Source organism: Lynx canadensis, chromosome C2, assembly GCF_007474595.2.
Source record: "Lynx canadensis isolate LIC74 chromosome C2, mLynCan4.pri.v2, whole genome shotgun sequence".
NCBI classification, from domain to species: Eukaryota; Metazoa; Chordata; class Mammalia; order Carnivora; family Felidae; genus Lynx; species Lynx canadensis.
This window is the reverse complement of record NC_044311.2, coordinates 61,194,447-61,338,625: the sequence shown is the minus strand read 5'-3', so window position 1 is coordinate 61,338,625 and position 144,179 is coordinate 61,194,447. Positions and strand designations below refer to the sequence as shown.

Below are 144,179 nucleotides of genomic sequence, written 5' to 3'. Positions count from 1 at the left end.
CTGACTGAGCCACCCAGGTCTCCCTAAAAGAGGTTTTATTTTTAAGAATGTGTTTGGACTTAGGGTGCCTGGGTGGCTCAACTGGTTATTTTTTTTTTATTTTAACTTTTTAAAAATTTAAATCCAAGTCACTTAACATATAGTGTAATAATGATTTCAGGAGTAGAATTTAGTGATTCATCACTTACATACAACACCCAGCGCTCATCCCAATTAGTGCTCTCTTTAATACCCATCACCCATTTAGCCCATCCCCCTACCAAACACCCCTCCAGCAACCCTCAGTTCGTTCTCTGTATTTAAGAGTCTCTAATGGGGCCGTCTGTGTAGTTCAGTCAGTTAAGTGTCTGGCTTCAGCTCAGGTCATGATCTCACAGTTCACAGGTTCAAGCCCTGTGTTGGGCTCTGCACTAAAAGCTCAGAGCCTGGAGCCTGCTTCAGATTCTCTCTCTCTCTCTCTCTCTCTCTCTCTCTCTCTCTGCCCCTCCCCTGCTTGTGTTCTGTCTCTCTCTCTCTCAAATACAAATAAACATTTAAGAGTCTCTTATGGTTCCTCCCTCTCTCTCTTTTTATCTTATTTTTCCTTCCCTTCCCCCGTGCTCATCTGTTTTGTTTCTTAAATTCCACGTATGGGTGAAATCATATGATATTTGTCTTTCTCTGACTGACTTATTTCACTTAGCATAATATGCTCTATCTCCACTCACGTTGTTGCGAATGGCAAGATTTCACTCTTCTTGATTGCCGAGTCATACTCAATTGTATATATACACCACATCTTCTTTATCCATTCATCCGTCGATGGGCATTTGGGCTCTTTTCATACTCTGGCTATTGTTGACAGTGCTGCAATAAACATGAGGGTACATGTGCCCCATTTTTGTATCCTTTGGATAAATATCTAGTAGTACAATTGTTGGGTCGTAGGGTAGTTCTATTTTTAATTTTTTGAGAAGCCTCCATACTGTTTTCCAGAGTGGCCACACCAGTTTGCATCCCCACCAGCAGTGCAAGAAAGTTTCCCTTTCTCCTCATCCTCCCCAAAATCTGTTGTTTCCTGAGTTGTTCATTTTAGCCATTCTGACAGATGTGAGGTGGTATCTCAGTGTGGTTTTGATTTGTATTTCCCTAATGATGAGCAATGTTGAGCATCTTTTCGTGTGTCTGTCCACCACCTGGATATCTTCCGGTGCCACACCTTTAACACCCATCTGTCTTCTGAGTTCCTAACCCAGTTCCCCTCCCCAAATATATGTTGGATATACAGTAAGACACTTCAAACACAGCATGTTCAAAATTGAACCTCAAATCATGCTTCTCCACCCCACCTAAGGCCTTCTTCCCTCATGATCTTTACCTCTGTTAATGACACTATGTTCATATAGCTGGGGGCATCTGGAACTTCTCCCATTCCCTCACTCACCCACGTCTCTTCTGTGGGTTAAAACTTTATGCCTTGTCTAGAGGCCCAGTGTCTACTGATTTAGTTCAGGTTTTTATTATTGTCCAAGTTGTGGCAACAGCCCCCTAAATGTTCTTCTTCACCTCGGTCTCATGTCCCACCCCCTCCCCACTGCCTGTCTATTCTCCTATTACCAGAAAACTGTTTTTTTCTAATGATATGATAATCTCATTCCCTTGCTTAATGTTTTTTAGTAGTGCCTTTTTACACACTTCCAAGACAAATGCCAAATTCCTTACCATAAACTATAAAGCCATTATTATCTGCTCCTGCTTCCCTTTCCAACTCAGTTCTTATGCTGCAGCTACAGGAGTCATAGTCTCAGTCCCATGAGAATATTCCGCTGCCATGAAAGAAGAAATGTAACAATAAATAACAGAGAACAAAGCCTTCCTTCCCTTAAAAAACATCAGTTTGGTTCCAAATATCATTGTTAATTGTGTATCTGTATGTTTCTCCCAACACTAGATTGTTTGGTCCATAAAGGCAGTAGTGGAATTTTGGTCATATTTTTATCTCTAACGCTTAGCATGGTTGCCCAGCCTATTGCATCTTTCAGTAAATTCCATGAAGCAAAAACCAAACAAAGGGGGATGGGAATGAGAGAAAGCAAAAGGAAAAGATTCAAGAGAAAGAAATAGAAAAGAAAAATAAGCAGAGAGAATAAAAGAAACGAGAGATGGAAAGAAAGAAAAGGAAGAAGGGAAGGAGGAGCAGAGGTGGGAGGGGAGAAAGGAGGAAGGAAGGAAAGAAGGAAGCAAGGAAGGAAGGAGGGAAGGAAAGTCTGTACTTAATGGTACTATTTTACAATCTTTTCAAGCCATATTCTGCTCTTGGTCTGTCTCTGTCTGTCTTACAAACACATGAGGCCCCTAAAGCTTACCACATAATTTTTTAATTAAAAAAAACTAATAAAAGAATTTTTATTTGAGAGATGGAAAGAATATTTGTCCTAAAGCATCAAAGAATCTTGTTGGAGAGCAAGCATCTAAGCATCTGCAGACAGCTGAGGATTTTTTTGGAAAAAAAAAAAAAAAAGAAGAAATGTTAGGAATTGAACAGAATTATTAACTTTGTGTGACATTAATATTTAACCCTAGGTGTATCTTTAGAAAACAGGAGAGAGAATATTAAAGTTCCCTGTCCTCTAACTGAATATTCTAAGTATACTAGACTCTCAATTTAGACAAAATCAGGAGCCTGGAGTAGTAACAGCTGCAAGATTAAATAACATTAAGTTCCTTTCTTCCTGTTTTCTAACATATAACTGACACCATGTGCGAGCCCTTTCCCTTTGTCTTAAGTGCTATACCTCTCTCCCAGTAAATACGTGAGACCTAGAATAACCTGGATAATGATGTTATCAGGTGAGGCTCAACATGGGGAAGGGATTTGTGCTAAGGTATCCAGGAACCACTCCCCCCCCCCCCCAGCCAACACACACACACACACACACACACACACTGCTAAAAAGACTGTCATAAGCTGCCCCCAGCTCATACAAAGATCAGAGGGACTGCTCAGGATAGATTCCCGGGCTAAGGTGAAAAGGCTTGCAATCAAGGTAAAGTATACTCTCTCTTCCAATAGCAGTCATATAATTTAGGAGCTCATGGGCTGATGTTGAGAGGCCAAAGATTACATTTTTGACCTTTCAAGCCTTGGCTAGAAATGCATACTTTTAAGGGATTTGATTTGCTGCATTGCCTACCTCTGGTCAATGGGGAAGAAATAGAGAGATGGAATTTCATCATGGCTCGATGAGCTGCAATCAACGTGGTGGAACATGACTTCAAACTGCATGCAAGGCAGTGAGTGACTGAAGTCAAAGAGGGAAAAGGTTGTTGGGAGCCAGGGTGTCTTCCCTGGATGGATAGGGTTTTGGACTTGACTCTGTAGGCAATGAGAAACCATTCATTGAAAGGTTTTAAGCTCAAAAGTGACACAGATCTGGTTTTAGGAAGGGGATTTGAGCAGCAGGTAGAAGAGAGAGAATAAAGACCAGGAGAACATTGGGACGTTTTTGCAAAAATCCAGAGTAGATGCAATAGAGTCCAAGTTTAGGCAGCAGAAAGGGAGAGCTTGGTGGTGAAAAGATCAATGAGAGAAAGGGAGAAACTATGTAAGAAGAATGGAAATGGTAGTAGGAGACCTTTCTTCCCTAGTTCACCTGACTCCAACCAGGTGGTCTAACTTCACTAGCTGCCCCTCAACCTGACAAGCTCTCAGGATAGGACATTTTTTACATGCTCTACAAATCCGACCATTTAGAGCAGAAATTCTCACCAGCATTGTCTGTCCGCAGCACCTATGATGTATTTTAGCATTAATGCTTCCTGGGTGCCCAGCCACACTCTTCTTGTTACCAGTTCCGTTGGGTACTCTTGGTCAACAAAATCGCTACTTTAAAGTGGAAATCACACTGGGACACCTGGGTGGCTCAGCCAGCTAAGCGTCTGACTCTTGATTTCAGTGCAGGTCATGACCTCGCTGCTGGTGCTGACACGGAGTGTGCTTGGGATTCTCTCTCCCTCTCTCTTTGCCCCTCACCCCTGCTCATGTTTTCTCTCTCTCTCTCTCTTTCAGTCTCTCTCTCTCTCAAAATAAATAAATAAATGTTTTTTGAAAGTAAAATAAAATCACACCATTAAGTACCTGCTCCAGACATTAAAAAGATGAACTTTCGGGGCACCTGGGTGGCACAGTCGGTTAAGCGTCCGACTTCAGCCAGGTCACGATCTCGCGGTCCGTGAGTTCGAGCCCCGCGTCGGGCTCTGGGCTGATGGCTCAGAGCCTGGAGCCTGCTTCCGATTCTGTGTCTCCCTCTCTCTCTGCCCCTCCCCCGTTCGTGCTCTGTCTCTCTCTGTCCCAAAAATAAATAAACGTTGAAAAAAAAATTAAAAAAAAAAAAGATGAACTTTCTTTAATTCTTCAAAGGTCTCACCCACACCATGCATTTTTTAAATATCCAACATAAAAATGAGTGACATACTTTCGTGTTCAAGTGTTTGAAATATATTTTCTGCTTTATGGTTATTTATAGAGTTCCACTGACTGCTTATGAAATATTTTCTTTAGGATACAATTAAAATAAGAATTAGCAAAGAATAATGAAAAACATAAACTTGCCATGGTTAATAAAATGATTTCAGATAAAATAACGTACTTGTTTGGTCACCCTCCCACCTGACGTCCATCAGAATTACATCTGGTGGGTGTTAAACACTAACCTTCTGGGGTCTCTCGAGGTTCTTAGTAAGATTAGAGAAGAAGCAAGAAACTGAATTGTATTTAGCAGCGTTCCCAGATATTTCATGTGCATAGCCCATGAGCCATGCTTTGGGAAATAGTGTATCTAGTAAAATGTCTCCCACTTTGCCTCATCTCCAAAGATTTTTGATTCCCTCCTCACTGAATCCAGATGTCACAATCATTTTGGAAATCATGCTCATCAAAACTGTAAAGGAAAATCTTTGGATGTTTTATTTGCTTGGGGAGAGAAAATCATGACCTCTTACACCCTGGGAAGGGGTGCAGACTAGTTAGAGACCAGGGGGTCTCACTCTTAGGTTGCTCTGATGCTAACTTCCCTGACTATGGGCTGGGTCTGGCCCTCGCATGGAGGGATTTGCAGAAAGAGCGCTCCAGGCTCAGAGGGGTTATAAGAATACGGCATTTATCATCAGATTTAGTTAGGTATCTAACAGATCCAAAATTTGATTAACGAAAAGAGTGGCTCTCACGTCCGGGGCAGAAAGCTGGGTCAGGAACCAGATGAAACTGTCAGAGGACACAGACAGTTTAGAGGGAGATCAGGCAGGCACAAGAGAGCTATTATAAGGGTCTTGAGTGGACACTAGGATCACCTGCAGAATGTAAACAGCAACAACAGCAACAACAATAAAATAATACTAATGCCCAGGTCCCAGGTGAACTAAGTAACTCTGGAGGTGGTCCCAAGAATAGGTATTCTGAAAGTTCTCCAGGTGATCCTATGTGAAGCCAAGGTTGAGAGCCACTCCTCTGAATACCTCCTTTCTCTGAGTAGCTTGTTGCCCTGACTGATGACATTCACTGGCCCAAGTGCAAATGAAAGGTCTCAAATTCCAGTATCTTTGGTCAGTACCTATTGATCTTTCAAGACACAGTTCCAATAATGTTTGTTATGTTGTCTTTCCTGATCCCCATTCCAACCTCTTTTTTCCTGTGTGCTTTGATACACTGCATATTTATAGTTTTATTACAACACCTGTAAATTCCATGCACTTATCTGTCTCCTTCACTGGGATCTTGAAGGGCATGATTTATATATCTTCATATCCTCATCCCACTCGGCATATACTCTGGAAGGTAACAGACCCTCAACAAAGGTTTCTTGAATTCTTAAGAATCCATTAAATATTTATTTATTCTTAAATACATATTTAACCACTATGTAATTCATTTTCAACATTTATAAAACAAAAAGACTGAACTGTATTGTCTCTAAATCTTAAGCCCTTTGAGATCTAAAATTCTGTGATTTTTTTTCTCTGTATCAAACAAAATATATATATGTGTGTGTGTGTCTATACACACACATATATATACATATACATATGTATATATACACATATATACACATATACCTATGTATGTGTATATATATATTATATATATACATACGTATATATACATAATTCCAGAAATAATGCTTTAGGCCTATATTTCCCAAACTTTAGTATGCACTCTACCTACCTGGGATATTGTTAAAATGCAAATTATAATTGGATAGGTCTGTGGTGAGGCCTGAGATTCTGTACTTTTAATAAGCTCTCAGGTCTCATCTGGTTAAGGATGACACTTCCAGTAACATGATTTTAGAAGATGGAGGTGGGTCCTAGCTTTCCCTGAGTTCACATCATACATTATGAGGCAGATAAGGTGCTCCTTAGCACAAGACAGCCTGGGTAAGATCCTGGCTCTGACACTCCTGTAAGATGTTGAGTCATCCTAACATTTGTACTTCGACTTCCTCATCAGTAACAGAGGGATAACGGTAGGGTTATTGTGAAATTAACGAGTTAATTTGTGTGCAATCCTTACAATGGTCCTTCACATATAATGTGCATAATACATACAAACTCTATAGTTTCAGTCCTATTCAGATGGCTTGTGTCAGCAGTGATCAGTTCTATTTGTCAGGAGCACTGAGTTTTCTTTTTAAATCTTGAAAACGGTAAAGAGAAACCATTTTCCCTTTCTTAGACTGAAAAGCAAATAGTGGATCCACAGACCAAGAAAAGATCACAAGAGAGAAAAAATTCAACTTGTCACTCTCCAGTATCATCACTCTCTGCTTTTTCATCCCAGCACTGCCCCATTGCAACATTGGAAATACATAATGTTACCATGTCAGAAAGAGTAAATTGCAAGGGTTAGAAACCATAATAAAAAGAAACTCTGGCCAGAATATACAAACTGACACTCAGCCCCGTGGAAATATCAGCACAAAAATCACACGTTTCTTTTCATAATAAAATTTAAAGCTTAGGGTGCCTGGGTGGCTCAGTCAGTTAAGCGTCCAACTCTTGACTTGGGCCCAGGTCACGATCTCCCAGTTTGTGAGTTCGAGCCCCACATAGGGGTCTGCGCTGACAGCGTGGAGCCTGCTTAGGATCATGTCTCCCTCTCTCTCTGCCCCTCCCCTGCTTGCTCTCTATCTCTCTCTCAAAATAAAAATAAATAACTTAATAAACTTTAAAATTCAAAGCTTATTTCCTGACACTAAGATATCAGTTCTCTGGCAAGCCAATTGCCTTTCAATGAGATGTATCAAAGTCTTGGGGAGTTGTCAGAATGCAAGAAGGATCGCCCCAACTTCAAATAACTTAATAGCAAACATAGGGCTCAGTTTCAGAGAAGGAGGAAAGGAAGAATCAGAGAGTAAAAAGAAAAAGAACAAAAACAAACAACAAAAAGAAAATCTGACATTATTAGGAGCCTTGCATTATCTTAAAAAGGAGAAGAAAGGAAAGAAAAAGAGGTTCAAAACAATCGTTACTGAATCCTTGCTATGTGCCAAGCGCTTCAAATAACCCTTCTCCTCTCACATTTCTCAACTGAGAAGTGAGGTTCATGACACCTTCTGTGGAGAGTATTACGGGATGTTTACAACTTGAATATACTCGAAGCACTTGGCACATAGTAAGGATTCAGTAGTGATTGTTTTGAACCTCTTTTTTTCTTTTCCTTTTGTTTGTTTTTGCTATTTTTTTCTTTTTACTCCCTGATTCTTCCTTTCCTCCTTCTCTGAAACTGAGCCAGGACCCAGGTTCGGCAGAGCTGGGGTGTGGATCTCCTACCAGTGTATGTTCTAGGACTCTCGTTAGTCCTATCTCCCCGAGAAAAACTTCTACAGAACCTCCAGGTCTGAGCTTTCTCAAGTTGAAATCAAGTTTAAGGTCATATAATAAATAACAAGCCAGCACAAAGTGAAGTAGTAATGAATATATAAAACAGCTGAAATTGTGCCAGAGACACATTCCAGCTTTTAACAGTTTTCATTGAAAGAGTAAATCCTAGGACGCAAACAAGTTAGTCGGGCTCATTACCGGTCCTGCAGGCATGATTCCAGCCAGGTGCTGTATGCTATGAGCTGCCCTTCTTTTGTTTTAAGGTATATTTGGAGAAGAATGTCTGCCCTGGTTGGTGACACAGAGTACGAAATTCACCAAAAGCGTGAGTTCTGCCCCTGGCTTCTTCTTGGACTAAAACTGAGGTTGCTTGTGTTGCCAGCACTGCTCTGATTAGTGTAAATTCCATCGGGCCTCTGAGCTCTTGTTAAGTGAAGGACGTTAACCCGGTGGGAGAAATGAATCCAGGGGCTTGAAAGAAGGTTGATTGAATACTCAGAGTTTAGTTTACCTAAACCTAAAGTCCAACCTATTTACTTACTCATGTATAAGCAAAACAGAATAGAAACCCTGGCCTGTTGGTTTAATCTCTATTGTGTTATGCCACAAGATCCTTTTCATATCCCAATTTATCTACATTCACTGATTACTTACTTTCAATGCTGAACCTAACCTCTTGGTTTGGCTAAAATGAAAAAAGAAATTACCCCTAGTTAAAATTGTTTTTTAAATTTTAGTTAACATTATTGGCTTCAGGTGTAGAATTCAGTGATTCATCACTTACATAAAACACCCAGTGCTCATCACAAGTGCCTGCCTTAGTACCCGTCACCCATCTAGCCCATCACCACCCACCTCCCTCCATCAACACTCAGTTTGTTCTCTATCATTAAGAGTCTCTTGTGGTTTGTTTCCCTCTCCTCTTTTTCCCCACCTTCCCGTGTGTTCATCAGTTTTGTTTCTTAAATTCCACATATGAGTAAAATCATATGGCATTTGTCTTTCTCTGATTGACTTATTTCACTTAGCATAATGCATTCTAGCTCCATCCATGTCATTGCAAATGGCAAGATTTCATTCTTTTTTGATGGCTGAGTAATATTCCATTGTATATAGATATACGGCATCTTTTGGGGCTCTCTCCATAGCTTGGCTATTGTTGAACCCCAAGTTAAAATTTTTAGGGAGTTTATTTTTCACACTTGGAAAAGGCCAATGATCTCTTATTCAGTTATAAGCTCCTGTGTTAAAAGAAAGAAGATCACTAATAATGATACTGTTAAGGGGGATCAAATAACTTGACAGTGTTTCATCATTTTAAGTTTTCCTAAACAGAAAACTATTCAAGCCTTTTTATTTTACCTCTAGTGCTTTTCATAGAATATATGAATAAAATTAATTAGTTTGTCAGGAATTTTCAAAATGCTGTAAAGATGTACTTGAAATGGAAAGTAACTACAAATTCCAGGTTGTTTTTTTTTTTAAACACAGCCTAGGAATAAGGTATTCTGATAAAAAGAGGATTTTGTCTACATTGTATATAGATTAAAATTTCAAAGAATTAGAATTTTCTGAACACTGAAGTGACTTGGAAAATACAATTTATTCTTTCTTTGATAAATCAGAAGATATTCTAAAATCTTCTACATTTCCAGGGTCACCATAGCAAACATGAATTAACACAATTTAACTTATTAATGGCAAAACACAATGTCATTATTAAGAGACATGCCAGGGGGCGCCTGGGTGGCTCAGGCGGTTAAGCATCCAACTTTGGCTCTGGTCGTGATCTCAGTTCATGGGTTCGAGCCCTGTGCTGGGCTCTGTACTAACAGCTCAGAGCCTGGAGCCTGCTTCAGATTCTCTCTCTCTCTCTCTCTCTCTCTCTCTCTCTCTCTCTCTCTTTCTCTCTCTCCCCACCCTCCCCCACTCATGGTGTCTCTCTCTCTCAAAAATAAATAAATATTATTTAATTTTTTTTTTTAAAAAGAGACATGCCAGGTTAATACAGTGACCAAATAAACCATATTTGACTGTAATATATAATGTTTTGAAATATGTTCCCACTGTTTGTATTTTCACTTAAGTCTATTGTTGAAAAATAACTATTTTAGTGGTTATGAACCTCCACATTCTATAGCTACTCAAATCTAAATGCATAGGATTTCTTTGCCCCTCTATATGGTCATTACAAAAGTGGATTTGGCATGACCAATATTGCCTCATTGAAATCTCTGGTGCCATTAAGAGCCAAACAAGTGCAGTGTTTTAAATACACAAAAGCAAATCTGAGAATTTAATGTTTTCTCATAAATTGATTTTCAATCTAAGTACAGGGAACTGCCCAGTCCATCTAAAATTTGTAAAGAATTAACCAATTGTTCTCTATAAATTGGAATCAAAAAACAGATAAATTTTTAAAACTACTTGGAGTCAGGGCTCCGGGGTGGCTCAGTCAGTTAAGCGTCTGACTCTTGGTTTTGGCTCAGGTCACAAGCTCATGGTTTTGTGGGTTCGGGCCCTCGTCCGGCTCTGCGCTGGCAGTGCAGAACCTGCTTGGGATTGTCTCTCTCCTACGCTCTCTACCCCTCCCCCACTTGTGCTATCCCTGTCTCTCTCAAAATAAATAAATAAACTTTAGGCAACAACAACAAAAAACTATTTGAGGTATTATGAGTCTTGAGAGAAATGTGTTTTTGCAATATTACAAAAGGAAGCTTAGCTTTCTCATTTAGAGGATTTGGAGGATTTATCAGGTCATTAATATTGATACATTGGCTGTAAAATGCAGCTATTTCGTAAGTGGACTGCATTAATGCAATTGGTAGCATTTCTTAAATGCATGAAACATCCACCAGACTTTAAAGCAGAAATGTTGACTGGAACATGTGCATTCATTATGTTCATAATAAACACGGGCATATTCTCAACATTTCAGTCAGAGAGAGAGCTCTAAAATGTTAAATTCCTTTGTAGTAAAAAAGTAGTTGGATAGGAAACTGATTTGAGGGTGGAGAATAATAAGGACAATACGCACATAAAATGGATCAAAGGGAAATACTCTTTTAAAAAAAAACACAGCTTTTGTTTTCAGTCAGTGGAGCCTGAAACTCTTAATCTCAGGGTTCTGAGTTTGAGCCTCACATTTGGGTTTAGAGATTACTTAAACACACACACACACACACACACACACCCCTTTTTAATTATAGAACAGTGATGACAAAAATCAGAATTGCTACAGAATCCTGGAAGAACCTCATGCAACGAGTTATCTGGGAAGTAGTTTTATATAACTGTGCTCTCAGCAAGGCTTCGTAATTTAATGTGTACTAATAATAGATTAATTATCCCCATTGTCATGTAAGCTACATATTTCTACCTTGGCTTCCCGAAGCCCACCTTCAAAATACATTTTTGTTAAAATATGTGTATAATTTCAAAAACATCTCCCAAGAGTATAATAATGTTTATACAGTCAACTTGAAAAGATGTATTAGTTAACCAAAAGTTAAAAACAAAACATATGAATATTACCATTTTTTTCTTTTTGCTCTTTGTTTTATTTTTGAATAGGTAATTCATTTACATACCATGAAATTCAGAAGCTAATAGTATTTTACAAACTTCTATATATTATTGGGAGACATGACTATGCCCCAAGCACGTCCTAAAAATAGCAAACCTCCATTAGTATCATGTCATGTCTCTTCCACATCCTGTTATAATAATATTTCAGCCCTCTGCATATGTACTTTGGGATTTTGAGGTTATAGCCTTAACCAATATGCAGAATGTCATTATGACATGCTTTACAAACTCTAGCATTTAAATTTATATTTATGGACTTATACATTCTCTCTTCTAATGTACCATCCCTTCTAGGCACCAGAGTGACTAGTAAAACAGGTTGTTTCTCGTCTCATATGGAGACCATGAACAAGGAGTGTAATATGAATAGGTAGGTAGTGATTTACAGAGAAAGGTGTGATAATACTGGGGAACATGACCAGTTTTAAAATTCTTATGCTATAATAAGTATGCCTGTAAAATATTATAACCAAAAACCATACTACGAAGAGACAAATTAAAGGCAAATTTAGAAAGCACTAAACCTAACATATAGTCTAAACCCACCCTGTTACAGATGAGGAGATTTAGGCTCAGACAAATTAAGCAGCTTGCTCTATCTCAGAGAGCTAAATGAATTAAAGATCTGAGATGAGAACCTGGTCTCTGGACTCGGCAATCCTCATCTCATTTTGCTGTCAGAAGTACTTCCTTTCATGCACGTTGCCTTTGAATGGCCTATAAAGTTGGTATATGTTCAAATTATGAATGGGGGGTTCCCTTATATCTTTGAGGGAATAAATAAATACATAGGTTTATGAGGGAATTAAATTCATGGATGACATAATAACTTCAAAAAGAAATTAGAGATATTTGCAGGCTACCATAAAAATTTCCACCAGTTACCCCCCCCCCCCAACTCTGTTAAAATTGAATTCTCTTGAGTGATATCTACAAGTCAGAGTCCACTCAGGGTTGACTGTCCTTCAAGACTGACCAGCCCCAGCCCCTGTCCTCTGTGACACTGCCTTGTCTTGGCCATCTGTTCTGACCCTTTTCTCAATCTCACTCCCTCTCTGCTTCTATTTTTATAGCCCTTCTCTAAAAGGCCCTCTGTAACTCACTGACACTTCCCTTTCATTATGATCTATCCATGTGTACTATATTTTTCTCTGTCAATCCTTCTTAAATTTCCATCTCCTGCTCTTTTGTTGACCTTCACCCTGGTTTATATTTCCAATGGCTCATGGATAATCACCATTTGCGTGTCCTGCACATACCTCAAATCCAACTTGTTTAATAATGAGTTTTTCTCCCCTAAAAAAAAAAAAAGATCTCCTGACTTCCTTGTTTGTCCTAATAAATCAGGTTCAAAAGCTCGGAGTCTTCTTTGATTCTTTATCTGTGTTTCCAACACACATTTCAATCCTAAACTTTGTAAACCTCCATAAGTTATCTCACAGTCCTCTTTTTTCTCCCACCCCCATTTCTTATCATCTAATAGTATGAATATCATATAAAACTCTGTAGTTTTTGTCTTCCACTTTCTACCCCCCAATCCTGATTAGTAGACCCAATCACGTTACCTCCAGATGAGTCTTTGTGTAGGGTACTTTAAATTGCTTGACATTCTTTTACTCAAACCTTTCAAATTCCCTCACTCTACATCCCAAGTATTTAATGTGGTATTTAAGGCCATACACAGCCCAGTTGTTTCATCCTCCATGTAACCTTTGAGCTCTAAGGCCTGCCCCACCCCACACATCTAATACCCAAGAGCAGTGAACGTACAAGAGACTTAGTCCTAAGCCACTTACTTTATCTGACCCATCCCAGCTGATTTACTCTGGCCTGCTGTGGTGCTTGTAGCACTTGCCCTTGCAATTAAATTTCCCTAGAACTGGTATTCTTTGCCATTCTTCTGTCTTTCAACTCTTCAACCATCTCTCCTCAAGCCTCTCACCTTGGCTGCTACGTTTAGCCACACAAGATAAACATTCTTCTTTATCCTGGAGCAGTAAACCTAGCTACTGTACGGTCACATTCTTTCTCTCCTATCTACTATTGGGTTTTCTCTGTCTACTCACAAACTTTACATACAACTGCTTCTGACCATGAGCTCTCACTCCTGGACGTGTAAGCAACGCAATGTCCCGTATGTTGGCTCAAACATCTCTATTTTTGGTTTTAGTTAACCCACGCTGGGGATGTCTTCCCTAACTTTGTTCATTGAGCACATATTTTTTTTCACTTCAGTGCTCATCAAACTTACCTGAGCATTACCCATAAAGAAAACTTCCTTTGAAATTCTGTAGCAGTTATCGAGCAGAAATATGATAGCATCACAACCATAAACCACATATGTAATTTAAAAATTATAGTAGCCACATTGTAAAAGTAAAAACAAATGGATGAAATGAATTTTAGATTTTATTTTACTCGACATATCCAAAATATCATTTAAACATGAAATGTTTAAATTATCAACGAGATGTTTCTACATTCCTTTTTTTCTTTTTGTTCATTCTAAGCCTTTGAAATCCAATGTGTATTTTAGAGTTACAACATATCCCAGTTCAGACTAGCCACATTTCAAATACTCAATAGCAACACGTGACTAGAGGCCACCATAATGAGTAGAACAGGTTTATCACATTTGTTGATTTGTTCAGTATTTGGCATTTGCTGGTTTGAAAAGTTAATTATCTTTCGAGATTTGATAACTAGATTGTCAGTTCCTAATGTATGGGAATAGCCACTACTGGAAGGGTTGAATACAAGAATAAGTACTCAGGGGCACAAACAATCTGACAGAAAACAAGCATCAGGCACAGAGGTTATTATAATACATCATTATCAGGGTTAAAATAGAAATGGAAGAACAAAGCTGGGTTGGCTCCACAGTTCTCCATACCTCTCCTATATCTCTCAGACCTGCCCCGATTAAGTTGCAACCAAGGAGGAAAGTAAGGTACTAGCCAAATAATTCTAAAGTTATTAATAATTATAAATATGATAAGGAGAAGAGCATAAGAGAACTCATAACTGGGAAACACTCACTTAGCTTGCAAATGAAATTTAAAATGAGAGCTGAAGAGAGGCACCTGGCTGGTTGAGTCAGTAGAGCATGTGATTCTTGATCTCAGGGTTGTTAAGTCCGAGCCCTAAATTGGGTATACAGATCATTTAAAAATAAATCCTTAAACAATAAATAAATAAATAAATAAATAAATAAATAAATACCTGAAGGGAATGTAGGACAAGAGGAAATAGGGGAGAGAAGAGTGTTCTAGGCAAAAAGAACACCTTGTAGAAAGGCCTTCCATCAGAAATAAATTGAGAAGGTACTCGGAGAAGCTCCCTAGGTACCTAAGACCTGAGCATGTCCCCTGCCCAATACGCGGGGCTTCATTTAGAACCTGAAGAAGTAGAAAGCAGTGAAAATGTACTCTGTGTCTATCAGGGAATTCCTGAGAATGACCAAAAAGTTAGGGACTAAGGTTTGACAAAACATCCGGGTCCTATCTGAATGAGGTTTCCGGAAGTTTTATATTCTTTCAAATTTCACAATCTTTGGGAGATGACAGAGGTAAAAGCTTCTTCATTCTCTCCCTAAAAATAGGGTTTTATGAGCTGACATCTGAGGGAGAGTGAGGTCAGTCCCACTTGATTCATGTGTGAGAAGTCAGAGGTGCTATAACATCATCTTCAATCATAAGCCATTCTTTGATTAATTATCTTGATGTTAAGATTAAAAAAAACAAAAAACCCTGAAGGACAGCTAGTTCTATATCTCAGAAATCCACCTACTCAAAATAAACAGGAAGCCTAAGAATAGAACGAAAGACACATAAAGCAGTTATATCAAAGTCCTAGGTTTTCCAAACTTCTGATTGATTAAACGTGATAGAAGAAGTCATGGCAATATTGCTACAGTTATCTATTTTTAGTCCGTGTCTCCTATGCTCTCCCAAATCAATGGAAAAATCTCTGACAGCTACAGAGTGGGATCACAAGGAAAAGTAGTTTCTAGTTTTTTCCTGCTTCTAATTACACAGACACACTTTGGAATTTTTTTCTCCACAATTTAAATATTGGTCGTTGCCCTGTTACTTAGCCAACATTGCATGATTTTCATTGAGTGTGGCTGTATTTGGGAGGGAAAGGGCACCAACTTTGTGAAGCAAACATCATACCAGTATGGCTCAAGGCTTGCTAGTTATTTTTCTGGCTGATTGAAGAACTCTACAAATGCTGGAAAGTGAATTGTAATGGAATCAAAGTTCCCAGTAAAATGCTCTGTTTACAGTGCCAAATCAATAGGATGCAGTCAGTGAATACTGTTTCCCAAAGCAATGAATCAATGGAATAGTTTGAAGTTATATATTTAATTCCTTGTTCAGTTGTATTGTGAGTTTATCAAAAGATTGCATAATCACTCAATTAGCCTACTATTCTGGGTCCAGAACTCCTGGGACACTCTCCAACACATTTTTCTCTCCCATCAAGATAGTTTATAAGATTAAGTTATGTAACCTCACAGCTTAAGTGATTACTGAAGCAAATGTCTTCTTCAGGGAATTTTAAATCTAGCAATATTTAACTTAAAAAAAAAAAAAAGCTTTCTTTTTTACAAAGACTATAGTCCAGCAGTGGCCACAAATCCAACAGAGTTAACAATAACAATAGTGGCAAACATGTTGCACGTGATTCAAAACTGCTACTCAAGGGGCGCCTGGGTGGCTCAGTCGGTTAAGCATCCGACTTCGGCTCAGGTCATGATCTCACGGTCTGTGAGTTCGAGCCCCTCATCGGGCTCTGTGCTGACAGCTCAGAGCCTGGAGGCTGTTTCAGAGTCTGTGTCTCCCTCTCTCTCTGCCCCTCCCCTGTTCACACTCTGTCTCTCTCTGTCTCAAAAATAAATAAACGTTAAAAAAAAATTAAAAAAAAAAAAAAACTGCTACTCAAAAGCCTTTCTCTCCTTCTTCGTTACCAATAAGATTCTATTTTTTTGTTTTTGTTTGTTTGTTTGTTTGTTTTTGGCTTGAAAATGAGCCTAAACACACACAACTTCTTAGACTCTCTTACATCAGGGGGGTGAGCAGATTGTAGACAATGGAATATAGGCTATTGTTTTCCTTAGTGTTTGAAAGGAAGGAAGGAAGGAAGGAAGGAAGGAAGGAAGGAAGGAAGGAAGGAAGACAGACTTTCCATTCTTGTCTGGAGTTCTGAAGTGGCAGCTGGTTGTGAAGCAGCCATTTTGCAACATTGAGATGAAAACCTCCTTTTGCAGAAGGTGGAGCAAGAAACAAGTTAATCTGCATCCTGGATGATTCCTTTTGAGTCACTGTCCATCCTTCTCCCAGATTTCTTATTGTGTGAGAAAAAGAAACCCCTTTGTGTTCAAAGGAGAGTGGTCAAGATTTGTGACGTAACTGAAAGAGATCCTAACTGATGAGCCACCCTATGAGTCCAGGGCTGCTGTGCCACACAAGTCCAGGGAGTATCATTTACTTTGTGTCCTGTACAACCTCGTGGCCCAACAGCTGTCAGATGTTAAGGACCCCTGAGGATCCAAAAATTAGTGAAATATGGATTCTGCCTATCAGGAGCTTACAACCTAATGAAACAAATTTGTAAACAGGCAGTTACCATGTAACATTATCAGTGAAGTTAGGGTTTCATAAAGGGTGTACCCTAGAATAGCACTTAGAATAGTTAAAAAAAATAGTCTGCTGTCATATATAGGTTTGGAAAACTTACTCTATCCTCAGACGAACTCTGGCATATTAAAGTCTCCAAGGAGCCTTATAACAAGAAGGCTACTAACACTCTTTGACCCATGCTTTCTTAAAACTAGTAATTAAACCCCTTCCCCTTAGGCAGTACCTCTTAATATCCTTCAGACTAGTGTTCAAAAAACACACTTGAGGAAATGCTGTACTAAATGATTTAGTAAAGTTATAGCCTTAGTACTATGGCAGGTATTACCTGTGGAAATAATTCAGCGATATTTAAATTATTTATGTATTAGTCTCCTTTTTAAAAAGCCATCTGTGTGGATTGAATTAGGTCCCCCTAAAAGATACGCTGATGTTCTAATAATAAAATAATTCAGTCATACTTAAATTATTTATGCATTAATCTCTTTTAAAAAAAAAAACATCTATGTGGATTGAATTAGGTCCCCCTAAAAGATATTTTCATGTCCTAATAATAAAACCCATGTGTGTGCCCTCGTTTGGAAACAGGATCTTTGCAGATATAATTAAGATATAAATTAAGATGAGATCATATTAGATTAGGGTGAACTCTAAGCCCAGTTACTAGTGTCCTTATAAGGAGAACAAAGGAGGGGCGCCTGGGTGGCTCGGTGGGTTGGGTAACTTTGGCTCAGGTCATGATCTTACAGTTCATGAGTTCGAGCCCCACATCTGCTCACTGCTGTCAGCACAGAACCCACTTCAGATCCTCTGTCCCCCTCTCTCTGAACCTCCCTCACTCATATTCTCTCTCTCTCTCTTTCTCTCTCTCTCTCTCTCTCTCTCTCAAAAATAAACACTTAAAAAAGAAAAAGAAGAACAAAGGATACATAGAAGCAAAAAGCCATGTGAAGACAGAGGTAGAGACTGGAGGGCCGCAGCTGCAAAGGAAGCAATGCCAAGAATTCCCCGGGGCCCCCAGAAGGTAGGAGAAACCAACACATAAAGCAGATTCTTCCCTGAGCCTCGGAGAGTCAACCCTGCTGACACGTTGATTTTTGATTTATGGACTCCAGAACTCTGAGAGAAAAAGAATTCTGTTGTTTTAAGCCTAGTTTGTGGTAGCTTATTACCTCAATCCAAGGAAACTAATACACCATCACACTTCCTATTTGGCTTCCGTCAGTTCTCTTTGTACTTGAAATTTTTCTTGGTACTTTGTCCTCAGCCTAGCAGCTGTGGGATGGAAAGGAAGGGTCGAAGTCCAGAAGAACTTAAGCCCTGGCTCAGCCTATTTTTAACTCTTTATTTTAGGCAAGTTACTCAGATGTTCTGAGCCCCAGTTCTCTAAAAGGATAGAAACTTGTATTCATTCATCAATTCATCTATCCTGTGATGAGGACTGATTGACCAATAACTGTGTGCCAAGCACTGTGCAGGGCACATAGATAGATACTGCATATGCAGTTACTAAATCCTGCAAAGGAAAAGCAAGTGTTAAGAGAGGACACAGCTGACCACACCAGCTACTGCTGGAGGTGGTGGTGACGATTATGTGAGAAGTATGTGAATATACCTTAAGATCGGCACCTCAAAATACAAACATTTATTATTATAAATAGGATCAGATGGATTAATGAGAATGAATGACCCTGTTGCCCCTGGTCCAAATGACAAATATTAGGTAAAGATAAATAAATAACATCTGTTGTTGGGGTTTCAGAGGACAGGCAGGAGGAACAGTTAAAGGATCATGGGAGGGAATAGGAGACCACAAGAGATTTATAAATGTATTCAACACTCATTCTGAAGCAGATCTGATCATGCTCCTCACAGAGTTTAGCCAAAACTCACCTATCGTGTATTGTAATTACATGAGATGGCTGATAATTGTTCCTTTTTTTTTTTCTCCAAAGGCAGTAAAATGAACATTCTTGCTGCCTCATCAACTGGTTCATTTAAGAAATAATATCCGTATATCAGTAATAGGAAGGTAAAGTAACTATTGGTGTTACATTGACAAAATGTATAATAGAACAAGAGAATGAATTGTCTTCAACATCACTGGAGCCATGCAGCTGAGTAGTTGAAAGGTCAAGCCACTGGTACCTGCATGACGAAGGTGTAAAAAATCCTCCTCAGTAAACCTGTCAGGGGTCATCATCTGATTTCTTCAGAACCACTTAGCCGTTTGAAAGACCCCTTCCTTGACATTCAGAAGATTTGGTTTGTCCAGTCTCATGCAATAAGCAGCTAAGAGTTCTCCGTGCAAGGATAAGTAATTTCCCCTTGAAACTTTATGAAGTGACATATAGAGCCCTCTTCCCTTCAGAAAGCAATCATGCACTATATATTAAACTACTCTATATTGAAATTCCCAGGACAAAGGTTTATTCCCTGAATAGAATATACTGGAGAGCAGAATCAGAGAGACTCATCTTGGGATACATGCATCTAGCAACTCAGTCTCCTGGCCCAATTCAGACTTGTCAGTTTCATGAGTCAATAACGCATGCCCTCACTTTTTCTTCCCAAAGTTAAAAAAGAAGACACAAGAATAAATATAGAAATAATTATAATATGTGTTTGTATAAATAAATACACAAAAGCATACAGTCTTGCCTATTTAAAAAAAAAGGTTTTGGGGCTGCTTTCAAAAATACTGTTTATAGGAAAAGAATTCTGTTATTATAGGATTTATATTAAATCTTATAAGTTTTATTAAGTATATTAAATTTTTAATATCACATATTAAAGTTTTAACATCACAACTAACATTTCTCATGATATACATTTTATTACAAAAAAAAAAAAACACCTTAAATTGGATTTCTTAAGTCCATTCAGATTCAAAGGAAAGTAATTATAGCTCCAAACCTTGCCAGCAGTAATTCAAAATAAACTACCTAATCAGCAAAAGGAGATGTATTTTGTGGACTCTGAGGGAATTCTGGCAAACAAGGTTCATATGTTTAATGAACATCCAAAAATTGTGAGGAATATATACTGGCATGAATAATATTTGAGTTATAATTATGCCTGCCTAGGCCATGTCAGTTATATTCATTAAATGTCCTAAGATCATCCATACTCTGAAGCTTTTCTGCTGTCCTATCCTGATCTCTAGATCCTTGTCTAGACCTCTTATAGGGTTGACTGGTCCATCTGAAAGTAAAGTGGGTTAATATGGTTTGAATATGGGAAAGATATGACTGAACAATAAAGGACAACTTGAGGGCCAATACATTCTACTCAGAGATAGAAGGTGTATGTAGGAGAATATGGACATTTAGAGAAATCATGAGGAATTGATCTCAACAGGATCTAGAAAGATCTAGAGCCATACACACACACACACACACACACACACACACACACACCATTCAGCTAAGAAAAGATGTAAATATAATATCCAATTATTTGTTCCAAACCTTTAATGTCAATGATAAAATGTTGGTGTTGAAAAAGAGAAGATTATCTACTGCATTTTTCTCATATTTTACAGTCATCTTAGTCATTTGGGGATGCTATAAAAAAAACTGCCATAAATGGAGTGGCTTAAACAACAAATATATTTTAGTTCTAGAAGCTGGGAAATCCAAGATCAAGGTGCTGGCAGATTCCTTTCTGGTGAGAGCTCACACCTGGTTTGCAGACAGCCACCTTCTGTGTCCTCACATGGCAGAGAGAGAGGGTCTTCGTGTCTCTTCCTCTTTTAAGGGTACCCGTGCTATCAGAGTAGGGCCCCCACTCCTATGACCTCATTTATCCTCCTCACAGGCTCTATGTACAAATACAGTCAAGGGCTTCAACATATGAAATTTTGTGGGCACACACATTCAGTGCATAACAGTAGGTGTGTAACTAAGGACAGGAGAGGCAAAACTGCTTATTCAAGATCATCGAGTGCGCAAAGTCTGTTGGAGATGGGCAAACCAAAACCTGAAAAGCCCTTGGTTAGGACAGGAAGCTGGACGTGGGTGAGCTTGGAGACAAAACTGACCTGAGAATACTGGGCTCCCAGAGAAAATCCTCCCCTCCCTTCCTTTCCTCTGCTTGTGGCCCAGGTGCCCATCACCCTGCACATTGCCAGCCACTTCCTTCCACTCCACAGTGCTCTTACTGATCACCCAAGGGTTCGTGTTTGCTTTTTCACTGGAAACCAGCATATCAACTAACAGCAAATCCCAGCAATTCTTCACTCATCTGTGTATATCCAACAATTATGAAGACAGGCTCATTTTATTTATTTGATTACATGATGAGAACAGAGACTTTTCATTTACTTTTTTTTCCCTCCTCTTATGTATTAAAATTCCACACTCTTGGGACACCTGGGTGGCTCAGTTGGTAAGCAACCAACTCTTGATTTCAGCTCAGGTCATGATCTCATGGTTCATGAGATAAAGACCCAAGTTGAGCTCTGTGCTCACAGCTTGGAGTCTGCTTGGGATTCTCCCTCCCTCCCTCCCTCTCTCTCTCTCTCTCTCTTTCTGCCCCTTCCCTGGTCACTCTCTCTCTCTCTCTTTCTCTCTCTCTCTCAAAATAAATAAACTTAAAAGGAAAAATATTGTTAAAATTCCACATTTCTCAAGGGGAAATGTATAATGAACAAACTAAAGTTTTGATTTAAATGCCACCGTGAAGCTTTTTTCTATCCACCACCCATCGTTGTTGTTGCCGTTGTTGTTTTTAAGCAAGTAATTTTTGAGCTTAATATCATCAATATAATAAAATAAAGGCACAGGGCTGGCATGTGTTGTGGCTCCCTGGTCTACGAAGTGTCTTATCTTCTTTTTCTCCTGAGGCTCGGGCTTTGAAGAGAACAAAGTAGTTCTGGAGTTTCTCTTCCTTCCCCAGAGTCGTTATTATCTGAAGAGCAAAGAAAATAAAGCCGAATGTTGCTTCACCACAGCCCTTCTCAATCTTTCATGCTTGTTTCATCTTGTGGTAGTGGTGGCATTGTTCCAGGCCGTGGGGAAAATAAGCTCTTACATGGAGTGCTTAAGCAAAGAGTAATTTATTAATACTAACACAGAGGAGTCCATAGGAACTAAAAGAAATAAACAAAAGGAAGAAGCCCTTTAGGCATGATCGCAACAATAAAGCTACTATATCCCCTGTAAGAGCTGCCCAAAGAAACAACATTCTCTCACAGGCCCCCTTGTCTATAAAATTTCACACCTTCTACTGCTTTTTCTCACAGTCCCAGTTTATTCCCCGGGTAAACTAGCCTGTCTCTGGTCAGTCACAACAGAAGATTAGAATCAGAAGTATATGATATGTCATTTGCTAACCTGAAATCAAATATAATTACTCCCTGCAGATTATCAAATGTGAAACTGGCTTTGATTTTCAACTTGCCATAAAAATTCAGTATGGAGGGGCGCCTGGGTGGCTCAGTCGGTTAAGCGTCCAACTTCGGCTCAGGTCATGATCTCACAGCTCCCGAGTTTGAGCCCCGCATCAGGCTCTATGCTGAAAGCTCAGAGCCTGGAGCCTGCTTCGGATTCTGTGTCTCCCTTTCTGTCTGCTCCTCCCCTGCTCACACTCCGTCTCTGTCTCTCTCAAAAATAAATAAACATTAAAAAAAATTATTTAAAAAAATTCAGTATGGAAATACCTATCTGGCAATCACCTATCTGGTGAGTTGTCTCTGGTCACTCACCCAGGAGCTATTTTTTTCTCAGGTATCAGACTATTACTCTTTTCACCCCAATGTTTTTTTATTTTTACACACTGTAAGCGGAAATCTTTCTAAAATGCATCACAAGTTTTCACGCCTCTACCAGCAGGGTAAACAACGCATAATTTAATTCGTTACGAATCTCAAGACTTTTAAAGTGCATCCTGGTCTTTCAGATTAGAACATATCTTTGCCAAAGAACAACATGGCCTCTCCTGAGTGAGCTTTGGCAAGCCAGGCAGCTGCTAGGTAGAAAGGACGCCTGAGTCAAAGGCCAGTGGTCATCACCCACTTGGCGTCAGGACCTTCATCTGGGACCCTGACGTGACTGTTCTCAGAAGTTCTGGGAAGGAGTCCTACTTAACTCCTCCAGAGCAAAGACTTGGCATGCAAGTGCAGCTACACCCAGAATTACAGATGGGGCTATCTCGTGATTCTGTGGGAAGTTTCCTTCTTTACTTGGCTTGTGCTGCATGGTATGTCATTTTCTGCCCACAACTTGGTGAAAGAGAACTTTTCTGAGCTCCTCTCTAAGCATGTGTGTGCAGGGAAGAGCAAGCCTTTGCACTGTAACTGGATAAAGGACAAAGGGATAAGATTATCTATTCCCCAAAAGTACTTTGAATAATACAACCCAAAGAATGCTCTCTACCTTCAAGTCTATGGCTGTTCAAAGTAAATGGAATCACGGCCACCCTTAAGTCAAGTGGATAATAAAGGGTTCTAAGCATGGTTTAAAGTACTAAAAATAATTCAAATTCATCATAGTAGTGATTGCTCTGTAATTTGGGCAAAGAGTTAATCTTTGAGGAATATGGATACTATAAATAATTAAAATATCTTTAAGAGAGATACTAATTCAATCCTTTCACATACTTGGCTATAATTTGCTAGAAATATGTTTTGTTGATATATGTTGGCAATGGTATTTAAGAAAGCATTACGAACAAAAAGAGATTTACAGAGTTTATAATTCATACCATCCAACCGTTCTTTCCCAACGTCCTGCATTATAGACTAACTTCACTTTTCCTGTTTGAATACTAAGTGTATTTTCCAATCCTCTGATCCTGTTCAAAATCCTGTCATGGCTCCCCTTCTCCTAATGAAGCTCATATTCATTGCTTTAGCATTTTTAAGTGCATCCACTCTTTGGCCCCAATTTGTCTTTCCGATTAAGTTTCTAATCTTCACTATACAAACCTATACTCTCATATTATTAGACATTTCATCATTCCTTAAGCAAGCCTTGCACTGATCTTGGACCATTTCTAATGTCATCTTCTCTGTGAAGCTTCTGTGATCCCTCCAAATAAGAGACTGGCCCTTTATCTGAACTTCTGTAGTCTTTTGTACTTCCCATGTGGCATCCATCACATACAGCGTTGTATTGTTATCTGTATCTATCTTATCTCTCTGACTGTATTTAAACCACCTTAAAGGCAGAATATGAGTTCATTTCTCATAGGACTATCATTCATAATATCGAACATGGTGCACTACATATACAAAATGCAAACTAATCAAGTGATATCACATATGTATGAATCAAGTCTCTTTCAGTGGCAAAATAACGGAAACCTAATTCACACTGGCTTAGTTTCTAAAAGGAGAATGTATTGATTCATATAAATGGCCAATCCCAGAATGCAGCTGACTTCAAGTATAAAAGGATTGAGGGGCTCAAAGAATGTCATTACAGTTATCTCTCCTCAACATTCTGCTTTTTCTGTATCTCTTTGTTTTCATTTTTCAAGGAGATATTTTCCACATGGCTTTCAAGAAAGGCATGTACAACCTCAGGTCACATACCCCAGGGAAGAGAACTATTGGCTTTTCCTTGATTTCAGAAAGTTACACCAGATATAAAATGAAAGCATAGTTTCCTAATGGAACTCAAAGACAAATGATAACAAAGTGTACTGGACGGTAAAAACTACAAAATTACACTAAAAAGTATAAATCAACTTGCTAAAAATCTTAAAGATTAACATAAGGGTTAGCCTTACCATTTTTAAATTTCAGCGAAAATATCAAATCAACAAGCATATATTATACAACTATGTATTGTGCTCAAGTAATTCAAATGATACAGAAGCCAAACTTTCAACCACTGAGTAAATGTAGTCAAGTTGGTAGTTTAAAAAAAAAAAAATTTTGATGCATGACAAATGAATATAAGACATGATATTAACTAAGTGTTAAAAACTGTAGCAGAGATGACAACTTTAATAATAACTCAGGAAAGATAGGATGATTGTGGAATAGGGTGATCTATGAAGGTTTTATAGAGGTTTCAAAAACTGTTTTGTTTAATGAAAGATGGATTGTTTTTGAATTGTTGGAAGAAGGTGGGAAGAAATTAGGGTGAAAAGAAAATGAGATGGTCCAGAGGTAGGTTTTCTATTTGTAGAGACATAATTGTAGACAACAGCTCACATATAATGAAGAATTCATGTCGAGAATAAGGTGAATGGTCACAGTGAAGTTAACTTAAAGGAGATTTTGAATACTGGGTCTAGGAGTTTGAATTCGATCTGGTTCTAATTTCCCTATATGTAGGTTTCAAGAAGAATTGAGAAGTCATGGTAAGATTGGAGTTTAGACATTGGAATAGTGTTTCTACTGTGAAATAGGGGTCAGCACTTCCATTTATGTAGGTTGTGAGCTGCATAGCCCTAGTGGGCACCAATCACATTGCAGTCTCATGAGGTTGTGCAGTGCACAACCCTTATAACAATGTATGACTGTTAAAAAGAAACCTGTAGGCCCAAGGTGATTCTTGCCCCCAGGACAGCGAACTGGGACTTATTTGCAATTTCAACACTTCCAGGAGTAGAATTTTAAGCCAATTTGGAATTCTCTGGTCAGCACCAATGAGGTAATCTATCATATGGACCCTCTCTGTCCCCCAATGGAAGATGAGGTAGTCCACCTAATAAATCCCTCTGCCCTTCTCTGTAAGTGAAGGTGACCTTGCCTGGAATAATCCTTTCTTTTCCTTTGCTAATGACTTCTTGCCCCACCCTCCTTCCTATAAAAACCTTCCATTTTGTACAATTCCTTGGAGCTCTTCTACTTGCTAGATGGAATGCTGCCTGATTCATGAATCAATTAATAAGGTCAATTAGCTCTTCAAATTTATTCAGTTGATTTTTTTTTTAAAACAGTGGCCCATCTGGATGACTTTCAAGAAACAAAAAACACAGCAATTTGACATTGGTGGAATACAGATAGGTGTTAGGTAGAATTTGAAAAGAAGGTTGAAGAGAAAAGTAGAGACTAGATTATGGAAAGCCTCAAATTCCAGGCTAAGAAATAGGGACTTTATTCTAAAATGGGGGGGGAGGGGTGCAGCACCTGGGTGGCACAGTTGGTTAAGCCTCTGACTCTGGGTTTCAGTTGAGTTCATGATCTCGCAGTTTGTAAGTTCAAGCCCTGCGTCAGGTTCCACTCTGACAGTGCAGAACCTGCTTGGGATTCTCTCTCTCCCTTTCTCTCGGCCGCTCCCTGCTCATTCTCTCTCTCTCTCTCTCTCTCTCTCTCTCTCTCAATAAATAAATAAATAAATAAATAAATAAATAAACTTAATAAAAAAAGAAAGAAAGACAGAAAGAGGGATTTTATGAATCTCTTATGAAAGAAATATGTGCCCTGGAACCTATTATGATTATTTAGGCAGAAAATAAAGGACAAAAATTACATTTCTTTTGAATCACTCCCAACAACCTTACTGCTGGCAGTTGCATAGAGTTTTATAGTAATTTCAAATATATTATTCCACTTGGATGTAGATTTTTCTTGAAATAGTGAAACGATGTCCTAAGCTTATATAAAAAAATCACATCCAAAATATAGAAATTACCCATGATAGAGTACAATTTAATACCCACGGTGGAGCCAAACAACAACCGTCTCTAAGTTTATTTGTGCCAGAAAAGAATGAATGAGCAGTGTCAAAATCAGACTTGTCATGTGTTCGGGATCCCATTCTTTTCTGGAGGCCATTCTTCTTCAGGAATACTGTTCTCTATTTGTCCTCTTCCATTAACTGAATTTCCCTGCAGCATTTTAGAAAAATATTCTTTAACCGTCCTGGGTCATCTCCTCACTTTCCATCAATCCAAACTGCTAGTAGAGTTAGTATACATTTCATGTCTGTCTCCTTGGCCCTAAGTCACTTCTCAGTCCGTCCCACCTCTGCAGTTTTTCTCCCTGAAGATAACACAAACCTCTTATCTGTTACTTCTATTGGGAAATTTTCAGTATTTATCATATTTGACCTCTCTACAGTGGATGATAGTTTTCCTTTCCTTCATTCTTGAAACTCCTGCTGTGAGTTCCTGGTCTCATTGTGTCCGAAAAATTTTGCCTCTGAGCTCTTGACTTGCTCCTGTCTTTTCATGTTAATAATCCTCCAGCGTTCCTTTCCATCCTTCACACTCTGCCCTGTCTCATTACACAAATTTTCTCTGGGTGATTTAATTCCCTCCTTCTAAAGCTTATATACTGGTATCTGTTAGTTCTCTATCTCCAGTCCAGATCCAAAGGCATATATTTACAATTGGATGTTCCCTAGATGATTCACAAAACATGTCCAGCAGTGAATTCTTACCAGGACCTCAAGTCCATTCTTCCTTCCATATTCTCTTCAGAATTTATGGAACCACCATTTATGCAAGGAACTATGCTAGAAAACAGAGAGCTGTCCTTGATTCTTTTCTTCTCCTTCGTCCACCATGTGATAGTTAATTTTATGTGTCAACATGATAGGGCTACAGGGTACACAGATATTTGATTAAACATTATTTCTGGCTGTGTCTGTGAGGGTGTTTCTGGATGAGATTAACATTTAAATTGGTAGGATTAATAAGAGATTTCCCTCCCTGTATCCAATCCATGAAAGCCCTGAATAGAATAAAAGGCTGATCAAGAAAGAATTCTTACCCTTTGCCTTAAGGTCTTCAAGCTAAGACATCAGTCTTCTGCCTTTGGACTCCGGCTGGGACTTACATCAGCTGCTCTCCTGGGGCTCAGGCCTTTGGACTCAGACTGGAAATTTACCATCAGCCCCTCTGGGTCTCCAGTTTGCCAACTGCAGATCTTGAAATTCTCAGCCTCCCTAATCACATGAGACAATTCTTTACAGTACATCTCTTTCTAAAGAAAAATCTACATATATCCTTTTGGTTCTGTTTCTCTAGAGAACCCTGACTAATACAGATCTTGTTAGCAAGAGTGGATCTAGAGGACCACAATTTTAAGGATGACTTTTCTGAATTGGTTCTGTGGTTTCTGGAATTGGCTCTCTAATCTCATTACATTGTAAAATAGGAATGACTCTATTTCCAGTAGTGAAGAGAGCAGTGAGAGACCATGGCAGGATCTGGCAGCAGAGATATGCAAAATACCCTCCTTAGATATTCTAATCAGGCAAGGAGCTTGATGACCACATATATAATGCTTTCAGACATTTTTGGAAATCTAATGAATATAATGAGGTTTTTTGTTTGCTCCTAATGTTGCCGGACAAAGTGGTAAAAGGAAAGGATAAGCTCAGGGATGTGACTTCTCAGTTCAAGTGCCACATAAATGAACTAAACATTTTTGTGTGTGCCCTAAAAGAGACTGTTAGCCTCCTGTAGCCTCAGGGCTGAGATTGTGGAAAATCAAACACAGAATTTCACCCTGTATTTAGCTGAATTACAACACAAGTTGAACTCTTCAGGGTGTCTACTGTTAAAGTGAGGGCATTGATTGGGAAAGAATAGAATCTTGTAATTTGGAATGGGGACCTGCAGGAAGACCCTGATGAGTCTGGGAATGTTGAGGCTCTAAATTCTGATTAGTCTTCTTTCCCAGTTGAAATAGCCTCCTCATTCCCAACAGTATTGGCCTCTCTAATTCCCCCTTACTCCTAATTGGAGAACATTAACTCTGCATTGCCTGAGGAAACTACAATGCTGCGCAAAACAAAGCTGATTCTCTTTGTAACCCACCTCTCCTACGCCTCTTTGATTCTAGACCTATCACTAGACCCAAATTCCAGAAGACCTCTAAGGGTGAGACACAAAATGTGATCTATGAGGAGGTGTGCCACACTTCAAAAGAACGATACAAGTTTTCAAATTTATGCAGACTAAAATCTGGAAAATATGTATGGGAATGGATACTGAGGCTATGAGATAATGATGGAAGAAGGAAAGTTGGATCAGGTCAATATTATTAATATGGGCTTACTGAGCAGAGATTCTCGATTTAACATTGTAGCTCGGGGAGTTGGAAAGGGTTCTCACGGTTTGTTAAGTTGATTGAATGAAACATGGACCAAAGTGTGGCCCACTGTGAGCAAACTAGGAACACTAGATTTGCTTTGCTTTAATGTAGAGGAAGAGATTCAAAGGCTTAGGAAGTTTGGAATGTAGATTTATCAATTAGTGGATTTGTCAGTTAAGACTTACTCACCCACACTGAGAGCACAGGTGATGCACTGGGAGACGTACCAGAGTCCACAAAACACCTTTCTCCACTACTCTGAGGGAAAAAGAAAAAAAAAAAAAAGTGAGTAGAGCCCTAGCATCCTCAAAGAGTCTGTAATCACTCCTTTCTGTAGGCCAGTCCCTATAGTGGGGACTACAGTCACTGAATCAGGAAACCTAAATGCAATGAGAGTAATTGGATCCTAGGGTAACAATGGCCACGTGGTAGCACTCAACCACCAAAGGCAAGGTGGGCATGGCTCCCATAATGGATAGCAGTTAAACTGCAGTCAGAATAGTCTGACTTGCACAAAACTGTGGCATTGGTTGGTTGATCATGGTGTTCCAAAAAATGAGATAGATAGGAAGCCTGATAAATTTTTACTTAATCTATCACAACAGAAGAGCTTTAGATCAAGTGGACAAAAGTCTGACCTGAGTCGTAAAAATAGAGTCATGGCTTCTCAACCAATTCCTAGTCTTGAATCCATTTTTAGACCCAGAACAACTAGAATTGAGAAGACACTGAGTCCCCTTGAGACAGGGCCCCCATACACTGCCAAAAATTTATACTGTTTATCTTTCTCCAAGCCTTCGCCAAAAGGATCTATAACCTTTTACCAGGGTGACTGCTCATTGAGGGAAGAATCCCTTTAGTGACTACTAGGCACTGGCTCTGAACTGACACTAATTCTAGAAGACCTGAAATATCACTGTGATCTACCAGTCAGAGGAGGGGCTTACGGAGGTCAGGTAGTTTGGGGATCTTAGCTCAGGTCCTTCTTACAGTGGCTGGTGGGTCCTTGACCCATCCTGTGGCTATTTTCCCAGTTCTGGAATGCGTAATTGGAAGAGATATAATCAGCAGCAGGAGGAATCCCCAAATTGGCTCCTTGACCTATGGAGTGTGGGCTATTGTGGTGGGAAAGGCCTTGCGGGGGCTTCTAGAACTGCCTCTAACTAGGAAAACTATAACCAATGCAATATCGCATTCATGAATGTGCTGCCGAGATTTATGCCAATATCAAGGACTTAAGGATGCAGGGGTGGCTATTCCTATGCCATTCCTATTCAACTCACCTATTTGGCCTGTGCTGAAGATAGATAGATCTTGAAGCGTAACAGTTGATTTTGTAAGCCTTAACCAGGTGGTGGGTGACTAGCTACAGCTGCTCCACCCACTATGGTTTCATCGCTTGAACAAATCAACACGTTCCCTGACATCAGATGTGGCGCTATTGATTTGGCAAATGCTTTTTCTCAATGCCTGTTAGTAAAGACCACCGGAAGCTACCCATCAGGAACAGGATGTTATGTGACCCACCGAGCCAGGAAGGTAACATGCACAGCAGCACTCCACCAACAAATAGACGCAGTATATATGGCTTAAATTTACTGAGCCTCATTTATGTCTCAAAATGTGGTCCCTCTTGGTAAATGGTCCACAGGTACTTAAAAAAATGTGATTCTGTTGTTGAGTGGAATGTTCGATACATGTCAATTAGGTCTTGTTGGTTGATAATGTTGTTCAGGTCTTTTATATCCTTATAGATTTTCTGGCTGCTTCTTTTACCGAGTACTGGGAGAAAAGAGTAGAAGCCTCCAAATGTAGTTGTGGATTTGTCTATTTCTCCTTGTCCTATTAGTTTTTGCTTCATATGTTTAGAAGGTCCACTATAGGCACATAATCATTAAGGATTACTAGGTCCTGTGGATAACATGACCCCTTTATGAAGTGATTGTCAGTACTCCTGATAATATAATTTTTTTCTCTAAAATCTTCCTCTAAAATTTTTTTGAAAATAAAACAAAATCTACATTCTCTATTATTGATATAGCCACTCCCTCTTTATTTTGATGAGTGTTCTCATGTTCTATTTTTTCCCCTTTTTGGAGTTTTAATACTTTTTATTTTGAAGTAATTTTAGACTAACAAAACAATTGCACAAATAGTTCTTGTATACCCTTTACTAACTTCCCCTAACACAAAATGTCTCTTCAGTGTCCCGGGTCATCTTCTGTTAGGAAGATGGCTGCACTCCACCTGGGCTCCTCCTTCCATGTGTGCGACAGCATTCTTGCCAAACAGTAGTTAGAGCGGTCATTAGGTTTACATCTTTGTTTCCTCGCTCTCTAGGATTACTCTTGCTTGATGTCTTATGTCTGAACCATTGTGTTCTGACAGGTTCTTATGTCTGAACCGTATATTTTGTTCAAGTTTTTAGTTATTTCAGGCTATGGTGTAAATCTGGACCCCTTATATACTATTTTGAACCTTGCTTTTTGTGTATTTTTTTCCTCATTTAGTGTTCATCATATCACGGGGTACTCTTTACAAATACCAGTTTAGCAGATATGTCAGTGCCCCACTCATATTTGCTAGGATATCTTTGACATTTTCTGGCACCCAGGTTTCTGTCACTCCTGTAACCAGCACCTGGGACTCAGGATGCTGTGGCCATTTTGCTGTTTGTACACAGAGGACAGGGAAATTCCTGGTACTTTACGCCCCTCCTCCAAGCCCTTAATGATCCCATGGAGCAGGAATATAAATAATGCCAGCTCCCTCGCTCCTTATGGGAACAATTCTGAGGTATGATCTACACTTTTTCCAGAGCTCTTCTGAATGAGCAAAAGTTACTTTGGGACTGCTCATTTGGCATTCTCCCTGCTATATTGATTTTTCACGGGAATTCTGCCTAATAACCTTCTTCCACACAAAAACCTTTTCAGTGTCCCTTTCTGAGGATCCCAAGCTAAACAACTAGTTTTACTGTCTGGTTAATATTTCTTTCAGGGATTCTGGATCCAATTCCAACATGGGGGTGTGTTCCTCCCCACTCACAACACCAAGCAATTCTTGAACACCAGCAGGGTGTCTGATAATTCAACTCAATTCTGATCCTATCTACTGGAGATAGCATCAGATTTCATAAGTTGAGGGCTGAGTCCTACAAGACTGCACCCCCCACCCCAACATCTTCAGACAACTAATCTCAAGCCTCAGGTTGTTACCTGTGCTTCTGAACAACGGGTTACAGATTGGAGGTTCCTCCCCAAATTCAATTAATTTGCTAGAGTGGCTCACAGAACTCAGGGAAACACTTACATTTACCAGTTTGTTAAAGGATATGATAAAGTATACAAATCAGCAACTAGATGAAAAGGGCAAGGTACAAGGAAAGGGTGGGGAGCTTCTATGCCCTCTCCAGGCATGCCATTGTCCCCAAAGTTCTACCAGTTCACCAACCAGGAAGTTCTGTGATATAAAGGACTAAAAAATTGTCTTCTTAGGTTTTTCTGGAGGCTTCATTACATAGTCATAATTGCCTAAATCATTGCCCATTGGCTGATTCAGCATCCAGCCTCTCCCCCTGAGGTTGGGAGAAGGGACTGAGAGTGCTGAGAGTGTGCATATATATATATATATAATTTTTTTTTTTTTTTTTTACGAGAGAGAGTGTGAATGGGGCAGGGGCAGAGAAAAGGGGACAGAGGATCTGAAGTAGGCTTTGTTCTGACAGCAGAGAACCCAACATGGGGCTCAAACTCACAACTGTGAGATTATGACCCAATCCAAAGGCAGACACTTAACCGACTGAGCCACCCAGGCACCATGGGAGGGAGAGTTTCAATCTTTTAATCACATGTTTGGTCCTCCTGGCAACCAGCCCCTAGCCCAGGGTGGGGTCCAAAAGTTACCTTCATTCATAACAGGACACCCATTTCACCTTTAGTGCTCTGAAGCATTTTCAGAAACTGTGGATGGAGACTAAATATACCTGAGAAATATATTTTGGCCCTCTGAATGACCAAATGTATATTTCTTATAAATCATTATATTGTAATATTCTATTCTTTATATGCCATTTATATTGTAATTTATTTAACTATTTTCAATAGTCCAGCATTTAGGTAGGTTGTTTTTACTTTTTTTTTTCACAATTATTAATTTTATGATAATGATCTTTGCATGCAAAAATGTTTTCTTGAGTTTTAGACTACTTCCTATGAATAGATTCCTAGAAGAGAAATTACTGAATCAAAAGACATGAATATTTTATGGTGCCTGATCCAAATTGCCAATTTGCCTTCCAGAAAATGTATATCAATTCATAGTTCCCTTTGCAGCATATCTTCGCTTAAAATATTTTTGAGCAAATGAAGCCAATCTTAATGTTAACCTTAAAAAATACTTGCTATTTTTAGTAGTTATGAGATTATTAGTATTGTTTTCATTTCTCTGATTACTGAGATTGACTAATTTCTCACATATTTACTGGTTGCCTACCTGTTTATGAACTGTTTATGAACCACTTATGAACTATTATATGTTTATGAACTTTGCAATTTTTTCTTAGTGTTTTTAACTACATGCATACAATCATATAAAGTTGTTAGATCTGTGTAATTCATGCAATCTATTTAATCTATGCAAATATTCTCTGTATGTGTTTGCTTTCAAACTGTTGTTTGAGATGTGACAATTTTGAGTTTTAAGTAATCTAATGTATTTATTTCTTTTCATTTCTGATTTATTCTAAGACTTCCCTACTTAGAAAGTTGCATTTCAAATTTTGAAAAAAATTTTTAATGTTTCTTTATTTTTGAGAGAGAGAGAAAGAGAGAGAGGGAGTGGAAGAGGGGCAGAGAGAGAGGGAGACACAAAATCTGAAGTGGGATCCAGGCTCTGAGCTGTCAGCACAGAGCCTGATGCGGGGTTCAAACTCATGAGCCATGAGATCATGACCAGAGCCAAAGTCAGACACCCAATGAACTGAGCAATCCAGGTGCCCTGAAAGTTGCATTACATTTAAAATCAGATATTTTATTTACATTTCCCCCCCAGAATTTTTTCTTCCTTTTCTTTCTCTTTAACTTGTAAATTCCCATTATTTATTTTGATCTTCAGCAGAGAACAAAAGTAGTTTCCATTGTGTGCTAAGTTTATTCACTCACTCACAAATGTATTCAGTGTTTACCAAGGTACTAAGTGCAGTGCTAGACATTGTTGGTAAAGGCAAATGTTGAGAGGGACACTGAAGTCACATCTGAAGTTGATGTAGGCTGGCTGGGCCCAAGGACCCAGAGGGGTCCCAGAACCCACAGGGGGTCCCACAGAACCAGCCAAGAGGGTCCTTGGTTTCGCACAGTATAGAAATCCAATGTGAGTGGAGAGGAAGTGAGAGCAGAGTTTATTAAAGATACAGAGAATGTGTAGATACTGATAGAGCATCTGGGAGCTTCAGAAAGGAAAGAAGAGCGAGTCTTGTTTTTGCTTGGGATTTGGGGGTTTTATTGAGGATGTGGTCCAGTGCACAGTGTCTTCCTAAGCATCCAGGAACAAAGACCAGTGTTAGGTGCTCCCTATAAGTCACTTATGCCCTGGAACCAAGAATCTTGATGACTTAGTGGTCTTGGAAAACATTCTTGGCAACCCCACCTAATCACTCCTTAGATGTTATCTATTATGTTGGAAGACTCTTAAAAAAAATCATTAAATCCTTGACCTTTACATAGAGGACAGACACTGTTTTATAAGGCACATGTAAGGTAGAAGTGTAGGTCCTTGCAAGAATAGAAGCAGGATAAGGAGCCAAAAAAAAGTAGTTTTCCATGGGGTCTCTTTAGTTTCCCTGTCTCAAAGCCACTCGGTAAGACAGTTCACTTAATTCATTACTGAGAGAGAGGGAGGACATGTGTGAAGTGGCCACCCAGGGCTGGGCATTTTGCCCTCCTTTTTCATTCCATATAGAAAAACAGATCTTATGATCAGAGATATGTTCAACAATGTTAAAACCAACAAATGGGTGGAAAGCGTCATTATCCTGAAGAGAATTGATTTTCATCAGTTATTGAAAATATCCACTTTTTTCCCCTCTTCATCTAATGACTTAAAAAGTAGCAATATAAAACATATTATTTTTTCTATAAGTATTTTAACATGATTGCAATAATATTATCTATACAATTTGACATTCTCTCTTTTGCATTTAATTGATATGAAACGTTTGGATATGCCATAAACTACCTAGTAAACATATCTACCAGTTATACATAAAAAGGTTTTAAATGGACCAATTACTCTTTTCAAAGCAGAGTTCAGTTTTCTCCTTAAATAAATAGATGTTATTTTATAGATTCTCTATTTGGGATATTATCGTACAAACATGCCCATTTTGGGGGGTGTGCACATTTAATCAAAGTGAATTAATATAAGCACATACCGCCTTGGGCCTTCAAACAAATTTCTTTTTCAATTAGTCAGGCAATCTTTCCAGTTTTCCTCCTCTTAGTAACTCCTAAGACCATTCATTCCATAATTTATTGAGCCTCTAAAATGGAAAATGAACTGTAATAGGGCACTGCTTTAAGAAATAACGTTCCATACATTCCAATGTATTTAATGTAGCCCTTCAAATCTTTAACCTATCCCTCTCTACTAGCTCCTTTCCAGAAATTCCTGTGTATGCTAATCCAACAACAAAAGCCCTCACAGCAAACTTTCTTTCAATCTCATGATTTCCTCAAGCTCCATCCAATCTCTCTTCCTTTGTAGCCAAACTATCAAAAGTAAAGTTCACCCTACCACTCCTTTTCTTATCTTTCACCCATTTATTACCCATCCTACTATAATCTTCCGCTCCACCCCGAATCAGTTCCATCTATGGCCTTGTTGTAGGTTTTATCTCAACTTCCTCTCCATAGCTCTATCAACAACACTTAAAGTTCTCAGTAACTTTGGCTTCCATGGTACTTCTCTCATATATGTTTTCTTTTCTTTCTCTTTTCTTTTCTTTTCTTTTCTTTCCTTTCCTTTCCTTTTCTTTTCTTCTCTTTTCTCTTCTTTTCTTTTCTTTTCTTTTCTTTTCTTTTCTTTTCTTTTCTTTTCTTTTCATGTTTATTTATTTTTGAGAGAGACAGAGGACAAGCAGGGGAGGGGCAAAGAGAGAAGGAGACACAGAATCTGAATCAGGCTTCAGGCTCTGAGCTGTCAGCACAGAGCCTGACACGAGGCTCGAACCCCCAGACCGTGAGATCATGAGACCTGAGCTGAAGTCGAAGTGGAACGCTCAACTGACTGAGTCACCCCGGTGCCCCATCTCACATACGTTTTCTTGATTACCAATTTCTCCTTTTACCTCACTAGTCATTTCACTGTATAGTAGAAACCCTTAGCTCTACTTAACCAGCTCCCCGGATGAGGGGAGGCTTTCCCCTCTGTCAGTCAGTCTCTCCCTGCACACCTCAGGGCTGAAGACTCCTGACACTTAAACCAGTCTCTACTTGATCTGTGTCTGCCTACTGAACTGAATGCCTCGTAGAGACTAACAGTTTGTTCTAGAAGCTGTTTATGCCATTGCACTTGTTATTTTAATTATGTAATGTAATCAACTATTATGTAAACTAATAAAATATAGAGTGGGGAAAAAAAAGGGGTTGTTTTTATAAAAATTAAGATGAGTGATTTGGAAAAGCTCCATAATGGCTGGTACCTTGAAGAAAACTTGCAGTCAAGTTAGGTGAAAAACAAAACCAAGAAAAAACTCCTTCCAGTCTAGGCATATTTACATGGAATGACCCTACCATGAAAGTATCTTTAAGGTCTTACACCACACAACAAAGCTGAAACTGGAATCTGAATGATTGTCTACAGCTTAAGAGACTAAGCTGAGCTCCAACCAAAAACAGACACTGTTTTTGCAAAGCAAAGCAGAATGCCTCTCATCAAAAGAGAATGAAAGCAAAGTAACATTTATATGTTTTAAGGTCTCTATGCAACACTTCACTTTTTCCCATCTTGAACTAACTCTACTGATTAACCTATCCCATTGCCTGGTGTTACAGGCCTCCTTCTCTAGAAATGTCATGATTACATCATGAGGTCTCTTGTTCTCTTTCTCTGCTCTCTCCTTGAGTAATTTAGTTTCCAACCAGAGCTTTAATTTAGCCCTTATTTTTTAAAAAATTTAAATGTTTATTTATTTATTTTGAGAGAAAGCTTGAGTATGAGCAGGGGAGGGGCTGAGAGAGAGAGAGAGAGAGAGAGAGAAAAAGAGAGAGAGAATCCCAAGCATGGTCTGTGCTGTCAGCACAGAGCCCCATGCATCTCAGGAACCATGAGATCATGATCTGAGCTGAAATCAAGAGTTAGACACTTGGGACACCTGAGTGGCTCAGTTGGTTAAGTGTCTGACTCTTAATTTTAGCTCAGGTCATGATCTCACGGTGTGTAAATTTGAGCCCCTGCCTTGGGCTCTGTGCTGACAGCAAGGAGCCTGCTTGGGATTCTCTCTCCCTCTCTTTCTGCCCCTACCCTGCTGGCTCTTTCTCTCTCTCTCAAAATAAATAAATAAACACACACACAAAAAAAAAGAGTCAAACGCTTAACTGACTGAGCCGTCCAGGTGCCCCTAATTTAGCTTTTAAATAAACAAGTACCATCTGGTGAACATGGGCCCTGCTTTGGGTAAACATGAGCCGCTTCTCCCTCTCTCTCTCTCTCTTTCTCTCTCCCTCCCTCCTTCCCTCCCTGTGCTCTTCCTGGAAAAACAAACAAACAAGGACCAAATCTGCAAGCCCTTCACAGAAAGAGTCCACATTCTCCACCTTCCACTTCCCTCCCTGTACTGTGCCATGTATGCTATAACTACCTAAGGAAATTGTTGAGATACAAATAAAGCATAATGAAAACATTAGTCCATAAATAAAAACCCAAGAATGAGAATCTGGCTTGAATAAGTGTGCGAGGAAATTCCTTTGTTTTAAGGTCATAATTTTCCTCTTAACTATTAAAGGAAAGAAGTTCAATTAATAATTATGATTGAAAATTATTTTATTTAAAAAAATTAAATGTTTATTTATTTTTGAGACAGACAGAGCACAAGCAGGGGAGGGGCAGAGAGAGAGGGAGAGACAGAATCGGAAGCAGTCTCCAGGCTCTGAGCTGTCAGCACAGAGCCTGACTTGGGGCTCAAATTCCCAAACTGTGAGATCCTGACCTGAGCCGAAGTCGCCTGCTTAACCAGCTGAGCCACCCAGGTGCCCTGGAAAATTATCATTTTAAAGTGGGTAGCTGATGCTATTTTTTTTTTTTTTAATCAACTGTAGTTTTCCAGAAATGTACAAACAAATTTAGGTCAACAATGACAAGTATCACTACAACATTCAATTTTATCTAAATGAAAGCCACAGTTTTTCTTCTGTCTTGAATCCTGTGGGCTCATTCTCTCTGAAGCTAGGCAGGGCAGATATGACTGTCCCTTGCATTTTACAGATGAGAGAATTAAGGTCCTAACAGTTACTGACTTACTGTTGATCTCACAGGTAGTTTGTAACCTAAATGGGATTTGTATCCTGGCAGTAGGCATCTTGAATCACCTTTTGAATGTTCCCAAGTCCCTTTACAATTGGACAGGAGAATCAGGAAATAAGTGGGGGAAAATGAAACTCTTCTATCCATAATTATGACTCATCTGCTCACCAGCCTAAGATTATGTCACTGGAGTTCAGTCCTTTGTTTAACATATTTTCTCACAAAATTCTTGAGAGGAATAAGAAGTTAATATTTCATCCTTTAACATCTTCCTATTAATCGATATACCCAATTTGCTTCCCTTTAATTAAGTGGTTACTTGAAGGACTGTGATGGGCATTTTGAGAAAGATTGTTTTGGATTATTGTCCTTTGTCTTCAAGAAGGGAAGGACAATGTATATGTATGTGGGTGGGAGTGAAGGGCATAGTCATAGACAAGGATCTGGGAAATGAAAAGGGATGATAGGATGTTGGATGCCAGGATTTGAAGAGTTGCACCAGAGAACAGAATGAGAAGGAGCAGAGTGAGGAAAGACATGTGTTTTTATTTCACAGTTTTGAGAACTTAATGCTGAGGTAACTCAACTCTTAGAATTTTTTTTTTTTGAAAGTTTGTTCTACTTTATTTCTAAGTAAAACCATTGATAGTCCCTTTGTTTTGACACAAAGTATTCCCAAAACTAGAGCATAAAAAATATTTATGGACTAGATTATGATTTCCTTTAGGAACGGTTCCGAAATTGTCAAATTTCTGACCCAGGACTTAGCATCGGATACATCATAAATATGATCAGCCATGTCCCATGATAATTAAAAAATACATACCTATCATATAATATTAAAATTTAAATACTGATTCTGTAAGATGGTCATGGATAAACCAAGTATGTCTTTAATATAAAGGAATCCAATAAACTATCCATTTTGGGGGAACATTAAAAATGTCATGTTTCATTGGCCACTGACCTTCCCACGGTCTGTTTGTCTGAAGTCTCTGGGTTACTAAAGACAGACAGCTAGTGAAAAGCTTCTTGAAGAAGCCAATGAAGATTTGGGAAATTTGCTTCACTTGATTCTCACGTATGGTCCTTTTCCGTTTCTTCTAACATTCTATGAAATGAAACTTTTTTTAAAAGTAATATGCTAGCTATAATACACGTTAAGCAACAAATACAAAATAATTTCTTGTGCCGCCTTAAAATTTGGAAGAGTTTATGGTATGCTAGATTGTCCTGTTTTAGAGGGATGTTAAAGGCATCTTGTTTCTTTAGTCTAGCTACACACCTTGTGGCAAGGAGGGCCTCCTAAAGAACTTTCTCCATTATCAAAGTAGTCCATGTTCGAAAGGCATTTATTATTGGTGCTACAAGTAAGGTTTCTCGTATTGAAAATCATTTTATGGACAAGGGCTGACTTCCCCCTTCACTCTCCTCTAACTCCTTAAATAGTTCAAAGCTACTAAGGTGGCAGCTTAGAGACAGAGCAAAGCAAGGCTCCAAGACCATTGATTAGGGTTCAATTGTTTTATCATGCTTTTAGCTACAGGCTTACCTCATACTCTCTTAATCTGCTAACAATTACCAACAGGTCATTAGCAAAATTTTATGGAAAGGAATTTCAAAACATCTTTTACAGAATCCTCAAAACGAAACAAAACAAAACAAAACAAAACAAAACAAAACAAAACAAAACAAAACAGAATAGCTTGAATGTGGCTTCCTTTACCCCTTAAAAAGAAAGTATAGGAGGGGCGCCTGGGTGGCGCAGTCGGTTAAGCGTCCGACTTCAGCCAGGTCACGATCTCGCGGTCCGTGAGTTCAAGCCCCGCGTCAGGCTCTGGGCTGATGGCTCGGAGCCTGGAGCCTGTTTCCGATTCTGTGTCTCCCTCTCTCTCTGCCCCTCCCCCGTTCATGCTCTGTCTCTGTCTGTCCCAAAAATAAATAAAAAAACGTTGAAGAAAAAAAAAATTAAAAAAAAAAAAAGAAAGTATAGGAAAGACTGTGTCTTAATTAGGTGCTAGGTGAAGTGGCAAAAAGGAAGAGTGCAGTTTCCTATAGATGATAAAGGATAGCTGATTTCAGAAATATTTACATGAAAAGGTTACAGCTGTGATTTATTAACACTGAAACGCCATTTAAATTTTTAGTTTTTTATGGATATAATTGACATATAACACATTAGTTTCAGGTGTATGAAATAGTGATTCAATATAAATATTTATTGCAAAATGATCACCAGAATAATTCTGGTTAATATCCATCACCACACATAGTCACAAAATTGTTTAAAAATTTATTTAACATTCATCACCTTTTCTTAGGCATTGATGCCTCTTGCCAATTAAAAAAAATTTTTTTGAATTCAATTTGTAGTAAAGAGATTTAATCAAAAAATTTCACAGACAATGGAGGCTATTTACTCTGGGACTGATCATATAAATTTACAAATTATACACTGGCTGTATCCCTCAACTGTATTTTTCTTGCCTTCCCCTATTTTGAAAATAAACAAATTTTATTAATTTAGTAACACTGGAAAGAATGCTAAGGCTCCCAGATGTTACCTTAGCCTTTCTCAAATGCAAGACTTTGAATCTCTTAAGTTAATTACTTCCTGCCTTAGAAATAAAATATTAAGTTGACGAAATACCTCAGGATATATAATTTTTAAATTACAAATGTTAAATATATGGCATATAGAAATATCATATAATACTATTTTAAACATGATAAATAAAAATAGAACTAACAACAGACCTCACAAGACCAGCAAAAATAGCTCATCTATTACAAGTTCTACCCAAAGGCAATGTTATGTAAATTCAATTTATAGGCCCTGGATAGCTTCCCCAACGTTGGCCTCTCAAAAGCTTTATACTGATATTTTTAAGAAACTAGCAGCATACTTCACCTTGGAAAAGTAATTTTATAAAGACACTGCCATTAGTGATTTTATGTACTTCCATATACCCTTTCTGAATTTGAAATAATGGAGAAGTTCAGGTAATAATTTTTGTTCTCTTTCAAATTTTATGACTAAAATATTGAGTTGTGTTTTATGGCCTACATTTATTATATTCTGTAGAGTCTGTCAGCAGCTTTAGGCAAAGAATACCTTTCGAGTCTGGAATCAGATGCAAAAGAATCAGAGGTTGAAAATGAGAAATCATGTATTCCAGAAGCATAAGAATTTTCCAGAGAGTCTGAAATTCAACTAAATACTGCATATTGTGTAATATATGAATAATAATTTTCCAATCCTCTGTCCAATCTTTCTTTCTTTCTTTTCTTTTCTTTTCTTTCTTTCTTTCTTTCTTTCTTTCTTTCTTTCTTTCTTTCTTTCTTTTCTTTCTTTCTTTCTTTCGATAATTTTCTCTTCAAGAATGGGCCAGGATTGGGGCGCCTGGGTGGCGCAGTGGGTTAAGCGTCCGACTTCAGCCAGGTCACGATCTCGCGCTCCGTGAGTTCGAGCCCCGCGTCAGGCTCTGGGCTGATGGCTCGGAGCCTGGAGCCTGTTTCCGATTCTGTGTCTCCTTCTCTCCCTGCCCCTCCCCTGTTCGTGCTCTGTCTCTCTCTGTCCCAAAAATAAATAAAAAACGTTGAAAAAAAAAAAAAAAAAAAAGAATGGGCCAGGATTATTGCTATAAAATGTCATTTCCTCCAGAGCAGTTTTGGTAGGTTTTTTGGAGGAAGAGTTTATTTAGCAAACTGTACACTGACAATGTTAAGGACTTTTTAGTTATAAGGAATTTTAACAAGGTTGCAGGAATTATCCAGTCTCATTTTCTAAGAGTAAAGCTGAAAGAAATTTAAACAGTGGTAGATTAAATAACAAGTCTATATTTTACACAACAGAACAAAATTTTGAAACTTCCTTAAATCGTGTTCTTTTTAAACTAGGTTCTCATTTTATTTTTTTTTTTTTACTTTTTTTTAACGTTTATTTATTCTTGAGACAGAGACAGAGCATGAACGGGGGAGGGTCAGAGAGAGAGGGAGACACAGAATCCGAAACAGGCCCCAGGCTCTGAGCTGTCAGCACAGAGCCCGACACGGGGCTCGAACTCACGACCACAATATCATAACCTGAGTCGAAGTCGGACGCTTAACCGACTGAGCCACCCAGGCTCCCCAAGGTTCTCATTTTAATGGACTAAATACAATTTGTTAATATCACTTGTTTAAAGAGAATAAGAACTGGGGAAACTGGGTGGCTCAGTCTGTTGTGGGACTCTTGATTTCTGGTCAGTGTCGGGTCATGATCTCATGGTTCCTGGGACTGAGCCTCTCCAGGCTCTGTGCTGACAGTGCAGAGCCTGCTTGGGATTCTCTCTCTCCTTCTGCCCCTCTCCCCATCTTGTGCTCTCTTTCTCTCTCTCAAAATTAATAAATAAACATTAAAAAAAAAAAGAATGAGAACTTGACTTCTACAAAAGAAAGTGATAAAAAGAACAGGATTCTAACCTGGATCTAATTCTGCTGAACTCCTAACTCTCTGCATGTCCTAGGTCCTACAGCCATCTGTCAGTTTAGTTTTTAATTTTAAAATTTTATTTAAATATAAATTAGTTAACAGACAGTGTAGTATCGGTTTCAGGAGTAGAACTCAGTGATTCATCACTTATAACACCCAGTGCTCATTCCAACCAATGTCCTTTTTAATGCCCTTCTTAATCCCCCCACCCAACACGCCTTCTCCAGGAACCCTGTTGGTTCTCTATATTTAAGAGTCTCTTAATGGCTTGTTTCCCTCTGTTTTTATCGTATTTTTCCTTCCCTTCCCCTTTGTTCATGTTTTGTTTCTTAAATTTCACATATGAGTGTAATCATATGATATTTCACTTTCTCTGACAGCTCTCAGTCACTTTAATAAACTTTGGTTTCTTTACCAAAATGTGAGGCTAACCCTTAATCTGGGTGTGGTAAGTGAGATAATAAATGAAAGTATTTTTGAAAAACATATTGTTCTATTGTAAGTTATTATTGATTAGGGAAAAACACATGACAGGCAAACTTAGTTTTCATGGTAGTATAAGTGTCATAGGCTAACTAGGTAGTAATTGAGGCTTATTTTATGGTTTTAGCATTCTCTCGTCTCAGAGTCTACCCAAAAATGTTCAGCACCAGGGACTGTCTTTACGTTTAATTTGGCTAAGCACATCTACCTTCATTTTGAGCACTCACTGGCTACTATTGATAGTGATAACTAAAATCTGGTTAGAATATCATAAAAATCATGCAGTATAAAGCAAGTTCCATGACACTACTGAGGCATTTGAGAAATAATTTACTTTCTTAGTCAGGTCAAGAGCAAAAACAAAATTATCAACCTCAATTTTTTCCCTCTCTAGTACACAGAAAGAACAAAAGCAGTGTTCTCTTTGAATTAGATTTCTTTTTTGAAGAGGTTTGTGGTTAAGTTTGTTTTACTCTGTTTTACATAGGGAGCCTTTGTTGGCCTTTAAAGTGTAATTTACCGATGTAACTGATGTATTTCTGCCACCGATCAAACAAATGCATGTGACGAAACGTATGCATACTTATTTCAGCCTCTGAGATTTATCTTTAAGTTATTCTGTTTGGAAGCTGGGGGGAAATATGAGGTCACTTCTTTCCCCTCTGCCAAAGGCAAGCTCATTTCCCCAATCCACACGGACAGTTGAGCAGTAAGTAGCGCGTTAGCGTACGTGAGTCCCCCAGACCGTGTCTTGCCATCAGCGGGCACACACGCATTCACCCTAGCCCCCGTGTTGGGGCCAGAGTCCATCCGCAAGGCTTCTCCAGTTCGGCTACGCAGATTATGCTGACGGTGTAGCTATCCCGTGTGTCTGCCGCATCTGCCCACTGGCTAGAGAAAGAAAGAACGGGTATTCGGTCGAGCGTAAGCAGCTGCTTTCACCCACTGCCCCCCTAACATGCACTGTACTCCTCTCCCCACGTGCGTTCACACACACACACACACACACACACACACACACACACACATTCTCACCTGCACTCACACACGTGCGCACCGTACCTCGCCCAGCCGCAAGCCGGGACACGTCACCCGCGCACCCCACCTCCCGGGCCCTGGCTCTGCGGCCTCTCCCCACCCACCCGCACTCCACGTGGGCGCACCCCGGCGCCAGGCGGCCGCTCTGCCCACGGAGCCCCTCGCCGGCCCCCGGGGTGGGAGGGAAGGCGCGGCCCCGGGGTCGGACGGACAAAGCGGGCGTCCAATCGAGCCCCGCACTGCCTCCCCGAAGGGAGGGAGCGGAGGCTCGGACGGGCCCAATGAGCGGGGAGCCCGAGTGGGACTTCCTCCCGGAATCCCGTTGGCCAGAATAGCGGGGCCGTGGGTGACACGTAAGTTGGGTGGGAGGCGGCGGCGGCCGAGGTTGGGCAGCCCGGTCAGTGACACCGGCCCGCCGTCCCCCCAAACCCAGAGGGGCCAGCCGGCCCCCGCCCATCCACCGACTCCGGCGGGCCGCGCGCGGAGGCGCCGCCTGGAGCCGCGTCCTTTTGTTGGGCGCGTACCCCCTCCTTTTGGTGGCAACAAAGTCGCGCAGCGGGAGCCGCCGCGAGGGGGCGGGGAGCGGCCGGGGCGGGACTCCGAGCGCCGCCGGGGGCAGCCGAGCCAAAAAGTGGGGAGGAGGAAAAAAGGCAGGCGGCGTCTGGGGACCGGCGCGGGCACGGTCCGCTCGGAAGTATGCGGAGGGCCCCTCGCCGGGCCCGGGCACTCGCGGAGAGCCAGCCTCGCAAAAGTTTGGCGGCCGCTGCCCAGGCGGCGTCGATGGCTGCGCGCCCCACGGCGCGCGGGGGCTGAGCGGGCGCCACTTCCCCTCGGGCCCCGCTTTTGTGTCTCGCGTCTCCTCCTCATGCTGCGTCCGGCCACCTCCTGCGGCGGCCGCTGCTGAGACGCTCGCTCCCGCAGAGGGGAGGAAGGGACGGCGGCGGCGGGGGCGGCCGCGGCGCGGGGTCCAGGCGGGACTATGGGAAACGGGATGTGCTCCCGAAAGCAAAAGCGGATTTTCCAGACGCTGCTGCTGCTGACCGTGGTGTTCGGCTTTCTCTATGGCGCGATGCTCTACTACGAGCTGCAGACGCAGCTGCGGAAAGCCGAGGCGGTGGCGCTCAAGTACCAGCAGCACCAGGAGTCCCTTTCTGCCCAGTTGCAAGGTACGGTTAACGGGACGCGCGCGGCCGGTGGCTAACTTCGCCCCGCGCCTCCCGCCCCGGCTGGAAAAGTGGCTTTGGGGAAACGTTGGCCCAGCGGGTGCCACCGCTGACCATCACGGACCTCAGAGTTGAGCCCTGCAGGGCCGCCCGGGTCCTCAAAGTGTCAAGGGAGATGACATCCCCATCCTCCCGCTTCCACCGGCGGTTACGTTTGAAATTGGTCGCTCAGAGGCTGGTCCCGCTGGGCGTTGGATGGGCCGGCGCACACTGAGCGCTTTACCCCAGTCCTTGTCAGTGGCCCAGCTGGAGTCCGGGCAGACCGACCAATAGCCCTTCCTCCGTGTCTACCAGCCCATCCCGGAGAGGCACGGTCCTGGTTTGTGGGTATTTGCTTTGCAGTTGCCCTTGTCAGTAGTCTAAGAGATGGAGTTTGGCGGTGATTTCCCAAACCATGTTGTTTTTTCAAGGGAAATTTAGCCATGACCTAGCAGCCCAACTAAAGGCCCAGTAGAATGGAACCTGGTGGTTTCTATTAATTTAATAGGGTGACTTTAGAGATGTTGGAGGTATTGGAAAAGTCCACACTGCCGCTGTTCACCATCCCCCCGATATGTTTTGGAGGGAAAAAGTTTGTCTTCCTGCGAAACTTTTAGTTTAATACAGAGATAGGTAGGCGTGTGTGTTGGGGGTGGGGGGGTGGGAGGTGGTACTTTACAGTTAGCCTTGAGAAGTCCAAGGAGAGAAATAGAATTTTTCAGTTTATCAGATAGAGTAAACACAACTTGAGCAAGACCTGCAGAAAGATTTAAAGTTTCTACCCTTCTATTTTAGAATCTCCTTTAATGTAAATTTCAGAAACATAAATGATGCATGACTGCAAAGTAAGCGCGATGTGGCCTTAGAGCATAGTCATCCTGTATATACTTTTAGAAAGCTTTTACTTGTACTTGTGTGTAGTTTTCGATACTTATGTAGTCCTCTCCCCAAGCAGAAAATAATAGTAGAAAGCTGTGAGCAGTGAAATGTTGACAGTCTTTGCTGATGATGCAAATATAGCTAATTTCGTATTACTGGGAAAATATAAGCTGGATGGATGTTTCTGTCAGTGTATCTGTATATAAATATGAAACAGATGCCTTTTCGTGGCTTCAGCTATTTTGAGTGTTTTCTAGTAAAAAAAAAAATTAAAACGAGAGAAAAGGACATGCAGCTGATTACTTGGTCTTATTTTCTCTTCCCAACTTAGAAGAAAAGGAATTATTTTTAGCTTACTGAAGCTGCATAGCCACAGGCAGTGAAAATATGTGAGCTGGGTTTGGCTCAAAAGGAAAACCTGTTTTGGTGCAGACTTGGGCTAAGAAAATTTTTCTTTAAACTTGTTGGTATTTACCCATGACTTATTGTTGGTGTATGAATTCTGGATATTTATGTATTTACTTAGAAGACATCAGTGGCTTCCTGTGAAGTTCAGCGCAGTTAGACAAAGGGGGAAATTTATGATCTAATACTACAAGGGCAGGACTGGATTTTCACACATGTGGCTGGAAGGGGCATGTGTGGTGGATTTTATGAGGTTGTTACCTTGGTCTCTTAGCTTAGGAGACCCATGTGAACATACACTGTCAAGTTAACCAATACCTCCTCAGCACTGCACGGTGCCTGATGCTCATGAGGGGATCAATATATATTTATTCAGTCAACAAAGGAAATTATTCTGAACAGTAGTGAGAAAGTTAATCCCATGCATTTTTGTCTGCCCTCTTGGCCTTCACTTCCCTGTCTCTGCTTTTTGAAACAAAACAAAACAAAACAAAACAAAACAAAACAAAACAAAGTAACCAAACATTTTGCCCAAGCCCAAGGAGAGCATTTACCTTCGCAGCCAAAACTGGAACTGATTGACTGAGGCCCTGATTTCTGAGTCGTGGCCTGTATTTGCAGTATTTAGTTTTGAAAATCAATCTCAATTTCTTTTCTCCTTTTATTGGCTGCCTTTTGGTGAAAATTGTGGAGGAGAGTGGTGGTAAGTGGTGATACAAGGCCATTCAAATATATAACATTTGTTTTGCAGTAGGAGATGAAAAAATGTAGCTAGTTTGAGTAGCTTTAAAGTCTATTTCTTAATGTACCCTTTTGCCATTTCCTCTTGAATTGTGGTGCTGGAACAATTACAATATGATCATCCCTGAAGCATTATTTCCCAGGCAGGCCACATGATTGACTCCTATAGCGTTTATTTTGGATTTCACATCTGCAGGTCATTTAATGAAGGTTTTCTGACGTTAGCATCTTTTGCTTCCCCAATGACAAATGACATTTCACTCAGCAGCGCTCTGTTGTACCACCTGCATAGATTTGTTTTGAGGGCGTTAGGCTCTCCATTCTCAGAACTTGTTTAGTTAAGTGAGATCTCTTGACCTGGAGTGGATTAAGATCAGAGTTAATTATGAGTGGCCTCTTTAAAAAAAAAAAAATGACTCTTGAAATGTTTAAGTAGTTTGGCCCTGTAATCTGAAGGTATACATTTGTTAAGTGAGCATATTTAGGTCATCTTCAGTTTAAGAATGGGTCGTACTCCAGAGATTATTTTGAAAGTAGGTTATGTCTAACTCTAAGTACATTTTGTAGTAGACCAGTTCCTTAAATAGGAGATGGTGAGGGGCGACCTGGGGAAAGTTCCAAGACTAGGCTACCTCCTCTCCGGTAAAAACAAATGTCCAAGTCTGCCGGCCTATGTATCTATTTGCTTATCTATCTCCCACTTACACCACACATCAATTACCTTGAGCAGTGGGGCAGAGGTTACATATTGGTGGCAGAGGCAGCAGTTAACAACCTTTGACCAGCACAATGTTTACTTAACCGCTTACATTTAAAAAAAAAAAAAACTGCTTTCAGGTGGGCCATGCATCATTCTCCGAGTCCATACACAGTGGTTCTTAGCTCTGACTGCCCATTAGAATCACGTGGGCAGCTCTCAGACCAACTAAGCCACAGTCTGTGGGAGTGAAACCCCTATGTCGTTCTCCCCAGGTGATTACAATATGCAGCCAGGGTTGGGAACCACAGCCCTATTTTTTTTTTTTTTAAGTTTATTTATCTTTGAGAGAGAGAAAGCGTGAGTGCCTGTGAGGCTGAATGGGGGAGAGGCAGAGAGGGAGGGAGAGAGAGAATCCCAAGCAGGCTCTACACTTAACAGTGCAGAGCCCAGTGCAGATACACCGAGATCATGACTTGAGATACACAAGATCTTGAGATACACAAGATCATGACTTGAGCCGAAGTTGGACACTCAACCGACTGAGCCACCCAGGTGCCCCCACATCCCTATAATCTTAAAACAGCTGTATCACACATTACTTTACTTTTCTGGCCATAAAGACACTTGAGGGTTTTGTTGTTGTTGCTTTTTACCCAGAGCATGTGATTCAGATACTAACCCTGCAACTTTCTGTGTGAACATGGCCCTCATTTTTCTTATGCAGTGGAGATTAGAATGACCTACTTCATCGGGATAATGTGAGGATAAAGTAATGAATCCTGTTAAGCTCCTAGGACATACTTGGCACATAGTAGGTACTGCTCATTAAAGGTGATCTGTTATTATCATCATGGTCCCTGTTTGAGGTAGGATATTTCATTTCTCCTCTCCAGGTTTGTCATGGGTAAAAGTGTTCAAATTGGCAAAATCTGTTTTTATAATTAACTACCTCCTTTTATTGTACCTGACTGGACATCAAAGGAAACCGGTAAACGAACATAAATCCAAGTACTTTCCTCTGGAGAAGGGACCTTCACTGACGATTTAAACTTAGGAAATTAAAGTAGGGTTACTGATTAACTCCCTTCTGTGTCATATCAGATAAGAAGAAGGTGTAACTCCTAGTGGTAGGCAATAACCTTGTGCAATAGGATCTGGGATAGAGATAGAACTATTTAACTTTTTAAAAATAGGGGCAAATAGCCCTCATTCCCGAAACACTGTGTTACATTATTGCAGTGATGGCAGGAAATCATCAAGAAAAGGTTTATATAATGTTTCCTGTTCTCCTGTTCCAGATGAGTATATCACAACTATTTAAAGTAAAAATGTGGTGCTTCTAAGGCTCATATTTTTATTCAAGTTAGTTGTTTCTTGCATTGTGTTCTCTTAACACAGGATGGCTTGCTAGCCTGAGCATGAACAGATCACATTGGAACTGGTAACTTCTTTGTTTTCAGCCTACCCTGAATCCGCTTAAAAAAGAATAAAAGTCTTCTTCAGCTCAGGCCCAGTCTTTATTTATTATTTCATCTCCAGTGCCTGGTGCCTGGCACTCAGAAGATAGTAGGTCTACACCTTTGTGGTGTTTCCTGTCTGCTTACTAGTGTGCTTATTATGTGGTGGGCATTGAAGTCTGGTAGATACAGGTTGAGGAGTCACAGCACTTGGGTTTCAAGTCTTGCTATCTTTTTTTTTTTTTTTTTAACCAACAATTATTGAGTGGTTCCCAGAACTCAATAATTTAGACCCACAAGTGTGGGTTGTGTGTAGTTAGGTATACTCATTTTTAAGTGCTAAGTTGGGTCTCATAAACATCAACGAGATACTGTTTATTAAGTGAACATTTTCACTTAAAAAAATAGAGCAGAATGAAATACTCTTTAAGGTCAGTAGTTTTTATGTGTATGTAAAATCCTGCCTTAAAATGCATTCCCTGATGGGGCGCCTAGGTGACTCAGTTGGTTAAACATCCACCTCTTGATTTTGGTTCAGGTCCTGATCTCACAGTTCATGAGTTCGAGCTCAGTGTTGGGCTCTGTGCTGACACTGAGGTGCCTGCTTGGAATTTTCTCTCTCCCTCTCTTTCAGCCCTTCCCCTGCTCACTCTCAAAATAAAAATAAACATTAAAAAAAATACATTCCCTGAATAAAAGATGAAAGCTTTTAGATACTTTTTGAAAATCTATTTCAATTAAGCATTCTGTTATATATGTATATGATTTGCATAAGTTTGTATTGTATGAGTCTACACTTTATGTCTGCCTTAGTCATCCCTGCAAATTGGAACACGTCCATATTGGTTGACTATATAAGCAATTTCTCATTATTTGTGAGCCTTTAGTTTAAGTCCCATATAGATCGGAAGTTTTCCCTGACTTCTTTATTCTCTCCTGTCATACCAAGGACGGTTACTTCTAGGGCTGGAACACAAGACAGGTTTCAGAGACCTAAGGAATCAGTGACTTGGAGTTGGGGAATCGACGTGCAGTGGGTTTGAGAGAAACTAGAAGAAGGCAGAGAGAAGAAAGGGGAGTGCTATCAGTTTATGACTTTTCAAAGCGTTGAGGAATATTCTTGCTCACATGTTTATGTCCTAAAAAGAAAGAAAGAGGGACTAGTGAAGGGCGATTGGTTTTGGCATCAGGTGCTGTTTGAATACAACTCTGGTGTTCACAGGTAGAGACCTTGAACAAGCAAGTGACGCCTCTGGACTTCAGTTTCGTCATGTTTAATTGGGAATAACAATGTCTAACTTGCACACTTAAGTAGATTATAAATAATACATCTGAAATGACTAGCAGGGATCCTGGAGCACATTACTATTGCATTTATTAGGTGGCCGGGACTACTGTTGCTGGATTAGCATTGAGCTGCTTTTTATTTTGCTCACTGTTTACATCTAGCAGGTAATAGCGTTATTAGTTATGGCCTAAATGTGGCTTTTGTCAGAGCTATTTGCCCAACTTGGCTGAAACTTTTACTTGACTTAAGACAGTCTCACTCTGTATTTTCTACTGTACTTTTTTTTTTTTTTTTTTTGGCGGGGGGTGGGGAAGAAAAGACTTGAGTATGCTTTACATGGTAACAACTAAGAATTGTTGTTTTTCATTTTGACAAGTAAGTGTTTTTATTTTATCATTGAGGACAGAATATTTTTTGCTACTTTTGCCAGTCAGTGCTTTGTGACTTTTGTAGCTTTGGAAGTCAAAGTTATATGTAATACAACTTTACTGGAAGAGAAAAGTGGCAAACTGTATCTTCCTTTTGAGCACTGTTATTTAAAGTGAATTTATTTTGGGGCGCCTGGATAGCTCAGTCAGTTAAGTGTCATCTGACTCTTGGTTTTAGCTCAGGTTGTGATCTCACAATTTGTGAGTTTGAGCCCTGCATCGAGCTCTGTGCTGACAGCGTGGAGCCTGTCTGGGATTCTCCCTCTCTCCCTCTCTGTGCCCCTCTCCCGCTTGCTTGCTCTCTCTCTCTCTCTCTCTCTCTCTCGCGCGCGCGCTCTCTCAATAAATAAATAAATAAATAAATAAATAAACTTAAAAAAAACCTTTAAAAATAAAGTGAATTTATTTTGATAGAATTTTGAAAATTTATTTGAAGAAATTAAAATTTTTAAAAATACATAACATTTGTGGAATGTCTACCTGTTCAGGTGCTGTGCTAAGCACGTTACATGCATTTTCTTATTTAACAGTGACATGAGCACTTTAATGTAAGTGAGCAATCTGAGGCTCAAGGGGTTAGTTAACTTGCTAGTGTCAAGGTCAAATCTAATGAAACTGAGCTTTGAACCCTAATGCAACTTCCCAGCCGTGTTATTTCCACAGTACTCCATTGCCCTCAAAATTATTTTAGTGTTTCTCATGACAATATTAATGGTTTTGAGAAAGTAGGTTAGGTGGGTTGTCACATGAAGAGTCAAGATAAAATTTAGAATCAGAAATATCAGTGTGATTATTTGATGCAGCATTTCCAGAGTGTAGGACATTTGCTGCTGTTACAGAAAGGAATTTTGGTTGATTTGGAGTTGATTTTAGGTAGTATCCAGATGCTGCATTAAATAATGTTGAATCATATAATAAAGACCTCAGATTCTTTTGAATTTGCTTTCAGTGTTTTCTTGACAAGTCAAGTAGAAACTCTCAGTTTCATGCTAGAATCTCTCTCATAGATATAGTTACCCATTTGTTTTTCTCAAAGAGAGCAGACTAGGACCACCAACAGTTTGATAGCTAGAATCTAATAATTGTTTTTTTATATTATTATGTTTAAATTTTACAGTCACTGTCCATTAATGCCATGTAAATCATATTTTTCATTTACAAGGTAGTAGTGTATTTTTTTTTTTTTTTAGTAAGTTTGTTTTAGGGGAAAATGTGAAATTTGTCAACCCAAAGTGCCTATACAGGTTTTGCATACATAAAGTAAGAAGTCATGTTTGAGTACCTGAGTGTCTGTAGTTCAGGACTGCATTAACCGATTGACTCAGATACAGACATTGAATTTTACAGTTAAGAAAACAGTCTTGAAGCAGGTGAATCATTTATCATGTATCTCAAGCTAAGCCCACGTGTCCTGTGTTCTGACTTCCAGTACAACATAGCATTCCCCTACCGTGCTCTCCTGTCACTGGAGACCAGCACACTCTTCTCAGTTCCAGCAGAAATGGGCGTTGCTATTTTTAAACAATGCTATGTATTTCTGAATGGCATATTTGTGTTCTTTGTTTTTCTTGGCCAGTGGGTGCCTATCCAGAGGACATGCCAGTTATATTGGCTTTTGCTAATAAACCTCACTAATAGCCTGGAGGGATGTGGGCATGAAATAAATTGCTCTTTAAAATAGTATGACATTTTTAAAAATAATGCCTTAACTGTTTTTCATATATAAAATGTCACAATATGATAGACTGTGAATAGAAAAGTAAAAAACGGGCTGTCATTCTGAAGGATAAGGCATTATGGAACATTTGAATGACACTGTTTCTGTTGAGAGTGAGTTTAAGAAAAATATATAATCATTTTAGGAGAGCTGAACATTTCATTTCCCATTTCACATGCCATTCAAATCCCTTCTTTAAGTGGAACTTTGTTATAAACAACAACAAAAATGTGTAAATCAAGATATTTAAGAGAGCTTTGACATTGTATGGTCTCAACACCAGCTATGATGCTATGAAATAAATATTCTAAACAGATTAAAATTGGATAGCTGTTGCTTCTGTATTTGGTTAGCATTTATTTAGTTTTACATCAGTGAGATTAAATCTATAATCTATTAATCTCTCAATCTATTAACACACATGAATTCTTTTTTTTTTTTTTTTTTTAAATTTTTTTTCAACTTTTTATTTATTTTTGGGACAGAGAGAGACAGAGCATGAACGGGGGAGGGGCAGAGAGAGAGGGAGACACAGAATCTGAAACAGGCTCCAGGCTCTGAGCCATCAGCCCAGAGCCCGACGCGGGGCTCGAACTCACGGAGCACGAGATCGTGACCTGGCTGAAGTCAGACGCTTAACCGACTGCGCCACCCAGGCGCCCCTAACACACATGAATTCTTAAAAGGATTTTATATCCTTTTTAAAGGTTTGATGCTATAAAACATGTTAATTTGCACTGATGTCAGGCATCATTTTCATTAAAAGATGAAAAATAAATGGTCTTCACTATATAGGTGAGCATCAGCTCTAAATCCAGAAGTCATCTACGTTTGACCTGGGTGTGAGTGGGGCTCCTCAGGTATAGTTCCTCAAATATAGTTCCTCGTCATCTGTAGATCTGTGAAACTATGGAGTCAGGATATCTGACCTCAACACAACCAACATACAGCAATGATGCAGGCATAAGATACCTGCATGTTCTTGGTCAAAAAAGAATAAGATTTGTGGTAGGTAAGAGTCACTGGCCCATAGCAGTTCTGAAATCCTGCTAAGCAGAAGTTTCTTGACGAAGTTTCCAGAGTTGGGGATAATTCTCCATGGCTCTTCATTCTACTCCTTGGGCTATTGGCTCCCCTCTCTGAGTCGTCTTTCCCTTCTTATGAAAGGTGGCACGTGTTTTGCAGCTGAAGTTTTTGTTTTTGTTTTTAATGTTTATTTTTGAGAGAGACCACAAGTGGGGGAGTGGCTGAGAGAAAGGGGAACAGAGGATCCGAAGTGGGCTCTGAGCTGACAGCAGCGAGCCTGATGTGGGTGTTGAATTCACTAACAAGTGAGATCATGACCTGAGCCGAAATTGGACACTCAACCAGCTGAGCCCCCCAGAAGCCTTGCAGTTGTTTTCTCAGCCTGCTTCCTGCCGGTAGGATTTGGGGGATTTATGGCGGTTTTTCATTTAGCACAGTCTGTTCCTTTCATTCTAAAATGGCAGAGTTTCTGCTGATAAAATCCTCTTAAAGCTTTTGTCAGTCCCCTTTGAAACTCGTTAGGGTTTACTCAGTTAGACAAAGATCATACCCCCATATTTCTTAGAGATAAATCTTTCCTTACCTTGGGCTTCTGCTGAGACAAGGGATAGGCAGTGCCCTTTAACTTTCCAAAGGCCTGCTGAAAGGATCGCTGAGTCACGGTCTTAAGCTTTTAAGAGACCCTGTGGTACAACTGAAAAACTCATTAGGAGGCTACATTTCCAAGGTCTTAACAGGAATTTCTGAAGCCACACTCTCTGTCTCATCTTTATTTTATTTTTATTTTTATTTTTTAAATGTTTATTATTTATTTTTTTTATTTATTTATTTTTTTATTTTTGGGACAGAGAGAGACAGAACATGAACGGGGGAGGGGCAGAGAGAAAGGGAGACACAGAATCGGAAACAGGCTCCAGGCTCCGAGCCATCAGCCCAGAGCCCGACGCGGGGCTCGAACTCACGGACCTCGAGATCGTGACCTGGCTGAAGTCGGACGCTTAACCGACTGCGCCACCCAGGCGCCCCTAAATGTTTATTTTTGAGAGAGAGTGTGAGTAGAGGAGGGGCAGAGAGAGAGGATCTGTCAGAGGCAGAGGATCCGAAGTAGGCTCTGCACTATCAGCACAAAGCTTGATGTGGGGTTTGAATTCACGAACCTTGAGATCATGACCTGAGCTGAAGTCAGATGCTTAACCAGCTGAGCCACTCAGGTGCCTCTCTGTCTCATCTTTAGACCATTTTTTTTTCCTGGCAGTTCCTTGGAATTAATCTTTGTGTGGGAGCTGTTTCTTAGTGTTAGTATTGTTTGCTGTCCAGAGATGCTGAGAATTTTCAAAACCATCAAGTGGTTTGAAAACCATCAATTTTCAAAGCCTTCTTTTGGTTTAGTGGTCCTTCCCTCAATTTATCATCTCCCAGTTTACTCTAAGAAGAAACCAGGTAGCATCTCCAGCACTTTGCTGGGAAATCTCCACAGCTAAATTACCCAGTTCGTGCGGCACATTTTTTATTTCTCATACAACTGCAAGTGACCACATACAGGTCATGTAACTATATATAAGTGTGGGTATTGTTACACCTTCCACCACTACATAATTTACAATTTCCAAGAAAATTTTCTCATTTTTATTTACGCCCTTCCTAGCAATCTCTTCAAAGTCCAAAATTCTGTGAATAGTATTTTTAAAGCACTTTACATGTTGACTCATGCTCTTAAGTCCCATCACACAGTTCTGAAGCTGTCCCCACCTTTCAGATTTTTGTTATTGCAGTACCCTACCTCCAAAATCTGTATCGGTTATCCTGTTGCATAGCAAATTATCCTCAAACTGAATTGGCTTAGAACAAAAAATGTTATCTCACAGTTACTATAGGAAAGGAATCTGGGCTTAGCTGGATGATTTTTTTAAAGGTATCTCATGATGTTGCAGTAAAGCTGCTGACCAGGGTTGTAGTCATCTCAGAAATTAACTGGGGTTGAAGGATCTGCTTCAGAATTCACTAATGTGATCATTGGCAGGCCTCAGAAGATCCGCTTTTAATCTTGCTCATCTGGGCCTTTCCATAGGACTTTCTGCAGTTCCACTGTGGAACTTAAAAAAAAAAAAAAAAAATGAAAGCTGGTTTCCCCCAGGGCAAGAGATCCAAGGGAGAACTAAAGAAAGAATGTGCAAGAACCTAAGATGAAAGTGAAAATATTTTAATAACCTCAACCTTGAAAGTGATAACCCATCACTTCTGCCATGTTCTGTTCATTAGACTTGAATCACTAAGTTCAGTCCATGTGCAAGGGAAGGGGCTTGTGAAGGCATGAATAACAGAAAGTGGGGGTCATTAGGGTCCCCTTAAGCAGCTGCCTACCAGGTGAGAATGTCATTGTTGTCATTGTTGGCAGTATCATTACCAATTCATCATAAACGAAAAGTCACTGAGCACTTGCTATGTAGCAGGCACTGCTCTGAATTACTTTCTTGGATTATCCGACATAATACTTTTGTAAAAATGCATTACTACATATTTAAATGTGATTTATTATTTAATTTGAAGTATATTAGCAGGAAGTGGCATTTGAAATCATGGCACTGTGGAGAGAAACTCTCGTGTTTAAACCATTTGACCTGTAATGATTGAAATTAAAAGAGTTGCAGGTGACTCTCTGAAGTGCAAACCCAGCTAGTAAGCTGCCGAGGGAAATCACGGAGTGGAAGGCTCATGTCCTTGAGGAGTTTCAAAATCCATTGACAATATGTGTAATGTTGTCACTCCTACAATTGACTGTATTTCTTTGGCAGGTACGTAGGAAGGCAGTGCAGTGTGTTTGTTCATATATTTTTACTTCTGATTGTTCCTTCTGCTTTTATAGACTGCAGTCTTTGACGAAAACCTTGTTATTTGGTAATCAGAAGATAAATTTTTGAGGAGTGAGTTTTATGGTCTTAGAAAGATAAATACGTTTGATTTAAAGAAAGAACATTAACTGCATGATTAGTGATTTCAACTCGTTCGTTGGTCTCTACTTTGGAAGTCAAGTGTAAAGATTGAAATATAAGATTATTCTTCCGTAATATTAAAAAGAATAACAATAGACTGTAGCATTTTATGAAAAAGTCATTAAATAATGTTTCCTGAACAATCATTCCAAAATTCATAGTATGACCTCACCCTTCTTAACATATTTTAGCTATTAGAAATACAAGATCAATATTTCTAGTTTCCATTTGCCTTCCGTTATATTCTCTAAGAGATTAGATTAGGAAGTGAGTAGAGAATGTCTTGTCAAAATATGAAGCCATGTTCCATTCAAGAATCAAGGACAGTTCTTTCTTGCCAGTGAAGTTGCTGTTGACTTTCTGTGGAATCCATGACTCTTCCTGCCCCATTGCTATCAATGTGGGTACTAGATTGCTGCCATGATATCCACTGTCAATTCTGGGTTGCCATGGACTTCTTTTCCTTTGTGATATTCACATGCATACTGTTAAGTCCTCACGATATGTGGTCTTTGTTCTATGTTCCAAAAACCAAAGTGTGAAAAATTCACTACATATTCTACGATGTAGTACTAACATGTGCAGTGTGGTTCTTAGGGTTGCATATTGTTTTGTTTTGTTTTTCTCATATATCTTTTGCTCCATTGGTTGATTAACATCCATTTAGATTAAGCTAGAGGGTGCACTCTGCTGTGAGACTGTCCAAGGAAGCAGTAGCTACTAACCTAGTTAGCTAGAATGATGCTTTTGTGTGTGCATGTCAGACTCCTTATTTAAACCCCAAGAAGTCTTCATCGCAGGATCCCATAGTAGCAATACTTGGAGTACAGGCTGAGCCTTTAAAGAAAGACTGTTTTGTTTTATTGTAGGCCTCCAGCTGTTTTCACAACTGCCTCCTACCCAGCAACAACTCATTCCTAAGGCCATATTTTGTGTCTCATCTGTGACCCTCTCTTTAAGGGTGGCATTTGCAATATGGGATCCATGGGGGTCCAGGAACTTTCTGAAAATATATGTCCATTCTGTATATGTGCCTTTTTCTAAGACAGAAGCCATAGCTTTTATCAGATCCTCAAAGCATCAGTGACCTAAAAAAGGTTAAGAACCACAGCTTCAGGGCAAATTCCTTCTTCTGAGGTCCTTTCAAGTCCATCTTGGAATTTGAGCTCCCTTGGTCCTACCGGATGAATCCTCTGGAAAGTGGCTGAATTTGTAATGGGGTGGTCAGTGCTCACTGCTATTTCCCTAAAGCCCTAACCCACTCCACCCCTCTCAAATTTGAGATTGCTTATTAGGGATTTAAATGGTATTTAATAAATTGCATTCCTGGGGCGCCTGGGTGGCGCAGTCGGTTGAGCGTCCGACTTCGGCCAGGTCACGATCTCGCGGTCCGGGAGTTCGAGCCCCGCGTCAGGCTCTGGGCTGATGGCTCGGAGCCTGGAGCCTGTTTCCGATTCTGTGTCTCCCTCTCTCTCTGCCCCTCCCCCGTTCATGCTCTGTCTCTCTCTGTCCCAAAAATAAATAAACATTGAAAAAAAAAATTAAAAAAAAAATTGCATTCCTAGAATTCACTAGTAATTATTTGTAAATAATAAAAAAAATGCCTTGCAATTACATGAGAAATTTATACCTTCCAAATTACTTTATATTCATGATACCATTTGGTCCTGGAGGAACCCAATGATATAGAGAAAAGCAATATTCTATGTTATTACCATTTTAAATGTGAGGAAACAGAAGTCACACAGCATGACGATGACACGCTTGGGGTTAATGCTCAAATTGTTTGAATCCTAATTCGGGGCTTTTAGTTATCCTCGGTTTCCAAGGTTCCCTCACCCTGGAATTGAAATGAGATTCTAACAATATTCACAAAACAGTTTCTGACTTTACCTCCTTAGAGGGAACTCTATCCTTTTTAGATGCTGCCAAAAGTTCAGAATATTCCCAGATGATGACTCACCTGGACATGAGAACTAGTCTCCTTGGAGTCGACCTACCACCGTAACGGAAACAATGAGAGTTTGTCCAACTGATGTATGGCAAGCCAGTACAAACTGACACTGGGCTTTTGCAGTGAAGGAAGATAGGCTATTTACTGGTGTGGCATCACTCAGGAGAATGGGGAGCTAATGCCCAGACAGAAGTTTGGAACTCGCAGATTGCTTGCAAGTGAGGGTTTCTAAGGACAAAACTGGGGACAGAGATCTGAGGAGGTAGACACTGTTGATTGGAGGCCCGTGAGGTCATGTTAGCAGATGTTACTAAATAACTTATGACGCCACTTCATCTGGTCCCCTAGAGGTCTGTTCCATCTCCAGAGACTTGGAATCTGAGAAGTATTTTTGTTCTGTATGCAAGAGCTTTCATTAGTGCTGATTAACTACTTGTCCTACAGGTTCCTCTGAATGATAAGCAACCATTCCTATCCCTTGAGCCTAGGCTTATGTGTTCCTAGATCATCTGGTGCTGCCTGGAGGTGACATAACCTCTAGTGTTCATTGTTAATCTGAACTGACAGGATAAATTCCAGCTTCACCACTCCCCACCTCTCCCCATCTTCTTGTCCACAGAAGGTACTGATAGCTGCTCAAGCCGCTGCTTCCTGCTTCACCCCTGCAGCTTTCTCCGTTGTCTTTGGCGCGTTACCTTTTTTGTTTTTGGACCTTACATACCCTGGAGGATCCAAGCAGGCTTCATAGAGACTGGGTCCCACCCAGGGCAATAAGAGTGATATGTGATATACTTGTCTACGTTACCCTTTCTATCTCTGGCACATTGTCATTGATCCAAAATTAGGGTCTTAGGCTGACCCTTACCTTAGGATAATTCTTTTTTAGACTCTTCTGCATCCTGGGGTGTAGACTGAGCTTAAGCTCACACTGGGGATTCTGCTTTCACCAGAGGCTGTCACCCCCTGATAGCATCTGTAGCTTCACCTTGACCTCACGGTGGGGGGAAGAGGGGGGTGCGGGGGCAGGGGTTTGAATCTCACCACTCAAATGACTCTCCAGCTGTGCTTTTTAGCTTCCAGATGTAGAAGTCAAATCACTCCTAAATAAATCATAGATCGGTAGAGCAAGAAAGAATGTTTATAGAACCCAGGTTGCAAAGAGTAGCATGTGGCCGTGTTTTGGTTTGGCCCACACAGTGCTCTGAAAAATTTCACAGTAGTTGTCTACCATGGAAAAAGAAAGATGTTTTTTTGCAAATATCCAGGTTTCTTACTTTGTTTAAGAAGTCCAAAGATCCCTTCACACAGGTCTGCATTCCTGCATGGTGAATGGCCCACATTTTGGTTGGGGCATGTGGGCTTCAGTTGGCAAAAATTCCACTGGGAATTCTGTATCTCAAATAATAACTTGTTTAGTTGATCAGCAAAGAAAGTGAGCCTCTGAGACATGGAATGACCTGACAGTGGCGCTGTCCAATATGGTAGCCACCAGTTGGTCGTGTGTGGCAGAAGCATTAAAATGCAGCTGCTGTGACTGAGGAACTGAATTTTAAACTTTAATTTAAATTTTAGAAGTTAAGACTAAAGCACGGTGAAATATTTTTCTATAGAACGTGACTTCATTGTTTTGGTGGCACTACATTTCAACGAAGTGCTGTGTACATTAGGTATTATTGGTGTATTTCAGTGCACATATACTTCTTTTTAAAATGTGGCTACTAGAGGGGCGCCTGGGTGGCGCAGTCGGTTAAGCGTCTGACTTCAGCCAGGTCACGATCTCGCGGTCCGTGAGTTCGAGCCCCGCGTCAGGCTCTGGGCTGATGGCTCAGAGCCTGGAGCCTGTTTCCGATTCTGTGTCTCCCTCTCTCTCTGCCCCTCCCCCATTCGTGCTCTGTCTCTCTCTGTCCCAAAAATAAATAAACGTTGAAAAAAAAAATTTAAATAAAAAAAAATAAATAAAATGTGGCTACTAGAAATTAAAAAATTACAGATGTGATTCACAGTGTGTTTCTGTTGGACAGTGCTGATCTGACAGAGCTCACACAGCTTACTGGTGGGCAGGTCTGGAATTTGCCAGCAGATATCAATGGTTCTAACCATATTTTTTCTCCATTACTAAAGTAGTGTCCAATTTTTCTTCTAATTCTCAAAACTTTTTCTATAATAACATACAATCTCACAAACTCTTATGGGAATTTTCCTAATTTGTACATGGTACATGATACAGAAGTGATTTTATGTAAAAGAAACTTAGCTCTGTATATTATCAGGGATTTTATAATAAAGGTAACTGTAAAGATAACAAAATTAATATTCATGATATATAAAGACTTAAATTTTTTTTCTCAGTGACACTGACCACTTAATATTCTCTGAATTATTTGTGTAAGAAAATAATTTTTAATACATCGAAAACAACATTGTATTTGATTTAGGCACAGATGTATATTAAGATGTAGTCTAAAATTAGTTACGTATTATAACTCTAAAGTTGGAATTACTTTTAGACTTGTTATATCGAGTTCTTATATTTGACATAGAAAGAAAGACTTTGTAGATAAAATATTAGCAAATAGCTCAGTGGAATCTAACGCCTCTTTATTTGACATTTTAGTTGTTGAACTGTGAATTGTAACTTACATACATACATAAAAGTTCACAAATTGTAAGTCTCCAGCTTCATGAACTTTCACAAACATGTCTGTGTAGCCAGCAACCGAATCAAAACACATAACAATACCAGCAGCCCAAAGTTACCTGGAGCCCCTTCAAGTCACTGACTGCCCCTGATCCCCTATGGATAAGAACTGGATTAACTTGCTCTTTATTATTGTATATATAAGGGAAATCAAACAATATATACTCATATATACTCGCGTCCGGCTTCTTTTGTTTAATATTGTTTTGAGATTCCTCCACGCTGTTACATGTAGTTACAGATTATTCATTTCTGTTAGTATGCCATTCAAATTTATTTATTCCTCTGTTGATGGACATTTGGGTAATATCAATTGCTGCTGCTATGAATGTTCTGGTTCTTTTACCGGTTTTAGGGCTAGCAGCTCCTTGATGTGCTCAATGACTGTTTTGAGTAAGATAATCCCAATTAAGGACTATTTTGAATGCATTTGCAGCATCATTATTATTGCCCCTCTACTAATGCTAATTTAATATTCCTATGCATTCTGTCTACAAGCACTGGTTTATTATCAGTAAAAATTTTAAAGTAAAAACAACTATACCTTAAAGTTCAGGACACAAGCATTGGTATCATTGTTCAGCCAAGTATAAGCTGCCCATGGGACTGCGTGGATAGGAACTGGCTTATTTGTTTCCATGTTAACCACCATTCATGCTCATTTGATCCATTCTTTTTCCATTTTTTAAGTAATTTATTTTAAAGCAGAAACTACAACAGGCTCAATTACTGCCTTTCACTAAATTAATTTCCTGAAACATATTGGCAATCCCGCTAGTTTGGAAACACCGCCTTGCTCTGGAAAGGTATAAAGTACAACAGCACTTTGGGGAAGTGTTATGGAGTTAACTCAGATAAGTGGTGGGTAGTTGAACTAGTCTTAAGATTCCTTCTGAGCTAAAATTTTGTGATTTTTAAATTCTGAGATGCTAGCTTAAGTGAACAGTAATGAAAATAAGAATCATCTGTAGCAACTCCTACTTATCAACTTATTAATACAGTTTTCACAGTACAGCTTTGCTTTAATATATATAAGTGGCAGAAAAGACAATGACATTTGTGAAATTGATCCATGAAAATCTCATCAGTATTACTTTTATGACTTGTGATAATTGAACTTGTGTTAGGTTGTACTTTATCTTCATTGAGATTATGACAGAAAAAATTAACTAATAAAATATCTGTAAACATGGGGTACCTGGGTGGCTTGGGCGGTTGAGGTCGGACTCTTGACTTCGGCTCAGGTCATGAACTCTCAAATCGTGAGTTCAAGCCTTGCATTGGACTCTGCGCTGACAGCTTGGGATTCTGTCTCCTTCTCTCTCTCTGCCCCTCCCCCGCTTGCTCTCTGTCTCTCTCAAATAAAAATAAAATCCATAAACAAAATCTACCCCACTTTTAAAAACAACAGATTTTTGAATCAGGAACATGAAAAAATATCCTCCTAACCCAAGACATTAACAGGTGATTCCCATCTACTTTCAGACCGACCCTGAAAATACTAGTACTCAAAAGTAATAAAATTGCATGTATTAAAACGTTTTTCGGCACAGAGCCCAACTTGGGGCTCGAACTCACAAACTGCAAGTTCATGACCTGAGCTGAAGTTGGATGCCTAACCAACTGCGCCACCCAGGCGCCCTTAAAACCTCTTTCAAGATTGTTGCTAATTCATACTGGCTTCTCCTCTAAACACTGGTTAGTTCACATCTGCGAGTTTTTGATGGGAAGCTATTCAGAAACTTCTCAACAAAGCAAAACAAAACAGAGAAAAAGATTCTAGAGTATATCAGACATTCAGGTGCTTTATGTTTGGTTCACTTGGAGGACTGGTAAATTATAGAAGCATCTGAGGTTACAAAATTATAACTTGGATTTCTTAAAATATAGTTTATTCAGTATATTATAGTTTATTGTAGAAATTACACTTCAGTTACAGAGCAAATGTCTGTTCATGACAACCTTTTTTCTTAAAAAAAATCCTGTATAAAAATGATCTGATTTTTTTTTTTTTTTTCCAAAATGGAAGATAGCCATAGCAAATGACGAGTAGTTTAGGGTAAGTAAATCAAGAAGGTGTGGTTTGATGCAGCTAATGTTACATGAGTAGCCATCTAAAGATACAGAGAGTCAATATACTACTTTTTGTTTTGTATCAATTTCAAAATCTCAGTGGCTTACAACAAACATAGTCACGTTCAAGTTCTGCAGTTTGGCTGTGGTTCTGTCATTGCAGACTGGGCTTGGCTGGGCCTGACTTGCCTGAGCCTAGATCTGGGCAACAGGTTTTTGGTGAGTTTCCAAATGCCTCCTTTCCACAACCTGCTGCTAAAAGGATTGCATCTACCTGGAGGTTTCCCTCTCAGTGGATTTACAAGAGCACAAGAAGGTAGGTGTTAACATACAGTGCTTCTTAGAGCCTGGGCTTGGAGCTGCCAAGCTGTCATTTTTGTCCACTTCTCATTGGCCAAACAAGTCACATGACCAGTCCCAACTTTAGTAGGTTAGAGTGCAGAAGAATACTCTGCCCTCAGCAGTAAGCAGTACATGCATGGCAAAGTGTGGATATAGTGGGGGAGTAAGGGGTGAGGGATTTAGAATAATGACTCCATCTACCCCATCCGTCAATTTCAAAATTGGTACAATGTGAGATAAAGGAAGAAAGCTGCTTTTGTTTGAAGAATCATTTTGCAGTGATTTGATGTAGACGTTTTAAAAGATTAACATGAAATCACATAATTTTAGTGATATTTTTGTATTTCCTGGAAAAGGGTTTAAGTTTATAACAAATGAGCACTTAGCATAAATCCTAAACAAAATGCAGTAGGTAAATATGTTCTCTTATGCAACAAACTTTTCCTGAAGCACCTACTGTCCACAGGCTTTCTTGAGGGATATAAATTTGATTATACAGGTGCCGCCTGCCATCAAGAGACAGAATGTAAATGAACTATCTAGTAAGGTTAAAGCCTTTTCTATTGGATTTTTATGATTCTGCTATTTCACTGACATAGAGTAAGTAGAACTTCTCTACGAAAGCATTTCAACATTTAATACAAGGATGTTAGCAGCAAAAAGCAGATATGATAAAACAGAGAATTACTTTTATATACTAATTTATGTGGGTTAAAAGCAATTTAGGGGCGCCTGGGTGGCGCAGTCGGTTAAGCGTCCGACTTCAGCCAGGTCACGATCTCGCGGTCCCTGAGTTCAAGCCCCGCGTCAGGCTCTGGGCTGATGGCTCGGAGCCTGGAGCCTGTTTCCGATTCTGTGTCTCCCTCTCTCTCTGCCCCTCCCCCGTTCATGCTCTGTCTCTCTCTGTCCCAAAAATAAATAAACGTTGAAAAAAAAAATTAAAAAAAAAAAAGCAATTTAGAACATGGACTCGTTAATAGGATTGGGCATTTTAATTTTTTTTGTACACATCTCATGAACATATGTAATACTTATTAGAAAATTTTATTGCATATTCACTGAGATTCTTTGGTAAAAAAATTAAGTGAAAAAGTTATGCAATTAGTATTTATTTAGAGAGAGAGAGAGAGAGTATGAGCGAGGGGAGGGACAGAGAGAAAGAGAGAATTCTAAGCAGGCTCCATGCTGTCAGTGCAGAGCCTGACATGGGGCTGGAACCCATGACCCATGAGATCATGACCTGAGCTGAAATCAAGAGTCGGACGCTTAACCAGCTGAGCCACCCAGGTACCCCCAATTTGTTTAGATTTTTACTTTCTACAGCTTGATTCTTCATGTCTCAGGTTAAGAATATCAGAATTCTGTACTAAAAAAAGAGGAAGCTGAAGGCTAGTCTCTAGGTACACAAATATGGCTTTGATTTTGAAATGGATATTTCCTATGAGTCGTCCTGACATGCTTCTTGTGCACATAATGGAAGAAGCGGTAAGAAGAGGCAGGGTTTGTTTTTTTTTTTTTTTTCTGACAAGTTCATTTATGTACTTTTTGTGAACAGTGCCTGCTCAGAAAATTTCAGAGTAGGAACATGTAGATTCTTGTTAAGCCCTAGGTAGTGAACCGCTAAAGCTCTATGAAACCAGAGAATACTCTGCAGGTTACTAGTGTAAGTATTCTCTAACTTAAAAAAATGCTTCTCGTCGATTAACTTTGTACCTTTGCAAATACGTTGATGTGGAAGGAAAATCTGGCTTTATTTTCCGTCTTCCTCATCTCTGTTTTGTTACTTAGGTTTTTTTTCTTTTTCTTTTTAAACTCACTAGTTGATTGCTTAAACAACTTTTTTTTTTTAACAGTCTGGTTGGCACCTATCAGAATAGACGCTGAAAAGAACATTTCTATTGACTGCTTAGTTATTTTTACAAAGGGAAAAGTCTTTCTTTCCATTCCTCATTGAATTTTAACCAAAAGAGGTTATGGTTTTTAACTACCATATCTAAAATCATTTCTTGAATTTTGAGTCCTGTTTCAGTAGGTCATATCTACTTTCCCCTCTTTCTAGGGCTGTTATGGTTTTATCTGGGTCACTCAAAAATCCGATCCTATTGGCATGGTGTAATCTACATGGATGTTTTTCATATAGTTGTGTTGACTCTAAATATGTATCCTGAATTTTACCAGTCTAGAATATTTCTGACATCCTAGTCTGACCATCATCTCTTGACTTGACTTATTGCAGTAGGCTTCTACCTGGTTTTCTTACCTCCCACATAGGAGTCCATTTAGTTTACAAAGGTTATTATTTGTAAAATATAAGTTAGGTAATATTATTTTCCATTTCTCTTTGGAGAAGAATCCACCTTGTCTCTTAACCACTTTATTGCACTTCACCAATAAGATTTCAGCCACACAGGCCTTTTAGATATTTCAAGTGACCCTGCAAGCTCACACTCTTCTTAAGAGTCTTTCTACTTGCCCTTTTCTCTGTCTGGAATATTCTTCCCTGAGATCTGTTCTTCACCAGTTCCTCTTCAGACTTCAACTCCTAGAGAGGTAGCTGTGTTAGTTATCTGTTGCTACATGACTAATTACCCGCACGCTTAGCAGCTTCAAGCAACAAACATGTCATCGTTAACTATGTGACACAGTTCCCTGAGGTCATGAATCTGGGAGCAGCTTAGCTGGATGGCTCTGGCTCAGGGTCTCTTTGGAGCCTGTAAGCAAGCTGTGGACTGGGCTGCAGTCACCTAAGACTCTGCCAGGGGAGGATCTACTTCCCAGCTCATTTGCATGGTGGTTCTTCACTGTGGAACACCCCTCCCTCCATCAGTTGCCTGAGTGACCTCATGACCTGGCGGCTGGCGTCTCTCAGAGTGAGGGATCTGGGAGAGGAAGCACCCAACATGGAAGTCGACAGCCTCTCATAACCTAATCTTGGACGTGAGATAACGTAGCTCGTGCTGGATGCTGTTAGTCACACAGACCAGCTGACTCCAGTGGCAGAGGGAAGTGCACAAGGGTTTGAGTACCAGGAGGTGGGGATCACAGGGAACCATCTGGGAGGCTGGCAACCTCTGCAGCCCTGCCACCCATTGACATTTCACTGGTCGCTTTCGCGAAGTCCATACCTTTCATTTTTTTTTTTTAACCTCTGAACAATCTATAGAAGTTGCAACTATATCTCTTCCTTGATAGGAAGTAATATCCCATATAATCAGAAAAATAGTAATGGTTCTTCTACCCAAGTACTCTGTCTCATTATCCTCCTATATTTTCTTACTTGTACAGATGACTGTCTGAAATGTCGTATCTCCATGTTGTCTGTCTTCCTCTAGAAGATTATTGGATCTTGAGTTCAGAAAACTGGCTTCACATCCACTGTTGTAATCCTTGAGCTTAGAACAATGTCTACAATGTACTAGTTATTTGATAAATGAAAAATAGGTTTGCCTTTTCAAGCCCTAGAACTTTTATTCTAACTATTGTATATGGGAATGTTTCTACATGCATCCCTGTATTCTAACATTGAGTATATTGAGCATAAATTTCATTAGTTTAAGTAATATTTGCTGAGTTTACCTCATGTAGAAGGCACTGTGCTAAATACTGTGAGGTTACAAACACAAATATGACCTGGTCCATGCCCCCACAAGAGTTTCTCTGGTAAGGAAGGGCAGAGTGTGGTGTGGGTCATATGAGAACAAGTAAACTAGAGGAGAGGGGAAAACTCCAGAGCCAGGGGAACAATGGAAATTGGAGAAAACTACACAGTGGAATGTCCACCAGATGTCTCAGGGTCACTGCAGCTATTTTGTGCCGTAATACTGTGTTCTTTTTAGCATGCTCAGAATGTACGAAGGGAAGAGGGGTGCCTGGGTGGCTCAGTCAGTTGAGTGTTGGACTCTTGATTTTGGCTCAGGTCTTGAGCCCGGGGTCCTGGGATCGAGCCCCGAGTCAGGCTCTACACTGAGCATGGGCCCTGCTTAAGATTCTCTCTCTCCCTCTCCCTCCTTCTCTCCTTCTGTCTCCCTCCTTTTGCCCCTCTCCCCCACTCATGCTCCATCTGTCTCTTAAAAAAAAAATCACCTTGCTGAAATGACTAAAAATATATGGAATTGTGTTTCATTACGTGTGACCATATGTAGATGTGGAACAGTTTGCCGGTACATTAAATAGCTGTAGGTCAGTGTATCTTTGGAATTCGTTTTCTGAGTAGTGATTATGTTTTATAGTGTCTTTCTCTGCTGTTAGCTCATTCCTGTAGTCCTTCTCTCTCCCACGGAAAAGAAAAGAAAAAAAAGAAGTCAGGTGTTCCTTACAGCGTGAGTGTGAAGAGTAAATGGCTATGACAAGGGCCGAGAATGTTACCTGGCAGTCTGTTTCCTGCTCTCCTCCTTTGCCAGTTATTCCCCACCAGGTAGAATAGGCTTCACAGCCACCGTGCATGTCACTCTGACAGGGATGTCCTGGCTTATCTCTGGCAGTGTAGGGCTGGCCCAGGAAGACCAGTCCTGCGGGCAGCTTTATTTCCTAAGATGGGCAGCATAACTCGGGGAGTGATCCAAGGTCACGTTTCCCTCCAGAGTGGTTCCAGTGACTTGGCCCCATAGAAAACCCAGTTCGAGACTGGCCATACGAGTAAACATGCTTTTTAAGTCTCCATCAGAGCTTTGATACCCACACACAGGTTTAACTGCTGTGTGGTATTCTCACTCCCTACCTGGGATTTCACAACAGCGGAATTCAGAGGCATGTTAGCGTTTGAGAAGTATAAGACAGTGGTGGGTTTTATGGGAGGATGAATCACTCACTGTGATACTTAAAGTTAACAAAACTTTCAGAGCAAGGAATTTTTTAATTAAAGAAAGTTCTACAACATCCGTGTAATTACTCACATTTTTCTGCTCCCTCACATGTTTTCTCAGCTTACCCACCCTTGTGACTCATTCAGTAGCAAAATCAGTGAAATCAGCATTCTCTTCTAGTCATCAAGCAAAAGTGGGTCATCTCCCTGGCCTGCTGGATTGTCTGGTATGCCCTAGAGAATCTCATTTCAGTAGGGCTTCTTCTTGCCTCCATGTTCCCTTGCTTTCCCCCTTGGACTGGCTTCCACTGACCACCTGGAACTTCTCACCACATCCAGCCCCCTCACTCCAGGTTGTTCTTGCCTGAATGCTGCATTTTCTTGTATTCATTTACCTCTGTGCCCCGGGAAAACTACTAAGATTCAGCCTTTTTCTTGTTTTAAATTCAGCTGCAATTCATTGTGTGCCTATTATGTGCCACCCACTGAATTAGACCCCGATACTCACATTATGGATCAGAAGAATGAGGTTCAGAAAGGTTACATGTCCAGAATGACAAAGGTAATAAATGGTAGAAGGAATTTGAATGCAAATCTGCCAACTCCAAATTCAGTTTTACTTCTAATTTGGCACTCCCCTTTCCTCAAGGCCAAGATGTGGGGAAACACTGATGATGTGAGCTGGAAGGCTTCATTAGGTCATGCTTGAGTTCGTGCCACTGACCGTCACCTCTTTTCCAGCTTGGGTGGCTGCTGTAAGCAGGTATGTGGCAGATGTGCAGGGGCTGTGTGTGTAGAATGGAGAGAAAGATCACTTCACCATTGATTTAAAAGAAGAAAAATTGGTCTTAAAAGTAGATTTAGCAATTCAGAATAGAAAACCTCCATTCATTAAGAAGAGTAAACTGGGGCGCCTGGGTGGCTCAGTCGGTTAAGTGTCTGACTTCTGCTCAGGTTATGATCTCACTGTTCCTGAGTTCAAGCCCTGCATTGGGCTCTGTGCTGACAGTTCGGAGCCTGGAACCTACTTCAAATTCTGTGTCTCCCTCTCTCTCTGCCCCTCCCCTGCTCACGCTCGGTCTCAGTCTTTCTCTCAAGAATAAATAAACATTAAAAAAAAAAAAAAGAGTAAACTTACTAAATGTGAAGAAGTTGGAGGAACTTCTTTGACTTCACTTTATTCAGAATGTGGATTTAATCTTTAATTGGAAGAGTGCTACCTGTTACATTGAGTAAGCGTTTCAAGCCTTATGTATCTGTTTAGACTGGTCACAGAATTTTTTTCTTTTTCCTTTTTGGCTTCTTGAAAAAACATTAATGAAAATGAAGGTGGTTTCTGTGAGTTGAAGAATAGGTAGTTATTGAGTAATTGCATTATTGGAGGGCAGTATTAAAGATATTTCATTCTGGGTTTTGTAATGTGATTTTAGAGTTTACCTTAGAATCTGTATTTGATGATATAGATTATGTTGGAGACTTTAATGAAGCCGCATTGTGAACACCCAACTCAGGAAGATAAGGAAAGTATGCATTTTCCCCAAATTTGGAATGGATGTAGACCTGGGTTCAAATTTGGACTCTGTAATTAAATACTTGGATGACCTTCGGCAAGTTACCTAGCCACTTAGCCTGTTTCATTGGGTATTCGAATAAGGACTACACTTGCTTTCTTTCTGGAGTTCGGAGTCTGATGAAAGCATCTATCTTGTGCCTGGTAAACGGTAGACATATTGCAAAGTCAACCATTTTAATTACTTGATTACAATTACAGTTTCTAGAAAAACAAAGTATTTCCCTCACTTGTGGTGGTTAGTAACTTCATCTTTCTGTGCAAAGTCTTTAGAGCTCAAAATTAGCTACATTATATCAAAGGTTTTATGTAACACTAACTTAGAAAGTGAAAATAGAGATGGCCTAAAGCTCTAATGACACCCTTTTAAGATTCCCATTAAGGAAAGTAAGTTTAACATATTATAAGACATGATGTTTTTAACAGGCATTTCTATTTTTCTCAGGAAGTGTATTTTGGAATGATCTTTGAAAGGCTGCCGTTTCAATCGCTAATTCATTTTACTCAGAGACTTTGAACATCAAAGCAGCAAAACTCAATTAAATGAAGCAGTCAGGAAATAGAATATTCTGGTGAATTTAGTTGTCCGTGTTAAACAGAAAACTTATTACCTTCTCCGCCCATATGGTTTCTGATCTCTGTATTTAAATCATTCTATTGAATTTGAGTTTATATTGAAAGTTCTGTGCCAAGTTTTCGTTGCTGTTGTATTTTGTTTTATCTGGAAAAAGGAAGGGAAATCAATTAAAATCCTTTTGGTTTCAAGTTATATAACTGAAAAGCATTCCAAACTATACTGATTGCTTTACTTCATTGGTAAATACCAATTTTCTTCAAGTGCTGGAAATGTAGATTAGATAGGATGAAAAGTCAACTTAAATGGGCATAGCAATGAGCTGACTTATCAATGGTTTTGATCTTTCCCTTCTAGAACTTGAATGAAAAAAATTCTATTCTCAGTTATGTTTAAATGAACATCAGCATAATCAACTGATAGGATAGAGGCTAGAAAGAGTAGTTTACATTTGTGTAGAAATTTGGAAAGTGTAGAAAATTTTTAAGAAGCAAAGGGAAAAGTCATTCATAACATCAACAATGAGAGCAATCTTGTAAAACTTTAGTGTTTAGTCTTTATTTCCAGAATCAAAGGCAAATGGATGTGCAATTCTTTTTTTTTTTAACCTGTTTATGTTTTTTTTTAACCTGCTTAAGTGGTTTTTCCTTTTTTTTGTATTTTTATTTCCATTTTAAGTTTTATAGAAATTATAAGAAAATTGACTGAAAAGAGTAGAAATAATAAAGCTTTTCTTTATGCTTAAAAAAACTGTCCTTAGTTACCATTTTTATATTTTAATGGGTATACAGAAAAAGATTATTATTAAAAGTTTTTGCTCTACAAGAAGTCCATATGTAATTAGTAAATCACATGCCCTTTTCAGAATTTAGGAGAGGAAAAAGCTCTAAAAAATAAGACCATTCAGAAGCCAAATTTTAAGAGATTTTATTTTCTGCCTTATTTTTTTATGTAGAGTGTTGAATGAACAGTTTCATCACAATAATTTTTGTTGATTTACTTTCAAGTTTTTTTTTTAAGTTTTTTTTATTAAAAAAAATTTTTTAATGTTTTTATTTATTTTTGAAGGAGAGAAAGAGAGACAGAGCATGAGCGGGGGAGGAACAGAGAGAGAGGGAGACACAGAATCCAAAGCAGGCTCCAGGCTCTGAGCTGTCAGCACAGAGCCCGATGCGGGGCTCGAACTCACGAACTGAGAGATCATGACCTGAGTCGAAGTTGGACGCTTAACTGACTGAGCCACCCAGGAGCCCCAACAAGTTTTTTTTAATGACAGTAGGAAATGTAAGCCTAACAGAAAAATGCATGCAGGAATTATCAGTATTTATCTTAAGATAGATTCATTCTTTTTTTTTTTTTTTTTAACATTTATTTATTTTTGAGAGAGAGAGACAAGAGCATGAGCAGGAGAGGGGCAGAGAGAAAGGGAGACAGAAGCCAAAGCAGGCTCTAGGCTCCGAGCTGTTAGCACAGAGCCTGATGGGGAGCTTGAACTCACAAACTATAAGATATGACCCGAGCTGAAGTTGGACGCTTAACCAACTGAACCACCTAGGCGCCCCAAGATAGATTCATTCTTGATCACTGACTTTGTAAGGCAAATTTTGTGAAAGTTGTTTTAATTCCATAATGCAGTTTTATCAGGTATATATTTTCATCATATTGTATAAACTCATTTAAATTTAGAAGGCACCCCATAAAATTATTTTTATATATTCCTGGTGAAACAGCAGTCCAGAAGATATTAATATGCTCTGTTAGATTTCATTTGTGTTCTTTTCAGATTCATGAAACTCCTGAAGACAAGATGATGGAAATATTTTCTGTACCTCAGATAAATATCATGTATATTTCCATATTAATAATGTAGAATTGTCCTTTCTGCGTTAAAGGGATTTTTTTAAATGAGTCCTGGCCTTTTTCTTATTTCTCAAATGGCTATGTTGTGCTCTTTGAGGCATTTAGTATAGGGATGATTTACTGAGTTCTGTCAGTATGTTGGCAACATGTTAAAGATCAGAGGTTGTTTTGATTTGGTTTTGGTTTTGCTATGTCACACATGTGTGTGTGTGTGTGTGTTTGGTAGCCTTGGAAGAAAAGCTAATAAGCATTTAGTTCAATTTTTTTTGTTTGCCTACATATACTGCTAATTCTATATTTATTTAGGTAAGAACTCAATGTGTATTCCTAGGTTTATTGCTTTGGATCAAGAGCTAGAATTCTTAATAAATTTGCAGTGCTAAAGGGATAGGCTACTTGTAAGTACTGTGTTTTTATTCTGCCGCTGAGTAAGTAATAAGGTAGGTACACAATTACCTTCATTAAAAGTAGCTCTCAAAAGTGGGTTATTTAAGATGTGAAACAAAAAATTTACCTAGTGTGTTCTCAAGATTCTAACGCAAAGATGAAAGAATGAAGCATGAATATTAACTAAAAATTGTCCTAATTTTTCTGACAATTTGTACTCAGCAGTAATTACAGAATTTTTTTTCTTTTATTTGCATACATCTATTCATGCAGGTTTACGGGGGGGGGGCTATGTTGTATAAATTATTTTAAGGTAAATTTAAACATAAGTTTCTTGTCCTTGTCACAGTCTCTTGAGTGACCCTCATAAAATTACCATAGTAAGTGGATTCCTTTTCTAATGAAGTAACTCTTAAAAAATTCAGAATAATGGAACAAGACTATACTAAATCACCAATAAGTTTAATGCTTTTTAAGTAAATGCATTTTTGAATACTATAAATGTAAGATGAACTAATGGCTAAAGAAAGGTCACTATATCTTCTAATGAATAGATGGGAGTAATTTCTAATTAGCACCTGTTCCCTCACAAATTACATGTGAATTGGATGTAAAAGCTTTTTGTATATAAACTGTAAAGGACTATAAAAACATAATTTACCATGATTGCTATGAAAGTAGGTTTTAATGGACCTTTTCCCCCCTGGATATATGAGCACTCGTTTACGAATATTTTAACCTCTCTGTGACAGGTTTATCTACAAGATGATAAAGAATAGAACTGACATCTTTTAGTGAAATAGCTGTTTGCTCTTCCTGAGAAATTCTGATTTGCACTTTGTCAATGGAGAAATAACATGAAATCAGAGATGCAGTGTCTAGTATGCGAATGAATCCTGTTTTAAGAGCTATGGTTATAATTAGTTTTGTTCTCTGTTACTCGAAGAAACTATGCAGTGTAATAGTAAATGTCAGTTTCTCAAGTCCAAATTACTATAAATATTGAATTGGTTGAATCTGGAACTAGTGAGGTTATTCTGTGCCTGAACTTCCTGTTTTCACCTACCTCCCAATTACTTGCAGCTGTCAAAATAATTTTAATCATTTTCAGATACTTTGCAAAAGAGAAGGGCCTTAAGCCCTTCAGCCAAAAAGGTGTTGCCCCTTCTCCTCTCATCTGCCTTTGTAGCCCTGCTGGGTCCTTCTTTTCTAGTCAGGCCAGTATTCTTTCTGAACATCACCGTTATGCCCTAAGATCTTGAACATTTATCCAGGTCATTCCACAGTTCTGATTCCACACCCTTGCCTGCTAAGCCACATCAGAGAATCAGAATTTTAGAGCTCAAGGAGGCCTTAGTAATCAGTTGGTAAGCCCTCCTGTTTTGCCAATGATGAAACATATGACATTAAATAAATACTTTCACATTAAAAATTAGATCCAAATGTCTGCACTTCCAGCCTTCAGCCCCTTCCATTGTGACGTGTTGCCTCCAGATACATGCAAGTAGGTGTGGGCAGAGATCCGCTTCCTCCAAAGGAACTGCTAACTCTTGCATTCTCCCACCTCTGTGTCCAGGCTGTTCACCAAATATGCCTGCTGATGTCCCAGTATGAGTAAGAGTTATTACGGGGGTTAAGAAGAAGTTATTATGGGGAGAGCAAATTGAAAACTATATAAGGCAGTGGAAGAATGAGCGAGCACACTCCTTAGATCCATGTACAATTAGAATAGCAGTTGTATTTTCCGTACTTTGCTACTTTTGTTAGTCAGTGTCAGAAAAGGATAACGTGCTTGTATTTTTCATGGCCATACCTATAGAATAGGAGAGTCCCACTTTAGGACACCTTAAGTGTGGTACAGGGTCTTAGCTTGTGTGTAAGCTCGTGTATAATAGTTTTCAACTTTTTGACAATCATGGGAGACAGATCAACCTGAAATAGTATTCTTCTGTCAAAAGCCTTTTCCTAAAATCAGAGCCTTTCTCAGCATTCTGCTAAACAGTGTCCTTTGTCTCTTATTTAAATTTAAGATACTGAAACTACACAAAGCCAAGGTGAAATGATTTATGTATTGTTAGTGTCCCTACTCCTCTCCTTTACTGGAAATATGCATAGTTAGTTAGAATTTTAGCATTGGAAGGACCTTGGCCCCTCAACTGTCCAACTGCATTTTATTGCTGAGGAAACAGACTTAGAAAGAATGGTGAGGTTTCTTCATTGTGAGCACAGCACTGGTTAGTGTCAGGCCACGTGGAACTCGGGAATCTTGGCTCAGGCCAGGCCTCTTTTCCCTAAATTATTTGAAAAATCCTCTTTAATTTATCTCTTGTCTCCATCTGATTCCATTTGTCAGCCTGTCTCTTTTTTCTTTCAGGAGAATTCACCTTAGTCCTATTTGAGTTATTTTCAGTGGGTTTAATCTGAATTCTAGCTATGGTATGAGGTTGAAAAGGAAAATCGGAAGCCTAACTCTAATTAGGAGGCTGATACCATCAAAGGTTTTTTTTTTTTTTTTTTTCTTTTTTTCTTTTAGCATCCAGTCATGCTCCTTTCTACAGATCAGGACTGCTTATTGATTTTTCTGTGCTTTCAAAAGTCCCCATGTACTTTGTTAATTTCAACAATATAGATATATTGTCTCTACCTTTGATAGAGAAACTCTAGAGGTTGCGGGTGAATCCCTATGCTTCTTTTGGTGCAAGTCGGCTGTATCAAATTTAAAGTTTCTTAAAAGGGGACTCTTGGAAATCTGCCTTGATAGGTAACCACCAAAGCTTTACATACACACATTTTATAAAACAATTGATGTGACGAGTACATTGTTAACATCACCTGCTGCCTTGGATTGGAACATTCGTCTGTCTACATCAGTTCAGTCACTTAATAATAAACATTGAGCAGGTACCCACTTTGTACCAGACCAAGGCTAGTATGCAGACAGTAAAGAGACCAACGATCTCATAAGTAATCTAGAGTGCAGTCTGAGTAGCAAAGCGGTATGTAAAGTGATAATAAGACTGTGTAGAGCTCTGCCTAGGGCCCTCTGGGAAGCTAGAGGTGGGGTGGGGTGGGGTTGGGGGGTGGGCATCCACACCTCCTGGGGAGGCCTCCAGGGATCATGGTGAAGACAGATGCTGGAATATTGGGTGTCATGTTGCCCGTGACCTTATTTACATGACTCAGGCCAGTATAACAGAAGTATCGCAAGGACTAGTCACCAGAATATGCTTTCACGAAACTGTCTGTATCCTTCTTGCATCGTATCATCATTAAAAATCTCTCACTGTCACCCTCAAGCCCACCTGCTAAGTAGCGTGGCCTTTCTTAAAGGATGAAGAAAGGGTAGTATTTTTATTTGACCTTGGAGGGTCTCACCCAGCCCTCTAGTTTAAGGAATTTTACATCATTTGCAGTGACTAGTGGTTAAAACATAACCCCCTGCCCCAAGTCAGGCCGTGCCCAACGTCTCAATGCAGAAGGTATTCCTGTTTAGAGCCATATGTGTTCTTCTTAAGCCATTAGGAAAAGACTTATTTTCTGTAGCAAATTGGAGGAAAGAAAAGAATTATACTTAATTACATTTTTAACCCAAAGGAAAGCTTAAAAATGAATGTCCAAACGTGAAAAGAGAACTCAGGCTATCATCAAGAATTCCAGTGAACCTGAAGGAATAGCTTGGAGACATCTAGCGCTGACTTGGTTCCCACAGTCTCTTATTTGTTTAAGTTCCCTCATTCATAACCATAAGTAGGTAAGCAGTTTTTCGTGGTGAGACTGAAACGTGTCAGGAAGAGTAGGAGTGGCCTTGGGGGATATAGGCTGAGGTTTGCCTCAGTGGGGTTCCTTGTGTTCGTTTTAGACCTGTAAGTGATGGTGAAATAGCTCTTCACAGCAAGAACTTTGTAGCTGCCAGCAGCATGTGTTTCTTAGATTACACTTTACATTTCTCTGTGCTGTCCGGATAGCCCTAGCAAAAATTAACCAGGCCCAGGGGTGTCAGTTAAGCATCTGACCCTTGATTTCGGCTCGAGTCATGATCTCCCAGTTCGTGAGATTGCGCCCTGCGTCGGGCTCCACACTGAGCAGGGAGCCTGCTTGGGATTCTGTCTCTCTCCCTGTCTCTCTCTCTCACTCTTTCTCTGTCTGCCCCTCCTCCCCCAAAATAAACAATTTTAACAGTTTAAAAATTAAGTCCAACATGGGATGCATGATTTGCCCTGCCCCTGGGCTCCTTGGGTCCTGATCCACCTTTCACACGGTAGCCCAAGTCGGAAATATTTGCATCATCCTTGGATCTGCTCTCGTGGTGCACTTTGAATCACTCAGGCATTTTGATTTGATTTCCTTAAATATATTTTGCTTCTGTGCATTCCTCTCCCTCTGTCAATGATTATTGCATATGCTTGAATATCATAAGGCAAGATTCCCTTCATCCTGCAAAATTACCCCTCAGAAAAGAGGGAGTCTTGTTGTATTGGAGTCAGCACAAAGCCTCTGCTATTACTGGGTGCTTTCCCAACTGCTTTATTTTAAACAGCAGAGCACTGTGTGAGGAAGACACATTAGCCCAAAATGACCTCGTTTGATATGGTTAGACATTTATGGAAGGCACCTGATCAAATCTTCTTTTTTTTTTTAAGAATGAAATAGCACTTAAAATAGTGTGAGTATTTATTCCCAGGAATGTGTCCTCCAATTGTAAATGTAAAATGTTTTTATGAACAACTTTTTTTTTTACCACCAGCCCCCCAAAAGCTCCCTCGTACATTTCAGTTAGCAATATAGAAAGCATGAATACGCATGCACCTACGGGGCAGATGAAACCGTCAGCTCCTAATTTTATTAAGTATCTGCAGTTTAGGACATTTCTCGCGATAGCATCAGACAGCTTCCACAAATGCTGTATCTCCAGTGAAAATGGGCATGCTTCAGAAAACTCAGAGGACTAAAATTCGGACTTGTGGTGATGTTGACACGGAGGTCAGACACACGTGTGAAGAGTGTGAATCAAAGTGTTCGTAGAGATGCGGATGAAAAAAAAAAAAGTAATTTACCTAAACAGGTTTTGTATTTCACTGTGCCACCAAAATTGGCAAATACCCCCCCCTTATCTAATGTAAACAAGTAGACATTCAGAAAAGTGTATGAATCGTAAGCATAGAGCTCAGTGGTTTTTCACCAAGCAGTGTAGGCAGCACACAGACTGAGAACCAGAACATCACCAGCACCAGAAATGCTCCCTCTTGCTCTCTCCCAGTCACTGCCGGCCCGCCTCCCACTGCCATCTGCACACTGCGAACAGCACCCCATCTCCTATCACCACGGATTAGCTTTGCTTGTTTTTGAACTGTTTTCATAAGTAGAATTATTCAGCAAGTACCACTTTGCTGCCTGGCTTCTTTCCTCAACGTTATGTTTTGTGAAATTCATCTATGTTCTTACACGTTGTTTGTTCACATTGCTGAGTGATAACTTAATTTTTTTTTTTTTTTGAACAACCGCAACATATTCATTCTACTATAATAGATGTTTGTGTTGTTTCCAGTTTGGGACTATTATGAACAGTGCTGCTCTTCAGACTCTTTTATGTGACTTCTGGTTACTAAATTCAAATATCTGGTTGGGTACGTGCCTCGGCATGGGATTTACGGCCCACGAGGTCTGCCTTTGTCGGCTCTGGCAGACAGTCGAACTGTTTTCTAAAATGGTTATACTGACTCATCCATCCGTCAGCCAAGCAGGGGAGCTGTTTCTCCCACAGTCTTGCCAACCCTTGGTATTTTCTGTTTTTTAAAAGTTTAGCCATTTTGATGGGAGAATAGTGGTGTTGCGTTATGATTTTAATTTGATTTCTCTGATGGTTAATTTAGTTTACTACGTTTTCCCACATTTAATCACTGTTAGAATTTCTTCAAGTGTCTGTTGATATTCTTTTTCACTTCCTACTCCTTTTCACTGCTTTAAAATTTTGTAGGTTCCAGTTGGGAAAAAAAATCAACTTTTTTTTTTTTTTTTTAAGTTTACTTAGAAAGAGAGAGGGAGCAGGGGAGGAGCAGAGAGAGAGGGCGAGAGAGTATCTCAAGCAGCCTCCATGCTGTCAGCACGGAGCCCCACATGGGGCTCGATCTCATGACTGTGGGATCATGACCTGAGCTGAAATCAAGAGTCAGACACTTAACTGACTGAGCCACCCAGGCGCCCCAAAATTCGACTTTCTTTTTTATTGGATAACTGGATATTGGATAACTGGAGATCATCTTATATTTGGGCAATATGGTCAATTGTAATGACTCCTAACTAATCCATCAACCTTTATGCTCTCTTGGATTCTCTCTCTTGTGCACCATCCAGAAACGTATTTTTTGTAGCCATGCAGATCTGATCAAGTCAACTGCAACCCTCTCACTCATTCTCTCCCCACCCTGATTACCCACCTTCCTATCATCCCTATATGTTTACAGAACTACCCCTTTAAGAGCACTTGGGGGAGGAGGTAGAGTGCACTTGCTAAATGTTCAGATTATCAGGCGTCTTCCCTGGAAATTTTGAATCAGTAGATGAAAGATGGGCCCCAGGAACCTGTGCTACTAACAGGGTTATTCTTATTTTCAGGAAAGTGTGAGGAATACCATAAGCAGATTTTTTTTTTTTTTTTTTGCCTCAGTGCTCTTGCACTGAGTTCTTTTCCACTGTCTGTATTTTTCTGTCTTTTCCTCCATCATTATCTTTCAACATCACACAGATATTACCTGTGGGTGCCTATCTTGACTCCTGAAGGCTGAGTTAATCACTCTGTAGTCAATAAATGCTTATTCCAGATCTTCCACACAAACCTATTCCACTTGTGGCCTTCCCCATCTCAGATGATCACATGCATTGGTATTATCTTCAGTATAAATGCAGAATCTGCCACAGCCTGCACATTGGTGCTCTTCTACTGTTACCTCATGCCTGGATTACTGAAGAACTGGTTTCCCTGCTTGCATCTAGACCCCATGTGGTCAGAGTGATCATTATTTTAAGATCTAAGCCATCCCTCTATGTTCCTGCCCAAACCCTCCAAAGGGTCCCCGCTTCTTTTGCAGTAATAGCCAGAGTTTTCACTAGGTCCTAGGAGGCCCATCCCAATCTGTCCCCTTCCCCACCTTCACACTTTGGTCTTCCAGCTCACACTCCTCACCTACAGTGACCTCCCTACTTTTCTTAGAACGGCCTGGGTATGCTTGCCCTGTAGGGCTTTCGCATTGCCCATCCCTTATGTCTGGAACATTTCCCCTGGATGTCTGTGGTAGTCATTCTTGCACTTTTTTCAAGTCTTGGCTCAGATATCTTCTCAGTGAGTCCTCAGATTCAGAAGTGTGACCCATCCTCCCCATGCCTCCAGTCTCTTTTACCATGGTCTTCCCTCTCCCCCCATGACACTTAGTAGCTCCTAACCACTTACTTATCTGCCAGAACATGAGCTCCCCAAAGGCAAATATTTTTTACTGTTGTGCTCATAACGTATTCCCTAATATCAGAAAAAATGCCTGGCACATAGTAAGTATTCACTGAATACTTGTTTGATGTGTTGAATGAAGTATTCAGGATGCTATAGATATGCCAGCCTTAAATAGTATCTCTTTATAAGCAAGATTTTTATTGAACCCTCTTCCAAGATACATTGCATATTTTCACATCTTGAAGTGAAAACGTGACATTGGGAGTTTGGATGAAGAGGGTGTTGCTTATATACTGCTGTGCTGATTGGAAGGAGAAGCCAGTTGTAGGCTGGTGCATCCTGCCCTCCTTGTGGTTATTCTCTGGGATAAAGGCTAATACAAGATAAGAACCTCTTGGGGTTGGTTCTTGAGTGCTGGATTTTAGGTTTGTTCCCTCTTTGCTGCAATTACTGGAAGTGTCCATGGAGGCTGGTTCCCATGAAGAAATCAGATAACTTAGGAAAATGAAATGTCTTTTATGGTTGGTTCAAGCACATGAGTTTTGAAAAGTGTATGTGGGGCGCCTGCGTGGCTCAGTCGGTTGAGCGTCCGACTTCGGCTCAGGTCATGATCTCGCGATTCGTGAGTTCGAGCCCCGCGTTGGGCTCTGTGCTGACAGCTCAGAGCCTGGAGCCTGCTTCGGATTCTGTCTGCTTCTCTCTCTGCCCCTTCCCCCCTCATGCTCTGTCTCTGTCTCTCAAAAATGAATAAATGTTAAAAAAAATTTTTTAGAAAAAAGTTTATGTATAACTGCATAGTCCTATTATAAAACCAATGTGCTTTTACATATTTTAGCCCATCTAGAGGGCATTCTTCTACATTGTTACATCAGTTTTGGGTGGCCAGAAGCCTCTGTCTCTCTTTTACTCATTCATTATTTCCTGAAACACTGTGATGCTGTCCTGCTAAAATCTGACTGCTTAGATGAGAAGAATATTACTGTATAGGGTCTATTTTTGTACATCTAAGTTTAGAATAGCTTTTGCTTCTATTACTGTGAGTCCTTAAGTTTCTAATATATATGCATATGTACTTCCACATGTAATTTTTGCTTTGTAGAGTGCAGCATTTTCATGGGACGGGAGGATATTTTTCCTCTCAGCTTACAAAGAGATTCTGTTTAAAAATCTGCTGGCTCAGCAGGTCACTATGCCAGCTCGCCTAACCTTTGGTGAGCTCTAATTGTCTCCTTGCTGTTTTACCTGTCCTTGCCTCTCCTCACAGCCCAAATTTATTGATTATAAGCTTTTTATAAGAGTCAGTTCTACACTTTTGTGTTTCCCAAGGTGCCTGGCATACTGCTGGGCTATAATATAGTAGCTCAGAGTAGCTAAGAGAAGTATCCTTTCATGAGGGGTGAATAGATTTCATCTAATAATAAGAATGATTATTAGTAGCTCACTACTTGAAAGAAGACCTGTATGAAGAAATATATCTTAAGTCAGCTACTTATTTGAAAAAGCCAAATCTCAGATAGTATCATAAGGGAAAGCCTGGGTATAGTTTTATCCAAAATAGAAAAGGCAGTTAAGCACCATTCAAATCATGGTGAAAATTTTCATTTAAACGACTTCATAAACTGTATGCATTAGCAAACTTAAAAATAGACAGTTGTGTGAGCTATTATAGGAACTGTATTGTGCAGTAAAAAAAGATACTTCAATTGCCATGCAGCAGAAAAATACCTAATCAGACTGTCCTTTTTTCTCTCAGCGCTCTGAAAGTGTCTCTATTCCAGCCTCTATTAGGGCTGTGATTTAACTAATGCTAATCTTATGAGCCTGCACATCAACAGATAAATTTATATTTAATCTCTGTTCTGTTACTTTTCTCTTCTGTGCGATATGCAAGTACTAATGAGCCAACAAATGTGGAAATTTAGTTTAAAAGTGCCAGGACATAAAGGATGGCAGGCAAATGAGCAAAAGTATGAAATATCTTCTAAAGGCACGCAGTCATTTAACAACTATTGAATACCACTAGCTATTAGGAACCGGGGTATTGGGACTGAAGTGCTAATGAGAGTTTCAGATATAGAACAGGAGGACCGAGGAGATAGCCAATCCCAGCCTTCAAAGCACATAGAGTTCTTTTTTTGTTGTTCATTTATTCATTCACTCATGCGTGCATTCATTGTCCACTGAATGTTGACAATTCAGTGCACCAGGGGTACAATAGTGGAATAGAGCAAACCAGAAATTCTTGTCCCGACTAAACTTGTATTCTAGTGGGATAGAAAGGCAATCACTAAGGTAAATAAGTAAAGAAATACTGTAGGGTGTTATGTGCTAAGGAGAAAAATAAAACAGGAATGAAGGCTGGAAGCGTTGAGGGTGGGAAGCAGGTTGCAGTTTTAGATGGGTTGTCCAGGAAAGGACTTGGCGAGAAGGTGTCTTGTTAGTAAAGGTCTTCCGGAAATGCAGGAGTCAGTGGTGCAGAGGAGGAGGAGTGGAGGCAACCAGGAAGAGGCCGTACAAGGTGCTGAGGTGAAAGGGTGTCTGGCCTGTCGGAGGAATGAATGACGGAGTGGAGCAGGAGGAACTATCTGGGCCTTGAGAGGGGGGGTCGGGTTCCACTCCTAGTGTGACGGGAAGCCACTGAAGGTTTTGCCCCCAGGCCTGGAGTGTGAACCTGTAATTTAGTAAAGGGAGCTAGCCATAGGAAAAGGTTAATTAACAGCTGAATTCAGCTATAAATTGTCAGGCCGACTGGAAAGGTTAAATTGTACTGGAAGATGTAAAACTGGGGTGAGTGAGAAGCAAAAGGTAGACTTCACTGTTCAGGAGTTATGTGTGAGAGATCATAACCGAGTTTCGGAAATGGTACAGAAGTCAGGGAGACTTTGCCGAAAGAGCCAGGCTGAGACACTGAACGCAGCCACAGGCCTTAGGGGCGGCCTTGCCTACTCCAGGGGGCTGGAGGGAGGATCCAGTGGGATCTTCAAAATGCCACCTTCTTTGTTCTTTTACTTAGTTGTTTTATGTGGGTGGTTTTCTAAGGGGAGCTCCTCTGTTCTTTCTCAGACTCCTTATGAGGTAAAATTCTGAGAGAAGGAAGGACAGATCATTGGAAAACTGTATCTGAAATGTTGTCTTCACGTTAATTACCAAGTCATTGTTCTCCAGAAGAGAGGGTGGCAAGTGGCTGGCCTCCGCCCCACATCTGGTGAGTTAGAACCACAACCGAAAACTGTTCTTAAAGGCTGTGATAAACATCTGCTATTTTAGGCCTAAAAACAAAGACAAAACAAATCTCCGAAAGGACTATGTTCTGGGAACTATGGTGATTTCAGTTCATCTTCTTTTTTGTCTCCTCTTGCTATCCTACTTAAAAATCTTCAGCCACAATTCTCAAAGGCACAGGCTTGTTCATTTTCATTTTTATCATCTGCAAAATGAAAAAAGGTACTTGCAATTCTTAATGGTTTCACAGGTTGAGTTCTATGACTTTCTTACAGAGCCTCAAGTGTTTTTTTGTTGTTTTTTTTTAATAAAGACAAAACCTTATGTTACGGGCAAGACTGAAAGCAAAATTCTATGGGCTGTTGCTTCTGCCAAAGAAACATTGCCCTCTCTTGGCTTAAGGTGCTGAAAGACTCAGCGATGCTTTCTAATTTTGGAGTGTTGCCTTTTAATTCTGAATTGGCGCTGTTTGCCCTGAAATGTCATAGATAGGTATTTTGCCCACAAGTGGATGTGCAACAGCTAATTTCTCTTGTGACTTTCAGAGGAAGTCAGAGTTAAAATGGAAAATTGCTGCAGGAAGCTGGCATGATTATAAACTCTTGAGTGCTTGAAAGAGGAATAAAACCTCTTTCCATTCTCAACTGCATGGAAAATATTAAACTCCTTTTCAGGAAGCAGGGGAGATGATGAGTATTATGCATTTTCATCCTTTCCTCATGGGTTCTTGTGATTCAAATCCTATCCCGGTTGTAGTGCTGCTCTGCCTTAAAAATCTTGAATGCCAAGATTGAATCATTATTTGTATCCTTATTTTTCCTTAAACTTGTCTGGTGCTTTGAGGATACTCATTATGCACCTTTTTTGTCGTGGAGGTTCTGGCAGTATTAGTTCATCTTGACTGATGCCCTTGACTTCAGAGTATAAATAGGAAAATAGAGATAGGTGACAAGGATTGATTAGTGATCTTCCTAAGTGAAACAGTAAACCCATCTAGATAAATCACTAGCTCCAAAGCCTGGAGAATGAATGTTAAAAGAATTAAGGGTAGTGTGGGGTGTATGTGTGTGTCTGTTTAGTTGATGGGGAAATTTTCTAGAGAGCTACAAGGACGCAAAGATTCTGTTTTACTTTTGGGTTTTTATTTAAAAAAAAAAGTCTTCTGAGTTTTGGAGCTGTTGGACTGATTACTTACTTTGTTTTTTTTTTTTAAGGGAAAAAATTTTTTTAAGTAAAAGGGAACTGAGATTAATATTTTATTGCCTTTTCGAGTCCCCCCCCCCCACTGCTGTCTCCGTGTGTGTGTGTGTGTGTGTGTGTGTGTGTGTGTGTGTGTAAGTACTTCACATTACTAGACTTTAATTGTAGGGTTGAAAGGGCTCAGGGAATCATCTGATTCTTTGGCAATTTTAAGCCATCACAGATAGGTGAAAAAATATTTTGAAATTTTCTAGCTTTTACTCTGTGCCGGGCAGTGTTCTAAGCACTTGACACAATTTAACTAAGCACTTGACACAATTTAACTTTTTTAACCCTGACATTCACCCAAAAGAGATAGGTGATATTATTCCCATACACCGTTTGAGGGTAACTGAAGTACAAAGTTCAGCCACTTGCCCCATAAGGAATAGATCTGGGATTTGAATCTAGACACCGGAGTCTGTGCTCTCAACCATTATATTACCATCTGCTTTTTTCCCTCTCCCTTTCTTTCTAGAATTTGCAGTTTCAAGGGTTAATTTTCACTCTCATTTTCCCTTACATAATGTGGTTTCCTCAGCATACAGTTTAAGACTCCTTTTGGCTTTGTTTTCCTTTTTCTTTGAACTTGATTAAGAAACAGCACTTCTCCAGCCCCTATCAGTCACTGCCACTCCCTTCTCTCACCTCCTCCTTGTTGATATTCTCCAACGCTTAAACCATTTCTGCATTCTTAAGTTATTTTACGTCAGGACCAGAAACTGGTGCTATAATAATGGCTTGACCAGTTCTGAATAAGATAATATTAATAGTACAATTACCTCATGGTTTGTACATATATTCTCTATCCTTATTTACCACATCTTTTTTTTTTTTACTGCATTTGCAAAACCACATTCTTTATGCCTTAGATCTTGCTAATAGTGATGCCATTTTATTCATTCATGTACATCTCAGATTTCTGAAGACCTTTGACTTTTGATTGGAATCCACAAACACGTTGGGCTCTTTGTAGACATTTCGTAGCATCTGTTGAGGTTATTTATGAAAGTTTATAACTGTGTATCCTCAGATTTTCTGGCTCTTGAGACAACATTGCTATTAATATGTTGAGCGTAAAACTGTCAAAGACAGTTGTGTGATTCAGTATGATAAATGGGTACTTCGGACTGGCTGTTGGCACGTTATCTTCCTGATTGCATTGCAGAGAAGAGACTAAAGAATGGAGCATTGTCTCCCACCCTCTCATCCCATCCCCTACACTCCCTGTCTACTTGGTATAATGTAGTGGACGCTCCACTCTTACTGAAGATGAAATAATGCTGATGAGTTTTCTGCTTCCCAGTGCAAAGACAATCATTACCCAATTACCAAGTCCCATATAAGACTGAGTTTGCAAGAGTAAGTTTATGGTGATTGCTGCTATAAATGAAGTAAAGAATTTCACAGGATTATAAGTTGTAAATGCAGCTTCCTCCTCCATCATTACCCTTCCATAATAATGTTTAGTATATGGAGTCTGAGAGCCGGAGATAGGTGGTGAGCAGCCCTCTCCTGTGTCTTGTTTACTGTGCTGCTCTGTCTCTTAAGATCATGGGTGTTTCTAGGCTGGAATTGTTCGCCTCTACTAGTCCCGACCTCCTCAGGAGCCCCCTATACCCAGGACCTCCCACTCACCCCTGCTGCCACTTAAGTTTCACTGGAACAAGATCTTGACTGCTTTTCCTGTTCCTTTCTTTGAAAGTGACATACATACTTGCTGAAATCATCTATGATATGTCCAATTAGTACACCAAAATTCCGTTTTAACTGGCATGTGTATGTTCCTGTGACTCTCTCTACCCAGGACCTGGGAACTTTGGCCAGTGGGTTAGAGGAAAGGAGTGCACTTCCTTCCAGCCGGGGAGCTTAGGTGTTCCTGTGGCATCCTGTTTTTGCCTCTGTGATATCGTGATAGCATTGTAATGTACCTGCGTCCCTGTAAGTTTTTCCCACCTGACTGAGCATGCAGTTTATTTAGGGCTTGGCTTAGTGAGGTCCTATAGTGCTAACCTTTTTTTCTCCTGCCTTGTTCTAAACATCATTCCACATGATACTGTTGGTACCAATCCAAGAAACTTCTTGGTTTTAATAGGCTTTTTAGAAGCTGGCAGAGGGACTTATATACCATACAGATTTGTTTGAAAAAAAAAAATGTAATTTCTCAACAGTGGACTTGTAGCCAAGCTTTTTTTTTTTTAAGATTATTTATTTTGAGAGAGAGAGAGAGAGAGAGAGAGAGAGAGAGAGAGAAAACAGAGAGAGAGAGAGAGAGAGAGAAAACAGGGGAGGGGCAGAGAGAGAGAGGGAGAGAGAGAATCTCAAGCAGTCTCCACACTATCAGCACAGAGCCCAGTGCGGGGCTCGAACTCACGAACCGTGTGTGAGATTGTGACCTGAGCTGAAATCAGTAGTCAGATGGTTAACTGACTGAGCCACCCAGGTGTCCCAAGATTTTTTTTTTAAGTTATTTTTATTTATCTTTGAGAGAGAGAGAGAGAGAGAGAGAGAGAGTGAGAGAGAGAGAGTATGTGTGCATGCAAGTGGGGGAGGGGCAGAGAGGGGTAGAGAAAAGTGGGGGAGGGGCAGAGAGGGGTAGAGAAGGACTCTCAAGTAGGTTCCATGCTGTCAGTGCAGAGCCTGATGTGGGGCTCAGTCTCACAAACCCTGAGATTGTGACCTGGTCCAAGGTCAAGAGTGAGACATTTAACTGACCGAGCTACCCAGGTGTCCTGCAACCAAGCTTTTTGGAGTACAGCTTCCTTTACCCCAAGTTCATGCCCCTGTGCTTTTTGTCCCTGTGATGTCTTCCAGAAGTGCCTTTCTCCCTCGGGGTCCTTTTCTGTCAAACTGCTCTTCATTCTCAAAGGCAGCCAAGAGATCACCTCTTCTCACCTCTGAGAAGTCTTCTCTTACCTTTCTCGCATCCAGAGCTCATCCTTGTCTTTCCTTGGGCTTCAATATATTTTTATTGCACCAAATGTATTTAGCTCCATTTTTAAATTTTTTTTTATTGTTTATTTATTTTTGAGCGAGCGAAAAAGAGTGTGAGCAGGGGAAGGGGCAGAGAGAGAGGGAGACACAGAATCTGAAGCAGGCTCCAGGCTCCGAGCTGTCAGCACAGAGCCTGAGGCAGGGCTCGAACTCACGAACCGCGAGATCATGACCTATAGCTCTAATTATTTAAAAATTACTGTCTACTAACCTGTCTACTGTGTTAGACTTGAGCTGCTTGTAGCCAGGCCTATGTCTATCTATTCATTTTTCATTTCTACTCATGATGTGGTTCCAGTTACATGGTAGGGGCTCAATGGATGCAGAGCTGTATTGGATTCCTTTATAAGAATAGCACTGGGGTGGGCGAGGAAGGGTCATCTGGCAGGGAGTAGAACTCCAGGCAGAGGAAAAGACTGAAGCAGGGATAGTTGCTATGACTTGTGTGAAGCTGAGGCTGAGGGGCAAGTTGAGATTGGGGCATACACGCTGCCAGGGCATGACATGATGCCAATTTGGATGGTGGCAGGAATTCTCGGAGCAGTGCACAGAGATGGCAGCAGACGTGTGAGTAGAAGTCGGGGCTGTGGTAGTTGCAGAGGGAGAGAAACTTCCTTGGAAGTGGAAGGTTTATATGGGATGACAAGATGAGAGATGCAGTGTGGGGAGGCGGTGGAGGACCCAGGAGGCGATGGGCAAGTTGGAGGGAGGACAGCAGGAGCTGCCAACTGGCAGCCGTGACACCGGGGAAAGGGCGGGAGGGACAGGGCATTCACTTCAAGCGCAAGGGGTTATTATGTCAGGTGTGGGGGAGGGGAGTTGCTGTGACCGCAGCCGTTATGGATGTGTCCAGTAGTGTCGGGCAGTTGTATGCACTGTACATGGTGAGTCCGTGATTGATGGTGAAATTGTATCTTAGGCAGCCAAGGGAAGCTGGGGACTGGCACGGGAACCAAATAACAGGTTTGGCTTTCCTTGGCAAGGAATGAGATCACATGGGACCATAATGCTGCACAAATAGGATGCAAAGTGTATGTCAGAAATTCAGGTTTTGCCCTTTCCCCCCTTCTTTGCCTGTACAAACCACTCTGCGAGGCTGGGCTTTCTGTCCCAGAAGGAAATCCTAACACATACTTGGATACTTCTCAACTTATCTCAGATTAAAAGAAAAAAAAAATTTTTTTTTTAGTAACTTTTATCCGGAAACACAGTCTTGGTCTACTAAGTATTATGTCTGGTCTAGTCCATCTGCATACATTTTATTGTATAAATAAAATACCGACTTTATCATCTTATTCATTCAAAGGTAAAGCTCCTCCCATTCTTCCCGTTTGATGTAGAAGTGAAGCCTGAGGTGGGAAAGAGAGAGTCCTGATGGGCCTCTCCTCCCTCTTTTCCCCTACCACATCTGTTCTTCCTCTCTACTCACCAGGCAATGCTGGCTGCTTCAGAGAAGACTGGGTAGGTAGGGATAATCAAGCACAGGAAAGTCTTACAGCATGGCATCGGTTTGCCATTGGGGAAACCCCATGGCAGATGTAAACCTGACGTTTATAGGTTCTGTTTAGAGTCCCTGCCCCCTTCATTTCTATGACTCTCCCCTGTGTTTTCCTTGCTGTGGGGGAATACGCCTTCTCTTTTAGGCCAGTGGGGTGCTGAGGTTTCCTTACTGGTCTGGACAGCCTTAGCTCACTTTCAGATCACGTGGACTTGCCAGTATTTATGGGATATGTAGGTGGAGAAACCTGAAGTCTTTGGAAGATGCTGTGCTGATACCTAAGAGAGAGGCAGGAGCTAGAAATATACATGTGGGGCTAACAGCTGTGCAAATGGTGGTGAAAGTCAGGAGAGTGGACACCTCTGGCCTGCAAGAGACATGGAACCTCAGAGATTCTCGTATTTGAGAAGCAGGAGAAGGAGCTGGCAAAGAAGGTGGATAGAAGCCTCTCTCAGAGTATTGTTTCTATAAAGGGGCAGGCTGTGCAGAAGTCAGCTCAGAATTATGTGTATTATTGTGTCTGTTTTTTACCCAGAATGTGGAACTTATAAATGCAGTCATTTTTATGTTAATTGTGAAGACCTTAAATTGTTTCCCGCCCCCCATTTTGAAAATTGATGTTAATTTTACTTTAGAAGTTCTAATTCTTTGCAGATAAATTTTAACTTTTTTTTTCAGTTGTGTATGAACACAGATCAAGATTAGAGAAATCCTTGCAAAAGGAAAGACTTGAACATAAGAAAGCAAAGGAAGGTAAATATAAAATGCAATTTCTGTTCTGTATTTTTATCAAACTCCTCGTTGACATATCATGTACTTGCTTTACTATCTTTTTGCTAAGAAATTTCTCAGCTAAACCCTAAGTCAGTTTTATGGGTAGACTGAGAAAGTCAAGCAATATGTAATGCATTGTGCAGTTCAATAATTTCTGCTTAAGATTAGGTTCAGAATCTTTCATTCAGTTTATGCCACTTTGAGGTAGTTCATATTATTAGTTATACATCAGAAATAAACAGCTTTTCATGTGAATATTACACATATGTTACTTATACCAGAAACTTCTGTCCATAGATGTACAAGGAGTAACAGCTTGTGTTGTCCAGAATATGACAAATTTTATACATTCGTATACACATACATGCATACATTTAGACATATACATACATTTATAACATAATAAATTGATCTCATTGCATGATGTCTCTTTGTGGTGTCTTCTATGTTATGCACATATTTTATTTTAGGCTTTTATTGGCACAGCTGATGGGTTCAATTTGAGAAATTAGCATTTAGGATAGGCATTAGGCAATGCTATTGATTTTTATCAGAATTTTTCTAGAAAACATAGGCTTTATACAGCTTGTGGTTTGAATTTATCCCCATTCTTCTTTTTATTTGTTTCCTTATGTTTTGTGAAATCTTATGAGGAAATATAAGTTAGGTATTCTGTCTGATTATGTTGGTATGAGTAGAGGGAGGGAAAATGGGAGGGCAGTATGGGGTAGGATGTTTTACTGACCCTTGGATTAAGCCTGTTGGAAGAATACAAGTTTAACATCATTAAACTGCTTTGATAGGATTTGGATTCTCCTTGTCTTTAAATGCAGAGTGATTTTATAGAGCCATCTAGTGGATAATAAAGCTTTAAGAGCATAAAAGGTGGTTTCCAAGGCTTGATTTCTCTTTTCAAGTCCTGAATGGTTTTAGCATGCCATCTAGTGGATAGCAATAAATCATCTCTTGTCTTTAGGTGTGCCTCATTTTTTTCTTTCTTCTTAATTTCAAGGAGAGTCCATCGCAGAATGCACAACCTAAGATCACTTCTAATTAATTGGTTATCATGTATATTTTGTTTATTCAAGATATATAGCTTTAAAATAAAGATGAAAATTATATGATAGTTATTTTCAATTCTCTCTAAAGCATTAAAAGGCAAAATAAACTGTGTTACTAAGCATGATTGTTTTTAAACCTAAAATATTTTTCACAAGTCTGAGTAAAGTTTGCCTTTGTTTAAAAATTCCATAATGAATTAACTTACACCCTATTTTCTCCATTTTTTATTTTCTAGATTTTCTTGTTTATAAATTAGAAGCACAAGAAACACTAAATAAAGGAAGGGTATGTTTTGGGTTTTTTTCTTAATTATTTTATGAAACTTAAGGAGAGAGAAATATAGCAACAAAATCTTTTACAGTGTTGATCATTAGGACAGTAAGGCTGAAATATATATCTACGTATATATATACATAATATATGTGAATATATATATATACACGTATATATATATATACATGTGTATATATACGTAGATATATATACGAAATATATATCTACATATATATATGTATAGTATATATATATAAATATATAACTATATTTAAATATAAATATAAATATAATTACATAAACATATAAATATATTTTTGATAAAGTGGGAGTAGCCTTAATGTTCAACAATAAATAAAAGATCATTCATTTGTTCATTTGTAGTCCTTTTCTAAGAGAATATATATGTGATGTATATTTTGCTTTGCCTTTGTACAGTGTTACTGTAACTTGCATAGATGTTACTGTGTAACATCTGGCCTAGGGTCAGCATTCAAATACATTTGTGGAAGGAAGGAAGGAAGGAATGATAGTGGCATTAAATTTTTTTTTTTTTTTTAGTACAAATTCACTGGAGAAAAGCAAGCTTTTCTCTTACTCTAAGAAAAACATATAACATTAGTTGAATGAAACATCAGCATTCTGGGGTACTAAAACTGAGAAGATTCAGGAGGCTGTCAGCTTTCAACAGGCCTTTTAAAAGGCCCAGCTAAGATTGCGTACTTTCTGTTGTGCATTTCAAAAGAGTTACTCTTACTTTACAAAGAAAGTTCGTTATGAAATAAAGCAATAGAGTAAACTTTAACTTTACAAAGAAAGTACGTTATGAAATGAAGCAATAAAATAAAGCAATAAAGTTTACTCTTTGACTTTACAAAGAAACTGCGTTATGAAATAAAGCGATAAAGTGAAGTGATAGAGGAAAAATGCAGTTCATTTTGAAAATTAAAAAAAAAAAAAAAAAAAGAAAACCAGAAATGGCTGGGAGTGTACTTGTGCTGGAGATGGGGTGCAGCACGTCAGATAGAACAGCACAGGGAGGGAGAATTGTCAGGCATCTTGTGCCCTGAGTGCTTGTGGCTGTCCAGGACTGTGGAAATGTGTGAGGCCCGTGTGTAAAGATGTTCCCCTGGGACACAAATTGTACACTGCTGCAACATGGCTTGGGCTCAGGTTTCAGTCCTGGCTCTGCTACTAAACAAGTGTTTGCCCTCAGCTTGGAGTCCTTATCCTTTCTCGGTTTCTCACTTGTGAAATGGGTAAAGTGACACATGGAGAATTCCTTACCCGCGGAAACCCAGGGAAGGAAAGCACCTTTTCTCTTCCCTTTCTTAAACCTTGCAGAGACTGTGAGGCCTGGTGTAAGTTGGTTCATCCCCCCATCCCCTCAGAGCACCTGGCGTAGTGTATCAGCCACGCGCCATGCACAGTGACTGTGTCTCAGGGCAAGGACCTTGTGCATCTGAGCCTCGGTTCGCTTCAACTGGAAGGGAAGTAAATCATTTCCAGGGGCCCTGCCAGGGTGCTGTTTTATGACTTCACGTCTTACTGTTTCTTTACTAAAATGTAGCAAACTTTGAGGAACATTGAAACTTCTTCCTGCCGTTAAATAAAGAGATGGCCCCAGAGAAATCCTGGTTAGAGCATAGAATTCATTGTGGCTTATATAAGTGAAATAGATGGAATTGTTCTGTTAAGTGCTTTAAACCATGTTTAGCAAGAGAGCCAGATTCGTTATCTCTGTGTTAACCATTTTCTTTTCAATTTACAGCAAGATTCCAATAGTAGATACAGTGCGTTGAATGTGCAACATCAGATGTTGAAAGTGAGTAATTTAAAGCTGTTCTTCATGCATGGATGAAAGAACTAAGTAACTTACAAGATCAAGGAAAGCTTATGGAAGGTTGATTTGTGTGGTAATACAGCACATTGTCATTTTTCACTAAAAATGATGTAGAATTGTGATGTCCCCTCATCTTATCACCCAATTATAAACACACACACACACACACACACACACACACACACAACCATTCAGCTTATTACACATTTTTTTTTGGTGAAACAGTGTCTGGTCACCTGATTTTTAATTCTGTTCTTCTCTTTATCCTTTAAGGCTTTTTGTTTGTTTAATTTCTCACAGTGGTCTACCTTAGATATTTGCTTTCATCTTAGGCACGTTGGAGGCAGTAGAATTAAATACCTCATTCATGTTACTAATATTTAATGTGTCCTTTTACTTGCTACAGGAACACAATTTATATTTAAAGCTTTTCCTTCCTTGATTCTTGGGTAAAACTATTGTGGGTCAAGACGACTTAAGAAAGAGAGAGAGAGAGAAAGAGGGGGGGTGGGCGGGGGGGGGGAAGATTCATTATTTCTGTGAAGCTAGAAGAGAAGACTGGATCTCATGAAGCCTTCTGCACAGCAGGAAAACCCTGTCAGGGTCTCCACCCCTTCCTTCAACCTCCCTCCCTCCCCGCCTGGCTTTTTATTTGGTATTGTCTTTCCTCCTGTGTCAGTAGAGTGAGTGCTTTTCATTGAAACCAGAACCTTTCCTGGATCAAGAAAGCAGTGCATGGATTAAAGCAGACCATCCTTTCATTAAGCATATGGAGATTGTAGCATTTACCTAGATTATGATTACAGTGTAGTATTATAACTAGGAGTAAGGTAAATAAGATTTATTACTTCCCCCAAAGGGAAAAATATCACTTTTTTCCCCCTTTTTCTTTAAACTGAGTTGCCAGGAAGGCTGAAAAGTAAGGAAGGGAAATAAAAAATGTTGCTGAGAAAACATTAGATTGAAAGTCTGGAATATCTGTGGAGGGATAATTTTTCCATTATCTTTACCTTGTCTCTGCAGCAATTTGAACCCCTGGGAATTTCCCCAAATCCTTCCCCCCCCCCTTTCCATTGCTAACTTCTGACTTCTTGTTGTTTTACCGATGTTAAAAATTAAAGAGAAAATTATGTTTGGCCATGATCCCAAGCCGCTGGTCTGAAATGTAAGGGAAATGGAGGGGAACTGCCCAAATTAAAAGCAACCTGAGGAAGACAGAACCTGCTACTTCACCTGTTCTTTCCCCAGAGAGAAAGGCTATAGACTCTGGGATAATTTAGGGAATACACATCTCTGCTCAAGTTCTCATCTTTGCAGAGTCAACACGAGGAGCTGAAGAAACAGCACAGCGACTTGGAGGAGGAACATCGCAAGCAAGGAGAAGACTTCAGTAGGACGTTTAATGACCATAAGCAGAAATACCTGCAGCTGCAGCAAGAGAAAGAGCAAGAACTTTCTAAGCTAAAAGGTATTTGAAAGTCTAATTAGCCAGTTTATGTGGACATAACTGCTCATATTAATGTTTCTGTAAAACAATAGTATTTTGTTTGTTGTTTTACATGGCGATTGATTCACACTTAGAGAATCAATCAAAGAGAAAGAGTGTGAGCCGGGGAGGGGCAGAGAGAGAGGGAGAGAGGATCCCAGGCAGGCTCTGTGCTATCAGTGCCGAGCCTGAAGCAGGGCTCAGTCTCCTGAACTGTGACATCATAAACTGGGCCGGGATCAAGAGTTGGACACTGAGCCACCCAGGCGCCCCCACATGTGGTTACTTCTTCGTAACGTTTCACGTTTATCTTTATCTCTTTGTGTTTGTTTAGGGAAACAGAATAGAATAGTGATTCTTAATTGTTTTTTTAACATTTACTTATTTTTGAGAGACAGAGAGAGACAGAGTGTGAGCGGGGGAGGGGCAGAGAGAGAGACACACACACAGAATCCGAAGCAGGCTCCAGGCTCTGGGCTCTCAGCACAGAGCCCGATGCGGGACTCAAACTCATGAGCTGTGAGATCATGACCTGAGTTGAAGGTGGACGCTCAACCGACTGAGCCACCCAGGCGCCCTAGAATACTTAGTGGTTCTTGGTGGGGCACGTTGGTCTCATTGGGTAAGACAGTTCTCTTTGTATGTGTATTGCAAGATATTTAGCATCTCTGACCCCTATCCACAAAATGCCAGCAATGCTGCATGGTCATTGTGATGATCAGAATTGCCCTGTGCATTTCCTAGTCTCCAAGGGGCCAAAAAGATTACCTGTTGATTGCTAGCAGTAGCTCTGAGAAGCTCAGGCCCCAGAGTCAGAGTGCCCTGGTGAATTTTGGCCTCTTCAGTTACTAGTTACATGACCATGGACAGGCTCTATAATCACCACACACCTCATTGCCATTGTCTGTAGAACTGGGGTATTCATAACAAGTTATCAACCTCCTAGGGTTCGTGTGAGGATTAAATGATTTATGTACAGCACCTAGAACAGTTACTGACACACAACCAGCATCAGCATGAAGCATTTTCATACTAATATGAAGCAATATGTGTCACTTCTCTGAGTACATGTAAATTCTTAAAAGGGGAAATATTCTACAATCAGCTCTTCAGATGCTAAATAAGTTTGGAGTGCGAGAGTTGGTGTAAAAAGGCACATAATGCTTGCAAAAACAATGGTGAAATCCAAGGAAGCCCTGTGGCCCAGTTAATTGTACTGTACCAAACAGTATTTTGATTTTATATAAGATATCATCATAGAGGGAAGCTGAGTGATGGATACTTTGGACCTCTGTGTACTTTTTTTTTGCAATGTTTTGTCTGTAAGTACTTCAAAATAATAAGTTACAGCAAAAAGGCACATGGGAATTAGGTAGCCATAGAAGCAGTTTACAAGGAGTTCAGGTGCTCTTGAGAGAGGGGCCAGGTGTCAGCAGATGATACCCAAAAGGTGTAGACTGGCAGGGGTGTTGGCTTGTTGGTGATATGGCAGATGGTGGGGGTCATTAAGATAACAGAGAAAAGTCTTCACAGAGGTAATATAAATCATGTTTTCTTGTGTCTACTCTGTATTCCTTTCTTTGAAATAAAGCTCATGTAGAGTAGAGTTTTAACAAATTAAATACAGAAGTGATAAATCAGAACCATGGCAAAGAGAAGGACACATGTATGTGAATTCTGTGTACTAAGATAACGCAAGCCTCGTAACCTGGTCTCAACTTGCTGGCAGCCAGGACAGAAAAGGAAATGCAGTAAGTGATAGGGTTCTCATCATCAGAAAGAGAGAATATACCTACACTGTGTGTTGAGCAAGGGAGGGAGAAACAGAGAGTAAGAGAAGGAGGTGAGAGAGAATGGTACGTATTTCTGGTATCAATTAATTTTTGAAAGAAATTTCACAGAGGCCTTAAACAGTCGGGTGTGAAGATGCGTTTGATGACACTTTTATAAGCAGTTTTTACATCAGCACTTTTGTGTGATTATGATTCCTGGATAAAAGCTTTAGATAGTAAGTTAAAGCATACTGTGATAGATGCAGATTAGTGGCAACTAAGGTGAATAACCAGGCAGTCTGTGGTAGTTTAATGTGATACCAGAAGGGAATTTAGAATCCTGGGGAGATGAGCTGGGAGTATATAAGTTTAAGTAAGTATTCTTTTTGTTATTGTTAAAATAATAGCTGGCACTCAGCAAATGTTTACCATGTGCCAGTACCAGGTGAAACTCTTCATGCGATTATTTTTATTTAATTCTCATAACAACCTGTAAGTTAGGCATTGTGTTTAGCCTAATTTAACAAATGAAGGCACTGAGGCTTAATAAAATTAAATAAGTCAATACAGTTAAAGTACAGAGGCAACTGCCTTAAGTTTATAATCCAAAACTCCTTTATAAGCTAGTGGGTTGGGTGTTGTGTGTGTGCATGCATGTAGGCGTGTATACGCATGTTTGCATGTGCATGTGTGTATGCGTGTGTGTCTACTGAAGCCCCCATCCAGCCAACGACACATTTAGGGTGTCCTTGGATTGCCAGTGGTGTCCTGTTTTGACCTTTGAGTCAAAATCCTTCCCACCCTGTTCTTGATCTCTCCCCTAAACCCAGTCACCAGTCCAAAGCTCAGGGGGTTAGGCAGGGATTATATAGGAGTAAAAGTGGACAGAAAATATGGTGAGAGGTGGTGATGGGCACTTTCTTCAGCGCTGGGTGCCACGCTGCAGAGTTAGGGTTTTGTCTGCCACTCGGGTGGTTTGCCCACCACTGTGCAGACTTAACAGCTGCTGTCTCAGCATTGTTATTAACAGCATCCCCTTTCACTTTCAAAGGTACCTCCCATTGAAAAATGAATTATATTGTCATCCTGCCACCATTCAACTTCTGCTGAGCATTGTCACATGAGATTTAGCCTCGTGTTGCCAAATATTCGTAGACCCAGATTCTTGATTTTTAAGTGGTGACAACTGTTCAAATGTGGAACACTCTGCATAGGTCAACACTGCAGGGGCCAAAAAAAAAAAAAAAAAAAAAAGAGAGAGAAAAAAAAAAGAAAAAACTCATGTGAGTTAGATTCAGCCCTGGAGCTAACAGTTCATAGCATCTAATGCCCAGATATAGTGAACGTGAGAAAATCACCAGGAGGGTAAGAGAGCTGGGCCTGGAATCTTTAAGTCACTGAAGCTGTTCCCTGAACAGTAGGCTTGAGATTGGAGAGATTATAGGACTTTACTTGGACAGCCACGGTCTCACATTATAGCCCTGGAGAAAACTGTCCTTTCGTTATTGGTGGGAGAATTTGCATCAGTCAAGAACTCAATGGTAGGGGAAAGAAAATATATGTAGAATTTTTCAACAGGTAAGTGGGATTTTTCTCTGTCTCTTATTTCTTGAGTTGCCTTTGTAATTGAAATACCCTTTGGGGTCTGTGGAAATTATTCATGCTATAGAAGGAGGATTTGTACTTTTTGATAACTTTCTTTTTAATTTGTGGAGAGACTCAAATCTTATACTGTTCCTGCCCATTACATTTTATTCCTAAGGACTTGCCTATTAATAGAAATATGTCATTTTTTTAACTACTGAGTAATTACAACTCCTTAACTTCTACACTGTGTAGCTTCTTTAAAAGTATTTAAACTATCAAACCAGATTGTTTTGGAATGTCCGGCTGAACCCATGCCACATCCCCAAATGATATAATTTTGGTTGATTTGGCCTATTATACTATCAAAGTTAAAAACAAATCCTAAAAATAGTTATGTGAAGTTTCAGATATGAAACTAATGGAATCAAAAGCCAGAAAATCTCAAGGCTTTAGGCACTATTTTCTTTTTCAAAAATAGAAACCGTGTACAATTTGAGAGAAGAGAATAGACAACTAAGGAAAGCGCACCAAGACATGCACACACAGCTTCAAGACGTCAAGGTAAAACAGAACTGAGCATTTGACTGTTTACTATTGGCCTGCTTTACTTTGCAGAATGTCTTTAGATGTTATTCCCTAATTGACCTGCATTACAAATCCACATTGTTGTTTTGGGCTTTGCATAAACTGGAGCGTGCCCAGTACTTTTTCCACTTCTGCATCGTGAGCTAAAGGATGGTCTGAAAATGCATTTTCGTTCGTACTGAAATGATTCTTTTGCTAGATGGTTGCATTTTAATAAGCTTTGTGTTTACCAAGTTTTATTAATAATGAGATGTTCCTTTGATTTTGATTTCATCGTGATTATGATATTGATACTACACTTGATCTTAGCCAAAAGGCTGAGAAGCGATTAGTGATTATGACGTTGAGGTAGCACATTGTCGGTTTCAGAATACTACATTCATAGAATCTTCTCTCTACGATGATTTTTGAACTTAGCAAATGCTATGAGAACAACAAACAGCCAGGCAGGCAAGCTGCGTGTGGGTGCCCATTCCGCTGTCAGCCAAAGCAGAAGTTGTCTTAGAATGTTAAATGTCAACATGTAAAATTCTTTTTTGTGTAGCAACAGCATAAGAATTTACTCTCCGAGCACGAACAACTTGTAGTGACTTTGGAAGACCACAAGAGTGCACTAGCTGCTGCGCAGGTTAGCAGGGTAGCAGCCTCTATTGGTTCTTGTTACAGTCTGCTTAACCTTTCCAAATTCCTTATGCATGTAGTCTCTCACAAGCCAATCTTCAGTAAGTTCCTTAGGACAGAGCTCTCCTGATCCTGAGGATCCTGCATGCTTTCAAAATTCAATCAAGAGAATATCAAATAAGCCTTTGATGATGATGATGATGATGATGATGATGATGATGATGATGATTTTTTGCACTGGTAGTGTGGTACCTATGACTATCTCTACTCTCCAGCAGCCCCTACATGCAGTGGTCTAATACTTGTTTAAACTACAGAAATCATCCCTTGTATCTGGTCTCTGCCGCTCTCCACCCTTTTGATGACTCTTCCTGTAGGATCTATAGGATTTTATGATGCTAGCTACCTAAATAAATAATTGTCAGACTTTTTCTTCCATCCTTCCCTCCCTCGCTTCTGCTTTCCAGCCTACAGACACTCCTTTTAGGACTAGGCTTATGAATTGTTGGTCAAATTAACAGGAAATAAGAGATCTCATGTCAGTGGAGAAGGAAAACAAGAGTCGTAAGGTCCATTTGTTCAAAGCCTCAAACAGTCTCTGGCACAAAGCGGGCCTGTAGTGGATATTTCCTGAATGAACAAACGAACAAATACAAGTGTCGGAGAGCTTTTTAAGGCAGTACCATACTGTGATTTACAGCTTTCTAGTAGAAGCAAACCAGTAGAAATGGCTAGCTTAGTCACTGGGTCTGCACTTTTTTTTCTGTTGGAAGAATTAAGAGGAACACCAACTATCTGTCCAATTCAGGAGACTATGCGTTACTTCTTGTCTTTATAAAATTATAAGAAAGGTAATATGCTGGGCCCTGGCCCGTCTTAGAGACTATAGCATCTGCATTTGTGGGACTCCTTTTCAAGGTAGTCATTGAGTATCTCCCTCTGAAACTGTAGCTGTGTGGTAATTTTTCACGTGTGTACAAATCAAATTGACTTTGGGATATTATTTCATTCAAAACCTTCTTTATAAAATTTTTACCAGGAATTTATTTGAGGCTGTTTTTCATGCTGAAAAATGTGACAAACCAATTTGAGTATTCTCTGTGCTATCATGGCCACAGACATTAGGCTAAGCAACAATTTGAAAATCCAGAGAAATGTAAGTAAAAAATGCATTTTACAAATGACCAAAACCAAATTGCGCGTAGTAAGCTTGCTGGGAGTGGCATGGACAGGATTTTGTAGTAGAAAAAAATATTTTTATGTAGCTTACGTATCATATTCTATTTCTTTAAAAATCTTTTCTGCTCCTTTGATGGGGGGCTGCAGTTCTCCTGCCCACCCGCCCCACCCCCACCCCCTAAATCATTATGCCAGAACTAGGTGCAGCACTTAGAGTCCCCCCTCTGATCCCCATAGTAGTACTTTCCCTGGCTCTCCTTAGAAAATAAATACTGCTGCAGGCACCTACATTTCTTACGTAAATTATCTTACCAGACCGGGTCTTGACAACCTGATTTTTAAAAGTAGTTGAGTGCAGAGAAAAGCAAGAATAGAATAGAATTTGAGTTTACAGTTTGCCAGGGATCTTCATAAGAACTTTTATACAGGATTTTATTTAATATTTACAGTCTACTGAGTTATTACATTGTGTCCTTTTTATAGCTAAATAAAGTGAGGTCAAAGAGAAATGAAATAGCTGGCCCAAGATCAGTGACCAGACCAGATCTGAGCTTCTAGTTTAGGGCCTGCGGACGTCACGGTCACGTGTAACTTGTAAGCAGGCATTTTTGGAGACTTTCCCTCTCACAGTTCCACGGGCCTTGCCCCACGCCCCGTCGAGTCATAATTTCTAGACTGGGGGCTCAGGAGACTGCATTTTTAACATGATCCTTCCATTATTCTCAGTGCACACTAATATTTGACAGCTGCAGCATTACTGCTTTCAAATATGTATCTAGGAGGAGGAGAAAGGAGAAATATTTATTAAAAGTATCACTATGTGGATGTCTTTTTTTTTTTTTTCCTTTGACCTCCAAAGTTGGTTTGCAAATGTTTTGATAGATTTCTGGGATAAGGGCCATCATTAGCCATATGGCATACCTTTGTACAAATTATAAGGAAGCGCTCCCCTGAGATAGATTTAGTGAGAAAACTTCTTCACCTTTGTGTGAATTGGAAAAAAAAAACTCAAAAGGCCCCTCTTCGTTGGGGTGAAAGAGCACTACGCCAGGGTGCACGGCTGGGGCAGTGGGGTGCCATCTGGACTCCCACCTCCACTCACCTGCTCTATTGTGCACACTGGCTGGGAAACTTGTTCAGAAAAGATTGCTGTGTTTTCTGTGTTTACGTGGGTGGGTGTTTACACACACAGCATCTCTGTTTTGGGATAACAGTGCTGGTGTATGTGATGAGCTAAGTATGAGCAGTGTCTCTTGATTTTCTTAGTTAAGGTATTTGATTTTCCTTCTGCCTTTCTAGTTCCTTGTGTTAAAAATATTGCACATGCACACACACATACAGACCACCACCACGTATACACAGACACAGCTATAAGAGTATATTGTAGTTTAATACTTACAGTAGTGCCTTTATCACCTTAGAAGAAAGGTTCACAGCTGAGGAATAAAAATCTAGGCTTATTTCATGCCTATGCTATTCCTTTTCTAAATCTTCAGAGCACAATACCGTAAGCATTCTGGAAAGTAAGGGACCGTATTTGAGCACAGGCTGATGGGCAGAAGGGTGTGGTCTGAGCGATTATATATATATACATATATATATATGCTAATGTTTTTATATGTATATCTATATAGTTGCTTATTTTAAGCTTATGATTCCTTTCCACTGAAAAACATTACTTAGACCATATTGGTAAAAGATATCTGCACTTGTATTTATATAATTATGTGAATTTTTAAACAGGTTTTTTAATGCTTGTAAAACTGGTTGCAAACTGTCTTTTAATAATGATATTTATACTAGGAAGTTATTTATAAAAATTCTGACTGTTTAACATAGCATGAGAAACTAACATCTGTCTTAGATATTTTTTCTCTGCTCCCTTTATGTCTAATTCTCATTTGCATGTGCTTAAAAATGGTTAAGCTTGTCCAAGTAAGAATAGCTAATGCATGGAAATAATCTGCATATTTTTCCTAATTTGTACTTCAGTATAATACTTTAGTCTTCCAGTGAACCCTAATGTCCATCCATGAACAATGTATCTCTTTCCCTCCTCAAATTGTACAATTTGCATCCAATTGTACAATTTATACACAGACACAAGTTGCAGAGTATAAACAATTGAAAGATACTTTGAATCGGATCCCAAGCCTTCGCAAACCAGAACAAACAGAGCAGCAGAATGTTACCCAGGTGACACATTCTCCACACAGGGACAGCACAGCGAGGGAGAAGGCAGCTGGAGAGCCGCGGGAGGTAAGAGGCGTGAACTGGTATTCTGTGGTGGGGTCACTTTCCCCATCAAGCTGTCATCAGGTGAACTGCTCGAAATATTGCCGACCCTTCCTTCAGAACAGTGGTTCTCAAATTTTAGCATAGATCAGAGTCCCCGGCAGGGCTGTTAAAACACAAATAGTTGGGCCCCAGCCCAGAATTTCCAGTTCAGTTATTTTGGGATGAGGCCTGCATTTCTAACTGATTCAGCTGGTCTGGGGAGTACACTTTGAGAACTGCTGTAATATTTTCTGGGAAAGACTCTACCAACTTTGTTTATTCATGTGGGTTTATTTTTTTTAAGGAGCTGTTGTGCTGAGTTATTTATTTATTTATTTTTTCTGTTCATGTCATTTGGGTTGTTAGGGGGCAGAGTGAGAAGATTAAATGATCATAAGGATATTATGTGATAGCCCACTCAAGTATTAGGGTTGATAGTATAGTTCTGGGTCCACAGAGAACAAGCCAAAAATTGTATTTAAGAGGTCTCTATAAAACTACCAAATGTATGAGTGCTAGTTTCTTAATCCACTTTTTTTTTGTATTCCTGTTCTTCGTAAAAGTTGAGCCTTGCTTAAAAAATATCTCCTAAGCGAGACATCAAAAGTAGGGTTATCCTTATCCTTAACTCTTACAAAGTTGTTTTAATTACATGCATAATAAATACAGCACATATGACTATCTTTCCCCCTGAAAAAGTTGGTTTTAACAGCAAATGTTCAAGGAGCTGTGCCCTGAGTTACCATCTTATGGGAATATTTAAGTTGCTAGGAGCAGACTTCATGGAAATCTTCAGTCATGCAGAGCATTCCTGTATAGACAGGACCCTCTGTGTCTTCTGTGGTTACTTTTAACATAAGAAAACATGACCAGATCTCTGGCCTGGGGATCGGTTCTATTCTTTATCCTAGTCTGGCTACCAGTTTCCTGGGTTAATCTTGTAATGACTCACACCTTTAGTTTTCTTATCTGTGAGGTGGAGAGAGTAGTTATCTGCTGGAAGCTTTCTCACAGAAGTGCTATGGAGATAAATGGCACACGTTTGAAAGCACTTTAAAGAAATACTTCATGTAAAGCTAGGGGCAGTATTATGTCAAACACGCCAGGTACGTGAGGACATTGGTAAGACATACATCTCCAAAAGTTGTCTTCAGATGTCTGAGAGAGGACTTTCTTCCTCCTTTTGTTTATTTATTTTATTCTTTTTTCAGATTTTTCTTTAAATTCTAGTTAGTTAACACACAGAACATATAGTGCAGTATTGGTTTCAGGAGTAGAATTTAGTGATTCATCACTTACATACAACACTGAGGGCTGATTCCAACAAGTGCCCTCCTCAATGCCCAGCACTATCTAGCCCATCCCCCATCCATTTCCCTCCAGCAACCCTCAGTTTGTTCTCTATCATTAAGAGTCTCTTATGGTCTGCTTCCTTCTGTCTTTTTTTTTTCCCCTTTCCATATGTTCATCTGTTTTATTTCTTAAATTCCACATGAGTGAAATCATGTGGTATTTGTCTTTGACTTACTTTGTTTAGCGTAATACACTCTAGCTTCATTTACATGATTGCAAGGCAAGATTTCATTCTTTTTGATGGCTGAGTAATATTCCATTACACACACACACACACACACACACACACACACACACACACCCCACACATCCCCTTTATCCATTCATCAGTTGATGGACATTTTGGCCCTTTGCATAGTTTGGATGTTGTTGATAATGCTGCTGTAAACATCGGGGTGCATGTACCCCTTCAAAACTGTATTTTTGTATCCTTTGGGTATACCTAGTAGTGCAATTGTGGGTCATAGGGTAGTTCTGTTTTTAATTCTGAGGAACCTCCATGCTGTTGTCCACTTTCCACCAACAGTGTGAGAAGGTTCCCCTTTCTCCACATCCTCACCGACATCTGTTGTTTCCTGTGTTGTTAATTTCAGCCATTCTGACAGGTGTGAAGTGATATCTCCTCATGGTTTTGATTTGCATTTCCCTGATTATGTGTGATGTGGAGCATCTCTTCATGTGTCTGTTAGCCATCTGGATGTCTTCTTTGGAAAAGTGTCTATTCTTGTCTTCCCATTCTTCACTGGATTATTTGTTTTTTTGGGTGTTAAGTATGATAAATTCTTTTTTTTTTAATTTTTATTTTCTAAATGCTTTTATTTATTTTTGAGAGAAAGAGAGCACACACGTAAGAGGGGGAGGGGTAAAGAGAGGGGGAGGACAGAGGATCCCAAACAGGCTTTGCACTGACAGCAGATAGCCTGATGTGGGTCTTGAACTCATGAACCGTGACATCATGACCCGAGCCAAAGTCAAACACTTAACCTACTGAGCCACCCAGCCACCCCCAGTTTGATAAATTCTGTATAGATTTAGGATACTAACTCCTTATAAGATATCTCATGTGTAAATACCTTATTCCATTCCATAGGCTGCCTTTTAGTTTTGTTGATTGTTTCCTTCACTGTGCAGAAATATTTATTTATTTATTTATACAGTCCAGTTTCTCAGTTATAGTTCTGCCAATTTAAGAAGATGGCTTCACATTTATTTCAGTTTGAAAGAACAATCTGACCAAAGTAGTCATTTTTTCTGATAAAGAAGGTGGGAAGGGGGAAAGGAGTGATTCGTTTTCTTACGATATTTTATCATTTCTTTTTTGCCCCTCCTTTCTAAGTAATGAAGATCAAATGGAAATCTCTGAAACTTTCAATCTGGGAAAACCAATTTAAATCAACCAATTTTTGAAGAGGAATTTTCTGTAAAGGAAAAAAAAACACAAAACATGTCTTTTTTGTTGTTGTTCAGAGTTTTCTATATTAACACTACAAAATATTTACAAAATATTTCCTCGGATTTATGAAGAGATGCTACTTTAATATGTTAAAAATGTTTTATTGTATGGTTTAATGGGCACTATTTTTAGTTAACATGGATGTCTATTAGTAATGGCATCTTTTTTTTTATTAGTTAATAAAAATAAACCTAACTCATCCTCAATATCATCTTATCCTTCTCTTAAATTAAAAAAAAAATTAATGTTTATTTTTAAGAGAGAAAGAGACAGAGCACTAGTCGGGGGGGGGGGGGGGGGGTGGCAAAGAGAGAGGAAGACACAGACTCTGAAGGAGGCTCCAGGCCACAAGCTGTCAGCATAGACCCGATGTGGGGCTCGAACTCACGGATCTCAAGATCATGACCTGAGCTAAAGTTGGATACTTAACTGACTGAGCCACCCAGAAGCCCCTGTCCTTCTCTTTTCAAATCATTATTATTTTTTTTTAAGATTTATTTAAGTAATCTCTACACCCCACATGGGGCTTGAACTCATGACCCTGAGATCAAAAGTTGCATGCTCTTCGTACTGAGCCACTAAGGCACCCCACTTTTCAAATATTATTGAAAACAAAGTTTACATTGAAGAAAATCATGTAAGCACTTCATCACTTGAAGTCTGAGAGTTTTTTTTTTTTCCTTGTTCTAAAGGAAAACAGGAGTTAGATTGCTTTTGAGGGAAGTTAGAATGCAATGTGGTCATGTATAGGCTTTACTCTTAGGTTACTATTTGTATGATGAGATTTTACTGATGTTATCTCTATTTTATAGGTGAGATGACACAGTGAGAAGAGTTAAGTGACTCCATTGCAGCCATACTTTTCAGTCAGGACTGTGTATTTCTAGATTCCCAAGATTTTGCTTATGTTGTAACCCCATAGACATGGTAATAAACAGGTTGCATCACTGCTTTCAAAGTAAAAGAGGGTCATTTCCAGTGATGTGCTTGGCCTAGGTGTCTCGGAATAATGATGTGCGGCAGACACATGAAGCCGTTCCTAGAAGAACAGAAGAAACAAAACTTTACCCTCCCACCCAGAAAGAGGCAGAATTTCAGGCTCCAGCAGAGCTGAACCAGCAGGACGCGGAACCCAGAGAGCCGGAGGAGCGTCAGGTGGAAGAGGAGCACAGGAAGGCCCTGGAAGAGGAGGCCATGGAACAGGTCGGGCAGGCTGAACACCTGGAGGAGGAACACGACCCATCACCAGAGGAACAGGATCGCGAATGGAAGGAACAGCGTGACCCGAGGGAAGAAGCCAACCTTCTGGGAGGGCACGCTCACGCCGAGGTACGAGGTCCTTCACCTCCACTGGGGTTCTGTTTCGTCAGCCAGGATAGGGAGCGTGGCTTTGTTTTTAAACATTGAAAAAGCCTCCCCATATACAACAATCTCTAAAATAAAATTCGAGCGATTTCACTAAATGTTACATGCACGTATGTTTTTTAGATGCACATGTTTCAATTTTTTCGTGTAATGTTAATAGCATAGCTGCTCCTATCCCTCAGAGAGCTGACCCGAAGGAAACAGAAAGCTGTTGGTGTATTTTCTTTGTCAGTAGTGCGTAACAAGGCAGCCTCATGCTCACTCCGGTCCCTTGAGCAGAAGGAGGACAGATAAGCGCCTGATGGGGCACCTCCGGGGAACGTGTTCAAGTTCCAAGGGCAACTTGAGGCCCAGAAAGGTCTCATTTTCTATGATCAAAAGTCTCCTTCTCCCTGTTCATTTACTATCAAATGGTAGGTTGGCTTCTGCACATTCATCTTCAAGGTGGTTATTAAGTTGTCAAAAGGCTGATCTTATCGCTTAAGGATGCCCACTGGGTGAGTATGTTTAACCAATCTCTGCTCAGTCTCCCCCTACCGGAGCACTCCCTCTCACATAAATAAGGCTTTTTCTCTTTGAAAAATCCATTATTATTAGAAAACCGAATTTAAAAGAACTTGAAGCAACACTGAGTGCAGAGAGTTATCTTTCTTCCTCTGTCTCTAAGCTGATCCTTAACACTGGGCTTCCTGCCTTTACGTACATGCCAGTCACTTTGTATTTATGCCTCTGAGGTTTTGTTCGGCTTCGAGCTTTCTAAGACTTCAAGCTGCCTGAGGCTTTAGGCTGAGTAGATGTAACAGCCTCTGTTGTTGGACTCCTTGTTGCAAACTTAGCACGGAGAAGCTTCTCCCAGTCTTGTGTCCCTCATACGGCCTTTTTCAAAAGTAATTCCCCTTTGGGTTTAATTCCCCTTAACCCTGCACCTTCTTTTCTTTGGTGAATATTGGGTGTGCTTGTGTTGGTTGGGAGAGGGGGTTATGATGGAGGAGTGGGTTGTGGGTAGCTCAGTGGGAAACAGAGTTTAAGAATTCGTGGATCAGTTTTTCCTTTCATCAGCAGGTACTGCCTTCTCACCCATTCTCTTTTTCCTTGAAGGAATTTGTTCTCTGCCCCTCTGCCCTTACCTGAAATTTGGCTTTTTTGGCTGTGGTCAGCCTGAGATTGGTTCCGCATTCCTAGAATTAATTGGCATCGCTGGATCTTACACTCTTACAGCTTCAGCTGACAAATTGCTACAATTAATGTGAGGTTACTACGTGCCCGCTTAGAGCAGCACCTTTTGAACATCCGTTCAGTTAGGGTTCAGAAGGGATTTGCCCTTCTGTTTTGCCCTCTCCCGTGTGAGAGGGAGCACATTGAAAATCTGCCAAAATCCAGCAAATCGGGAAGATGGGTTGCTAAAAGAAGCCAAGGCTGACTCAGAGAGTTGGGAAAGAGGGGTTCTGGCCCCGGGTGACCTTGGACCTGAGGTGTAATCCCAGTTCCCCTGACAGATGGGTGGGTGTTCATTAAGTAAACCAGGCCTGCCGCCAGGGTGTGTCAGGGGAAACCAAGGAAGGGGTGACCGGAGGTGCGGCCTGTCACCCCTCAGCAGCGCCACCTTTCCCCCCAGGTGTATCCCTCCGCCGGGCCGGCCACCAAATTGCGATCGCCCTACGAGGAGCAGCTGGAGCAGCAGCGGCTGGCAGCGAGGCGGTCTGAGGAGGCGCAGAGGCTGAGAGAGCAGCAGGACGCCCTGCACCAGCAGCGGCTGCAGGGACACTTGCTGAGGCAGCGGCAGCAGCTCCTCGCCAGAGAGGTGGCCCGGCAGAGGCAGGCCGGCCCCGAGGAGGGGCGGCCGCAGCCCCCGGAGCAGCTACGGTAGCCTTCTCCCGATGGTGCACGCAGCCCTCCTCTCGTTCTTCTGAGCAGGGCACACAGCTCGGGGTGCCTGTTCCCTGTGAGCTTGGGGGGAGGTGGGGGGGGGGGGCTCCTGTAGCCGGGGCGGAACAACGCCTGGAGACCTGAATTTCCAAATATTTCATTCTAAAACAATCAACTTTTTTTTTTCTAATTAAAAACGTTAGATCTTCAAGCTTACTTTATTTAAAAAAAATTTTTTTTAATGTTTATTTTTGAGACAGAGAGAGACATAGCATGAACGGGGGAGGGTCAGAGAGAGAAAGAGACCCAGAATCCAAAACAGGCTCCAGGCTCCGAGCTGTCGGCACAGAGCCCACGTGGGGCTCGAACTCACAGACCGTGAGATCATGACCTGAGCCGAAGTCGGATGTTGAACGACTGAGCCACCCAGGCGCCCCTCCAAGCTTACTTTAGAGAGAGAGAACCTAGCAGGTTCTGTGCTAACTTTATCTTACTTTACCACGTGAAAGGTGTTTTATGTTTTTTAAGGTATGCTTTGAAATTGTAGCTGGAATCTTTATTAAACCCAATAGCATAAGTTTAAAAAGAAAAAAAAGAAGAAAGAACCTCTTGATGACTTTTTAAAAACCGTTGAAAAATTCGTTTATTATTACCTTTAAATGTAAATGACTTCTGTGAAATTGTGCCGCTGAATTTGTCACTGAATTGTTAACATTTGTGTCTCTTGCAGGCAGCAAGGTCATTATGACACTGTGGATCATGATATTGTTCAGGGAGCAGAGGACCAGGGCGTCCAAGAAGAGGAAGGAGGTGGTGAGACTTCTCAGATTGTCAATACGTTAATGAAATTACTTGGTCACATGGAACATCGACTCAGAGTTGCGTGCACATCTGAGTACATACAAGCGAGACTTGTGTACCACATGCCTTTTGTCACTGCTGTTGTTATGTCGCTGGTAATCCTTCCAAACAGTGCACGTTGGTGGCCACACCTGCCCAAGATCATCTGTTTCCTTCCTAATATTTCTTCCTACAGTTTAAGCTTTTTGTGTACTGAATTGTTCTTTATGACACATTATCATAGGACTGTTATACTCTGGGAAATGGCTACCTTTTCTCCTTACCTTGGAAACCTTTGGATCATTGCCTTGAAAGTCTTTCAGATTAAGGCACTAGTAGTTTTCACTTGTGGCAGGCGTCTCGTATGCAATTTATCAAATATCCCTTCCTGTATAATAGAACTAGAAAGTAACATTTTCTCTGGCAACTCTAACACTCAGATATGTATCCTCTTTAAAAGAGGCTAAAAGAAGGTGATTACCCAAACTCCCTCTATAGCCTGTTCTGATATTTTATAGCCCTCATAGTCAAGAAATTGTTTTCCTTATGTCCCCCTGTGCAGCACTTTCAGCTTTTTTTGTTCCATTATCAGTAAGACTAGAGAACAGTTTGTTCTCTTATTTATTTAATGAATCCCTTGGTGCACTTGAAACCTGATGGTAAGTTACCTTGCATCTCTATTTTTTATAAGCTAAATACTCTCCATATACTTAACCTTTCCTCTTATATCTTACTTAAAAAGTTGTTTGTTCTTCTCTTTGTATGCTCTTACCTAAATTTCCTTTATGGAATTTTATTTTTCTGAAAGCAGCAAATATCTGTGTGAGTTGAACTGTGAGACGTATCCTTGTGGTGGCATCCCTCATCACTGCCGTGTGATGAGGTGTTCTTTTTTCCATTTCCTGAGACGTTACCAGTTCTTCTTTTGGTACCTTGCTATTTCCTTTGATATTACCAAAAATTAGCTGACAATTTTATCAGTGTCCAGTTGACTGGGCATGCTTTTGTTGAGAAAGTTTTATTATTGTTTTTCATATAGCAAGGGGGAGAATGAAGCTCTTATAAACATTTGCTTTAGAAGATTAGCATGTGTCACTCACCCATGCTATCTCCTTAGACACATGGTCTAGGAAAAGGACCTAGTTCTATTCAGAAGAGCGGAGGTGTATGCCTTCTGTTGAATTAACCTCTTTCTCTTTGGAGGAGAGATTGGGTGAAATAGTCTGTAGGAAAGCCCACTGGTGGCTTTTCTTTGAGTGAAAGGGTAGAGTCCTGTCTGGTTCATCTGCACTGATATTAGTTCCTTTGATCTGCTAGCCTATGAGAGAGATAACCAGCACCAAGATGAGGCAGAAGATGACCCAGAGAATGGACATGAGCCTCAAGATCAGGGTCCCCACGAAGCTGATCCAGACTCCGAGGCAGATGTAAGTGTCCTCTCTTTCGGTCATGACACTTGGAAACTCACAACGCAGAAAGGAAACTTGAAGGTTTACCTGACACCATGCCTTTGGCTCTAGATATGTCTGTTATTTCATCAGTGCAGAAGGAAGGTGGCTTGCGTAATTATATAAGCAATGTTGTTAACTGTAAACTGAGGGTGTGTTGGGGGAGACTGGTTCAGAAGCTGCTCTAGAAAAACATAGGAGTTTCCCTCTGACAACTTCTAGATCAGGAAAAGCAATGGTGAGAACCACTGAAATATGCAGTAATTCTGAAAAATGAAAAAAAAAAAAAGTGTGGGAGTTAGAGAAGCAGAGAAAAGAAATGAGCCATTCTGGAGCATGTTGAATAGTCTGCTAGGGTGTTATGTAGGTCGTGTGACTGTCATCTCCCAGCAGTAAGCAACCATTTTAATCAGTACATGAAGTAAGGACGTGGGGCTTGAGAAATGGGAAAAAAAAATGCTCAGGTACCATAATGCTGTAGAAAATTTAGAATATGAATCAGTAGAGACCTGATAACCAAGAATGTCCTTTGTGTTTACCAAGAAAGGACCTAGACTCCCAGTTCACCTGTGTAGCCGGGGGGCCTGAGGCGAGCAAGCGTCAAGTGAGTGTGTTCTCGCGCTTGTGTGTAGATGAATTTTACAACTTACTTTAGCTCTCCTGTCATCTTTTGCTAGTAAAACCACCGCTATGTTTATCTAGTCTATGCTACCGTATGGATCTTGTTTATATTGAAAGGAAGATCCATATATCTTTCCTTGATACTCATTGAGAAAGTCTCCCTGATGATAGCTGCTTAAAGCCCCCTGGATGGAAACAGCTTTAAAATTTTTTTTAATTTCTTTTTAATTTTTTTACTTTTTTTTTTAATTAATTAATTTATTTTTTTTTTTATGTGTGGAAATGGCTTTTGTACTTAACTTGAGCGGAGCTGTAACAAAGCACTTTTGCCTGTGGCTCCTGGGTTAGCACTTGTGCAAGTGCGCTCAGGAAAGGGTGGGAGCTCTGGAGAGTAGGGGAGTAGAGCTGGTGACTGTGGAGGGACAAGGGAGTATCTTACGAGAGCACCAACAAAGTGGATGTGCCTGAGCGGATGCAGGGCTGGTGAGAGGGTGCCTGTCCCAGTCTCCGCCCTCTGGGAGGTGCTGCGTGCTTTGAGGATGACCGTCTAACCCTCTCTCTCCAGTCAGCACTCCACTTGGTCTGGAGGGCACTGCTCTGTTCCTCCCATTCCTTCTTTTAATTAGAAATCGTTAGCCAGCTTGTCTCTCTTTGTCTCATCTAATTTTTTTTAATTAAAGAAATTTTTTCCAGTTTTATTGAGGTACGTTTGATCATCTGTTTATTTGTTTTTAAAAAATTTTTTTTAACGTTTATTTATTTTTGAGACAGAGAGAGACAGAGCATGAACGGGGGAGGGTCAGAGAGAGAGGGAGACACAGAATCTGAAACAGGCTCCAGGCTCTGAGCTGTCAGCACAGAGCCCCACGCGGGGCTTGAACTCACGGACCGCGAGATCGTGACCTGAGTCGAAGTCGGACGCTTAACCGACTGAGCCACCCAGGCGCCCCTATCATCTGTTTATTTGAAGGTAACAACTGTGCCTGTTATACTTCACCTATTACTTGCGTCGTGTTGGACCCTGTGTGTACATTTCTGTGGGCTTTTGGAAAAGCCCTTTGGTACTTTGTTTTTGAAGAGAATGTGTTATATTTTTCCTGTGTTTCCACACGTATTATTGATAATGCCCAGAAAGAAATCTATATATAGAGATTGTGGAGTAATTGGCGTCTGGAGTAAAGGTGATGACTTGTCACTCTGTATTCCCAAGAAAAGTGTCATCTGCTCTTAAATGAAGCGTGTAGCCGGGGATGTACAAGTAATAAGTCAACTGAGACCGGTGAGCTCTTGACTATGTTCAGGGCTCCAAAGTGAATTGAAGTGGAATCTTGTTGCCTGGAGAACACTGATACAGATCAAATCTTGCTCTGAGGCCTCATCTCTGGGAGGCATTTGCTGCTTCAGCTAAGTGTCCTGTTGGTGACCCTGGAGTGATCGGGAAGCTCCTGCAAGCATTATCATCTCTGCCCAGCTCAGCCTTTAAAATCTGAATCTTTATGAGGACATGTATTATTGTGAAAGGTGCTTTGGGAGTTTAAGTGGAAAATGGAGATAATTCTCAAGTCGATCATGTGAAGGGCATTTGTGGAACACCATAACTGAGAGCTGCTGGAGGGAGGGTTGGGGGAGAGATTTTTCAAGATCTGTTGCCAAAGACTGGGTTTGCTCAGTTCTTTTTCTCTTGTCCTTTGCCAGTGCAACATTTCTCTTTCGTGGTAGTGATCGTTCTATAGAAATTGGTTCCATGCTAGATACTGTTTACTTTTGGATTAGCCCCTTCAAGCACACCCTTTCTTGAGTCCTTTCTGGGACTTCTCACTCTTCAATGGCTGCTCACCCCCTTAACGTGTAAAAAATTGCTCACAGGGGAAAGCTTGTCTGTATGAAAATCAGCATACTCAGGAAAGATGTTCCTCCTTGCCTATCTAAATCCCCCATTTTAGTGATTTCTTTTACATGTTCTGTTAGCGTCGATGAACTATTTTTCTGGTCTCTTTAGTTCCACTCCCATTTCTCGTGCTAGAGTTTGGAGGACTGTCTTGGAATCGCTTGACGAAAACAAGTGCTGTCTGTACTTCACTCTGATCCATCAGCCGCTGACAAATAAAGCAGGAGTTTTGTCTTTTGACAGTGGGATGTGTACTTGTGAGTCTTGGCAAGGATAGAGTCGAGCAGTCTGGTGAAGGACGATTTCATTTTCTGCCAGTGTGTGGCCTTTCCAATGAAATTAAATTTGATCCTGGATTTTGAGGTAGTGGTTGCTTTTTATTAAAATTTTGCAGAGGGCGGCTGTAGAGGATATAAACCCAGCAGATGACCCCAATAATCAAGGCGAAGATGAATTTGAGGAAGCCGAGCAAGTGAGAGAAGAAAATTTGCCAGATGAAAATGAGGAGCCAAAACAAAGTAATCCAAAGCAAGAGAATGCAGAAATGGAAGAACATTTGGTGGTAAGCAGACGCTACTTCAGAGGGTGGTTTTAACCTGGGCATCTTAATAAACTGCCTGATTAATGCAGAAGGTTAGTCCTAAGGCACACTGACAGAAGGTTTGCCTCTTTGGTTGGTTTGTAGGCCACGATGTGAAATGATATGGCCACACTCAGAGAGAGCGAGAGCGAGAGAAACACACATCCTAGGTTTTGTGTTGGGAAGGATTATTCATCATTTCCTGGCCACCGATGCACTGAAAGTACATGTGTTATGGCTGCAAGCTTGCTCTTTGTCCCAGAGAACTGTAAAATGCATCTCCCGCCTTCAGTAACCCAAGCCTCCCCTTTTGTTTCAACAGATGGCAGGAAACCCAGACCAGCAGGAAGATAATGTTGATGAGCAGTACCAGGAAGAGGGAGAAGAAGAGGTAGGGAGGTGGGATGCAGGAAACTGGTCAAACTGCTTGGTGTGTCACACTAACCTTAAGGGGCAGCGTGGGCTTTGACGTGCGACACGTTCAGAAAGACATAGTCGGGATGAGAAAGGGTGGTTCAAGAGGAAATGGACTGTGGAAAAAGGTGACATGTGGTTAGAAAGTAATAAAAAACAGGGTAGTAGAATCCTTCTTTCTGGGTCTCAACTAGAAATTTTGAACTAAAAGAAGTCATCCAGCCCTCCCGGAATGGTGAATTTAGGGCTATGTGATATTTGTAAGAATATTTTCTCTCGTTTCTTCCCCTCATAAGAGAGGGAAGAACAAAGCTTTGCATGTCAGGTCTGGGGGTCGGGATGAACCCTGTAATTTGCTCTGCAGACGTTGCCAGAGTGCTGCCTCACGGGTGCCTCAAGTGTCCACTGGAAAACACTTAACACCCTCCAAAAACATTTTTTTTTTTTTCAACGTTTATTTATTTTTGGGACAGAGCGAGACAGAGCACGAACGGGGGAGGGGCAGAGAGAGAGGGAGACACAGAATCGGAAACAGGCTCCAGGCTCTGAGCCATCAGCCCAGAGCCCGACGCGGGGCTCGAACTCACGGACCGCGAGATCGTGACGTGGCTGAAGTCGGACGCTTAACCGACTGCGCCACCCAGGCGCCCCTCCAAAAACATTTTTAGGGTCTCTACTTTTTGCCTTTTCTCTCCTAAGAACTTAGTGTGATAATGAGATTTAATGATAAAGAAAAGGAAAAATACATGAGGAGGTTAGTTGAATAAAATGCATTTAGGTGGAATTTCGTAAATTTCATTTTAGTCTCCTTGTTACTGTAAACTTCTTTTTTTTTTTTTTTTATGAAATTTATTGACAAATTGGTTTCCATACAACACCCAGTGCTCATCCCAAAAGGTGCCCTCCTCAATACCCATCACCCACCCTCCCCTCCCTCCCACCCCCCATCAGCCCTCAGTTTGTTCTCAGTTTTTAACAGTCTCTTATGCTTTGGCTCTCTCCCACTCTAACCTCTTTTTTTTTTTTTTTCCTTCCCCTCCCCCATGGGTTCCTGTTAAGTTTCTCAGGATCCACATAAGAGTGAAACCATATGGTATCTGTCTTTCTCTGTATGGCTTATTTCACTTAGCATCACACTCTCCAGTTCCATCCACGTTGCTACAAAGGGCCATATTTCATTTTTTCTCATTGCCACGTAGTACTCCATTGTGTATATATACCACAATTTCTTTATCCATTACTGTAAACTTCTAACAGATTATCGCTAACTAGCTTTGAGGAGCAGCCCTGTCCTGGTGGCACATCATGTAAGTGCTGGGTGAGTGCCATTGCTCGTAGCTGGTTAGTCTCCGCTCCCCACCGAACGGACCACTGAAGCCCCGAGCCTGGGGAAATGATACGAAGGAGGCCAAGGCCCCGTGTTTGGTCTCTCTCTGGCCCAGGAAATGGTCCGCTAAATCAAAGCTCTGGTGCGGAGGTGTTCCTCAGCCAGGTTTCTTGCCCATGTGGGCTTTAGCCCTAACGGGAACTGCGTGAATGGATGGACAGATGGCAGCCTGAGCCGACGCCCCCACCACTGGGGATCCTGCTCAGAATACGCGAGCTACCCCTTTTGCCAGTGCAGTTCCCTCGACGAGCCCTGCTTTCTCATTGTTGTTGCATTTGTTGTCCACTTCTCAGAGCTCATGTGAAAGGGTGTGCTTATACCGGGAAAACAGAAAGGGATGTTGCTCTTTACAGCCACTGGCCACGTACATCTCTAGTCACATGTACATTCACTGGCTTGATCTTTTTATCCTTTCTCTTTTCTCATCCTGCCGTTCATCCTGGTCGAGATCCTGAGCTCTGTTATCACAAGAGAACATTAGAAGAACTAGCAGCCTTGAATATTAAGATATTTGGCAAGAAAAAGATACTCGTCTGGACTTCTCTTGTAACAGGATGTCTGAACGAATATTACTCTGTCTCATTATGTCAGATGCCAGGAATCTTTGAGGGATTAAAGGAGAAGAGATTCACCTTGGCTTCTTTTTAAAAATGCAGAAGGGTAAACATAAAATTTTAATCAGTATTTACTGATTATTTTTCACCTTTATATTATGTCAGTCAAGGTGGAGAGAGCGGTCCTGTGATCCAAGACAGATCAAGGATAGGAAAAAGAGAAAGAGACAGGAGGGGAAGAGAGTGGTGGTGGGCAGAGGTGAGGGCTACAGGCGGGCTGAACTGACCAGAGCCCTGTTCTGTCCCTCCAGCGGGCCCCCAGTCCTGCTTCTCTTTCTCTGGTTCCCTGCTCTGAAGTCCTGTCTGGTGCCTCTGCCCCACGTTCTGACCCTGTCTTGTGTAGGTTGCACAGCCTCCCATGTGGGACTGCTCTCAGCGTGCCTTTCTCTCTCTCCTGGTGACTTCCGTCTCTGCCCCCCGGCATCCCTTGCACAGGCTGTGTTGCATTCCTTGGGCAGTTCCTGAGATGGTTAGTTATGGGATCTTTCCACCTTCTTCCACTGTTCCAGTCCTTCCCTTGAGGAGGGAGAAGACTGGTCCCCAAATACAGTTTAAGGACTAGTAATAGAGACGAAGTTCTCAGCAGACTGCAGCAAGATGAGAAAAAGAGGTCTACAATATGTGAGAACGCATAGCGTTTTGTTTATAGGTGCTGTGTGTGAGACATCTGTGGAATGGTCTGGAAACCATGCAGGGCCCTGTAATGTGCATTGTTCTTATCTGCACCGAGCCCCAGGGTCGTCCAGCTGTCCCCACTGACCACAGGGATGTATGGCTCATTGCTGCCATCGGTTCCCCTCCCTTCTATCCCAGGTCACCTGACTTCTGTCAGAGCTGTCCATGCTCAGAGCTACAGCCCATCAGACTTGTGACTTGAGGGGCATCTGGGTGACTCAGTTGGCTAAGCGTCCAACTCTTAATTTTGGCTCTGGTCATGATCTCATGGTTCATGAGACCGAGCCTGGCATCAGGCTCTGTGCTGACAGAGCAGAGCCTGCTTGAGATTCTCTCCCTCTCTTTCTCTCACCTCCCCCGCCAAATAAATAAATTTAAAAATAAAAAAGAAAGAAAAAAAAAAAAAGACTTGTGACTTGAGCTCAGAGAGTAGGACCCAAAATAAGTGTGCTTTTTGGAAATTTGCACCATCCCTGCCTTCTTTTATCTTAGTGTAATAGCATTACCCTTCTAAGGCATAAAAGTGATGGTTATGGGGGCGCCTGGGTGGCGCAGTCGGTTAAGCGTCCGACTTCAGCCACGTCACGATCTCGCGGTCCGGGAGTTCGAGCCCCGCGTCAGGCTCTGGGCTGATGGCTCGGAGCCTGGAGCCTGTTTCCGATTCTGTGTCTCCCTCTCTCTCTGCCCCTCCCCCGTTCATGCTCTGTCTCTGTCTGTCCCCAAAATAAATAAAAAAACGTTGAAGAAAAAAAAATTTAAAAATAAAAAATAAAAAAAAAAAAGTGATGGTTATGAACAAGTGTTCATGGCTTATTGTTTGGGACATTCATGTGGGGATCCCATCCTTGTGTCGCTTACTGTCCAGATTTTTTTATCTACTTATGAGCAAACGAGACAAATTATGGCTTTGCCAAAAAGTGCTGTGTGTGCCTAAAAATTATTTAAATGTTCAGAAAAACCCCAGAAGTTAAATGACTGAAAAATCTGAGTGCTCATTTTCTCCAGTGTAACTGAAAGCAGATTGATCTGAACACTCGTGGGAGAGCGCGCACAGGGATATTTGGTCAGCTTTAGTGGCACCGCCAGCCTGTGAGTCGCCTTGTGCGGGCGGCACAGCCTCCCCTGTTAAACATCACCCAGCAAACGGTGGTGTCCGTCACTGTGGCTGATGTTGCTGAAGCCTCTCCTGTGTCACATGCCATCCACCTCTTTGCATCCTAGCCTATTGGACTGCGTAAGGCTCGGCCTTCCGGCTCCTGTCTCATCCCGTGACGTCTTTGATCTGTGAAGCCAAAGCCCATCTTAGACCCAGTAGATCTGTCTTATTTTGGCTATTAAACTTTGCTACATCACATAGGGACTGTTTCTAAAAGTGGCTAAAACGTTAGATTTCAATGAGTAAAAATGAGTAAAGAGGAGCAGCGTTGGGAAGTTTTTGACAAAATGTTCGCGTCAGCTTCAGCAGGTTACTGAAGAGGGTTGAACGTGGGAGATGTGATTGGTGTGTCTCCATTATAAAGGAGAAACATCAGTCTAAACACGTGTGAAAATTAGAAACTTCCGCATCATTTGTTCCTTTTCAGTAATGCCTTTTGAGTTTGAATTGCTTTTGTTCCCAATACAAAGAATATACTACCAGAATAATAGTGTATACATATATATATTTGAAAATTGTAAAATTTTTATTTGTGGGTTCCCTAAATTAATTTACCTCAGATTTGACAACTGATAAATAACCCGAATTTTCCACAATAGGTCTCCAGAGAAGAAAGACCTCATGCAAGCGTGTTTCTCTCTCTGGCCAGAGACATTCCTAACCCAGCACTCCCCGTCATTGAAACTAGTGGCTCTGAGTCTTTGCTGTGGCTAAGACTCACCTTGGAGAGTGTGTGAAAAGTACAAATTCCTGGATTGGACTTCACCCTTGGAGGTTTTGATCTTACCTGTGCTGGAGCCTAGTAATCAGAGTTCCAGGAACACGCTGTTTGGAGAAGCATGCCTAGGACAGGTGGCCACGGGCGGACTTGGGGAAGTCTGAACCTCCTGAACCTTCTGTGTAAAGTGACATGTATCTGTGTGTCTTTGCATACATTTGCATTTCTTCTCAAAGTTGTAAAAGGGTTCGTGACTCCCCCCGACACACAAACACACAGAAAAATTTTAAATCACTGATTTTCATCAAGCCCTTTTATTTTACAGATGAGAAACTTGAGCTTCAGAGAGGTCAGCTAAGTTTTTGAAGGTCACACAGCTTGTTATTGTTGGACCCGTGATTAGACCCCAGCCAGGTCTGATTTTAGAGGCTACTGTAATTAAGGCTGTAGCAAGTACGGTAACTAAACAGTGAATAGGGACGAGTTCTTCTTTATAGAAGTTAGTGAATGCAGAGGGAATGGTGGAATTAGAGAGTCGCCATTTTTGTAACCTCTAATTAAACGGGTGACTTAAGAGCAAGTCATCAATGGGTGATCTTGCTACATGAGTGGAGGTCAGGGAGTCGTATCACGGAGGGGTCAGGCTTCTGAGCTCCTTGACCAACTTGAGCCTCATTAAAAGTACCAGGGACACGTTTTATATGCCTCCTGATGTGGTGAAGATATAAAATATGCAGTATTACCTTTGAAAAACTCTTGCTTTGTAAATCGAATCCATTTAAGTCTTAAACTTCCTTTTATAAGAAATGTGGAGGCCAAAGGAAATAAGTGATACCTTAAAGAAGCAAACAAATGCAGCATGTGGGTCATTCTACAGGAAAATGAGTTAATAGCATTAAGGAAAAAAGAGGGGAGCAGAACGGATGTTAGGTGTGGCCTTTGTTTGGATTATTAGACCAAACCTACTGTAAATAGACGTTTTGAAGATAATCAGGAAAATGTTAAGCATGAAGTAGACATTAGATGATACTGTGGGATTACTTATCAGATGTGATAATGGCTCTATGGTTATGTAAGAAAAATCCACTGTTTTTAGAGATAACATACTGAGATGGATAGGGGCGAAATTACAGTGATTTAAAATGTGATAAAATTATGATGAATAATGATGTCTAGAAATCTTAAGAACCCTTCATCAACAAAAATAAAGAACAGCAATAGGTGATGCAAGGGCAGCAACGTTGAGATAACTTTTGGACCTTGGTGGTGGCGGTAAGGAGTTCTTTGAATTATGTTTTATTTGTGTGTGCTTGCGAATTTTCATAGTAAAAACAAGTGACCTTATTTTTATGCAGCCAGCACTTTGGAGCCAGTTTTAATGAAGGTTTTAATCCAGGTCTGTCTGACTCCGCAGCCTATGTTAGGGTTTGGCAAACTACAGGCCTCAGTCTGTTTCGTAAGTCAAGCCTTACTGGAACACGTCCATTCCTTTTTGTTCGCGTACTGTGCAAGGCTGCTTCGGCACCACAGGGGTGGAGTTGAGGAGCCGCTCCAGAGACTTTACGGCCGAGAAAGCCTGAATATGTACTGTATCTGGCCCTTTACAAAAAAAAAAAGTTTGTCGACCTTGATTTATATGTTCTTTCCACCATGTTGCAGTTTCAAGGCAGTTCCTTCTCAGTCGCAGCTAAACCAAATTTAGTGTTCACTAGTATGTTTTCCTTGATAATGCTCTAAAAGACGTGTCTTTGTTTCCTGAAATTGATCAGGACACTTTGGCAGTTTAATGATGTTTCAATGAGTGAGACCGTAGTATATGTAGTGTCAAATAAGTGGTTCGGTGTTTTCATCCCAGCACCCTGGGGAATGTCGTCACGAGACTCTGTGACTAAGGGCAGAGGAGATGTCATGGACCACTGATAGAGCTTGCAGGTGAAACTAGGGTGTTTTCTCTTTAGCTCGCGCCACCGGCACATGTGAATAGAAAAACCCTGCTCTATGCCTCTGTGTCCAGAATGTACTTATTTGGTGCCATCGTACTTTAGGGCCTGTGAGTCTGGCCGATGTTGGGCTGATTAGAAGAGATTCATGAAAGCTGGGCTCTGTCTCAGGCATCTTTGAAGGGTCATGTTTGTAGGCTCTTAAGCCAGGTTCCCTTCAAAGCTTGTGGGGTAGGTTGTGACTCATCCCTGTCATACCTCAGATGGACACTTAAGAGGCAGCCCTTAATTTGTTCCTCTTTAATTGTAACGCCTGCATACTTGCCCTCCTTTGCGCATTTGTGGGATTTTTAACTCCCCTGGCCCCCAAAACGTGGTAATTCTGCGTGTGATTCCGGAGGACTTAACTCTTATACCACTGTCCTAGGACAAGGCAGGTTTGCTTTTCGTCCCAGTACATGATACTTAACTGATGGTCAGCAATTTTTTGATACTCAGCTGACTTAAATCTTTTGGCATACATAAGGTTGTCAAAATACTTAAGTTAGAAAATGTTTTACCTTGCATTTTTTGTGCAATGTAATCATTAAATGGAGATTATTTAGCAAAGATGTTTGGATACTTTCTTTGATTTGCATTTTGAAAAAAATAATTGGGATCAATGACACATACTAGGAATAGTGCACGTGACAGAAAACTACTTAAAACAGACATGTGATGTTAGAACATCGAAGAGATGTAGGGATTTGAGGCAGTTTAGTAACTATTTCATGAAGAAATGGAAGTGATTGTGTTCTGAGCTCTAGATATTGTAGCCAAAGAACTTTTTCTTAATTAAGAATTGTACATACACATTTTCTCTGTTTTCTACTACATTGTATACAGGTAATGGTGTCTCTTCTCTGTGCCTTTACAGAGCAGGCATTTGCTGCTTTGATTCTCTTACTCATTGACTCATTCACTCACCGGTATTTATTAAGCAATTGCTGTGTGCCAGGTATATATCTTGGTATTGAAGACAGTTGAGTAAGACATGGTATCTGTCTTTGTAGAGGTTACATTCCATCAGAGCCTTCAGACTTCTGCAGTTCTCCCATTTGGAAAAGGGGAACTTTTAATTTCATAAGCTGAATTTCTTCAAGTGTTAATCTTGGAAATTTAATGCTTATTCAGAGAAACTGGAAATTCACACACAAAAGTCCTAGGCTCTGAATCAATCGCGTTGATTTCTTTGTAGGACGTGTGTTGTACATCTCTTCATAGCTAATAGACAAGTCAAGTCTTTGGCTTCTGTCCTTTTTCAAATTCATCTTTAGCTTGATTTTGTTTCTACTACTTTAAATGAACTTTTTGGAAATCAAACTATTGAAATTATAAAAAGTGTCACCTAGTGTCTCTGGTTTCTCTCAGGTTCAGGAAGATTTGACTGAAGAGAAAAAGAGGGAATTAGAGCATAACGCTGAAGAGACCTATGGTGAAAACGATGAAAACGTGAGTGTGGGACATATATTTCGGCCGCGTGCATGTGCGCTTACGTAGGAGATGTGAATGGCTGCTTGTGTAGATACCACTGTGTACGTCTGAAAGTCTGTGATGGTATGAGGATTAGGGAAGACCGCACTGTTGCCTGTTGGACCATTTTTATTCACTCTTTTCTCTAAAAGTGAATAACTTCATGCCTTTTCTTTCTTTAAAGAGGGAATTATTTATATCACTAACTCTATGCCCTCTTACTTTTCCCTTTTTTACCTTTAAGGCCGATGAAAAAAACAATGATGGTGAAGAGCAAGAAGTTCGAGACGACAACCACCCCAAAGGCCGAGAGGAACCCTATGAGGAGGAGGAAGAAGAGGAAGAGGACGGGGCTGCTGTTGCAGAGAAATCCCGGCGAAGAGCTGAAATGTAATGGTGCCCGACCTCACCGACAGTGCTCAGCCAACGGATTCTTTTCAAGCTGCTCAGACATAAATCTGCCTACTGAACTCTAGGATATTTAATTACAAAAATTAAGAATTTAGACTTTTTTTTAACTTTTGTATTAGAAATGCTCATACATTTATATGAATATATTTTGATAACCTAGGTTAGAGCTTCTTTTATATTCAAGCTAAACATGGGCAAGAAGAGAAAGAATAAAGCAAACCTTGGCCTTTGAATCTCATTTTTCATAGATGAGGTGATGTTGGAAAGGGCACCGATTTTGTATATTTCAGCTTGTTACTTTTCTGTCTTCTGCTTTCCAGCTGTTCTGTTGTTTGCCTTTAATAAAATACAGGATTTCAAATAGGCAATACTGCAGAAGGCTGCAGATCCTTTAAGGAGACTGGCCAGTTTGTTAACTGCTGCCTTTCTGAGGTTCTTGTGAGGTATAGTTCGGATGGAATTTTTACCCATCTGTCTGTCTCTGCAAGAAGATCCATGTACAGAGTGACATACGATTGGAAAGGCATTTTGGCTATAAAGACATTGTTTTTCAGAATTTTTGTATCTGTTAGAAAAATGTTTGGCTTTACTTAAAATCACAGCTCTTCTTGAAAGGAATTAGGTTTTTAAATGAGATGGTACTAAAACCCACACGACAGTATTCTGGACTTTGACACTCCAGTATTCAAACAAGGTAGGGCACCTCAGTGCATTAACCTTCCTGAAGGACTGACACCTTGTTTACTAACTAGTGTGTGTGGCTGGTGTTTTCTATGTGAGCACCCATTCAGTTCTTTTTTTCTGAAGTCACCTAGTGATATCCTTGTTTCAATATCCAGTTCTCTACAGTACTATATATTTCCCCGTAAGCTCTGTTTCTCAGTATGTAATCACTTTGATAACAGGAATGAACATGAAGGCATTCCAAATTATACGGTTGAATTAGGGTTATTCTTCGAAAAGTATTCAGTGAAATGCACATGGTAATATGATAGACCCTCATGATTTTTCCATTTGCTGGGATTGGGCTATGGATTACAAAAGTCCTTAAAATAAAAATTTAAAAATCAAAAATATCTTTCGGGGTAGAGACATATTTGTCTCTCTATATAAAGATTTTTTAAATATATAGAATTAGGTATATAACCCATATGTGTGTGGTTTTATAATAATACTCTCAAATTAATAAAGGCAAATTTCAATTTCTACCATTGTTGTATGAATGCGATGTTATTTTTTAATAACCGCACTCATGTATGGTTCTGATTATCCCAGCGGAGTGATTGTGTATGTATGCATAGGAATGTTTTGTTCAAATGTATTTTGGATTTTCAATAATCATAGATCAAATTTTACCTTTATGTATAAAAACCCTTTATGTAATGTAAAATGTATAATATTGTACATAATATTCAGAATACAATTATTTTGGTAAATTAGTTTGTATTTTTAATGTCCCAGTTGCAGTATTTAATTATTTGAACCATATTGAAACTTGGTAATAGTCAATAAAGCTATGAAAAGCAAGTGGTAAATCTTTTAAAAGTCTGTGATTTCTTATTAGTTTCTGATCTTATTCTTCAGCTCCTTTTTGTAAAAGGAAAAATTTTAGGAGGTTGCCAGTATATATTAATGAATTCTAAAATGCCTTTCCAACCTTTACCTACTTTCTTTATCTCTTTCTCTAATTGGATTGGTACTTGATTTTTTTCTCCCCTTTCCTAAAGAAAGAGCTAAGAATTGTTATTTTATTTGAGCTAGTTTTGGTGAAGAAAAAATAAATAGGTACAGAAACCTAAGATGTTGTCATGTGAGCACACGCAAAACAAAAAACCTATTAAATCTTCCCTCCGCCCCCCACCCCAGAAGCAACCATCACAAACCATTCTCCTCCATTTGGCACCAAGTTATAGTCATTCTAACTAGTGTTTGGAAGAGAACTAATCAGCCAGAATTGATCTACATTAATGAGATGAACAGAAATACAGGGTCACTTGTATTTATCTTGCCAATTATTCTGTGACTTTTGGCACAACCAAAAAATCAAAGGATTTGGTCTCAGTGACATAATCAGAAGGGTGGGGGAAGACACCTTAATTAGGGACAAGTACAGTGGAACACAAAAAAGCTACATTAGTACAAGTGTAATGACTACATACTTGTAAGAATGATCTTAAAAGATCCTGGAATAAGAGTATAATGTGAACCACAGGTAGGTCACAGTGACTCACTTTCATAAAGGAAAATTATTGACATGTATTGAATGCCTTCATAATACAGGAAGTATGTGAATAGGTTCCACGTTATCCCCACAGTGATCCTTTAAGTTTCATGGAATCCCCTTCTCACAACTGAAGAACTTTGTCCTCCTGGAGCATTTGACACTGTGTAACTGAGTCCTCAGTTATAAACCTTCCTGAAGGACTTCCTCATAACCTTCCTGAAGGACTGACCCCTTGTTTACTAACTAGTGTGTGTGTGGCTGGTGTTTTCTATGTGAGAACCCATTCAGTTCTTTTTTTCTGAAGTCACCTAGTGTTATCCTTGTTTCAATATCTAGTTCTCTACAGTACTATATATTTCCCCTGTAAGCTCTGTTTCTCAGTATGTAATCACTTTGATAACTGAGTTCTCAGTTCTCTTATTACATTGTGGTACATCCATACTATGGCGTGTAAAAAATTTAAAACAAGTCATTTTCTATTCTTGAATCCTCTTTTGTCTTCTGTTGTACTATCTCTTCCTAGGTTGTTTTTTTTTTTTTTTTTTCTTACCATCCTGGCTACTTTTTCTCAATCTTTGCGGGATTCTCTTCTCATCCTGCCTTTAAATATTCATGTTCTTCAGCTTTTGTCCTGGAGGTCTTTCCTCTATAGCCCTCTCTCTGCCCATGCCTTAGACACCTGTCTCCTGATCCATTTCTTCAGCCTCACTTTCTATGACCTGTTCTACCTCAAATTTATAATTGTCAAAGCTAAATTTGTCTTTTTCTCTCCCCTCCTAACACCTACTTTTAGTTTCAATATCTCCACTAAGCTTCTCAAAACAGAAACAAAGTTTGTCCTTGATTCTGTCTTCACTCCCTACAGAGGCTACCAAAATATCTTTAAATTTGCCCATTTTTCCCCCCATTCCTACTATCCTGGTTCAGGCCACTGTTCCCTTTTACCTGGACTATTACAACAGTCCTTTAACTTCTCTCATTTGCTCTCCCCCACCAATCCCTAAAATCTGTGACAGTGTGATCTTTCAAAAGATAACATTAACACTCCCCCACTATAAAATTATTCAACAAATTGCTATTCCACACAGAGAAAATTCCAAACTCTTAAGTATAACCTACATCATCATAATCTGGCCCCATCTTACCTCTCCAACTTTATAATTTACATTCTAATACTGAATCATGATAAATGTGCCTCCTCTTTGTCAAGCACATTCCTCTCCTAATGTCTTAGTAACCCCTCCACCAATGCCAAAGCTACTGTGTCCTTAATTCAGGATAGCTGGTGTCCATTTTCTCAGTTGTACGGAGAAAATAGTCTGCAGAAGTAGAGAACAAACATAACCCACAAAAGTAAGCAAACAGCTTCTGCACAGGCGGAAGTGAAGAGAGTTGTGGCAATTTTGCAGTCCTTATATCTTGCCATTCCTGATGCCAGCCAAGTCTACCCAGGGGTTGATTAATGAGCAAATAAATCTTACTTTTTTCATTTGAGCTAGTTGAAAATGGATTTCTGTCACTTGTCATCTGAATATTCTTGACTAATACTTAATATTCAGTTCCTTTAAATCATCATGCTCTCTTGCATCATGGTACATTTACTACCTACTCTCCCCAGAACCACTGTCCAATCCCTCTTTACTCTCTTCTCCTTTGCCTGGCTCATTGATTTAGGTATCCCCTTAGATACCAATTCCCCTGGGAAGGGTCTACCTCCCACTCACCCCCTGCCCTGCTAGATCGTATACCTTTCCATGTCCTTCTATAACATCCTGCATTCCATATCCGAGTATTTAACACAGCCTACGGAAACAGACATGGGAATAAGCTTGGCTATACTCTTCTTGGCATAAATGTTCTATGAGGGTGGAGACCTTATTTTTCTTGTTTATTGTCACAACCCAAACACTGATACTTCCAGTAAATATTTACTAGATGAATATCTTCTAGTCCTCATCTGAGAATATTGACTACTTCAAGATCATACAATGAATAGGTGGCAGAACTAGGAATCCTTCCCAGATGAATCTGATTCCAATGTTAATTGCAAATACAGCGAGTTGGATGGATTACTATCCAGTGCCACATTCTGGATTTCACATATTAAGAAGGTGTGTTTTAAATTTTGCAAAAACAATTCTGGTGGGAGTCAAAAATTTTTTAAATGACCAGCCATAGGGTCTTGAGGAGGAACCAAGAGATTAGAATTATTTGACCAGGGAAAGACATAAGGTCAAAGGAAGATGTAATGTTTTATGTCTATCTTCTTAGAAGCATCAACTGTAGCATTAGGGATAAAGAATTTCTTAAGAGATGGGTTGGTGGAGTTATGACATCTAGAGAGGTTTTTAAGTCAGAATACACTAATCAGTTATGATTTATAAGAGCCCTACCTAAGTCAAAGAAAAATGCAGTATTATCTTAGAATGTCCTTGGGTCTTGTGACTGACTGCTGGGGGAGGGCCAGTCGGTGTGGTGCAGTGGACCATGTGTTTGTCCACTGGTTGTCCTTTTGTCTGCACACCATTTCTCTTCTGCCCTTCATTTGTAGAAAGGCCTAATCCTGTAACCACAGAATTGGGCCCCAAACCAACCATTGTGCTCCATCTTCTGGGATTTCTGTATGAGGCCAGATCAGAGAACTGCTCTCTGGCTGCTCTGAAGTGTACATCTGGAGCTTCCAGGGGTCATACTCCTTGTGACGTGGAGAATACCCAGTTGCAGCAGAGAGAAATGAAGCCAATACAGAAAGAGGGACAGAACTGGGAATATAAGAGAGGAAGAAGAAAAGTGAGGAAGGAAGAGAGATAGACGCAGAATGATAAAGAGAATGGTGTTCAAATTCCCAGGTTCTGACTTCCTTTGATTTCCCTCCCACCCCCCCCTTTTTTTTTTTTTTAATTTTTTTTTCAACGTTTATTTATTTTTGGGACAGAGAGAGACAGAGCATGAACGGGGGAGGGGCAGAGAGAGGGAGACACAGAATCGGAAACAGGCTCCAGGCTCTGAGCCATCAGCCCAGAGCCTGACGCGGGGCTCGAACTCACGGACCGCAAGATCGTGACCTGGCTGAAGTCGGACGCTTAACCGACTGCGCCACCCAGGCTGCGCCCCCCCCCCTTTTTTTTTTTAACTTCAGCAGGTTTGAGGTTCTTTTCAATCACAACCTAAAGAATATTGACTTAAGCATTATATATATATATATATATATATATATATATATATATATATATTTTTTTTTTTTTATGGGGAAGAACAAGATTAGGATGAGAGGAGATACTTGGCATTTTAGTCACATTGCCCTAAGGTGGCAAGTTTTAATAAATAATGACACGCTTTTTGCCAATCTCTTGATCGTCCTGTTTTCTCTTGGGTCTGTCTTTAAGGCCCAGAGAATCTGTGTTGAAAGCTTTGGGATTATTCTAATGAAGTTAAGAACACTCATATATCCTCTTTCTTTAGTCTATACCAAAGATCGGCAAAAGGGCCAGATAGTAAATCTTTTAGTCCTTGTGGGCCATAGAGCCTCTTTCGAAACTATTCACCTCTGCCATTGTGCTACAAAAGTAGCCAGAGACAATACCTAAAGGAATGACTATAGCTGTGTTCCAATAAAACTTTATTTACATAAACAGAAAGCATGCCAGAATTGGCCTGCAAATTGTAGACACCCGTTATATATGATCTGAAGGCCTGCTGTAAAAACAATGATTTCAACCGAAAATAGAGCATTTTGAGATCTTCGGGTATCACAAGGCTTTCTATTTCTTTCCTATAATCCCTTCTATTTGAAGTTGGCAAGCACTCAACATTATCTCAGCTGCTTCATTTGTGCACTATTTTAAGTAATTGGAAATGAAATACTTTTGTCCTTGACTGTCTTGGCTGACCTTGTTCTTACCATTCCCTATATGCTACTAATGGAGCTTGAAATTAAATGTCATTTCTGTTTGTCTGTTAACACATACACAGAATTCCCTATAAGGTACATGCCTTTTAAAGAACTGAGCCATTGGAAAACATGGGTTTGAGCAAGATGAGATGACTTCTTTTGGTCTGGTGTGTTCTTTCTCCTTTGAAGACCTAAGGAATTAAAACCAATTACCATTAATACATTAATGGCAATCAAATTTGTGATCTCAACTCCAAGAGTTTTGGGGGGTTCTGCAGGTGTTCTGATTCCTGTTAAGTTTGTGCATCCTAGTGGAATTAGACTTTTTTTCCACAAAGTCAATTCAAGCACATTTTATATTCCCATAGCCCTGGCCAATTACCTCCTGTGGTGGTTTTAAATTTTATCCACAAAATCTTTAATCCATTTAAGAGGTGGAATCTAGTCCCCTTCCCTTGAGCATGGGGTAGACATAGTCACCAGCTTCTAACAAATAAAATTGAAGTGAAATGATAGTGTGCGACACAGAGATTACGTCACAAAGACAATGCAGCACCCTCCATATTCTGTCTTGGAAGCCAGCTACCATGTCATGAGGATGTCAGAACAGCTTAATGTTGAGACCTACATCTGTATGGCAAGAAATTGAGGCCTCTAGGCAGCCAGCAGCCAATGAGTAACTGAGGCCTCCTGCCCCCAGCTACTGGAGGGAGTTTGGAACAGACCCTCCAGCCCCATTCTGGCCATCAGACTACAAGTTGATTGTAACCTCATTAGAAACCCTGAACCAGAACCACCCAGACAAGTCACTCCCCGATCCCTGGCCCACACAAACTTGAGACAATAAATGTTTACTTACTTTTAGATTTTGTTGCACAGCGGTAGATAACTAATGCATCTTCCAAGGAGTGTTTATGACTCAAAGTGGGGAGGCCAATGGTGAAGATGATGCGCAGCTGCATGGTGAGACTGGGCATCTAGCCAGTTGCTTTGCTGGAAGCCAAGTCTAGATGCATTGGTGACAGAAGAGAAAGATCTACTTAATGAGTAAAATAAATTTAACTCAATTAATTTGTTCAAATTATTAGGCTTTTTTTGGCAGATATTAGTAGCCTCTAACATAGTATTACTCAACTTGGATTCATACCTGAAGAATTTCTTTTTTTTTCTTTTTTTTAATTTATTGTCAAGTTAGCTAATATACAGCATAGTCTTGGCTTCAGGGTTAGATTCCCGTGATTCATCACTTATGTAAACACCTAGTACTCTCATCCCAACAAGTGCCCTTCTCAATGCCCATCACCCATTTTTACCACCTCCCAACCCCCACTTCCATAAACCCTTAGTTTGTTCTCTGCATTTAAGAGTCTCTTATAGTTTACCTCCCTCTCTATTTGTATCTCATTTTTCCTTTCCTTTCCCTATGGTCATTTGTTAAGTTTCTCAAATTCCACATATGAGTGAAATAATATAATATCTGTCTTTCTCTGACTTATTTTTCTTAGCATAATACCCTCCAGTTCCATCCATGTTTTTGCAAATGGCAAGATTTCATTCTTTTTCATTGCCAAGTAGTATTCCATTATGTATATATATACCACATCTTCTATATCCATTCATCAGTTGATGGACATTTGGGCTCTTTCCATAATTTGGCTATTGTTGAAAGCCGTGCTATAAACATTGGGAAGAATTTCTAAAGTAGTGATACCTGGGCTCCATTTCCAGAGATTCTGAAATACCTGCACCAGGTTGGAGTCTGGGCACCAGGATTTTAAAATTCCCTGGTGTTTAAATTTCCAGGTGTTTCTAAAGTATAGCTAAGATTAAGATTAAGCTAAAAGTAGGAAAGAGTAATGCTCCTTCCCCAACATCTCCCTACCAGATGATAAATTACAATACAACCAGTCTCAGAGCAAATCTGCAAAGCAAATATTTATGGGCAAGCAGAAAGAGACATTAAGCTTTCCCTAAGTCTCCATAAAGACACAGATCCCTATCCTTTAAGGCATTCTAGACAGGCATAGGGCATGAAAGATTTGCTCAGGACAGATCCTATAATTTCAGAGGCACAGAATTCAGCTAAGTTTCCAACCAGATCCTGTACCTGACAGTTTTCCCTTAAGAGTCCCATGTCTTCCTGCATGTCTTTGGGCGGCAGGAGGGTCAGTACCTGTACAAGACTTCCCCCAGCTCACCCACCTGTTCTGAATAGCATTCATTCACTTCTAGAATGAAAAAAAAATGCGTTTAATACCCACAGTACTATCTAACATAACAGTGTTGATTTGAGTGAAGAGAGTAAAAGATCGTGTGACAGCGGCCTCTGGAGTGTAGGCCCTAATGAGATCACCTATTTCTCAGCCCTGGATGCATATTAGAGCCACCAAAGAAACTTAAAAAAAAAGAGTCCTGCCCTGACCTCAGTCTAATGAAACCAGAAACTCTGAGGGCAGAGCCTGGGCATTGGTCTTTTCAAAAACTTCTTAACAAGCCCGGATTATCAGGGGATAGGGTGGCCGGGAGATACAACCCTAAAGGGGTAGTCTGGGTGGTGAAACTCTTCTATATTCTGACTGTGAGAGTGTTATGCAAATCTGCACAGGTATGAATATTGTGCAAAAGAAAAGGTCAATCTTACTGTTTCATTTTAAAAATAAGGGGCGCCTGGGTGGCTCAGTCAGTTAAGCGTTCAACTTTGGCTCAGGTCATGATCTCGCGGTTTGTGAGTTCAAGCCCCGCGTCGGGCTCTGTGCTGACAGCTCAGAGCCTGGAGCCTCCTTCGGATTCTGTGTCTCCTTCTCTCTCTGCCCCTCCCCCACTTGTGCTCTGTCTCTGTCTCTCAAAAATGAATAAATGCAAAAAAAAATTTTTTTTACATCCATATCATAACTATTAAATTCTTTTTAAAAGCCTCAGATGGGGGTGCTTGGGTGGCTCAGTTGGTTGGTTAAGCATCCGATTCTTGATTTCAGCTCAGGTCGTGATCTTATGGTTATGATATCGATATCTGTGCTAGGCATGGAGACTGCTTAGGATTCTCTCTCTCCCTTTCCCTCTGCCCTTCCCCCAGTTGTGCTCTCTCTCAAATAAATAAATAAATAAATACCTAAGATGATTCTAATGTACAGCCAGCCTTGGAAGTCACTGGATTAGATTCCTTCAAGGGATGGTCTACCAACTTTGGGACATGTATTCACTGTTAGGCCACCACCAGTGTGAACTTCCTACATTAACCAGCCTCCCTTACCCCCCGTATGCGCATATCCACTTATATGAGCACACCACATTGTCTATGCTGAAGTATTTTAAAGTAAATTAAAAATACTATAATAGTGAGATATAGCTGTCTTTCCCAGATTCACACTGGGGAATTTCAGAACATTGCAGTAGGGGAACTGCATGAGTCAATAGTTCTATTAATCTCTGCTCTTGGAGAAAAACTTCATAATGCAATTGCTTTGTCTCAAAAGCCTGTGTCTCAAACCCATAAACTGTGGTTTTTATGGAATAACAAAGAATCCCAAAAGGAGAGTAGTTTGGCAGTTTAATTAGTTTCATTTCTGAGTAGGATCATAGGAAGAAATAAATACATTTTATATCACAAAACGGTGTGCATGGATATGTGTGTTATACCAATGAAATAAAAGTTTCAAGAAACAGCTCATGCCTTTTCTATCTTATGCTATTTCATGGCAGTGTTAGTCACGACTCAGTGTCTTGCTGGCATGATGCATTAACGGTGAGAAAATCGCAGCTAAAATACTCTGGGAGAATATAACCATGTGTCTGCGCTTCTGCCTGCCATGTGGGAGGGAAGCAGATGGGAATGTGACCCCTGGCTGCACCACTCTCTGGCTTTCTGAAGTCAGGCAGGTTTCTTGACCTTCGTGCACCTCCACTTGCCCACTTGTAAAATGGGAAGAATTGCAGCCTTCAGGTTGAGGTTGGGACCACTAATCCTCATCTGCGCACCCGATTGCTAAGTTTCTCCTCCCTTCCTTTACATTTAAGACTCACTGAGAAAGAGACTGGGCATGGAAGCCCTGACCTATTTCTTAGCTTGGAGGCCAGAAGACTAAACCTAAATTTATGGTCGTTGTTTTATATTGAAAATCAATTTTTTTTTGTCTTGCATTTTAAATTCTTTTTTATTATTTTTACTTTAATTCCACTATAGTTAACATAGTGCTATATTGGCTTCAGGTGTACAATATGGTGATTCCACCATTCCCTACATTACCCAGTGCTCGTCATGATAAGTGTCCTCTCTAGTCCCCATCACCTGTTGCACCCATCTCCCACCTCCCTCCCTCTGGTAGAGGGAACAAACCATCCGCATGTTCTCTATAATTAAGAGTCTCTTTTTTGGTTTGGTTCTTTTTTTTCTTCGTTCACTTATTTAGTTTACTTCTACACATAAGTGAAAACAGGGGCTCCTGGGTGGCTCAGTTGGTTAAGCATCTGACTTCGGCTCAGGTCATGGTCTCACTGTTCACGAGTTCAAGCCCCGCATTGGGCTCTGTACTCATAGCTCAAGCCTGCTTCAGATCCTCTGTCTCCCTCTCTCTTTGCCCTTCTCTCTCTCTCTCAAAAATAAAAAGAGAACATTCAAAAAATTAGAAGTGTTGAGATATAATGATTTGTTCAAAAAAAAAAAGTGAAGTCCTGTGGTATTTGGCTTTATCTGACCGTGTTGTCGTTTTTCTTTAATCATGATATGTGGTAACTAGGACTTATCAGAGCTTTCAATATATAAAATATTCAAAAATCTTAAAAACAGTATAAATTCTTTAATCTCCAATGATTCAGGACACTCTGGCTGGAAGCAGAAAACTAAGTTAAGTTAACCAGTTGTTCTGGCCAGAGAGGATTGAGTAGTTAATAGGAACTGATCTGCCCCGTCCACATCCTTACTTTAAAGTAACCAGGAAATGGGGCACCTGGGTGGCTTAGTCAGTTAAGCATCTGACTTCAGCTCAGGTCATGATCTTGCCATTCATGAGTTCAAGCCCCACATCAGGCTCTCTGCTGTCAGCACAGAGCCCATTTCGGATTCTCTGTCTCCAGCCAGCCCCCCTTTCCATCTCCCCCTCATTCTCTCTCTCGCTCTCTCTCTCAAAGTAAATAAACTAAAATAACCAGGAATGAGGTGCTTGGGTATCTTAGTTGGTTAAACATCCCACTCTTGGTCTCGGCTCAGGTCATTATCTCAAGGTTCATGGGTTTGAGTCCCTCATCGTGCTCCTTGCACGTGCTGCAAGACGTGCTATCTCCCCCTTTCTCTGCCTCTCCCCCATTTGTGCTCTCTCTCTCTCAAAAATAAATAAACATTTAAAAAAATAATGAAAATAGATAAAAATAAAATAACCAGGAACGTCTCACTTTTATGGATTTGCCTTATGGAAAACTAGTAGTATATGAGGGAAAATGAGATGATTATCCTAGCTAAGGCAAAAGTTGTGCAGAGTCTCAGTAGAAGGGAATGGCCAAACAGCCTGGTTGAATTCCTCACCATCAACTCGCCTCCAAGGCACCCCAGGGCATTTGAGGACCCAGGAAACTAAGCAAAGTATATTCAAATATTCACTACGGCACTTCCTAAAACTTTAGAGATTGGAAACATACAGCATATGTACAGACATAGAAATCGTGCAAAACGCAAGTACCAGGAAGTAAATCAAAGGCAAAGAAGCTCCTTGGTTCAGCCTCTGGTTTCTGCTATTTGGGGCAGGGGGCAGGGAAGGGGTGTTGTGTCATAGAAGCCAGCCCTGCTATTTGTTCACAATGTGGACAGCTGTTCTAATTTATGAGTGTGCTGTTTAGCCCAGGGTCTATTCAAGCCAAGACCAGAAACTTTTCTAAGACATAGAGGAAAACATAATGACCTTGCAAGCTTCATGGTACAGTTAGGGTAGTTCAGTATATTTAAAAAATCTCCAACCTGGCTTTTAGATTGCAAAAGCTATTGAAAAGCCTGCTGATCCTGAGAGAAAATCAGGTGTTGGTTGGCAACCTTGGGAGTTCCCCCAGAGAAATTTGAAACTGGCCCCCTTATGGGGAGGGCTGGGAGAGATGGAAGAAAGGGGCAGGCCATGTTGGCAGGTGGCAGGTTTGATAAGCATGGGAACTTACACAGGAGGCTTGTCTTAGGCGCTGCCGGGAGGAGAAAGCCTCCACACCTAACCGCCAAGTTTAAAAGGTGTATGTAGAAGCCTTAACTGGGCTCAGTGACTCACACGATCCAGGTGTGCTCAACAACACATCACTATCTCCATGCGGCGTTCTTGCAAATGGTTCCGGCTGCGGGAACCGTGGGCGGAAGGAACATTCCGAGGGCAGGAGCAGGGTTAGGAGCCTCTGACTGCCTGGGTCCAGCTGGAGGGTCAACTGTGGTCACAGCCTCTCGATGACTGCCTCCAACAGCAGGTGAAATATGGTATTTGAAGTGCAACAAAATGACTAAGGTGGCTAAAGAGAACAATACGTGTTAATAAGAATGAAACTGGATGGTGAGGAAAATCAGCCATGACATACACTTGGAAAGGGAAGAAACGTCAGTGTGGAACCTGAAAATGATAGATTTAATCTGCTTGGAGGCGCGCAGGAGGGAACTGCAAAGTGAAACCTTGGCTTCTCACTTTGAAAATGCATTTGAATTCAACGTGTACCTACACAGTAAAGTTGTGACTTTTGCCTACTACCATCCGGTTCCACCACAGGACAGCCTCGGGCAGGGGCATCTCTAGGGGAACGTCCTGGGAACAAACCTCTTCCTGACCTCCCTGAGTCTTACGTGTACAACATCTCACAGGGGTGCTGTAACTTCAGTGAGCCACACCAGGTACTCCTTCGTTGTTCTTCTTCCTTCTTGTTGTGGCTTTCTCCTTTCTGCGCTAACCAGCTTACTAATACTTGAAATGCCTTAACACCAGGACTTGAAGACTTAGGAGTTCTCAAAGAGAAATGAATGGTTTGGCAGAGGATTCTGGATGAAGAAGCTTATCCACCTGCACAGAATCTCAGGTAACTAAAATGTGCATCACTGAATCCTGGGGGTTTGGGTTTTTGGGATGCTGCTGGATGATGAATCAGATGTTCAGAGGATGTTGGCGGCCTTGAGACTGGGGGAAGAGAGCACCGTTCGCCAAGAGCCTGCCCACCTTGTTTGTCTTCAGCTGTGAGTAAAGTAATAAAAATATTTTGCATTACAGTTCAAAGATTATGACCCTTTGCAAACTCTAGGAGTAGTTACTTCCATCCCGGTGGATTGCTAACTCTGACTTCTTAAATGGTTTAGTGATTCTATTCTGTACCTCTGCTTTGGAATGAGTTTTAAGAGCCCCTGGGAGCTTCTTCTGTCTTCCGTCTTCATGGCGTCTTGGCCTCCATTATCTCAGAGCTATAGAAGGGCACACAGGTACGGTCAAGGCTAATGGGGTGGAGACCATGATTCCAATTTTTTTTTCTCTGCTTTTCCCTCTTTCGGCTCCACATCTATAAGTACTCTTGGTTTTTGAGGGCTGACAGCTGAATTAATAAACACTGTGCCTATGCATATAGCACTACAGAGACATACGTGGGCTTTAATCCTTTTGGCATTTCCCTGTGGTCTGTTCTCAGCTCTTGAATCCATGTGTGCTCCCTGTAAAAGGGGGAACACACCATCCACCATATATTCTTTCACTAGCAGTGTGATAAAGCCAAGGTTTTGTGAGTCAAGATTCACTGCAAAGGACCAGCTGGCCCCTGGCCAACATCCCATGGTTTTCTGGCCTACTTTTTTTTGGTTTTGTTTTAATTTTATATCCTAAGAGTAACAAACAAGACAGTTTACACTATGCCGGGAACTGGCTTCTAGAAGGAGTCTTAATGTTATACCTTTTCTTTTTAGATAGCTTAGGAAAGCAATGGCTAGATATCAGTATGGATTTTTATATACTGTGTATGTACTATAGAGTGTCTTCATTTAATATAAAACACTCAGCCACTTCAGATAGCCAGTTCAGATAGACAGTAATTATAATTAAATATATTTTATGAAAGCCTCAAAATACAGCATTAATTTTATGTGTATCAGAGAGCCCAATATAAGCATCCAATTTGTTTTAATGAAGAGGTAACTCAGGAGCCTCATCCACGTGTAGAACTGATGAACTAAGAGGGAACACAACATTGTATGTGCTACCCAGCCCACAATTTGAGGGGGGATCATTCAATTATTAAACTGCCTCTCCAATACTTTTTTCCACTTAGAAATTATAATCATGCCTTTGCCTTCATATGAAAAATTAATGAAGTGTCATTTATATCTCGATGGCTAGAATAAAGAACTAAGTCAGCCCTTCGACTCACACTCTTCTCTTGTATCTTTCTGTTATTTCTCCCAGGATATAGTTCCACTATAGCTTTAAATCTACAGGTGATGCCGAAAGCAAGTAAGCCTTCCAGTGATGCAAACACACTTAAGCCCCAAATGTAAAAGTTGAAAAAAAATTCCAACTGTAAATATGACTTTTGTGCCAGTTGAAAATCGTATATTTCTCCCTGTTGCTTGGAAATGCACTTAGCCTCCAAAGTAGTATTTCTTAGAAAGCGAGGACATTGATTTAAAAAAAAATTAGTTGTTCTAGGTTCCCATCAATGTTGTCATTGTTTTTAAGTATATTTGAGTTGTGTTTTCAGCATTTTAATATACTTGCCAAGTGATATCAGAAGCAAAATCTAAATGAATAGTGTTTCTTCATCCCTCTTATTTCAAACTGAAAATATTCTTGGGGTAAAAAGGGAGGGATGTATGTGAGCAAATAAAACAAATGGTTCGAGTGTTTTTGTATAATTATGAATGGCTTCATAGAGTTAGAACTGACTTCATCAATTTTTTTCTTTTGCCAACTTAATAAAATAATTGCCAAATTTATTCAATAATTTAACATTTAATTAATGTGTAGATTAATGGTAGCTTTTGAAATTATTTTCAAAGCGATTGTATTTTTTTATGAACAACCAAGAAGGAAAGGTCATCATTTCAAAAAGACCATGGGAGAAGGTCTGACTTGTCTTTCACTAAACGTTCTATCAAATTAATTGTACCATATGAGAAGCCTAATACATTATCTGTATGGTCTATTGTTACCGTAAATAGAGAAAATAGAGTATTGGTTTCACCTCTCCATATAGCAACAAATAATTAACTGGCTGAGGTTAAGTTTATTCAGAAACTTATATATTTACATATTGCTTTGAAAATCGATCATTTTATAAACTAAGACCATGTATGTTTACAACAGAAAAGAGTGGTATTATAGAAATAGTTTTTCTTGCTAATGTCAAAAGAATTGAGGCATCGACAAATTTCTACCTACCAGGGAACCACGACCAAAATTTGACATTAGTGTCTAGATTCCTAGAGCTGCATCACAAATCACCACAAACTGGGTGGCTTAACACAGTAGAAGTGTATCCTCTCGCGGTTGTGGAGGCTAGAAGTCCAAAATCAAGGTATGGCAGGGTTGGCTCTTCTATGCTGAGGGACATTTTGAGGGACGGTCCGTTCCAGGCCTTTCTCCTGGCTTGTGGCGGTTTCCAGCAATCCTTGGTGATTCTTAGTCTGTAGCTGCTCGCCTTCACGTCTATCTCTGTCATCCCTTGGTGTTTTCCCTGTACGTCTCTGCCTCTGTGTTTTCACGTCGCCTTCTTATAAAGACATGCGCTGTTGGATTTAAGACCCAGTGTAATCTAGTACAACTTTGTCTTAACTAATTACTCCTGCAAAGACCTTCTTTCCCAATAAGGTCATGTTCTGAGCATCGGAGTGGACGGGAAGTTTGGAGGGGACACTGTTCAACCGAATAGTGTGCCTTACCCATTGCAAGGAAAAAATGAATAGTTTAAAAAAGTGGCTCAGACTATGTTTTTGATATTCATGTGCTTAACCTGACAGTTAAACAATTTGACTTGGGAAGTATGTGGTTAAATTTTCATTGAGTTTTATCAGAGCAAAGAATTAGGAAATAATCTAATAATACGATTTGTAGGAAATGTTGGCTTCATGTTCACACACTGCATCGGAAAGAATCGATAAATATTTACTGAATACTTACTATGTCCCCAGCACCTCTTCATAGCATATTGGTCTTTCGTTTATCTGAAACATAACTGCTATTGACTAAAATAGTTATCATATCTACTCTTGATTACTTGCAATACATGAAGTAGGGCATGGCTTGTTGGAAAAAAGAAAACAAGAAAGACATAGTACTTTTCCTTAAAAGCTTTCAAATAAGGACATACTCTACTGTAAAGAAAGGTGGAGTTTGGAAGTGAGGGCATGATAGACTGCTGCCTACTAGCGACGTAATCACGGGTAGGGCAGTAAACTTCTTTGCATCACACTTTCTTTATCTGTAAATGGAGGCAGTAATATTTATATCTGTTAGGAGGATTAAATGAGTAGATCCCTGAAAAGTGTTCAGAACCATGCACAGACACCGGAAACTTTGTAGAGGTGTTAGCTACTATTAGAAAAACAAAGAAAAACAAAACTGGTGCCTATAAACATTTAAGAATGATGTGAGACAATATTGTAAAGTCTTTTGGGGACCTAAATACTCATCAGAAAATGGTTTCCAGAGAACACTTGATAACTTGGATAGTTATAAACAATTTATTTGAGATGGCAATTGATTTTCTTATTCAGCAGGAGTCATTTGTCTGGTTTAATGTAATGAGTGGATTTTCCTGGGATAGCGTAATCATTCTGGAGCTGAACTTGCTGTTGAAAGTGAATCAGGTGGAAAACTTAAACTACTTGAACAATCTGAATTCTATTGGTGTGTTTTTGATATATGTGGGTTTGAATGTTTCCTGCTGAGATGTCCTGGGACAATGGTTGTGACAGAGGTCTGTACTTGCCCTCTTTCATCCCACAAAAAGAAACATTGATCCAAGCAAAACAGTACAGTCACCTTGAGCATATCTAGGTCATGGGTTCCTATCTCCAAAGAGGAATCTTCTGCTGCCATTCATGTCTCAGACCAAATACACTTCCTGGGATATGTACTGCCACAGACAAAAATATACCACACTAGAACAGTTAAATTACCCTGCTTCTGATGTTTTCTTTCCCCAGCCTAGCTAAGACTAGTAGGCATGGGGATGAATGGAGACTGGGTGACCACAAATCTTGTGTGAGTGCAATTCTACCATTGACTATTTGGCAGTGTTTTTTGTTTTTGTTTCTGTTTTTTGTTTGTTTGTTTTTGTTTTGTTTTGTTTTTTGCATTGACCAGTGTTATTCAAGGGAGTTACAGATGGTAAGTGGTAGGAGGAAGTGAATTTAGGTGATTAAGATAGGGGTATACAGGGGCGCCTGGGTGGCGCAGTCGGTTAAGCGTCCGACTTCAGCCAGGTCACCATCTCGCGGTCCGTGAGTTCGAGCCCCGCGTCAGGCTCTGGGCTGATGGCTCAGAGCCTGGAGCCTGTTTCCGATTCTGTGTCTCCCTCTCTCTCTGCCCCTCCCCCGTTCACGCTCTGTCTCTCTCTGTCCCAAAAATAAATAAACGTTGAAAAAAAAAAAGGGGTATACAAAATCTATAGGTTGCTGCTGTAATCTACCCATTGTATTTGTTTTTTTTTTTAAATTTTTTTTTTTCAACATTTTTTAAATTTATTTTTGGGACAGAGAGAGACAGAGCATGAACGGGGGAGGGGCAGAGAGAGAGGGAGACACAGAATCGGAAACAGGCTCCAGGCTCCGAGCCATCAGCCCAGAGCCTGACGCGGGGCTCGAACTCACGGACCGCGAGATCGTGACCTGGCTGAAGTCGGACGCTTAACCGACTGCGCCACCCAGGCGCCCCAACCCATTGTATTTGTTAAGGTGCAACTGAGTTGAGAAATCTGTGATAGACCTGGTTCCACGATTCACTGGAGCCTGGTAGACCAGATGTCCCATTTTGCAATGTCCATAACCTAGAAAAGAAGTTGCACGTTGCATCCTTCTCCTGTATGTTTAAATGCATCTACAGTTTCTTCTATCATGCCTACTTCCTGCGAATGATTTGTTTTTAAGTTTGTATCCATTTTTGAGAGAGCACAAGCAGGGGAGGGGCAGAGAGAAAGGGACAGAGGATCTGAAGTAGACTCTGCACTGACAGCAGGGAACCTGATGTGGGGTTTGAACTCACGAGGTGCAAGAATCATGACCTGAGCTGAAGTTGGACGCTCAACCGACTGAGCCACCCAGGTGCCCTGTGCAAATGATTTTTATGGTTCCTATGAAAAGACGGTAGGAGCGCATTTTTACAAAATTAAACTAATGTCAGATACTGTCGTAAGTATTAATTAGGAAAACTGTAAAATATCATTTCCTAGGAGATTGACAAATGTTAAACAGCTTCCATGGTAAAGTTAGTTTGTGAAACAGGTTAAACCGTTTTAAACTAAAATTGTTAGGGTACCCATATAATTTATTGTCCAAACTAAGACACTTCTGAGAGAGAAAGGGAGCGCTGTTGACATGTATGTCAGAACAAAGGCTTAAACCAGGATTTTCCCAGGCAAAAATTGATGTATGACCACCCAACTTATTGTACATCATTTTGGAACCTTTAGAGTAGTAGTAAACGTTTGCTTAGGAAGAAACTAATATAGGGGACTTCCAAAAAACACGTATGGAACATGTTGAGGGTCTGGGTAGAACAATGTTTTCGAAATGTCAGTTTTAAATGGGTACTTGGAGGGGCGCTTGGGTAGCTCAGTGGGTTGAGCATCCGACTTCAGCTCAGGTCATGATCTTATGGCTTGTGAGTTCAAGCCCCGCGTCGGGCTCTGTGCTGACAGCTCAGGGCCGGGAGCCTGCTTCAGATTCTGTGCCTCCCTCTCTCTCTGCCCCTAACCCACTCACATCCTGTCTCTGTCTCTCTCAAAAATAAATAAATATTAAATGTGTACTTGGAAATCATGGATTCTACATCCCCATCCTCATTTCAAGTTTAAAAAGAGACTATGTAAAAACCAAAGGAGGGAATTACCATTTCTATATAAATTTAAATGTCTATGGATGATGTTAAATTCTTTAATGAGGACTTTAATTGTGTAATATAAATCCTTGGGATTAAAGGTTTCTAAGGATGGCTGATATCCTATTAACTTTTTAATAATGTTATAATACCCCAGGAGGAAATTAGGTCTGTCCCTAAAGAGCATTAGAACAGTCTGCCTATTTCGCCTACATTTTTATCCTGGTGACTTTTGATTCTAAGAGTCTTTTACAGTTGTTTCAGGAAAATGTTTTATTGTAAGTCCCATTCATTTATGGGCATAAGGTCATTTAAGTACAGATTTCCTTGTTGCTGGAACTATCCCTCTTATAATTCTAGCAAATGTTTCCAACTTTATAAAATGATAACGAGAGTTTAATGGTTTTCTTCACCCTCCAGGAAAAATGGTTTCTAGCACATTAAAGATATAGGACTTTGCTTTGTCTGGAAAGACAAAAAACAAAATTGACCCCAGTTCTCAAGTTTTAATTCTCCAATGGTTAATTGGATATTATTCTTAGCATGTTTCAATCTGTTTTCCAGTGGCCCCAAACTCACTGATTAAAAACTAGCAAGCGGAAGGAAAGAGCGGAGAAATCATGGCCTGAAGCATGAAGAAAGTAGGACATTGTAGTTCAAAAGAAAATTAACAGTCTTTCAAACAATGGAACAGCGTGAATAGACTTGTGCTGTTGACTAAACCTAGAGCAATGGCTTGAACCAAAGAAGGCAAAGGGAGGCCACCAAGGTGTTGTGAGACAGGAACGTGAGAAAAGCTACAGGTTGCCGGGGCAGAGTAGAAGTTACAGGGAAAACTCAGCCTGCTTTAGATTAACAGCTAGAACATTGCAGGCACTCAACAAACTTGTCAATATTCAGTATTTGTTGAATGAACGAACAGCTAAAGTAATCAGATCTCCCCTCAGTGTTTTGCTAATGTTAACACATTGATTAGGAAATGCTGTTTGAAAACAGAGATAAAATGATAGTTTAGAACTGTTATTCTGATTTTCTTAAGATCATAAAACAGAGAAGATAAAATGCGTATACCCTTCTTTTTCCCTTGAACAAATGATTGAGAACCAGATTCTTCTCAATTTTAGAAATGATCATATTTGCTGTATCTTCCTCACCTGTTTGTTTGAGGATCAAATGAGATAGTTGTAACAACGTATTATGAAAGCATATTGGATCTGTACTCTGAGGAATATCAATGATTTCCTTTAAAAAAC

At 40.3% G+C, this 144,179-nt stretch overlaps 1 protein-coding gene and 1 pseudogene across 4 annotated transcripts; one reads left to right on the top strand and one right to left on the bottom strand.

The window, feature by feature from the left end:
- Positions 1 to 45,480: 45,480 nt before the first annotated feature.
- GOLIM4 (golgi integral membrane protein 4) lies at positions 45,481 to 125,328 on the top strand. Of its 4 annotated transcripts, none has more exons than XM_030329179.1 (16): positions 45,481 to 45,768; positions 90,767 to 90,841; positions 92,160 to 92,209; positions 93,969 to 94,022; positions 95,358 to 95,508; positions 99,364 to 99,446; positions 100,015 to 100,098; positions 103,371 to 103,529; positions 107,350 to 107,682; positions 109,334 to 109,581; positions 110,315 to 110,394; positions 111,742 to 111,851; positions 114,776 to 114,943; positions 115,284 to 115,352; positions 123,276 to 123,356; positions 123,622 to 125,328. In XM_030329179.1, exons 1-16 carry the CDS (start codon positions 45,582 to 45,584, stop codon positions 123,769 to 123,771), a joined length of 2,082 nt encoding a protein of 693 aa, XP_030185039.1. In that variant the 5' UTR covers positions 45,481 to 45,581; the 3' UTR covers positions 123,772 to 125,328. The 4 variants fall into 4 exon arrangements, with proteins under 4 accessions (XP_030185039.1, XP_030185038.1, XP_030185041.1 ...); XM_030329178.1 differs by having other exon boundaries at positions 110,315 to 110,397; XM_030329181.1 differs by lacking the exon at positions 100,015 to 100,098.
- LOC115524411 lies at positions 99,719 to 99,799 on the bottom strand (annotated as a pseudogene).
- Positions 125,329 to 144,179: the final 18,851 nt, after the last annotated feature.

What these genes read in the sequence shown, in the direction of transcription:
- GOLIM4 (XM_030329178.1), top strand. Translation starts at nt 45,582, where the DNA reads ATGGGAAACGGGATGTGCTCCCGAAAGCAAAAGCGGATTTTCCAGACG. An exon ending in CCTTTCTGCCCAGTTGCAAG is followed by an intron (nt 45,769 to 90,766) that starts GTACGGTTAACG and finishes TTTTTTTTTCAG; the next exon opens with TTGTGTATGAACACAGATCA. An exon ending in AAACACTAAATAAAGGAAGG is followed by an intron (nt 92,210 to 93,968) that starts GTATGTTTTGGG and finishes TTCAATTTACAG; the next exon opens with CAAGATTCCAATAGTAGATA.